Source organism: Vigna unguiculata, chromosome 7 (genome assembly GCF_004118075.2).
Source record: "Vigna unguiculata cultivar IT97K-499-35 chromosome 7, ASM411807v1, whole genome shotgun sequence".
NCBI lineage: Eukaryota > Viridiplantae > Streptophyta > Magnoliopsida > Fabales > Fabaceae > Vigna > Vigna unguiculata.
This window is the reverse complement of record NC_040285.1, coordinates 33,436,214-33,580,392: the sequence shown is the minus strand read 5'-3', so window position 1 is coordinate 33,580,392 and position 144,179 is coordinate 33,436,214. Positions and strand designations below refer to the sequence as shown.

The following is a 144,179-nucleotide window of genomic DNA, read 5'->3' as shown; positions in this document are numbered from 1 at the left end:
TTGTTCTGATAGATGCTCTAATAATATCATCTGATCAATCTTTTATGTTTACATATATGATTTGAACCATTTTGCTCTCACTCACTCGTATACTCGACTATATTTATAGAAATATAACATATTTTTAAGAACTTATATTTGTTTATCATCATAAAACAATGAGAGATTATTTCAACATAGAAAAAATATACTTTCTATCAATTTTCATTAAAACAAACAAATGTGTATTTTTTTTCTCAAAACAATAGGTTATATGCATGATCTTATGAAATACAATAACGACATACAATGATACAATGTGTATTTTCATGTATTTATTTACATTTTATGATGCACGAATACAATATGTGTATTGGATACGACACATATCTGATATGTTGATATGTTTATTTTCCAAATAGTATGATACAATACGTGATAGATACGTGATACATGAATATTGAGAAAAAGTGAACAATGATTCTTAAAAACATAATAAATATATGATTGGTATTGTGTGAATCCAAAATAAAATTATATGTACTAAAGTTGTCAACATAAAAAATATAAATTATTATTATTACCATAAAAGTACCATTAAAAGAAAATTATTAAATAATAACCAATTTTAGTAATAAAAAATATGTTAGAGACAAATTTTCTAATTGAAGACCAATTTAGAAACTAATTATTTTGGTAACCAAAACCTGGTTACTAATGTTTGTGACCTATTCAGAAACCACTTATTTTGGTAGTTAAAATTCTTGTAGCTAATGTTAGTGACCAATTTATAAACCAATTCTTAATAGAAACTATTTTAATTATCAATTTAAAGGCTAATCAAAATTTTTTGAAACTATTATAGTTGTTAATAATTTGTAGTTTTTAAATTGGTATCTAAATTGGTATTTATATAGTGACTAATTTTTTTTGTTACTAAAATTTGTCACTATTAAAAAAGTTATTGTAATGTACTTTATAAATTAAATATTTCATTGATAAATATCGATAAAATATCCCAAAATATTGGACATAGATACATGTTTAAACACAAATATATGATCTAAGTTAAAATGTCGATGTGTCATAGTTTACATCTCATGACGTGCCTATTTTGTAGTGGGTGTGTTATACATTATTTTGGTTTGAACAAGAGTGGTTAAAATTCTTGTTTAGAACATCGACAATATTAACGTTCAAAAAAAAGTTTATTAATAAAATTAACGATTAATATTTATCGATAAAAAAACAATACATTAACGTTCTAAGACAGAATATATATGGCTGCAAAAACCCTAATTTGTTCATAATTTTTTATGAAAGGGGAAATATTATACAGTGGGGTGGAGCACTTTGGTGGGTGGGTTTCGAGTTTGGTGGTGGTGATTGTATTGCGAAGTTATCAACTAATTTGGGTAAACAGCACGGGTGGGTTTTGGATCCACGCGTGTTTGGATCTTGGGATAAGACCTTTTATCCTTTTACTTTGAGAAAAGAAAGATACGTCTTTTTTATTTAATTTTTTTAATTTTGGATAAGTTACATTAATGAGAGGCTATCATAAAACTTGAGTGAAAGATGGTAACTGTTTGACAAATTGGGTCCAATGAAATAAAAAATGCGTTAGAGTCATCATTTAAGCTGCAAAAGGATAAGTATTGAATGTGATGTGCATCTGAATTTGATGTCATGGAGAAACAATGTTTGAACCTTATGCTTCAATCATAATATAATTAGAAAATGATGTAAGATTTGGTAGTTGCATCATTTCTTTGGATAACTATCAAAATACCAAATATTACACTTTACAACAAGGTTTCCCACACTTCTCAAGTTTTAGCTTGTTTTATTTTTTTTTCATCGATATTTAAAAAATTGTCATTTTGTTATTGTTGAGAAATATAAAGCTACGTATTTACTTTTATTCCGTTCAAATACCTCGCTCAGGAAAGAATAAAAACGCGTTAGATATACACAGAATAGAAGAAAAATAAATAATGACTATCAATATGATATTGTCAAAAACAAAAATAAAATATTTTAAACGTAAAAAAAAGTATTGTACCTTTTAACATTTTATCTTCAATAATGATACGCATATTTCAAAATAACAAAATAATAGTTAAGACCTTGCATCAAGCCTAACATTAATAAAGAAATTTAAACGATTAAAGTTTTAAAATAATCACTTGGTAGAAGAGGCCTACCTGCCATCAATTATACAAAATAATAATATCAGTTCTCTCAAATACTTCTTAGATTTAGAAATTTTAAATCAGACAAAATACACTTATCTATATTCAGTGATACTAGTTTTTTTATGTAGACTTAAATAATGATAACCCTATTAAAATCTCTTTCCATATGAAAATTATAGAAAGACTTTGTATTTTAATATTTTTAGGTTAGGTAATACCTATACCCATACTCACAGACCAACAATAAATAATGTCATCTTTAAGCTAATTATGTTTGTTTCAATCGGGGAACTTGTGTATACATTTGGTGGTTATGTTTCTTAATTATTTTTATCAATAAATAATTAATTTAAATTAATGATAGAACATGTGAAGGGTGTTCTGATTAATTTACAAAGAAATAAAAGAAAGATGTCATGCATCTCCAAAAACCTTCTAAACATAACAATATAACTTTCACGTACACAAGTACAACTTTCAAAATGGGTCGCCCGGTTCGGCTCGACTTGACCCACCACGGGTTGGTCACTTAGTGAGTCAACCTAATCCAATTCACTTATAAGCGAACCAACAAATTTCATACCAACTTGGTCCACCACGGGTTGGTGGATTAAACGGGTTGACTCATTAGTCACCTTAATTAAAATAAAGTATAATTTTTTTTCTTAAGTCATAAATTATAATTCGGATTAAAATTTAAATAAACTTCAATATAATCTAAATACAATCCAAAATGATGTTAAACTCCAATACAAACCAAAATTTAAACAAAAAAAAAAACAAATTACTATCTAAGATCAAAGCATTCTTGTCACTTATCCAACTATAATATTAGAGTCTTAAATGGATAAATTCACAACATTTTCATCTCTTGAGGCATCTTGTTTATCCTCATCTATTTGGAGTTGAAGCTGGGTTTCCATTTGTCAACTCACTAATATGTTTGGTTAAAAAAAAACAGTCCAACGTTGCAAAGCCCAACATAATGTATGTGACCATACGGGCTGGTGGGCCAACCCGACTCACCACGGGTTCAACCCGGGTGAGCTGGGTCAAAAATTGACTCGTACTGACATTTATAAAATAAAATTCAACCCAACTCGACCTAAACCCGTGGTAGCCCGGATTGACCCATAGATTTTGATCCACTTTGACGGCTCTATACAAAAGTACAACTCCCAACAGAGTCCTTCAAACAATATTTAAACAACATTCTTAATAAGAAAATAAAGTTTGCATATATGTCAACAACCTTATATGCTATTATGATAAACCCACAATACAATCTCCAAACTTTCTTAAATTTATCTTGCATAGCATGAAATCTCCAAACATAGATATTTATAGTTATTTTATTAGTGAATTATCTAAAGAAATCTATTTATATCACTTTCTCTTCATATATTTAGTTAGTTTCTTTTTAATTTTCTTTTTTCTTGGTACCATGTCAAATGGCGGGGTTTATATTTTATAAAAAGAATAATTTTAATCCTTTTAAGAATGTTTTTTTCTTAGTTATCTCGCTTCTTCTTTAAATTTAGTTTAATTTAAGTATAAATATAAAATTACGAAAGAAGATGAAGGAGAAGTAAACATTGAATAGAAGAAATAAGTTTGATTTTATAAATCACTTCCCCTACACACCAAAGGAGACAAAAAATGAGAAACGACACCGCGAGCATGTACGAACGCATGCATTGCCGTTACAAGTTGAAGTGACGAATTGACTTAATCAGTCTTGATTTTACAGATGATTTTGAAGGCCAAGTTGCTGAGGGTGAAAATCTGTTGGTTAAGAGCAGTGATAGCAGGGTTGTTAATATTTTGAGAAGCCAAGCCTCTGTCACAACCAGTAGGTCCATCACCGGCGACTTTGGCGTCATAGCTAGCGGTTTGAGGATCATCTTTCAACCCTTCCAAGGCGCTCTTGAAGGACGCAACCACCCCATCGTAGTCGAAGTTCGCACATTGCACTATGGCTTTGTTGTTGTCCACCTGAGACAATCCCTTCAAGAAGGCTTGAGCGTCTTGTGACTTTGCCACCGCCCATTCTAGGGTTGCCTGAGCCAATTCGTCCGCGGTTTTTGCATTCACGATCTTTGGATCGGCTTGCTTTAGCAGCATCAAGCACGCATCCTTGTACTCTAAGTTTTCCAAGCATGTTTTTTCAGCCAACCCCTGTCCGTTTGCTGCCATGGGAGAATAGGAAACCATCACCAGACACACGGCCACAACAAAGGAACATAGTGCTGACGAATTCATTCTTACGATAGAGGATTTTTTTTTTTCTTCTTTTTTTCTTGTTGTGCCGTGGAGGGTTTGGTGTGAAGGAGTGAGTTATTCGTTCATGGTTTTGGGCTCTTTTATACTTTCTCAAACTCTATTTTAGGTTAACGCTTGTTTTTTAAAAATTTACGATGCTTAATTAAGTTAAAGAAAAAGTCATACAAACAAATTCGTATAAATAGTGCTATCATCTTGTTGGTACTCTTCCTCGTCATCAAATTGTTTTCTCAAAGAAAAAAAAATCGACAACTTTTAACAATAAAATATAAATTAAAATATTTTTAACAAATTATTGAGAGTGTAACACCATCTTTAAATGTGATTGAGAACAAACCTACAAAGATCATCAAGTACAACAACAACAGATAACAAATAAACTCGTCCATGGATATTATCTGAACCTGTCCCCATTTTGACAGGAAATATCCGTATTCACTGGGTACGAGTATGGATACGAGGATGTACATATCCCCGTCATATCTCCGTCCTCATCTAAATTATTAAAATATTAAAAATTAATTAAGTAACCCTATACAGTAGACATTCGGCTTAAGTCCGCACTCATTTAAGTCCGCATCCCGCCTAAATCTGCATTCGGAAAAGAAAAATTCTCAAATCAATAATTTTGTAACTTTACTTTCAAAAACAAAATAACATGAAGTCATTTGACTTTATATATGTTACACACATAGAGATGACAAATAAACCCGCCCTCGTGGATATTGTCTGAATTTGTCCCCGTTTTGACGGGAAATTCCCGCATTGATTGAGTATGTGTATGGGTATGGGGAATTCCCGAATTTTTTCAATTGGGTATGACGATGTACATATCCCCGCCATAATACCGGTCCCCGCCATATCTCCGTCCCATTTAAATTATTAGAATATTCACAATTAATTAAGTAACCATATATATATATATATATATATATATATATATATATATATATATACTTTCTATTTTTTTATTTTTTCTCATTATTTGGTTTGTCATGAAACTCATTCGCATCTCTAATATATTTTTCATCTTATCATAACCTTTATGTAATTATGTTAAAAAAATTATGTCTCACATTTGAATATTTCTATCAGTTTTTAATATTTTTATTTATTGTAGATTTTTCTTTCATATCAGAATATTTAATACTTTCAATTTAAGTATTTAATAGCATAAATATTTCATTTAATAGGTAAAATAAAAAAAATACCTTTACTTATTATTAATAACTTTTGTTTCATTTTAATAATTCTTTTGTTTCGCTAAAACAATTTTCGTTATTTTTCAACCATTGATTATATATGTTGATATTTGAAAAGTTTTCTTAGATATCTAAGGTATTCTTCATCTTATCATATTCTTAATTATACATTTGTTTTCCTTTATGAGATTTCTTTAAATACTCTCTCAAATTGTTTCTAAAACACACATTTTTTAATTTTTTAATATTTTTATGTATTGTTTATTTTCATCATATAGAATACTATTTCGATAAATTTTATCTAATTATTTTTTATTTTCTAATTCATTATCAATCATATTGTAATCTTTTCACTTTAATTGTATAAATAACTTTTATTTACTACAATATAAAAATTTAATGTAATTTTCGTGAATATTTTTTATCACCATTCAACATATATTGGAGTTCAAAAATAGGTTTCAAAAATATTTTTAAATTTTATCAACTATGTTTTATTAATGTTTGCAAATTTAATAAATGTTTTGGTTCTCATGAAATTTTATTTGTTATTCTAATTTAAAATGTAAGCAATTATAATTGATTTAAAAGTATTTGATATCGAAGAAACAATCATCTTCCTAATATTGAATATTTGATAATATTATGTTTCCGTGACCATAATTTTTATTATTTTATAAAAATTAATTAAAATTAATATTGAAGTAGCAAGAAAACGGGTACGGATACGATATTATACTTGTTACCCATTGAGATGGAGATGAGACAAAAATTTAAAACCTATTAGATTCAAGTATTGGAACGAGGATGAAATTTTTTTACACATAAAGATATAAAATAGCGAACACGTCCCCTTCTCATCCCATCCCGTTGTCATCTATAAATGCAACATATTATCATTTTAACAAACAACATATTCATTTTCATTTTCATATGTTGTTTGTTAAAATTTGTTAAAACTTATAAAACTGCGGAGAAAAATTATTTAATGGAAGTGAAATCTATCTATTTTTTTAATTTATGAAGTGTTAATTAGCGAAACGTATATGGATCGAAAGGTGAATTGTTTTTAATGTTTTCATGAATAAATTAAGTGTCATAAATAAATTAGAATAATATATATTAAATAATTAATTGAAAATATTTTTCAAACAGCTCTACTCAATTGAAAAATAAAAATATTTTAGACATTTAATGAAACGATATTTTGAAAATGTTATCTTTTTATATTTAGTTTAAATACATATAAACAATATAATAACTATGTCAAAATAAAATGTAGAGATTCTAAAAAATATATAAAAATTATGAATAATCATTGAAATAAACTTTTTAAAATGGGAACCTAATTAAAATTATATAAATTTACGAAAATTTTTGCAAAATTTAATTAGACATAAATTTAATTAACTATTCAATGTGATTAACCATTTTGCAACCGTTTTAGAAGCAAGATAGACGAATCTTATTGGATATTAAAAAAATTGTTAAATATGGTTTTTGTTCCTTAACTTACAGTGTGAAAATTAAAATTAGTTCGTCTTGAAAATCTGGGTCCAATCTAATCCCTCAAGTTTAGAATTACATAGATTTAGTTATTCTAACCAAATTTGGTTAAAATGACTAAATATACACACACTACTAAAAAAACTCATATTTCATATTAATTTTGCTTTGAGTTTTTTTTTAAGAAATACTTATAAATTTTGTTATGAAAAAAAAATTTCAAAAAATTATTGTAATTGTTTTTGTAAAATATTTTGTATAAAACAATTTTCACAATAAATTTTATAGGAAATATTTACGAATTTTATAATTTTATAACAAATAATTATCCACCAAGGAATTACCTGCCGATTAAGATTCTTAGAAAAAATAGCAGGAAAACGTCTTTCCATGCAAAATTTTTTTTAAAAATTTACAAGAAAAATCTCATGTAATATAAGAATTTTGAGTAGTGACAGTTTTAAAATTGAGAGACTAAATTGGACTAAAATTTTGAGAGATGACTAATTCTAATTTTCACTTAGAGTTGATGGATCTTTAACTCTACAAAGAATTCACGTTAAAAAAAAAAATATTCTCTACTTTTTGTTGGTTCTTTCAATAAAATATATTATTTTACACTAATGAGTTTTGAGTTAAATTTTTATAACATCGTTTTTTATTAAAAATGGATGTGTGAATCTTTTCTTCTTATTACTCAACTTTCTAATTTATATCAAATATAAAATTTAAACACAAATTGAAATTCTTAACACTTTTAAATTTAAGAAATATGATGAAAATAAATTATATAAATGAGCTTATAAAAAAACCAAAAATATACTAAAAAGGCTTAAATACATTTTTCATCCTCATTTTCGTAGTATTTGTTGCGGATGGTCCTCATTTTTACCAAATGTTTAAAATGGTCATCATTTTCGTATTGTTTGTTGCGCATGATCCTTATTTTTACCAAATGTTTAAAATGATCTTCATTTTCGCAATTCGTGTTTAATTTAGTCCTTTTCTGTGACGTCGTTTAAATCAGTAACGGAGCCCTGTACAGGTGGCACTATTTTTATTACATTGGATTGGAATATATTATGTGTACTGTACAAGTGTAGTAATTATATATTTGGGGATAAATAGGTGAACTAGGGTTTATTGTTGAACCACCAACATTGCACAAATTACTACAACACTGTTGCCTCCAACGATTACAACCAGAGGTAAAGGAAAAAGATTGGACTGTGATATGGGATTGCAGGAAGAAGAAGATTGCAACAACACAAATTGAGAATGAAGAAAGAAGATTGGAGCAACTGACCAACTGTCCAACAATTCATTTTCAAAACCCTAGCTCACCTATTTATCCCCAAATATCTAATTACTACACCTATACAGTACACGTAATACACCCCAGTACAATGTAATACAAATAGTGTCACATGTACAGTGCTTTGTTACTGATTTAAACGGCGTCACAGAAAATGATTAAATTAAACATGAATTGTGAAAATGAGGACCATTTTAAATATTTGGTAAAAATGAGGACCACCCGCAACAAACACTACGAAAATGAGGACCATTTTAAATATTTAGTAAAATTGAAGACCATCCGCAACAAACACTACGAAAATGAGGACGAAAAAGGTATTTAAACCTACTAAAAATTAGTATCACATTGAATGCTCAATGGTTCCCATGAATAAATTTTACGTAAAATTACAATTATTATATACGTAATAACAAAACGAGGACAAAACTATTCTCAAATATAAACTTATTTCCAATATTAGATAACAAGTGTATTCAATCAAGGATTAACATAATGCAGTATATCAAGTGAAATCAAACATTAATCGTAGGATGTAGCTCACTAAACTACTTCCTTTGTTTTTAAATAGTTCAATTTGTTTAAGTTTAGTTCAGTTTAGTTATTTGAAACCTAAGTTCAATTTATTTATTTTTATCCGTCCAAGGCTTAAACATGTAGAGGTTTAGGTTGTTAAAATAAGTTACTATGACCTGTTCTAATTTTACCACCAATAATAAAACGTAGAACTATCAAAATGCGTTGGAACCTGTAAGTCAACCCGAGTCACTACAGGTTCAAACCGGGTTGGGTTGAATTTTTTTTACAAATTTCAATACGGGTTAATTTTTGACCCGGCTCACCCGGGTTGAACCTGTAGTGAGCCGGGTTGGCTCACCAATCCGCAAATAAAGGTCACACAAGTATTTTTTTTGTTAAGTTGGACTTTGTAGTTGAGTCATGTTAGGTGGTTGTTTTCTTTAGCCAACACATAGATAATTTGTATTTTTATGATTTTTGTTTGTATTTGGATTGTATTAAAGTTTATTTAGATTTTAATTAGAATTATAATCTAATTTTGACTATAAAAAAAAATTTATATATTTTTTAATTAAGTGAGTCCGTGAGCCAACCTGTTTAACCCATCAACCTGCAGTGGACCGGGTCAGGTTGGGATTTTTTTGGCTCGCTAATTAGTGAGTTGGGTTGGGTTGACTCACTAAATGATCAACGCGTGGTGGGTTGGGCTGGGTCGGACCGGATTATCCGTTTTGACAGCTCTAATAAAATGTATTAAAGTCAATTTTTATTTTTGTTTTTTTTAAATATATATTAAAATCACATTGAATCAAATAAATATTTTTTTAAAATTTACTTGATTAATTAATATCTCTGATTGAATAAATTAAAAAATTATTATCATCATGAAACATTTATATTTTCATATAATATAATAAAAACATGATTTAAAACTATTTAATTTTCAATTAAAAAAATAACTATTCAATTGAAAACATCTACGTATCCCTACCAAATTTTGGGAGCGTAATAAGATCAATTTTATCATCTTATGAGGTTTGTATGTTGATTTATAAAGGAGAAAAAATATATGGTCATACTAAATGTCAGATAAAATTTTACTATATAATTGACAAAAAAAAATCATTTAATAAATTAAATGATTAAAGTTTTAAAAAAATCACTGTGGTAGAGGCCCACCTGCCATCAATTATACCAAATAATTAATATTAGTTCTCTCAATACATCTTAGATTTAGAAATTTGAAGTAAGAGAAAAATATACTTATCTTTATTTAATGATACTAGTTTTTTTTTTTATGTAAAATATGACCCTATTAAAATCTCTTTGCATATAGAAAATTATATATTTAAATATTTTAAGGTTAGATGAACCTATACATTTCACAAACCAACAATAAATAATATTGTCAGCTTTCAGCTTATGTTGATGTCAATTGGGATACTTATTTATACATCAATTGTACAAGTTTGTTGTGTTACTTAAATATGTCTTGCATAGCATGAAATCTACAAACATACATATATATTTATTGTTATTTTATTAGTGAGCTTATTTCTACTCGCTTTATCTTCATTTACTTAGTAAGTTTTTTTTTTCTTTTTTCTTGGTACCATGTCAAATTTTGGGTTTTTTTTTATAAAAAAGAATATTTTTAATCTTCTTAAGAATATATTTTTCTTAGTCATCTTTATTTAAATTTAGTTTACGTTTATATATAAATATAAAAGAAAGGAAAGAAGAAGAAGAAGTAAACACTGAACACGTTTGATTTTATAAATCACTTCCCCTACACACCAAAGGAGACACAAAATGAGAAACGACACCGCAAGCATGTACGAACGCATGCATTGCCATTACAAGTTGAAGTGACGAATTGACTTAATCAGTATTGATTTTACAGATGATTTTGAAGGCCAAGTTGCTGAGGGTGAAAATCTGTTGGTTAAGAGCAGTGATAGCAGGGTTGTTAATATTTTGAGAAGCCAAGCCTCTGTCACAACCAGTAGGTCCATCACCGGCAACTTTGGCGTCATAGCTAGCGGTTTGAGGATCATCTTTCAACCCTTCCAAGGCGCTCTTGAAGGACGCAACCACCCCATCGTAGTCGAAGTTCGCACATTGCACTATGGCTTTGTTGTTATCCACCTGAGACAATCCCTTCAGGAAGGCTTGAGCGTCTTGTGACTTCGCCACCGCCCATTCTAGGGTTGCCTGAGCCAATTCGTCCACGGTTTTTGCATTCACGATCTTAGGATCGGCTTGCTTTAGCAGCATCAAGCACGCGTCCTTGTACTCCAAGTTTTCCAAGCATGTTTTTTCAGCTAACCCTTGTCCGTTTGCTACCATGGGAGAATAGGAAACCATCACCAGACACACGGCCACAACAAAGGAACATAGTGCTGACGAATTCATTCTTGCGATAGAGGATTTTTTTTTTTTTCTTTTTTTCTTGTTGTGCCGTGGAGGGTTTGGTGTGAAGGAGTGGGTTCTTCGTTCATGGTTTTGGGCTCTTTTATACTTTCTCAAACCCTATTTTAGGCTAATGCTTCGTTTTTTAGAAATCTACAACCACTCGTTATGATGCTTAATTTATCATAAATTTAAGAATAAAAATCTACAACCACTCATTAAGGTTATAGAAACTCAATGAGGTTATAGAAAACAAAACAATATACTACAAATTTGTATCGCATTGAATTTATTCAATGGTTCCCACGAATAAATTTCATGTGAAACTACAATTATTATATACATAATAACAAATGAGGATACAAAAACTATATTCTCATATATAAACTTATTTCCCATCATAGATAAGCGTTGGAATCACATATTAAAACAATGCAAACATTATTCAAAGGATGTAGTTGACTAAACTTCTTTATTTTTAAATAGTTAAATTTGTTTAAGTTTAGTTCGGTTTAATATTTGAAACTAATAGATATGTATAGGCAATGAGATGCTTTTCATATTGATCTATTAGTGAGAGAATGAAGTAGCGATTAGCTCTGATGTCATGTTAATAATTGGACTTTAAGTCTAACTCAACTTCACAAAACTAGTTTTATAATATGAAATTTTCACCTTTCTTATATACTATGAAATTGTTTTATCTCTAGTCAATGTGGACTTCTAACACATCTCCCTCATGCCAAGATGTATACATCTAGTTCGTGAGGTTGGAAATTGATGATCCGATAACGGCCTGAGATAGCGATGGAACAAAATGTCTAAGAAATCTTGTTAGAATATATTTTTTAAATAATGACTCTGATACCATGTTAGATATATATAAGTCATGAAAAAGAAAAATAAACACAAATGACCACAAGAGGTAGTGTTTGATGAAGAGTAACTCAATAAAAAGTTTTTATGTCATATTAATCTATTAGAAACTTTATATAAAATACAATATCCCATGATATAAAGGAAAAAGTAGAATCTAATATGTATCATTATAAAACAAAATATTTGATAATAATAAAAATAAAATAGAATATCATGACCATACTCATAAGATATTAACAATATCTCTATCAAAACCTAAGTTCAATTTATTTATTTTTGATCCGTCCAAGTCTTAAAGATTTATTGGCCATATGTATTATTTGAATTTTGATGAAAGTCTTTTATAGACTATATACAGGCATATTTGAATTTAGAAATTAACTTTGATGAAATTCTTGTATTGACTATAAATAAATATAAATAATACTTAATTTTTTTAATTGGATATATATCATCGTATATGTTTTTATTTTAAATTATGGAAATACCTTTAATTTATTAGATAATTTAAAAAAATTATATGAAGTTTTCTTTGTTTTCTAATCTTGTAATTTACTTTTAAGATGTATATACTTGATAATTTTTTACTCTATTTTATAATTATTTTATTTTCGTTCGATTGTTTATTCATACTTTTAGTTGATATTTGTACCATTGTAATTTATTTATTAATATCTGACATTGAAAAAATGCGTTTCTTTTTAATATTTAATATTTGATAATGTAATATTTTATTTGCTGTGATTTTAATTTTTTATGAAAAAAATAATTTAATTTATGTGTGAAAGGTATATTCATTCCCCCTTACTTGAGATCGACAGTGTTTCCTCTCATTATTTTTATTATCAAGATACTATAAAAATATAAGATACATAAAATATAGACTTAATTGTATAAATAAATTTCTTTTACTCACTTTCTCTTAGTATATTATAAAATACTTTATTTTCTTTTTGTCTGGTACCTTGTCAAATTGCGGGTTTATTTTCTGATAAAAGATTGTTTTTAATCCTTTTAAAAATAAGGTTTTTTTCTTAATTATGTGGCTTTCTATCTAAATATATAAAAGAAAGGAAAGAAAAAATAAGAAGCAAAATTGAGTGGAGGAAAGAAATTCTCTTTTATTAATGAGTTGCACTCCCCCACACCAAAGAAGACCGAAAAGTATATAGCAACACCCCACACTTAAGGATAAGCATCGATGACAAGTTGAGGTGGCGAATTGAATTAATCACTGTATTTACTGACGGCGGTGAAGGCCATGTTGCTGAGGAGGAAAATTTGGCGGTTAAGAGCGGTAACAGCAGGGTTGTTAATATTTGCAGAAGCCAAGCCTCTGTCACAACAATCAGGTCCATCACCAGCAGCTTTCGCATCATAGCTAGCGGTTTGAGGATCTTCTTTCAACTCTTGTAAGGCGCTCTTGAAGGATCCAACCACACCATCGTAGTCGAAATTCGCGCATTGCACTATGGCTGGATTATTCTCCATCTTAGCCAACTCCTTCAGGAACGCTTGAGCCTCCGATGACTTGCTCACGGCCCATTCTAGGGTTGCCTGAGCTAGATCTTCCAAGCTTCTTGCACTCGCGATCTTAGGATCGGCTTGCTTTACCAGCGCCATGCACCCTTCCTTGTCTTCGAAGCTTTCCATGCAGATTTGTTCCGCCAACCCTTGTTCGCCATTTGCTGCCATGGGACAATACAAAAGCACCACCACACACAGCGCCACAACAAGGCAACGTAGTGTTGAGGAACTCATTTTGTGATGGGGTTGCTTTATTTATTGGTCCCTTAGGGTTTGGTGTGGGGGAGTGAGTTCTTTGTTCATCGTCTTCGGATCTTTATAGTCTCTCAAATCCTAATTTAGATTAACGCTACGGTTTTTTTGGAATCTACAACCACTCGCTACCATGCTTAATTAAGTTTAAAAAAGAAAAACATATAACAAATTTGTCCTATAAATGATATAATGTTTATCTTTTGGTTGAACTTGTAATTCAACTTTACAAACTAGTTAAATTCACTAAAGTGACTATGGTAAAATTGTGTTCATTAATTTATTTTTTCTATCATATATTTTTTCTCACTAAAACAATCATAATTTGAGTTATAAACCTCCTTGCTCTCGATTATAAATTCATTGAACAAATTTCTCATAATAAAACTCACTTCCACTCTACTTCAAAAACCGTTAGGCAAATTATATAAAAAGAAAAAAAAAATCACGAGTTATGCAAAATTTCAAACTATTCAAACACTTAAACTTTCTGACGAAGACATTTTATTACTCTGTTTTTTTCTAGTTATGACAAAGGTTGACCATATGCTCTTCTGATGCATGCTGAGACTTTAAAGTCTCTTACATCGTAGTTTTAGTAGGTGGCCCAGAATGCAATATTGCTAAGCAGCAAAGTTTGATGGTTAAGAGAAATGGAAGGGTTGACAATACGTGCTTTAGCTAAGATTTGGTCACAGATAAAAGGTCCATTCGCTTGTACAATAAGCAATGTCTTTAGATCTTGTTTTTTCTCCCAATTCCTTCAGAAACTTTTGCCCCTCTTTTGTCTTCTTCAAAGCCAACTCCAGAATTGCCTTCGAAAACTCAAAATGGTTTCTTGCTTCCACAACTTCAGAATGTGCTCTCAAAATGCTTATGCAATTCATCTCTTGCGAATCCTTGCAAATTTGTTTCATTAGGTGGCCACCATTACCTGTTAGCTCACGATCGATGATCATGGACTCTTAATGTGAAATTGTTTTTTTTTTTATCGACAAAGAATTAAAAATTAATAATAGAACACTTGAGGGGTGTTCTAACTCATTTACAAAAAGATGAGAGAAAGATGCAGTGCATCTCCAAAACTATGCTTCTACAATAATCTGGCAGAACAATTAAACTGGACTTTCAATGCTAGAGCTATGCCTTCCCAACGTCAAGCTGGGTAGGAATCATAAGATTAGCCACTCATATCGCACCTTCCTCGGCCGGTCTACAAGATTACACAAAAAGTGAATACAAAACCAGGTATGCATGGTTCGTTGCGCTCCCGAGACTATGTTCTCTTGGTTGTTACGGAGTAACCAAAAAAGTGTACAAAATCACTGATGAAGAGCTCATTGCTTTAGACATGGGATCCTTTTCATGCTCACCTGACAACTTAAACACAGAAAGCATCATATCATAGAGATTTTAAACACACACTAGGAGCGAAGTACCAGTTACTATATGAAAACTTTACCGAAGGAATTTTATGTTTCAACCAAGTCCAAGCGTTAACTTGAGCAAGACTAAAAATCTCTTCAGTGTCAACTTTCTTTTGCTTAAAGATCACCTCATTCCTATGTCTCCAAATTTCCCCAACTATAGCCAACCACATTCCTTTCCACATTGTGTTTTGCCTAGTGTTCAAACTACTCATATGAAAGTGTTGAAAGTGTATCCTAGCTTGGTTGTGATGCATTGAGCTCACCCCTATCCAGCTATCACACATTTTCCACACCTTTTGAGACATTGCACAAGAGAATAATAGGTGTGATGCACTCTCTTCACAATCTAGGCAAAACTCACACAAAGAGTGTTGTAATTGGACTCCCTTCACCGATAATTTATCCTTTGTCGGTAACTTATTCAAGAGTAGCCTCCACCCAAATAATTGTGCCTTCGGAATCACTCTTATACTCCATAACTCTGTGAAATTGTGATCAGGCAAAGGATGAACATAAGGGAGCATGGTGTTAAAACATTCATTTTGTGATTCAAAGTTTGAATCAAGGGTTTTGTTAGTGTGGATTTAGGTTGACGATGCATATTTATAAGAAAGTACACTTTTGTGTAAAGCTGGATTTTCAAGATGACTAGATACCCCACCCAACAAATATACTAAGTGATGCGACCCAACAAGGTCCATTCAATTTTACTAACTAAAGTGATTTTTAAGATAAATTGGTCGGTGCAAATATTCATATATTAACATTATGTGACTAAATCTTGATAATTTAACTATGTCATGATATTTCTTAATACCATATATCTACGAAATGTTCAAAATATTTGGTATATCTAATAAGGTATCACATTATTATTATTATTATTCCACTAATTATCATATATAAAGTAAGATGTTATATTTCTTGATATTATCAAATTTTACAACAAACCTTATAGGGTCCAGAATCCTTATAATCAGAAACATTAATCAAATTTGATATTATCAAATTTTATAACAAACCCGAAACCTTATAATCAGGATCATTAATCAAGAGCTGAAAGTAGTTAAAATCGAAATTAAGCTTAGGATCACAGATGATTCCTATGATGTAAATAGTGGTATCATAACACGGATAATATATTTTACTTTCTTATACAAACATAAATATATATCACCAAACACAAATCTAAGAAAATAAAATTAATCCTTCTTTGATCCTTAATCAAAATTTAACTTTACAAAATTCATCACTTTCCAAATACAAATGAAAACATACCTATAAGTAATTACTAATTTAGTATATGTTAAATTGTATTTTCACAAATTTTATGTACTTATTTTAAATTACTACTAAAAAACTCACATTTCCAATCAATTTTGTTTTGAAATTTTTTTCATAGTAAATACATATAAATTTTGTTATGAAAAAAAATAATTGCAGGAAATTGTTGTCAATTTTTTTACAAAATATTTTGCATAAAACATTTTTCACAACAAATTTTGTAATAAATACTTAAAAATTTTATAGTTTGGTAGTAAATAATTATCCACAAATAAATTACCTATTGATTAAGATTCTTAAGAAAAATAACAAAAAAAAAATTATGTAAGAAGAATCTCATGTAATATGACAATTTTTAATAATGAATGCACTCTAATTACATTCACATCTCAAAAAAAAATTTAATTATATTAATTTTTAATTGGATGATGTTACAACTTTGTATTAATTTTTAATTAGAAAATAAATTTTAATAATAATTGTAAAACGGTGACAACACACATAACAATTTACCACAAATTCAAACATTCTTAATGCATGATGCAAATAGATAAGATATATAAGATAATATTTAATACATGATACAAATTCTTAGTAAATTAATTTTTAATTGAATGATGTTATAACTTTATATTAATTTTTAATTAAAAAATAAGTTTAATAATAATTGTATGAATTTTTAATTATATTAACTTTTACAAGATGTGGAATTAAATGAATAATAGATTTTACTTACTACAATGAAAATAATATAAATTATTAAAATAAAATCAATCGATTTTATGAAAATTAAGGTACAAGATTGCTATTAAAATAAGGGAAAGAGATGCCAGTGCTACAATAATTGTTTAAATTGGATTTTATAGTCTAATTGAAGGGTGTAGCAGAAGAAAAAAACCTTAATCTTTAATTGGGCTTGAATTTTGTTTTAATTATTAAAATCTTATTCATATGTCTTAATTGAGTTTTATTTTAATTCAAACTCATTTAGTTAAAAAGGTGAGGTAAGACAGAAAAACACCCTTAAATTTTTACTTACTAGATTTGAATTTTGTTCTACCAAAGGAGAGAATAGGTGTTGTTACTGTATTAATTTTTAATTAAATGATATTAGAGATAACAATACACATAAGATAAATTTTGTTGAATTTTATAATGATTAAAAATAATTAAAAACTATTAAATCTTATAAATGTTAATAAACTTTAATCTTAATAATTATTAATTTTGTTCTAATTAAAATTTTTATTTACCAATAAAGAGAATAGGTGTTGTCAATTTATGAAGTTTTAATTTGATGATATTGCGGATAATAATACATAAGATAAATTTGAATTGTACTAAACTTTTATTAAGACAGAAAAAAAAAGATGAGCTTTAAGTAGATTCCTTTATATAATAATTAAAATGCATTGAATCTTCCATAAATTTATAATTAATTGTGATATTTAATAAATCTCAATAATTATTAATTTTGTTTTACTCTATTTAAAGATATACATAAATATTATACAATAATCATTTATAATTTCTTTTATCAAACGAAATTTTTTTAAAATATTAAATGATAAAATAATTTTAACATAATTGTAACGCTAAAATAATTAAATAATAAAATTTAATGTTATCCTTAAATTGTGTTTAAGGATTTCAGCATGTAATTCCTTTTTAATTATTAGTATTTTTAGAGAATCATAAATTCAAATCCTGTAATACTGGTAAAAAAAGTATATTTAAATTTAATCTGAATAAAAAGTTCTTAATAAACACTATAAGTTCTTTAGTTAAATACGTAAATATGAATTAATTTTATAAAATGAAATTTAACTTGTTTCCTTATTTAAATGCATTGGCTATCCAACCCGTGTTAACAATCCTTTAGCTGCTTCTTTTTGCATCCCTTTTTTTCTTCCTGCACCTTATTGAATTTAAAATTTTCGTTTTGCCTTTATATTAAAAAACTCTGAAATGTAAAACCTTACTTAATTTGGAAGTGTTTCTCAAAATATTTAAATATTTTTATATTTATATTTTTGAATCTGAAAATATATTTCAAAACACCTGATTTATGATGTATTCTTTTTAAATAAATATTTTTGAAATTTGAAAATATTTTTCTGAAACATTTATTTTAAAAATATTTATATATTCTAGATTGAATGTTTTGGAATTTTTAAATTTGAAAATATTTTTAAATATTCAATTCAAAATGTATTTTTTATATTTTTCAAATTGGATATTTTGAAAGTTATTTTTGAAATATGAAAATACCTTCTAAAATACTTAATCCAAAAAATATGAAAAAAAAAAACATACAAGGATTTTTATTATATTTTTAACGAGGATAGTTTGGGGATTACAGGACTTATTGGGTGCCGGAAGAATAAAGGAAGTGCAGGAAGAAATTGCCCAATCCTTATTTGCCAAATTGTGGTCCCTACAAATGTCACTGAGAGACTGTTAAAGTTAAAAAAAAATCATGATTATATATTGCTAAGTAGTTCAGCATATTTAACAAGAACAACACTTACGTAAAATATTCCAAATAACTATTTATGTAATCAGCGCCAATTTAATCAATCTGCCACAAATATTAAAACAAATGGCCTTCCTTTTAATCCAAAAGGAAACATTTAAAGAAAATTAGAGTTAACTTTCTCTGTATTTTTGTTATAACTTATTTAAATAAATTTCCCAAATTTACCAAAAATAAAAGTTTATATCTTCTTTTTAAGTTATTTCAGTAACCGGGTCTCATCTTATAATAATTTATTGAATAAATATTTGATTAATTTATCTATCCAATCTCACTCAATCTTTAACGAACTTTACTTACCTCTTGAGCAATAGAGATTCTAAGGCCAAATGTAAAAGACACATAGAACAATAAAAAACACTCACAATCACATCAATGGCAACGTAAAAGCACTTACAACATCAGAGGGCCCATTTTTACAGTGCCTGAAATGATGCAGTATATGTAGAGAAGCTTTTTCAGTATCATAACTGGTTATTTACACAAAGAATAAAACCAGGTAAAGATGAGATCCATATATTGGACTGTTAACAAATAAGGGATAAAAAAAGGACACTGTCTCTCAAACAAATTACATGCACGCATTTATATGCTTTCCCAAAGAACTAGGGTTACCACAAAAAAGGTAGGCTAAGTTTTTATACCAAGTTCCAATCTTTCTTTTCAATCTTTAGTATCCAAGGAACTCCACATCATATATGTTTGATTGATGCCATTAAAAATACCTCATTGCCGCACTTCCTTTGAAGTCACATAGTTTCTGCTTTCTGTGACATTTGAATTGGCAAGAACCTCTTGTGCAATTTCCCAGTTTCCACTCCTGTCCCAACTCGAGTGCCTAGCATCTGATCGAATGGTGGGAGCTCGATGATCTGAGGACAAAATTGAGTCAGGTTCAGATGTATGGTGGGGTGCTCCATTGCTCCCTCTGCCACGAATCTCCTCATCAAGTTCTTCAATGTTCCTGCGCTGTGATATCTTCAATAGGTCTTCACCAATGTCAAGATCATCTTCAACCTTTGGGCGCCGATCTCCTCCCAAGCCATCATCTGGGTCACGAGGCCGTGCAATGATCGGAGCCAGTGGCCTTGGTACCTCTTCTCTGGCAAATGCCCTGAAATTGTTCCTTGAGGGCTTTACTTTAGTGCAAAACACTTCCAGAAAATTATTCAAACAACCCCGGTTAAAAACATTGATCCTGCTGTCAGCTCTGTACCGGAAGTTTTCATAGGTAGTCTGCAACACAAGAGCCACTCACCCAGTTGGTGAAGATACTCATGATAACAATGGAAGATTTTTTATAAAGTGGTGTGGAATTAGTACTATGAAGATCATCCCTTTTAACTTTCTTTATTCACAGTTACAACTTACAAACTAGTATAAAGGTACATTAATCCATGGAGAATGTTAAAACGTAAAACCAGAAAGGTTAAAAAAAAAAATTGACTGACCTGATTTGTGCCTATGAGATATAAATGAAAACCAGTTAGTCCACCGACAAACCATAGAGAGATGAAACAGTAAGCCATTAGTATCACAGATGCAGGAGATTCTTTCATTGCCTTCCAAACTGTGCCGTCATAATTATCCATCAGAACCTTGATGTAAAGAGCTGAGAGGGAAAACACATAGATGCACAGAATAGTTGCTGAAGAAACAAACATAAAGAAGTAACGATAGTTCCTCTGCAAATTGGAGAAAAGGCCAACAAATACATCAGAACAAAGAAAACAAGTAAATAGCACACTCCGATAAATAAGAAAACTGGTTATCATAAAATGAAGAGGTCATGCTGTCAACTTTCATACCAGACCAATGCACTGGCCCACCCAGGGGCAATGGTGATCAAAACGCTCAACACAGTTATTGCAAATGGAGCAGTGTGAGCAACGAGGAGGACGATACAGCATACAAGTCTCACAATATTTCACCCTTACAGCAATGCCGTTGACTACAACTTCTTTGGTTCGAGGGAACTGGAGACTCGGTGTTTGCCGTCCAGCTCCCCCAACATCAGCAGAGACAGAAGAATCGTAACGAAACTCTTCTTCTGGTGGATGAGAATTTCTTGGAACAATGCCCGGATCACCGGAGGAAGTAAGAAAGAGAACCACCAGAACCTAAAAACATAGGCTGTGAGATTATATTTTGACATGCTATATGGAATCAGTAGAGAAAATCAATATCTTAATAGTGAAATGCTATAACCATTTACCGAAACAGCTTTGAACTTTTATTTAGTAAATTAAAAAATATTAGGGAAAAAACATGGATACATGATGAATTGAATTGATGTTAGTGATTTAGTTAAACCAAGCACACTTCTGCGGTTCTCAGCACTGGTTCATAGCAGGTATAGAGGAAGATGGACAGAATACGTGGTGAACAGTCCAAACAAAAGTAAGCTTTTTGTTGTGGTAGCTTGCATTAAATTTGGACTTCGGAACTTAAAATAGACCGAGCTAAAATTATGTATACAAAAAGATTAAAAAAAAACGAACAGTCAAAGAAAAAATTAGCTGAACTTACATGAATAGTAAAAAGAATAGCCACTGCTAAAATAGCATATCCAGAATTATATGAAGAAAATTCATGCCTGAGATGCCTTGCTACACATACACAAAAGATTATAACTGGAACAATAATCAGCAACAAGGTGACAAACAGGGACCTGGCGTCAGGCCCAAATACCAACCTCCCTCCGCATATGAATTTCTGCAGATGATCATTAGAAAAGTATTAACTACAAAGTACAATAAGAGTTAAAAAATTACAGAAATATAGTTCGCGAAAAAACTAAAACTTTTAATAGACAAAAGAATCCCATATTAGCAGAATGATACATCATTTCAAAAGGGCAATACCATACATTAGACAGGAGAATAATGAACCTTCCTATCTTATCTAAAGCATAAAGACCCCAACGAGGCAAACTGGCTCAAAAATGCAATAAAGTATTCCAACACTTTAGTAAAGAAATGATTGATCCCTTGAAGCAGCCATTAACCAAACACCATCCTATCCTACAACTGTAAAAGGAAAAGAGATTATCTAGATGACATTTCGTGGCAAACAAATACTCGAATGCCATAAAATTTCACACTACTTGTGCCTTTCAAAACCTTTAAGGCATATAAAGAGAAAAGCCAGAGACCATTCAGCAGGTGTGCCACAGAATTGGCCCATCTACAGTATTTTCAGCTTATTTTGGCATATTTACGGCTACACGCCTCTATTTCTTTATGAACTTCAATAGTCCAACCACCATTTCATGAATATGTCCATGATCATCTCGTAACTAATATTATGCAAACTTTGAAGGTCAGTTATCTCTCATGTTTCTCATCCTATTTTACACCTATGACGTAAAACAAATAAGCACCAAACACATGATGAAACATAATCATCCTTCGCTTATCACCTGTCAGATGACCTCTTGTAGGCTGCAGATTAGAATAATTGATAACATGCAGCTGCAATCAATTATGTAGCATCAATCTTCCACTTTACAATACCATCAATATTACTAGCCATCACCCAGTAGCTGTACAGACAACTAATTCATGCGAGAGCAAGGAATTTCAGATTCTAAAGGAATTATTACTTTGTCCTTGGAAGAATGGCCATAAGCTGGTAATAACCACAATATATTTTTCATCCTTCCAGAACTTGTTCTACCACAAACCACTGGATATCACACTAAACATGGCAGTAGTAGACATATCTGTCTGTGCTGCTCGAGTGGTCCATCCCACATTCTAATTTAACCCAATCAATAATCGATACATCCACTTTACAATTTATCTTTTGTCTGGAGTCACTTTTCCAAGAGAATTAAAAAATATTTCATGACAATTCTATTCAGAGGACAGAATCACAAAAAAATACTTGAAATAAATCTCATTCGTCTTAGACAAACGTAGAAAACATAAATAGAGAAGAAAAGGAACTACTCAATGATTTCAATCCAAGGTCTTAAATTACTTCATTATTGTTTTTTAAGCAAAACTATCATAGTATCATTCAAAGATACAGATTAGAGGGGGATCAAAAGCCTAAACTCACTATTGTGTTTAATTCTACCTTTATTTTCACCCGAATACTAAAAACACAGCCTGAGCAAAAAAAAAAATGAGTAAAACTTTCGAGGGGAGGAAGGCCAAATTCTGCACTTCATAAATTATTTCCCCAAAAGTCAAAGCAGGCTAATTGAACCCAACACTTTCAAATAATTAATAAGACGCAATATTAAAAGTATTACAGCAGATACCTTTGCCCTTAAATAATCATAAATCAAACAATTGAGTTGAAAACTAACTGTAATCACGCATAACACAGCTCAGCATTCAAAGTTGTACAGTCCCCCCAGAAAATAGCACATAACCCACCCCAGTACCAGCTCAACTTTCAACACACGCCCAACTTTTAATTTTCAAAATAAAAACATGCTCCAAGTAAAAAATAAAATAAAAAAATCCAGCTCCAACTCGACATTCCTGCAACCAAAACTACCCGAGAAATTCAAAGCCTTTAGCACGAAGCAAATCAAAGAGACACGAACCAGAGCATACCCAGATGGCATAAAAAGCTAAAATTGCAACGAAGAAGAGGACAAGAAGTGAACTTTACATTACTTCCTTTCCAAACTTGGTACACGCGCTTTGCAGCCATGAAGGGTCCTTCTTGGCTGGCACACTAGGTGAGGGAAGAGTTGGAGAGGTGGAAGTGGGAAGTGTTCATCTCACTCCCATTCACGTTCCACAGAACCGGAGAGAGGGTCAAAATTTGTGGGCTCAGTCTGGAATGCGATGGAAAAGCTTCACTGAAAAGAAAAAGAAGAGAGAGAAAAGGGAGTGACTGTGATTCCAGAGATGGCGGTTTCCGAGTTTGGAATTTTGGATTTGCACTGAGGAATGTTTCGGGGGAAATGAAAAGAAAATTTGGAGTGAGTGTGCGCGGCTATAATGTATTGTATTGAAGCCAAATCCAAGTGAAGAAAATAATGATGAAATCAAATTTTTCAACAACAACGCCCTTGTTTTTTTAATCTTCCACCCTCCCTTCATTACACACTTTTTATTATTGGATAATTATTAAATCAATTTATTATAAACTACAGTAAAGCTTACTGTTAATTAAGAAATCTAGCATATTCCTTAGACAACCTTTTTTTATTGGAAACACCTTTCGCTTTTTATTTACGAAATGTATTACACTTGTTTATCTCTTCACAGCAAAATTAAATCTCAAATGTCTTTTAAAATAAAATTAAAAAAATTATAAAATTAAGAAAGGCGATCATTAAACATACATAGATTAATAAGGTATAGCTTCAATATAAGAAAGTTGCCATAAAATTAATAATGTAACTAATTAAAGAAAATAAATAAAACTTCTCTACTGAGATCCAATAGTTATTGAGTTTTATTAATAGTGTAAAAAATGTAGTAACTGGAAAATAAAAAATACCAAAAATACATGAAATAGTGTTTTTAATAGGTTTGTCTTGTTTTATTTTGGTTTGATTTCATCTTCTCACGTCACTCTCTGTATGTGTGACTGGGAACTCTTTTTTAGATATTCACTCACCAAATTTACTCTGACACGTCAGCATGTGGTGGGCCCGGATTCGTGGCATGATCCAACGCTTCTGATGGAGATTGACATACTCCTCACCGCACCACTCCTTTCTCTTTCAAAGAGTTAGGTTAACGAAGGTCACTCAGGACAAAACCAAAAGACAAAATGTTGCATTTAAGCAAAATATTATTCAGTGAAAATTTGTCATCTTATGTGTCAGAATATAATTTCATGAACCCCTTTCTATAATTTTCAACTTTTTAATTTATTTAAAAAAACTCAAACTTATTTTAATGGGTTAAAATCAAGTAAAATCAACTGACCATCCTGATTTTGTGGCAATAGTCACTTTCTTTCGCTTAATGAAATTATTATTTTTAATTAACTTTGATCGTTATTAAAATGATTATTTTTGTCTAAAAATTAATCAAAAACTAAATAAATATTTTCATTATGAAGAGAAATTTGTAATGATAATACTTATTCACTATGTTTATTTTAAGCAATGTGCTTCCTTATTTATAAATAATACTAGTCAGTTTGTTTGTGCTAAATTCTTATTTATTTAGATATTTTTTTTCTCGTATCTTTATGAGTGCACAATATTTTAGTTGCAAATCATTAGTCTAATAGATTAAAAAAATACTTATTTAAATATTATGTAAATAATAAAAAAAATTGTACAATATTTGTATATCGTCACTGATATGTACAAATGTATATTCACTTGGTTGAGTAGTTTATCGAGTCTATGATTTAGTGTCAACAAATTAGCTAAATGATGGGATTAAGGTTATAAACCTTGAATTACACATGTAAAAAAAAAATGGTATGATCAGGCAATAATTAGGCTTACCAAAAGGTAAAAGTCCGTTAAAGGTATTATTTCGGATGTAAGGTTGAATGTTCACTTAAACAATTTTCAAGTTCTTTAAATTTATTGTCTTGTTCTTTGTTTGATGTTCTTACTCATCAATCAATCAGGACGTGTTAAAGATGTTTTTATGCTAAAAACACATGATTAATTGGTTAAAGTAATAAATATTATAATTAATGTGAGAAAAAAAATCTTACAACCATACATTTGACATCTTATAATTTTACATGTGAACTCATGATTAGGGTCGGTCTAATTATAATGCAATGACTCTTACTTCTAGTTATTAATGTAAGACCCGGGAAAATTAAATAATTATTTAATTAATTATTTAATTAGGACGGGTAATGAGAATATTTAAAGAAATAAATGTGAGGGACTATGATGTGAAAAGGTACTAGCTCAAGTGGTTGAGAGTACTTTATTGTGTGTGAGGACTTGGGTTCAAGTCCTATGTGTGCCACTTGGATGTTATTTAAATTATGCGTTTTTGTGTGTTTATATATTGAATGTGCGGTTTGATGATAAACTTTTAGGATTATAGGACTTATCATGAAATAAGGATTGGTTGGATGGTTTGGTCTTGGTTGGATATGTGCATGAGTGTGGGTTCAAACCTTGGCGAGAGCTAAATAATTCCTTTTTGCCAAATTTTCCTTGTGCATGAATGTGGAAGGGTTAGAACCCTAGCAGCCAAGGGAGAGGTAGCCTAAGGGTTGGAAAACAGAGAGTTAATTAAACACTTGGCTAGCTTTAGTATCATTTTTTTTATTTAGAATTCGTGTAAGTCACTAAAGGGACAATTAAGTGAGAGTGATGGTGGGAGAGAAGGTTAAAAGAGGGGGAAAATAGCATTGAGGGTCGTGGTTATCATAAGAGAAGTTTTGTTCAGAGGATTAGGGCTGATAGAGTAAGGCAGTGAGGCTGAAATTGAAAAGGTTGGAGTGGGAAGTCAAGGCTAGAGAGGTTTTGGTGAAGGGATAAGCACACCAACTCGAATTTAGCAAGGAATCCAGGTAAGGGGGTTGTTTAGTTGATATTTAATACATGTATGTTGCACTGTATCGTAACTCATTGAAATCGCATGCTTCCATCTGTTTTCTGCACTGTTCGATTGGGTTTCTGGGTTTTTCCCAGAAACCGCCTGGCGGTTTGATCCCTACCGCCAAGCGGCTCATCAGAGATGAGCGTATGTTCTTGTTTTGGTTTGAGTCGCCTGACGGCGATGAGTTCCTGCCTGGCGGCGCGACCTTGATTGTGTTCTGTTTGATGGCGTTGATGCTGAATTGGAAGAATGTAATGAACTGTTGAGTGTCAAATGATTGTATAAGATTGTGTGATGTATTATTGTCATATACTTCTTGTGGGAATGTTTGTGATTATATTGGGGTTTTGTATGTGGGATTGTTGGGTGAATTAGGAATTAACTGGAATTGAGGAATGTGATAATTATAATATTGATGAGTTTGGACGCTGAAAAGGTTGGAACTGTATGTGTGGTGGTTATTTGGGAAGGAGGAAAATAAGATAGGTTTGTGGGAAGTGCAGGAACGCATGCAGAGGGTCTAATTCTGGTGTGCCGCCTGGCGGGACTGTTCTATCCGCCAGGCGATGACGTGTGGCAGCCTTGAATGAGTGTTGTACAGGGGAGTTCTACGAGAGAGAGAGAGAGAGAGAGAGAGAGAGAGAGAGAGTCTTGGGGATTGTAAAGGTTGGTATAGTGGGAATGGGAGAATTGTGAGTGGGGAGTTGGAAAGGAGAGATGGCTTGAAAGGAGGCAAAGGAAAGGGGATAGGAAGTGAACTAAGATTATATATAGTGTAATGAGTGAGAGGAAAGTGCAATTGGAATGTTTTGATGCTAATAGAATCTGAACATGACCCTAAATTGTCAGTGGATGTCGAGGGTCAATGATAGTGAAGAGGAGTTGGTTGAGAAGAATGTTAGAAAAGTTGGAACTAAGGATTTGTGTGAGATGGGCAAGAGGAGTGGGAAGATAGAGTGAAGGATGAAATCATATATGAATTGTCAATTGAGTATGCGAGGTTTATGAGTGAGTACGATTGTGAAAAAGGGAGATATGGGAATAGGATCTGTTAATTTGTGAACTAAGGCCTGATGGCATGACTTAAGAATAAATAAATCTCTAGTTGGAATGTGTGAAGGATGAGGTTGGGCTATAACGACATTAAAATAGGATGGGAATTGGCAATAAATCAGAATGGGGTACTGAGTCCAAAAGGTGAGTTGCCCTTCGAGTAACTTAGGCTGTAGAATTGACCAAAATGGAGTGCCAAATATCAGCTGCAGAATGCCTCTGATATGGCGCCTGGCGGCTTGTTGATCACCGCCAGGCGATAGACACAGCGTGAGTGAACCCTGCACTGAGAGGCGCCTGGCGGCACGGTGAGATCCGCCAGGCGGTGACGAGAAAACAGTGGGTCTGGGAGGACGCTGGCGCCTGGCGGTGAGTGAATACCGCTAGGCGGTCTGGAACAATTTCGCCTGGCGGCGTGTGGGCCGAGCCAGGTGGAAACGCTGTTGTTCTTTGCTTTCTGGTGTGTTGTTTTTAACTGACAATGATGCTTTGCTTGGATCGGGAGATGTTGTGCCATGAGCGGGTAGGTTCATGGATGGTGTGACATGTGATGATATGAGCGGGGAGGTTCATATCAAGTTACTCTCACGTGGGGATACGAGCGAGGTAGGTTCGTATGTTCCGTGCTCACGTTGAGAGATGCCACGTGCGGGGAGGTACGGGGGCTGGTGGATCACATGTGTTGGACTACGGGCGGGTAGGTCCGTAGAGTAGGACTACGAGCGGGGAGGTTCGTAGAGGCAGGACCACGAGCGGGCAGGTTCGTGTGAGCATCATGTTCCCGAGTCCAAGGCTAACAAATTGTGTGATTTGGAGACTGATAAGTCTTGGGGTTAGGGTCTTGGCCAAGAATTATAGATAATGAATAAGATGGGTAAATGATCTATCTTGTGTTTATATGCTTCTATTTTATTTTCTCAGCTCACCCTTTCTGTTTGTGTTTGGCAATGATCGTGTAATTCGTTACACGGGAGCAGATGTTGATACAGGTGGTGCTGAGGATGTTCAGATGGCGGAGTGAGGGCTAGCATGAGATTAGAGCTAGAGTTTTACTTATATGTATTTTATATTTTAAATGCAAATTTTGGGAACTTGTAACATTTTATGAATTCAGTTATGAGTTTTGGCGCGCTATCTTAATAAATTGAAATTTTCCCGCGTTGGGATTTTTATCGAGATGGCTATTAATGCAATTATTTATTTTAATATTTATTTTTAAGTAATATTCCCTAGGGATGTTACAATTAACATGTTTATACTAATTAAATGCTTAACTTGTTATATAAATGTTGTTAAATCAATGATGACTGATCGACTCGATCACACAATTTGTATAAATGACCAAGACAAAATCTTGTTGGCAGTCAAATTGACATCAATTGTTGAGGGTCTTTAAGTGTCATCGAGTAGTCCAAATTACATTTTTCAAGTAAGCTGACAATAACTGAGAAACTAAGTAATATCTTTGAAAATATTTTTCAAAGTAATTTTCACGTTTGGTTCTCGTTGACTTGGTCGATTGGTCAGTGTTGACTTGGCTGACCAACCCATACAATACAAATATTATAAATGAATAATACAAATACAAATAAGGTAGTTGAAATCTTTCTAGTTTATATTTATTATTCTTAAACACTAAAGTACCTTGTGAAGGTACAATCTAAGAAGATAAACAATATCGAAAAAATCAAAGACCATACATGACTAATAACATAAAAAGAAATAATATATTATCAAAGTTTTGTTTGACAAACAACAATATTTAGTAAACTAAACTTTATTACTTTATTTTTGTAACTTTCATAAAAAAAATAAAAATCACTCTACTTGATAATTTTCTCACAAAAATGTTTGTCGAAAAAATATTTTTGTAACATAAACAAATATAAGAAAATTTAATGAATAGTTTTGTAAATATACATTTTCATAACTAATTTTTTGTTTGTACGTTCAAAAAACCGGACATCTTATTTGTTAATCTTGTTGGTGGTAAAAGCATATTTATTGATGTAGGTTACCTTATAACTATCTGTCTCCTTTAACATTAAAATTATTTAAATCAATATACCTAAATTGTGTAACTTTACCACATACAAAAAATTTATAGATTTTGTCTCGGGATTCTTTTGTCTTAACAAATTGAATTGCGTAATTATATTTGATTGATATACTAAAGTAATATTTCGTACACTAAATTTTAATCTAATTATCTACGACAATAATTTAATTTATATTTAAATTATTTATATATAAATTATATTTAATATATCTAGTCCGGTAAAATTAACAAGTTTTAATTAGGTCCCATACAAATTTTATTTTATTTTATTTTCAATTCTTGCAAAATTTTAAACCACATTTTTTAGTATTTATAAAATATAAAAAAAAATTAATTTTAAACTTATAAATTATTTTCTTTAACTTTTTTTTCTATAAGTGCAAACCACTATTCGTAGTCTTTAATGTTCATCAAGAATAGCTGGTATTTGTTATATAGAATAATTATTTATCAATACAAAAGTAGTTAATCAATATCATATAATATTACAGATCGAAAGTAGTAATATTCAATTTAAAAAATAAAAATAAAAAACATACTCCTCCCATATAAACTAGAAAACACATTTAAATATTTAATTATTTTTTTATGTAATAAATAATTTATTTTACGTGAATATAATTCCAAATCTATAAATAATTTATAAACATAAAAGATTGTGTAAGTTATAATAATATTTTTAATTATACGATAATTTGTATAGAGTGTGTCGAGGTGCAAAATTAAAATACCTTTTCTATAATTGTATCAGTAATAGAACTAGTACAAAAGAAAATTTAAATTTATCGGTTTGAATCTATAAGAGTTAAAATCAATCTGTTCTTTTAATATGTGAACAAAAGTGCTTTTAATTAAGCATTTTAAAAGCTAACTTAAGAGACTTGCTCCATTTATTAAAAGTAAAAAAAAAAAACCGAATTTGACATCCTTAAACAGGTCTGCAAATCTGAAAAAACAAATATAGCATTGGACTCAATCGTTCTGAATAAAAGAAAGAGAAGTGATTGAAATAGGTTGTTATAGTTTTGAACAAAACTTAGCTATGATTTTATAAAATTATGTTGGTAAAAAAAGTAATTAAATGAGAGATTATGTTTATATGTACTTTATTTGTATAGGATTTTGTCTTTAGCATGGAAGAAATAAATGTAGGTGTTTGAAAAGAATAAAAAGAAGAGAGTGAAATGGGAAAGGCATTGGAAGGAAATAGAGAAAAGCGAAAGTTACAACCTGGCTATGGCTTGACCGTATCAAAAAATTGTTGCTTTTTCTAATAACAATAATAATCATAAATATTCGATGTCCAACTTGTTCACTAAAGCTTCATTCATTCTCCTTGCAAAGTCAGCTTTTTAACCATACACACCACTTCTTTCACCCTCATATCTGTCTTTCTTGTTGGGAACACCTGCATCTTTTCCATCAATTAAAGTGAATGTACAAAATCCAATAATATATTCATGTGTAGTATATATATTATCATAACCTATATTATGAGACAAATATATTAAATATAAATTTATGTATCATTATAAGTAAATTTTAAATCTAATTCAACCTATGTGATACCATGTTAGAAATAGGTTTCACAAAATTGATTTATAAAGTAAGGATTGCACTCAAATTCTAACATAGTTATGATATCATGTTAGAAGTGTCCTTTAAACCTAACTCAACCTCACAAAACTAACTTGTTAGATAAAAATTGAATCCGTTTATATATTGTAAATTAACCTTATCTCTACTCGACGTGAGACTTCCAAGATGTACAATTTCTTATATTGTGTATTTATCTTATAAATTATGTTTGTGTATTTATCTTGCACTAAAATATTTAAAAATATTTATATCTTTTAGGTACATAATTATATCTTATATAGGAGAAGATACATACACATAATGCTTTAAGATTGATCACACAAAAATTAAATGGTAAAAGGATTGTTTTTCTAGTGGATGATACTTTCATCATTAAAATGTTACGTTCTATTCATTCTTAACTCAATCAAATATCACCATGTAATGAATCATAATTTACATCATTCATTAGAGGAGGAACTTAATATAATATTATCCTTGATCAATTAATAGGAAGTAAATTGTATTGAAATAGCTTGAACTCAACACTTTTCTTTTTTATTTTTTTTACAGCAATTATATCTACAATCATTTTTTTAATGATTTCAAGTTCACTCACTCATTTAAAAGCATGTGTATCTAATTTAAAGCCACTTTTACTACTTAAAAGAAATAATAAAAGTCACAATTCAAATTTCTTATATATTGTAATTATCATTAACATTTATGTTACACTAGTAATGATTTGAATATGTCAAATTGAATTAAAACTATTATTATAAATTATTTCATTACTTAATTATTTAATTTTTGTCGGAAATATTAATTATATTTATATATTTTATTTAATTTTTTGATTAAATTATTAATCATTGACTGAAATTATTCACGCACACAAGTAATATAAGATACGTAATCTATTGTCATGTAAAACAAGTTTGCTCTTGTGCTGCATGTTAGAATTTTGAAAAATATATTTTTTGAATGAGTGACTCATTCAAACAAAAACACAAAAGTGATGCAATTTTAACTTCAAAGTAATAAGAACGTTATAATTTTGAAATCATGCCAACTTGGTATAGCTTATTTTGAAGAAGTTGTGCCGGTTTGATATGTTATTGTTGTGATTTTTTGTTTTATTTTAGTTGAAGTTGTATCAAGTTAATATAACTTAAAGTATATTGTGATATAAACTTAACTTGTACTAATTTAATACTACTTTAGTTTATTATAATTTTTTATTTAATTTTAATTAAAGTCATACTAAACTCACATAACTTCAAAATTACACAATTTTAATAATTTTGAAGCTAAAATGATATTATTTTGATACTTTTTACCGTGGGTTAAAAATTGACAATTATAAGTCGTAATTGGTTATGTATTTATAGTATATAGATATAGTAGTATAAAAATAATTCTCACCTTCATTCCTCTTATATATTATTCATCTCTTATTATTATTCATTGTTGAATTATATTCTATAGCAATCGTTAAATTATTATTTTTTTCATACTTTGTCATTTATATGGAAATATATTTTGCATTTATCTGTATCTCAAAAATTATTTAATATCTTCATAAATTTTATTTTGCATTTTCGTAACTGACAAATAAAGTAGTTTGTTTTAAGTAGAAAAAATAATACAAAAGTGACAAAGATATTCCATTGATATTTACATATTTTGGTACTTATTAATCGTTGATATTAGATTTCATTCAATGAGCAATTAAGAAATATACAAGTGATACTAAACAAGGTAAATTATAAAAAACTAAAAAACACAAAAATTGTGACTTTAAATGCAAACAGGAAAGAAAGTAAAGAAAGAGATATTAAAACTGATTCAGCAAAATCATCCACAATAAGTTTTCCATGCTTACTACAACAAAGTATACATCTATTTAATAAACATTTATAACCACATTTTAAGATTCACATTTTTTTAAATTTTATATTTTTTAAAATAACTTAGTTTATTATATATATAAACTACAAAAAATAAATAATAATTGTCCCTACATAACTCATAATTATAAAATTACAAAATTAAGAAAATTTATTTTATAATTTTAAATTAATTATTAATATAATATATTTTTATTTATATTTATTTATGATTTAATAAAAAAATTGTAATGATACAAACAATTTAAGATTTATAGATTATAGCTGATAATTATTTTGTTAAACTCAATCAATTAAAAAAAATCTAAAATAAAATTATAAAAATATTTATGTTTAATTAATTATAAAATATATTTTTATAAATTTAATTACATTGCTTATATATAATTTTATATGGTTTATTTTTTATTATGGTAAAAAAAAACACGCTTATATTTAAGTATATGTTTTTTAAATAACATCATATTAAATATCATTATTATAAATTTTGATTATATTTTAAAAAGAAAAGTATAAGCTCAATTATATATATATATATATATATATATATATATATATATATATATATATATATATATAACTACTTTTTATGATTATTGGTATGATATATAAGAAATTTTCGATTAGATGAATAATATATATATTTTAAGAGGATTGCAAATTTTTCCAATAACCTGAATATACACAGTTTCATCAAAGCAATAATAGTCAAATTAGTATGTAATCTTCTATAAGATTATTATTATTTATTATTATTATTATTATATATTTTTTATTTTCAAACATAACATTTTAAAAGTTCAAAATAAGCAAAAAGTTGAATTTATTTAAGAAAAATAAGAAGTAAATTGATAACTTGGTCTAAATTTCATGTATGAAGTTATGAAAATATTTCCTTGAGTTTCTGTAACTTTTCCGTCCCTGTGAGTCCAGAGCCACGGCCATATCTTCGCGTCATTATATCTGTATTTGGCCTGCAAGGCTTACCGAAACCCACCAGTGCCGACGCAGATCTTCTATTTACATTGGAAACCGTTAAGCACATTCGCAGTTGGTTTGTTGATCATTAGGTTTCTCTTTTGTCAGCTCAGGTTTCACTCTCACAGATTATTTATCTTTTCTGCAATGATCTTGAGTTCAATTTTTTGATCATGTTAAGTTATTATTTTCGGATGCCAATATAGCCCCACCATTGTTATCATGTTTCATTTTATCCTCTCTAGGTTTTAGGGTTTAGTAAAATCTATTTAATAATTAATTGTTAGTAACAGTTCAAGCTTCTTCTTAGTAGCGGGTCTGGACTTGTGAATTTGCTCGAAAGATTGAGTATATGACCAGTAGGTTAGGTCTCACCCAATTAAAATGAAAAAAAATGAAGAGAAGTAAAAGGAAGGGCCAAAAACTGGATTAAAATCTCTATATTATGCCCAGAGAAATTTGTTATGACATTGTGTTTTTTTAAGTAGATTCATACTTTTGCAATTCGGAAGTTGTGAAACTGTAGGTTTAAACTAAGTTTATAAGGAAAGTATCTATTGGGGTTGCTTGTACGGGTAAAGAGCTATTTCTAACTCATGTCTTTGATGAAGACATGGTGGAAAGTAGCGATCTGTAATTGTTCTCACTTCTTATCTTTCTGAAGTCAATTTTTAACAAATTAGATCATATTTTAGATTTTTTTTGAAAATATAGAAAAAATGAACTTGGTCATCCCATAGTGATCAGTAAATCGAGTACAAAAAGGTGTGGTTGTTTTTCTACATTTCTATTTTGAATGAATTATTATGTTTACTGTTACTAGAAGTTTGGTTTAATTTGCTAGTTGATTGCAGCGTGTATAAAGCTATCCCTAAAAAGTTGTGTATGTTTTCCAATTTCACAGGTTACCAATACAATCTTTGCGTAGATGGTAATTTCTTCTTCTTTATTTTAGGTTTTACGTCACTTCCTTCCCCTATGTCTGACCTTTTATATTTTGATATTATTATTTTATTAAAAAAAAATACTTTTCATGTTAATGTGTGTTTTCAGTCAATTAACAAGGACATTGTTACTTTGAAGGATCCTTTTAGTGAAGAGTTGCCTCAGTACATACATATAAATCAGAATGAGTTTTTCATGCGAAGGTTAGTAGTTCCTTATAATACAGTATTTCCTTTATGGTGTTTTTTTGATCTCTCCCTCCTCATCTTTGTTGATAATTCCAATTCTCTGTGATCATAGTATATTTTGATGGAAACTGCTTCTTATTATGAAATTGAATCCAGACCCCATGTATTGTTGAAGTTGAATCCATACCAGTGGGTTCTTGAACTTGATTGACTACTTATTAATTAATGCTGTCTCGCTATAATTCTATTAACACAAAACATACATCCTGATCGGGTTGTCTTTATGAAGTTGTCATACAAAAATCTATTGAACAATTTAGTTGTGCTGAATTTTGTTTTGGTAGTAATTTAGCCTCTGGTATAATTTCATTCATTTGAACTTGCTATTGTGCTTATTGGTGTTTCTTTTGTTGTCCTTATTCATTGGCCATTTGACATAGTTGGAAGTTTGATAGAGTTTGTTTGGATAATTTTTTTTTCATAAATACTTATATGAGAAGAAAATAAGAAGAAATGAATTACATAAATTTCTCTAAAAGTTAAAATTAGCTTATGCCAAACTAATGTGTACAAGTTCCCTCATTAGTTTCTCCAAAAGCTATTTTTTTAGTTATGTATAAGTTAATTTTAGCTTTTGAAGATATAAAGTATTTCATTTTCCTTTTTATTTTTTTCTCCTATAAGTGGTTGTAAATAAGTTTATCTAAATAGACACTTAGTCTCAATATTAAGTATCATCTCTCTGGCCGTCTCCTGATGACTAGATTTAGTAAGATGGAGCTGTCCATTTCCTTTGAGACAATACCCGTGGAGAACAGGAGAGGGAGCATAATGGATGGGTTACCGGACAAACAAGAGTTAGTAAGATTAAGCAGCCCATCCAAAGAATAGTGGACATCCTTCCTAGTATCCGAATGTGCTGAAAACTTAGTAAGGACAGTAATTTTAAAGATGTAAACCTAGCTAGGAAAATAGTTGTTGTCATTATAATTGGATTACACCTTTTAAAAAAAAAACAAATACTGGTTTACTAACTCATTACATTCCTTACCATCATCTAAACATAGCCTAGGTTATAAAGCCTATCGTATCCTTACTATCAATCCAATCTTAAATGCAAAATCTGATGAATATTTTGTATCGAAATTCTGGTTTAAGCATCAAAAGTTATATTGAGTTGTTTACCTTTCACTTCATTTCATTCCAGGCACAAAAAGCAGAAGGAGGAGGATATTGCTATATGTGAATGCAAATATGATGCTGATGACACTGACAGTGCATGCGGGGATAGCTGCTTGAATGTTTTAACCAGCACAGAATGCACCCCTGGTTATTGCCCTTGTGATATCTTGTGCAAAAATCAGGTGAATTCATGTTTAGCTCTGTATACGGTGATATATATATATATATATATATATATATATATATATATATATATATATATATATATATATTATGAATCTGTTGATCACAAAAATTTAAAGATGCAATTTTTTTGGTTTTACTGTAACTATCCTGCTGGTAGTTAGGGTTGATCATGAGACGTTAATTCCTTTTTATCTCCCAACCTGTTTTTGAGGGAACTTGACCTACTTATTGCTTACTAATATTCTGTTTTTTTTTTTTCCTTTTCATTTTATAAACATCTCAGTGGTGCTCAAGAATGCCGTTGTAGAACGTTTTTGAACCTTTGAATTTATTTTGGACGAGGCCAATATCAATTACTATATTCATGTTCCATATGTCATGGTTACAGAAATTTCAGAAGTGTGAATATGCTAAAACAAAGTTGTTTAAAACTGAAGGCCGTGGATGGGGTCTTTTGGCTGATGAGGATCTTAAGGTAATCATACGATATAATATATTGCAGTGAAATTAGCAAAAGGAAAAGGGAAACTTTCTTATAAAAACCTGATGAATTTCAATGCATTTTATGTTTTATGGGTATGGCTTATCATGTAGTCATTCCTTTAGTTCAGCAGTGCCACACTTCAATTTACATATTTCATACAGGCAGGACAATTTGTCATCGAATACTGTGGAGAAGTTATATCATGGAAGGAAGCCAAACGTAGATCTCAGGCTTATGATGATCAAGGTAAAATGTCAATAAATTCAATGTTTCTGTTTGTCTGGTATTTGACTGTACGTTTTAAAAAAATGTTTGATTTTTGCAGGCCTTAAAGATGCATTTATCATTTGCCTTAATGCATCTGAATCTATTGATGCAACCAGGAAAGGAAGCCTTGCTAGATTTATAAATCATTCCTGGTAATCACTATATACTAAAATATGAAGATTAAGTAAAACGAACCTGCTAGTATGCAAATATAGTAGGCGCTTTTTCTTGTTCTCCTTTGTTTCCCTTGCCCAAGGTTTGATATCAAATGAATACTTTTAAGTTTGCAGTCAACCGAATTGTGAGACGAGAAAATGGAATGTGTTGGGGGAAATAAGAGTCGGAATATTTGCAAAACATGATATTCCTATTGGAACTGAATTAGCTTATGATTATAATTTTGAATGGTTTGGAGGTGCAAAGGTTCGTTGCCTATGTGGTGCACTCAAATGTTCAGGGTTCCTTGGAGCAAAATCTCGTGGTTTTCAGGTAAGCTTTACTTAGGTAGTTTTAACCCCACAAAAATGAAGTGCTTGGATGAATCCTTTTGTATGCTTCGCATGGCGTGATTGTTGTAGTCTTGTAGGATATGAGCTTTTAAGTCCTGCTGATAGCTTGAAAGGTGATGGTTAGATGTTTTTTATTGTAGTGTAGATGATTGAATATAAAACCTAAATAATATGGAAAATGTGTTAATGGAGGCTTTATTAAAGAGAAGAACTCTTCTGTTCAATTTGATTATCAGTTTTGATCCATTGCAGTAAACATGGTAGAATCTTGCCTTAGGTGGTTTGTGCATGTATAGTGATGATCACTAGAGGTCTGAATTAGGAGAGTAGATCACATTGAGGGTAGCCTTAGTGCTTGGGGCAGAGGGAAGCCGAAAAACTATAAAAGTGTTTGGGAGGAATTTAAAGGTCTATAGGTTGCCTATTGAACACTATGTTTTACTTGATCCATGTAACCAACCTGACTTACTGGTAAAGGGTTTGATTGTTGTTGTAGCAGTTTTGATCTAGTGGAATGCATGCGCTGACAACCATTTAATCGGGGGAAGCACTTTTTTTAATAATTGGAAATAGCTAGTTTTATTCATTTCTTTTTCTTTACTTTACTTTTCCTTTCGTTTTCTTTTATTATTATTATTATTATTATTATTATTATTATTATTCATTTTTAATCACTATTTTTTCCTAATGTTGGGAAAACTATGAGCAGGAGGATACTTATCTATGGGAAGATGATGATGATAGGTAATTGTTGATGTGTCCTTTTCTTTGTGATTCATTCTTCTCTAAATAACAGCTTTCATTTTCTCTTTTAGAAATCTGCAGACCACTGTAATAATCAAACATAAAATGAATTAGTATTGAGTACCTATCCCCTGAAACTAATGTCATTGTTTCAAAATTTTCCTTTCTGACTATGGGAAAACAAACTACCATCATCAACCAGGTTACTAGCACATGGAAATCTTGAAAATCCAGTCATGAAATTGTCATATATGCTATTTTTGGAACAAAGTTAAAAGTTATGGCATGATTTGTCATTTTATATATATTTCATTAAACATTATAAATATTTTAGGGGATAAATGTTTTTACTAGTTGATAATATTGGTTATTTTGTGATTAAAAAGACGACGTCACTTATTTTGATAAAATTGAGACGTATTTTTTTTCTCCTTATTGAAATAAACTTTTTCTCCCGATATTTGTTTTTAAAAATAGTTATACATCGACAATGTAAAAATGGAAAACAATTTTACACTTTTTCGGTCACAAACCAAACCAGTGTAAAGGGGCCATTGAACTTTTATTTTATTGTATCAGAGCAGGAAGTGCGAGCATTATAACTTTTCAATAAGCAAAATTTAATTAATTCTAAAATACCTGATTAGTAATTGTAAAATGCCTGATTAAGATTAACAACTCTTTCTCCTGATATTTATTTTATTTATATACAACATATCTACATTGTAACTTTTAAATACACAAAATTTAAAATAATGCTAAATTTGTTTACACCGTTCCTTTGATTCCTTTTTCTCGTGGTGACTTGGTGCATAATATTCTTGTTGATGTTATTGGTTACAGGTACTCTGTTGAGAAAATTCCTGTATATGATTCTGCAGAGGATGAACCAGTGTCAAATGTTAATGGACGAACTGAATCCTCTTTAGATGTGATGCTTAAAGCTGAGCAACTATCTGAGTCCACTGGTTTCAATGTTCAGTCCCTTGATTCAGTTCAGATGAAAGATTTAGATGTCAAAAAGATTAAAACTGAAGTAGCAGATGAGGATATGCACTTGTACTCCCACGATACTGAACAGGCGCTTTCACAAAAGAATGCAATGATATCACGAATCCGAGGTAATGCTGCAGGCAGAAACTATCACATTGGACCTAGGTCCATGTCTACCAAAAGATCAAGGGCATATAATGGCGGAAGGTTTAAAAATCTCGTAGAGAAGAAAATTGATGCCAAGTTTGCTGCTGGCCTCCTAGCATCCAAGGAAGCACAAGAAGAGATTTTACATTGTGAGGTACAATTTTCGTTAGTTTTTGTTGTTGCTGATTGCTGATTGCTGATTGCTGAACATTATAACTTTGGCTCTTAATTTTGTTATTAGTGGGGATTTAATCTCAGGTACGTTCTCTTGCAAAGATAGCTTTAGTATCGTAGTTATGAGATTCGTAATCGGATCTGGAGGATCCTTTGTTTTAAATGACTAGTTCATAATCTAGATTTATCATTTAGAGAAAAGTAAATGTATTTGAACTTAGCTGGAAGCCTCGAAGAGTTGTAAAAGTTGCAGACTTTGAAATTGTAAAAGTTGTTTAATTTGGTGGCAAACTCCAATCCTATCACTCCTTTATATTGTGCAGTTGCAGACCACCCAAATCATATTTGTTACTGATTTTTAATATAGTTCACAGTAATCAAGAATGTCAAGTGAGAAAGTAAAAGTGCATTTGTTTTTTCTTTGAAATAAGCACTTCAATTCTACTAAATGGTAATGAATTCTTCCTTTGAACTCTGCACTCTTGCTTCAAAGAAGTCAAATCCTTTGGTTTCATGTTGGGGAATTCCTTTTCCTCTGGTCCCTCCCCCTTCCAAATCTCTTCATCCTGCAATTACTGATTAATGCACTTCTCTTCTTACCATCAATGCTTAATGCTAATGTAAGAAATTACAAAAGCACATGAATGTCAACATCGAGACCAAAATAATCAAATGGTTGGGCATAGTTTAGATGTGAATTGGAACAGGGGTTTTGTGCATCATAGTAAATGCTTTATTATCACTCAATTATGCTGTTTAGCATACGGTGCCGATTGTTTTTCTTTGTCTAGTTTAGTGTTCATCTCTTATTTAAAGGTATCTCTATGCAGAAAATAAAGGATGATGCTACATCTACTCTTGATTCCTTATACGATGAAATACGGCCTGCTATTGAGGAACACGAGAGGGATAGCCAAGACAGTGTATCCACCACTGTCGCAGAGAAGTGGATACAGGCTTGCTGCCTAAAATTGAAGGCTGAGTTTGATCTCTACTCGTCAATTGTGAAAAATGTTGCTTGCACTGCGCATAGGCCACCTGGACAACCAAAACCTACTGAAGTAGATAATGAAAACGAAATTAAGTTCTTGACAGGTTGAATTTCTCTTTTCATTTTTTCCAATCTGTAATTTTCAACGTCACTGAATATGTGGTCAAATTTGGGGGAACTTCTTTTTAAAATTCATTAAATTGAGAATCCAAGACTCGATGAATAAATCTTTTCAATATTTATTTGTTATTTTTGCCTTTTTTCCCATATATATGGAAATGAAAATACATGGAATAAACTATTGGTTGCATTGGACAAATGTATTATAAACGGTATGTTCGTTGGTCGCCTGTTAATATATATTTTCTCAGCATATACACCGTCCAAATAATTATTTTAGCATGGATGTATCTTCTCATAGAGATCAAATCAATGATAACTTAATCACTTTCCAGACATCGGTGTCTCATTGACTGGATCAAATAGGGCGAATTGTTAATCCATTGGTATCGCATATTCATCGTGGATATTCCTCTTAGTAGCTACAGACACGGAGAGTTAATAAGAAAAAAATATAAAATGATATATATATATATATATATATATATATATATATATATATATATATATTTCTCCTTTTTCTAAAATACCTTGTTTGGATAATCGGTGAGATAGAGAGGGAAGAAAAATGAAATAAAGGTGTTACAAATTGAAATTAACTAAAACGGAATTATAAATTTTCTGCACTGGTGAAAATAAAAAGCAAATGTGAGGTGAAACCAAAGAAATAAAATAAAGTAAGAGTTACAATTTTAGGGGTATATTCAATTGAAATTTCAGAAGATATTTAGATTTCATTTATAGTATTCAATCAAATAAAATTTAAACTTCTGTAAAAATGTATGATATTTCTAGTGAGTCTCTGTAACTGTAAAGTAGTCTCAGTAATTTTGACCCATGTGAAATGGAAGGAGAATGATGTTATTTCGGCCCACTCATGACTTCCCATTTCAACATAATGTCTGGTTACATCTTTTTAAGCGGAAGGATGTTGTTTTTTTTTTCTTTTCTGTTGTTGTTTTCATCACTAGGCCTCTATCACTTGTTTTCTGTAGGTGGACGAGGAACTTCAATATTAATACATGATTTGGGAGGGTGTAAAAATTAGTGTATTTAAATTAAATTCAATTTTGATCATGAAGGAAACAGTTTTTTGTGTCTGAAAATGTATTGTATAGATTTCACTTGGAGTTTGAATGGGTCCAACCCCAATGCAACAATCCAACCAAACCCCATTGGGATAAACATGTCAAATCACAATTTAGCATGAATAGGAAACCAGATTTTTAACTGTCAAGAAAGCTCATGATTTGTTTTGTTAAAAAAAAAAAAAACAGAAAAAAAGAAATGCAAGTAGGAGAAGTAAGTGCAGAAAAAATGTGAGAAGTTCAGTTGACGATTATGGAGGAAGAAACATAATTGGAAACTGTGCAATAATAAGATAGAATAGATAATGAAGCTGAAAAGAAACAAAGCCATTTGATGGGAGAAACCAACTTTATCCAACCTGTCTCCTTCCCTCTCTAAGGTCAACAGAGAGCCACTAATAATGAACCTCTGAAGTCAACAAGAGCGCCAAAACTGATAAAAGAGCCAAAATTCACAGCAGAGGGGAAAAGCAAAAGAAAAATGAGGTTAAAATGGAGTTCATGACTTAAGCAAAACCGTTGACTGGTCTCCCACAACATCTTCCACGAAATCACGATCACAATTCCTTCCCATTTTCCATTCCCTCTCCCTTAATCATTCATATCTCTCTCTCTCTCTCTCTCTCTAAATTCACTCAGTCAATCAATCATTCCACCCCTGCCATGGAGCACACCTTCCAAGCCATAGTCGCTGCCATAGGCAGCTTCTTCGTCGTCACGCTTCTCCTCGCCGGCGTCATCATCCTCTGCCAGCAGTACCACAACTCCTCCAAAGCCCGCACCCGCGCTCGCGCCATTCAGAGATCAACCCGCCCCGCCCCCGCCCGCGATGCCTCTTTCTCTCTAGCCGTTGTCGACGCCAGCTGGTCCTCCGACCCCAACCTCATCAAGATCACGTGGGAGGAGCTCGCCGTCGCCACCGAAAACTTCTCCCCACACCTCATCGTCGGCGACGGCAGCTTCGGCCTCGTCTACAAGGCCCGCCTCTCCACCAACGCCCTCGTCGCAGTCAAGAAGCTCTCCCCTGACGCCTTCCAGGGTTTCCGCGAGTTCCGGGCGGAGATGGAAACCCTAAGCAAGCTCGACCACCCAAACATCGTCAGAATCCTCGGGTACTGGGCCTCCGGCCCAGAACGCTTACTCGTCTACGAGTTCATCGAAAAGGGAAACCTCGACCAGTGGCTCCACGAGCCCGATCTCTCTCGCTCCCCCCTGTCCTGGGAAACTCGAGTCAACATCATCCGCGGCGTGGCCCACGGGCTTTCCTACCTCCACGGGCTCGAGAAGCCCGTCATTCATCGCGACATAAAGGCCAGCAACATCCTGCTGGACTCCAAGTTCCAGGCCCACATCGCTGACTTTGGGCTTGCGCGCAGGATGGATAAAACGCACTCCCACGTTTCCACGCAGTTCGCCGGCACCATGGGGTACATGCCGCCCGAATACATTGAAGGGTCGAATGTGGCGAACACGAAGGTGGATGTGTACAGTTTTGGGATTTTGATGATTGAGACGATGGCGAGTCACCGGCCGAATTTGCCAATGAAATTGGGCCAGAGTGACATTGGGATGGTCCAGTGGGCGAGGAAGATGAGGGAGCAAAATGCGGAGATGGAGATGGTTGATGTGAATATTTCAAGAGAAGGGTTGAGTGAGGAAAGTGTTAAGGAGTATGTGCGCATAGCTTGTGAATGCACCAGTCAATTGCAGAAGGAAAGACCCTCAATGCCAGAAGTTGTTGAATGGTTGGACTCCATGCCTCTCAAACCTCTCTTCTCATCCTAATCATGTAAATGCCTGCTACTTCTTCTTCACTCACCCCATTAAATCTACCTCTACTTGTTTTACTATAACATTATTTACCTTATAATCATCATCTTCTGTTCAACCTTCCAATGTCTTCTTTTTCACCATTATCATTCCTTTTTCTTTTGTGATTATTTTATTTATTATATTGATTTCATTATGTTAAAGAGATCAATCATACTTTTGTGGTTCCAATATGGTGTAGATTTCACCTCAACCAACATTTGAATAATATTGAAGATTTTCGATTTCTCTCAGGCCTGGTTGTATAACTAGATGATCAATCAGGTCAGTAAATAATTTATTAATAGAATCTTCCTTATATAAATGTAATTCAATTGTCACACATGTCATGAAAAGCTCCCCAAGTTATATGTGGGCTTTATAAGAATACATGTACATTCAACCATGCCTCATCTTCACTTTTTACTAATGATAAAAATGACAATTGATAACATCATACTCTTAAGATTTAAGAGTTAAAAAAAACATTATTTACATTTTAACTTTATGTTCATTTTCTTGTATTTGGTGACACTTACAAGTCATGAGTAGAAAAATTAGACGTCATATTACATTCAAAATCATAACTCATTATAACTTTTATGATAATTTTTACATTTGTAAATACAAGAGAACCTTATTCACGCCTACAATTTTTTATATGAAAAAAAAATATTGCATTGTATAAAAAAAACATGATTGTATTATATAAAAAACCTTTCATGTTTGTTACCTTAAGATACATGTATCATAAAATAACATTATACAGTGGTAATTGTATATTCATGGAAATTCGACTTATAAATAATGATTAATTATTGACAAATAAAATCTTTCTTTTGACAAGCATACTGAGTTTATAGAATATTTTTACAAGTATCTTATCTTTATGGATTAGTATAATATTTAAATATATCTATCATCTAATTTTAATTTGCAATCAAAATATTTATAGAAGTATTTTGAAATGTTGTTAGTTTAAAATTAAGTTTAAATGACTAACTAAAAAAAAGTTAAGACTAAACTATAATAATGTTAACAAAGTATTGATTGAACTTCACTTGTCTCATTCTTTTGCACTTATATGATTATTTATATGCTTATTGAATCGCTTAAGTTTCAAAAGTCATCCAAAATCAATTCCTGAGCTTTGGATTTTCTAAAACTTCTATTGTGACAAGTGATTCTTCAAATCATCAAAACAAAATCTTTATATTAAGTTCAAAACCAGTTCAACAAATTAGTTTAAATTTATTTCTGCCATTCAAAGTTATTAGATGATTTTATTTAGCTTAGATTTAGATCATGGTTTCCAACTCGGATCTATACCAAAATTCAAAAAATGTGATAAAGTCACCTTAGCATCACAGGAACAGAGTCAACCCTGTAACATTGAACAGAATGATAGCACATGTATGAATCAAGAATAATATACAGAAGAAGTTGATAGATAATTGAACTATTTTTTAACTGAACTGCACTACTTTTAAATTTAACTAGATTGTTTTTGAACCGAATTACACTAATTTTGAACTGAATATTTCACTGTTTTTGAATCGAATTGCACTGATCTTGAATCAACTACACTATTTTTTAAACCAAACTATACTGTTTTTGAACTAAACTGCATTATTTTTTAACGAAACAATACTATTTTAAAATCAAATCATACTAATTTTGAACCAAATTGTATTATTTTTGAACTAAATTACACTAATTTTAAACCGAACTATACTACTTTTAAACTAAATTATACTATTTTTAAACCAAAGTTTGAAAATGTTTAGGAAACTAATTTTACAACTTTATTAATTTTTTTTCTTTTAAACATGTCTTAATACTCATCTTATTAGTTGCAAACACATTATAAAATGTATGTTTAAGTAAAATACAAGTGATGAATTTAAATATAGAAGAAAATATATATATATATATATATATATATATATATATATATATATATATAAATGTAAGAAGGGCTGAATTATTATTCACAGGGACTTGAATTTAAATAAAGATATATTTTTTTAAAATAGAAATGGAAAAACATATTAACATCCTATCGGTACTTAACAAATACTCTTTAATTTTGTAGAGGAAGTCCATATTTAACAAATACGTCAATAAATTTAATGCTTTCTTTGCAAAAAAACATGTATCCAAATAGGTTCTTTTTCTCGTTAAAGTTTATCATTGTCCAGATTTTTCATTGTCCATATTTTTTGAACCTTGTTTATTAGCTTTCAAACATAAAAATCTAAGTTTTTTTACTGTGACAGTGGGTGCTGATTGAAACAAAAGAAATGGAGACTGTTCTAATATAGAATAGAAAAGGGACACCCGGTTCAGTTCGTACACGAGTTAACTGATATAAGTTTGGTTTGTTGAAACTGAACTGAAAAAAAGTTAAGTTCAGTTTTAATTACAAATAGTTCAGTTTTTTTCAGTATAAAACAATGCAATTAACCATGGATCAGTACAATTCAGTATATTATGCCCACCCCTACGTGTACGAACTGAACTGGGTGTCCCTTTTCTATTCTATATTAGAGCAGTCTCCATTTCTTTTGTTTCAATCAGCACCCACTGTCACAGTAAAAAAACTTAGATTTTTATGTTTGAAAGCTAATAAACAAGGTTCAAAAAATATGGACAATGATAAACTTTAACGAGAAAAAGAACCAATTTGGATACATATTTTTTTGCAAAGAAACCATTAAAGTTATTGATGTATTTGTTAAATATGGACTTCCTTTACAAAATTAAAGAGTATTTGTTAAGCACCGATAGGATGTTAATATGTTTTTCCATTTCTATTTTAAAAATATATATATCTTTATTTAAATTCAAGTCCCTGTGAATAATAATTCAGCCCTTCTTACATTTATATATATATATATATATATATATATATATATATATATATATATATATTTTCTTCTATATTTAAATTCATCACTTGTATTTTACTTAAACATACATTTTATAATGTGTTTGCAACTAATAAGATGAGTATTAAGACATGTTTAAAAGAAAAAAAATTAATAAAGTTGTAAAATTAGTTTCCTAAACATTTTCAAACTTTGGTTTAAAAATAGTATAATTTAGTTTAAAAGTAGTATAGTTCGGTTTAAAATTAGTGTAATTTAGTTCAAAAATAATACAATTTAGTTCAAAATTAGTACGATTCGATTTAAAAATAGTATTGTTTCGTTAAAAAATAATGCAGTTTAGTTCAAAAATAGTATAGTTTGGTTTAAAAAATAGTGTAGTTGATTCAAAATCAGTGCAATTCGATTCAAAAACAGTGAAATATTCAGTTCAAAATTAGTGCAATTCGGTTCAAAAACAGTTTAGTTAAATTCAAAAGTAGTGCAGTTCAGTTAAAAAATAATTCAATCTAATTCGAAAATAGTGCAGTTCATTTCAAACTTAGTGCAGTTCATAAAACAGTTCAGTTTATAACAGTTCATTTTAGTTCATATTATAGTGCAATGCAGTATAGTACAGTTCAGTTTATTAGAAAAAAAAAAACAGTGCAGTTCAGTTCGTCTGAACTGTTTTTCAGTTCAGTGCAGTTCAGGCGAACTATTTTTTAGTTCAGTGCAATTATTGATAATGCAGTACAGTTCGGTATATTTTGCCCAGCCTTAATTAAAAGAAAGGGACGGAAGAAGAAGGTTGTGGATAAAATTTTTTTCTGATAATTTAAAGAAATAAAATTAATTTGATAAATTTTAAAAGGAAGAGCGGAAGAGGTTATATCTTCAATTTCTACGGCTAAAAAAATCAACAACTAACCATTACCGGAAAAAGAAAAAAAAAAGAAATTCCTCCTTGTTATTATTTTTGTTTCCTTTTCTCTTTCATGCAATAAATATTGTAAATTTGTACTTTAACTCTTTATGAGATCGATGATTTTCGCTTTAAGTTACATTTTTGTTCGATGTCATGAGTTAGCTAGATATTTTTAATTAATTGAAACAATTGAAATGTTCTTGTCTTCTTAATTGTTTAGGTTAACTTCTTTAACTTCCTACTTCTCCATTTGTATCTTCGGGATTTAGTTTTAAAATTATATATATATTATAAACTTTGAAATATAATTATAAAGGAAAAAAATTAAGGTGTGGTGAAAGGTAGGAAAAAAAAGACGACGTCACTTATTTTGATAAAATTGAGACTAATAGAAAATATAAGTTATTGTTTGAAGAATAAAATTATATTTATATGTTTGAAAATAAGTTATATAAATTGAAGTAAAAGGTGTGCTTAATATAAATATGTGTCTATCAAGTGGATTATCTTTTCTCAAATAACGATGGACTTTCCATAAACATGACATAAGTATGAGGCGAAAAATTAATATCGAAGGTTGTCGATGTATATGAAATTTAAGGTAAACTTTAGTAGTGATAAAAATATATAAGCACTTCTACTTTTATAAACATAAAAAAATAACAAAAAAAATAATATTATATTCTTTTATCACTTGTTTTCGGTATGAATGAATAATGGAAGGAAATATGTTAGATGTCTAACTTTTTCATGCACACTCTATAAAAAAGAAGAGTGTTGAAAGATATTAAATATATCTTTAATTATCTTTCTCAACAATCTATTTGGATACACATTTTCAAATATTTATTAAAAATAAAAGCTAATAGAAAACTTGTTTATATCATATTTTCCTGAAAAAATTATAGAAAAAGTTATCGAAAAACATTGTTTCTTGAAGGAAATATCGGTAAAAATAAACTAAAATTTTCCATATTTTTAATTTAAAAAACTTCATGCTCTTCCGTTTTTCTTAATTCTTTATTTCATCATACTAGAAGAGTTTAATGATGTACACCATGTTCATATTGATGGGTGAATTATATAGGATAGATAATTTAACCATTTTTCTTAATTTTTTTTAATCTCGTTGAGTCTTTATTTTTTTTTATGACATGGTGAATATTGGCCAAACTTGGTTATTATTAAGGGACCTATGACTTTCTCAAAAGTCTTTAATTTTATATTTTGATATGTAATTTATATATTTTAAAATTATAGTATATTATATATATATATATATTGTATATTATATATTATATATTATATATTATATATTATATATTATATATTATATATTATATATTATATATTATATATTATATATTATATATTATATATTATATATTATATATTATATATTATATATTATATATTATATATTATATATTATATCTTATATCTTATATCTTATATCTTATGTATTTAACTTGTACTATTATTTTTATTTATCAAAATTTCCTCTCTCTTTTATTTACTAGTGTAATAAAAATTCAAGAGAGTAAACAAAACATTATTTATGGCAAAGTTTGGTTGACTCAAATATTATATTTACACTTATTTTTATTTATTTATTTTATATCGGTAGCACTTGTAAGTCATTATCACAAAGACAGGAATCATAATATTTAAATCACAAATCATTATAATTGCATGTTATTTTTTATAATTTGATTTTGAATTATAATTTAGGCCACTTACACACACACACACACGAGAGTCTTCTGCTCCCTCATGGATAATTAATAATTAATTCAAGTATTCCAAAAAAGTGTTCTCCCACTTTTTGGTTCCCTACTTATTTAGTTAACCATACCATTCTTATTTTCTTTATAATCATCACTGCTCAGAGAGAATAAGAAAAGAATAGATAAGAAATTATATATAATTATTTTAATAATTTTTTAAAAACGAAATTATGATAAACTATTAACTAAATAATGAATTATCACTTTACCCATATATTATATATCTACTTTTCTAAATTTCTCCAACATTCTATTTTCCTTTTTTTGTACTTTCTGTATCATCAGTAAATTTTTTTAATTCCGTCAACAGAAACAAATGCATCAAGGCTGAGTCCAATAGACAAAAAGCTTATATTTATTTATTTATTTTAAAAACTTTCAAATTGTATAATTTGAAAATCAAAATAAAATTTTGAAATGTTTTTTTTAACTATTTTTTAATTTAAAATTATGTTTTACTTTCATATTGCATAACTTTTATATATATATATATATATATATATATATATATATATATATATATATATATATATATATAAATTAAAGTCCTTTAAGAATATACAACCCCATATCTAGAGTAGACGAAAAAACTTAAGTTATGGATCAAAGTTTGGCTAAGGTATAAATATATATTTTATAAAAATTATAAATTGTAAACATTATTTTATTATTTATATCTACATTTTCATTTTCCTTTTTATCTTTTTTTTTAAATCCAATTATGTTTTTAAAGACTATGACAAAATTTGTCTCATGGTGTCACTTAAAATGTAGCAGATAGTACTTTTTGTCCAGTTTTTCTTGTACTAAAAGGAGAGATAAATTTGAGAGGTGGACTGGGTTGGGCCGTGGAAAAATGCAATTTGAGGCTGTTTCTTCCTTCACCCATCAAATTTCTTTCTGCACTCCCATCACAAAATATTTATAAATATTCATTATTTAATTGAAAGGGAAAATACAAGTAAACATTGGGAACAAATAATATGATTTTAATATTGATTTTTTAAAACATAATTGAAGGTTGAATGTTTTTGTATTTGACTGAATATTGGTAAATTTGATTGGAAATAGATGTTATAGAAGTAGTTTGAAATGAAGTGATTTAAATTTAAAACGTAATTTTATATTATTTTTTAATCTAATTCATAAAGTAGGCGTAAATCTACTTTTTATTCGTTATAATTCGGTCAATGTACGACTTTATACTAATATATATTATTAAATTGTTAACAACAAAATTTTTATATATTTCATGTGATATATATATATATATATATATATTTATTGTATCGTAGGTGAATAGCTGAGTAACTACAGCAATTTTCTCACAAAACATTATAATATCTCTTAATAGTAGATCATGATGGTTTAGTTTTGAACCATTAAACGACTAAATATGTAATTAAGTTTATATAGAAAATAAAATTACATATTCACATAACGATAAAGATAAAAATGAATTTGATCCCAATAATTATATACTTTTTTTTCTTTTCAATCAAATATACTTTTAAGAACAAACTTGACTTATACAAACAAAACTAAACATATTTTTCATAAAAAAAAACTACATTTTTAGCTTCTAAAATCGGCCTAAAAATTATAAATTAAATTAACAACCAATTTAACCCTAAATTAATCAAACAAATTTATATTTTAAAAGTCATTTCTTAAAAAGAAAAGAAAAAAGACTTAATTACCACCACTCGAATCATACTCTAAAATCTCAGTTTTACTTACCAACACGGCGGGTGCGTATATTTTAATGTTTTATTTTAGCAACTATATTTTTTTTGTGTACTGTAATTTAAGATCTAAATCCATAATTGAATGTCTTATTTTGTAATTCACTTTTGAAGTAGTTTTTCAGAGACAAAATTTATCTTTTACTGAATTTAATTTTATAGAGGAATTTTAAATAAATATTAAGCAAATGAATTGGCTTATAAAGTAAAATAATAGTATAAAAAACTTTTGTAAAAAGTTGTTGTTTATATTTTTTATACAAAGGCAATGTTTTTTAATTAAAAAGTTGACTGTATATTCTGAAAGTGTATACAAATTATTGAATACCGATATAGAGAGTAAAAACCTGAACATTTCAAAAAAAATGATTCACCATTAATAGATACTTTCTACTAGTCGTCTCCATTATTTGTTCCGTACGTGTGATTTTATACTTTATATATTACCTTTTGATTTAATATTTGTGAAAAAATGATGACGATTCACATGTAATGAAACAAAGTGGGAGGCATGAACGTGCCACTCTCTGATTGAGTGGGAAAGAGACTTAGAGAAAGTCCTATAAATAAGTGGATACATGCTCTAATTTGAAGTATCACTTAACCAAAACAATGATGGGTAGTGTTAGTGCCATTGCTACCATTTTCTTCTTGCTTTCTTCCTTACTTTTGGCTTCCTCTGACGCACTTGAAAGGCCTCCAATTGTGGATGGACTCTCATGGAACCACTATTTCAGGAACTGTCCCAGGCTTGAGACGATAGTGAGAACCCATCTCCAGAAGGTGTTCAAGAAGGACACTGGTCAAGCACCTGCCTTACTCAGGATATTCTTCCATGACTGCTTTGTTCAGGTATTTACCTTCAACTATTCTTTTTTATGAACTTGTGTTGGTAGTTTTATATCAATCAGATATAAGTCTAATTCATAATATATATAAATGATTGTAATTCTTATGGTTTTATGAGATTAAATTAAATTTAAAGCACACTTCTAACATTGTATCAAAATCAGGTTAGAGTCTATTCTAATCAACTTTCTTGGACATTATATTTCACTCACTGTCTCGAATCGTTAATGGACCACCCACTAATTTTTTGTCCTATGTATGGTATCAATATACCTCGGCAACCCGGGTTTGAGGGGTGACATAAGTAGCATAAACATTGGTTGAATTTTAGAACACAAGAAAGGCAGTGTAATATATTCCATGCATGGATGGTTTTTACATATTTTGAATATTTGACGATGTTGGTGAAGGGTTGTGATGGGTCGATATTGTTGGACGGAAGTCCTAATGAAAAGAGTCAACCGGCAAACATAGGGATAAGGCCAGAGGCGTTGCAGACTATTGAAGACCTTCGATCTCTTGTTCATAACCACTGTGGAAGAGTTGTCTCTTGCGCTGACCTGGTTGTTCTAGCAGCACGTGAAGCTGTTTCTCTGGTAAATTCATGGAAATTTTAGAATTAATTTACTCCTAAACTAATTTTTATTTATTTTTATAAATATTTGTACAGAAACTTCTACTAATATGTATTTTTTCTCCTTTGTTGACATTTAAAAATATTCCACAAAAGTTAAAATAATTTTTTCTCTTGACCAAGTCATATTTTATTGATCATCATCGACAGCACTATGACCTAAAAAGAAGGGTACAATTATTCTCTCTACTAGAATGACTACGACAACACACTTCTTTTTCGTTTGTACAAAGAACCACACCACTTTAATAAAAAAAATATTATTTCTATTAATTATTACTCCATACTTTTAAGAGAGCGTGCCATAAGGTATTGTACAAAGAATCTTAACTATTTAATTAAAGAATCAATGAGTATTGTTTATATGTATAAGAATGGTTAACATTCTCTTGGTAATATTTTTTTTTTCTCTTTTGACTTTGGTTTTAGACCGGAGGTCCAAGATTTGCAGTGCCACTGGGAAGAAAGGACGGTCTAACCTTCAGTATAAACGCCACAAGAAACCTTCCACCGCCGTCGTTCAGAACCGGCCAGCTCCTCGAAACATTCGCGGCCAGAAATTTCAGCACCACCGACGTGGTGGCGCTCTCCGGCGCGCACACATTTGGGCGGGCCCACTGCTCCACATTCTTCAGCCGGATCAACCAGACGGACCCACCAATCGAGCCGTCCTTGGCGAAGAACCTGAGCAATACGTGTCCGAGTGCGCAGGCTCCGAACACGGCGGTGCTGGACGTGCGAACCCCGAACGTTTTCGACAACAAGTACTACGTGAACCTTGCGAAGAGGCAGGGCCTGTTCGCCTCGGACCAGGACCTGTTTAGCGACTCGAGGACAAAAGGGATTGTGAAGTCCTTTGCTTCCAATGAGAAACTGTTCTTCAATAGCTTTGCCGATGCGGTGGTGAAGCTGAGTCAGTTGGATGTGTTGACGGGGAAACAAGGAGAGATTCGCGCCAAATGCTCGGTGGCCAACAAGGGGAAGGAGGGTTTGGTGGTGACCTCTGTGGTGGAAAATGCTGTGGATTTACGCGGTCACATGTCACATTAAGGAATCTTCGTTTCTTAACTTAATAAATTAGTGATCGTTTCTGCAACGTCTGATCCTTACTTTCGTTCTATCTTCACTTGGTTGCCTTTTTTCTTACTACTGCTTACTGTGATTACCAGTTTTAAACCCTTTATACTCTCATTTTCTTAATTTAAAATCAACCAATTGAACCTCAAAATGAAAAAATAAAAATAAAAATTAAAAGCCATGCCACGTTGGGTTTAACAAGTCGAAAAAAAGAGAAGAATAATGAATATGTTCACACCTTCTTAGTTTATACAAGGCGGCCAAATATTATTTATTTATTTAGTTATTATTATTATTATCTTATAATTAATAAAAAATATTTTTTTTAATTAGTATTAAAATAAACCTTTTTATTAAATTTATAAAATGTTATCACCTTAGTCCTCAGAATATTAAGTTCATATTTAGGGTCAATACATCCCAAGATTAGGACATAGTGTTATTCTCACTGCATAACTCATTTTATTTTATTTGAATATAAATGATTATAAGAGTCTCAAAATATCTCTTTACTTCATATCTTATGTTAAAGCATACTCTGAGCCAAATAAAAGAAAAACAAATAAGTGTTAAAATAATTTTATAAAAAATATATAAAAATAACGATTAATCTTTAAAAAATAAAATAATTATATTATAAAGAATAAATTAGGAATAAGTAATTATTTTAAAAAAATTATTTTATATACCGTTATAGATAATTTTAATATTTATATAAATTTTAAAATTATCAATATTTATTATTATATTAAATCTCAAATTATAATTTCCATTCGTATAACATTTTCATGCATTGAAAATGTCCCTTAATTTCATTTCAGTTTCAATGACCCAGACTTCCATCCAATGATCTCAATCATGCCTTCAAGTCCAACATGTACTTTTGTTATATGACTTTCTATCAAATAAAAGTCACAAACTTTCATGTACTAAGTCTAGTGTAATTAATTTTAATCAATCAGAAATAAAGTTCATACGACTTTTTCTTTTTACTGTGTAAAACTTATATGCAGATCATTACAATAAAATTTTATTTTTTTAAAATGGAAACTGATGGAAAATTATGTGTTTAAGAAATTAAGTTTAATTATTTTAGAAAATGTATAGTGGTATTCTTTTAAAGGAATATGAAAACAAGAGAGAAAATTATAACAAAAATACCTAAACTATAATAAAAATAATATTGACTTAAATAGATGTTATTTTTAATATTTAGTTTCTTAACAAATGTATTTAAGAGTTGTAATATTATAAAAGTTTAAATATGTTTTTTTTTCCTTTACTTTCAGTAAAAATTTGAATTAGTCCATCTTCAAAACTTTGATCAAATTTAATACACAAACTTTTGAAAATATATGGATTTAGTTATTTTAAACCTATTTTGATAAGTTTATTTGACGTTCTAAATACATCTTAGAATAACATTTAAATTGTCTATATCTTTTAACACATTTTTGTTTCAATATTAACTAAAAAATGCGTTTAAAACATTAAATAAACATAATAAAATTTGGTTAAAAAAACTAAATTAAAATATATTTTAGTTAGAAAATTAAGTTAAACTAACATAACAAAAATTAATTTCAATTTTTAATAAAAGACGAGACAAAAATATATTTAACTTGTTACATAAAGAATTATGTAATACTTCCTTATTTTTTTTCTACCTAACTTCTAGTTTTGGTTTCAATGAAAGTTGACACACGGGCCTCATAGTCTTATCCTTTTGTGTATATTTCTTGGATAAAGCTGCACACAAGTCGCATGCTTTAATATATCGTCACAAAAAAAAATGTGTGGATTAAATGACATGAACATGGCAGAACCGGGAGGATATTTATTATTTTTAAACAAAACTATTCGAAGGTTTTTTAATTATTTCCTCTAGTTTTTTAAATGGTCAATTTTTTTAAAAGATTTTTACTTATATTTAATTGTGATTTCTAAAATTCAGAATAATATTAATTTTTTTTAAGTATATCTTTAAGTTTAACATGATATTTATTGAGTTATACATGCATTCATTACGGCATAAAAATAAAATAAAAATATTATAACTATTTAGTTGAAATTTTGAGAAATATTTAACTTTTCCTTGTTCTATAAAAAAATCAAATGAGGCAAAGAAAACAAAGCGAGTGAATTCATTTATATAGACTAGGTTTGAGACTTTTGATAACGTTAGGTGAAAGAAATTAATTTTTGTAGTCATTTTGTGTGCTTGCCTTTAATAATGTGATGTAGGTGAAAGAAATTAATTTCCCTAGTCATTTTGTGTGCTTGCTTTAATTCTGTGATGTTTTATTATAATCAAACATTAAATAATAGTAAAGTAATAAGTAAAGCAATTTTGAAACATGTTTCAAAAAGGCGTATGGAACTACATAGAAAATACCAAAAGAGCAAACTATAGATATAAAAAGAATAGTACAATAAAGTAATAAAAAGCAACAAAAGTTATATATTGATGAGATTGAAATAGATATCAAACTATAGAGCTTTGCGTAAGGTTTCCAAACTCCTCTAGTTTTTTTTTTTAATTATTACTTTTCTAAAATTATTAGCTATTAAAAATAAACTTTATAAAATGGTATTTTTCCTCTTATTTTTTTAGTTTCAAGGAATTTGGAATAAAACTGGCTGAAAAAGAATAATTTTAAACATAAAAGCACGAGATTTGATGGCCATCAAAGTTGAATTGAAGTTATTCAATGTACACGGCCTGTCCAGTAGTAAGAGAAACTAATATTAAAAGTAGATAAATTTTAGACATTATGTTAAAGAATATTGAATGGAGGAGATTTATGCAGTTGCAGTAATAAATTTAAAGGATGAAAATCCTGACACGTACTGTGATAATGATATTTTAATTTATTTTTAATTTATTATTTTAATTATTTTCAAATTTTTATATAAAAAATAATAAAAGTAAATAAATAAAAAATGATTGAAGTAATAAATTAAAAATAAATAAATAAATAAGTTAAAATATTATTATTCTTTGAATATAGCTTGTATTCGATTAAATCTCATCTGGTCCACTTGCCTCGTCATTGTCTAACATTTGTTTCCTCTGGAGACGTCGTTGAACCAACCACACGGCTGCTTAGAATCCTCACACAAAACTCCATTTTTTTATATTATTCACATTCTCCCACTCTCCATTCTTCACACTCACTACTTTTCTATAAATATGCCTTGCTATATCTGAACCCATTATTACCTTTCTACTTTTGATCATGGCTTCTATTTCTTGTAATAAGAATGCTATTTTCAGCTTTCTTCTACTCTCTATCTTTCTTTCTGTTTCAGTAATCAAAGTGTGTGAGGCACAAGCCAGGCCTCCTACTGTGAGAGGTCTATCGTATACCTTCTATACCAAAACTTGCCCTAACCTTAAATCCATCGTTAGAACTGAGCTCAAAAGGGTCTTCAAGAAGGACATTGCTCAAGCTGCTGGCTTGCTTCGCCTTCACTTCCATGACTGCTTTGTTCAGGTAATTAATCTGACACTAGTTTACAGAATAATGAAAAAGCACACCACACAAACATAAAGACAAACACTTGGTACTCGTGTGTCCTTTGCATTAGGCGAAATTATTCCACATTTAGCTGTTACGAAAGATTGATTGATCTGGGTCTACAAAAATTGATGAGTTTATATTTTACGTTATGGTTATAGTTCTATATTATATATATATATATATATATATATATATATATATATATATATATATATATATATATAATATTGATCTTACTCATATAACATATTTGAGATTATTTTAGTCTAAAAATCTTAAGACAACGGTATTATGAATCTTTATTTTTATATAATGTTTAACTTTGTCTATTACAATAATGTGAGATTATTCCTAATAATCTCCTCTTATTTTCATTTTGATGATTCTTTTCTCTTATTATGGATATGGTTACGAAGGTTAATCACTCCAAATTATTTATTATAAATATTTATTTTTATATAATATTTAACTTTGTTTATTATATCTTAAAATTTAGACTTGAATTATTTTCAACGTCATGACGGGGAACGAAAAAGTTTAAACATGTAGGGATGTGATGGGTCAGTTTTATTAGATGGATCTGCAAGTGGGCCGAGTGAGAAAGATGCGCCACCAAACTTGACTTTGAGAGCCGAAGCTTTTAGGATCATCGAAAGGATTCGTGGTCTGTTAGAGAAGAGCTGTGGAAGAGTCGTCTCATGTTCTGATATCACTGCCCTCGCTGCACGCGATTCTGTTTTCCTTGTAAGTACCATTATTTTGGCACACTCTTTTTATTCTCTTAACAACTCTACATAATCACTTTTTATTCAATCATTTAATAATAACACAGTTCTCAAATCAAACTAACTTTTTTTTTCTTTTGAATATTATTCAGAGTTTTATATTAGTTATTATTGAAAAATATGACAAATATAATTGTTATTACCATTTTCCATATTCTCACATCCTTTAAAAATCGAAATGAAAAATAATTTAAATATATATATATATATTATACGTTATTTTAGAACAAAATTATAATAAAATATATAAATATATATATATATATATATATTATACGTTTTTTAGAACAAAATTATAATAAAATATATAAAAATATATATTGATTGACAGTTATTTTATCATTAAAATTGAGTTCAAAACAATAATTTTAAAAGTTATAATTATAAAATTAGAAAAATATGTTTTGGTCATAATGTGACTTTATATCTAACGAAGAAAATTGAGGGAAGTGAGGAAGGTTACATATTTTCTAGAAGTGTATGAACTAAAACTAATTTTAATTCAAATATGAAACTAAAAACACTTTTTCTTCTTCCCAAACTTAATCATTTTATCATTAAATTTAAAAGAAATAAACATAAGATAATAAAACACATAAGTAAATATTTCAATTTATTCACAACAACAACTTTTGTTCGATAAGAGAAAAACACGTAAGTACGAGAAAAAGACATGATAAACGACATTAGAAAGAATACGCAATTATAAAAGAATAAGTCCCTACCTGAGGTTAAGAAAACAATATCATGGTCCCTTATTATATAATCCTTTCCTTCCAATTTGAAAAAAAAAAGTAGTTAAAAAGGAGCAAATATTTAATATACCATTATACCTTTTATCGTTAAAACGTATACACACCAAAATAATATATTTTTATTTAAAAATAATTTTCATTCTTTAAATATACTACTTTTCCCTCCTTCTTTTATCAATCAAGGGTGTGTGAATAATTAAGTACGGAAAATGAATTTTTGACAATTTTTTTTAGTAAAATTGACAAACTTTTTATAAATAGGATTAAAGTAGATTATTTTTTTTAATGAAAATGAAATAATAAAAACAGTACTTTTTTTTTACTTTGTTCAATAATTTGTCAAATTTGGATAAAAGAAATTTTCTTAATATATCATTTAGTACCCATGTTTTATTCAATACAGTAATGTAAATGCAGTTGGCTTCTTCTTTTCGTACATTATAATACAGACATGAAAATCAAAATCAACCATATCAGATCCTCTATCAATTTTTTGGTGTGGTTTACTGCTAAATAATAAAAATATACAGTCTTGATATTTTAAATATTTTAAATATTATTTTAATATATTTTAAAATATTAAAATTAGTGATAATAAATATATTATAAAAGTATAATAGAAAAATAACATGAAAAAAAAATTCTAAGAGAGAGTCGAAATTCAAAATCAATAAACTGGTTACAAGTACTTAATGCATGTTGAAGAAAATGGAACCATTCATATTAATGAAAAAGAAAATACATAAAAGGATTCTTTCTCCTTTTGTTTGTTGATCATGTATCCAAATTGGTTGTTTATTATGAATCACACAGTCAGGGGGACCAGACTACGAGATTCCCTTGGGAAGGAGAGATGGGTTAACCTTTGCCTCTAGAGAAGTGACATTGGACAACCTTCCACCGCCCTCAAGCAACACCACCACCATCCTAAACTCCCTCGCCACCAAAAACCTCGACCCCACCGATGTGGTATCCCTCTCCGGTGGCCACACCATAGGCATCAGCCACTGCAGCTCTTTCACCAACAGACTCTACCCTTCACAGGACCCTGTCATGGACAAAACCTTTGGCAAAAACCTCAGACTCACTTGCCCCACCGACACCACCGACAACACCACAGTGTTGGACATTCGATCCCCCAACGTCTTCGACAACAGGTACTACGTTGACCTCATGAACCGACAGGGCCTGTTCACCTCCGACCAAGACCTCTACACCGATAAGAGGACCAGAAACATTGTCACCAGCTTTGCCATCAACCAGACTCTCTTCTTTGAGAAGTTTGTGTTCGCGATGCTGAAGATGGGTCAGCTCAGTGTGCTCACCGGAAATCAAGGGGAGATTCGTGCCAACTGCTCCGTCAGGAATGCCAATAGCAACTCCTTCTTGAGTTCCGTCGTGGAAAATGTGGCCCAAGAATTCATAGAAATGTAACCGGGTCGTGTTTGTTGTATATGTTAGACCATGAATAATGCGTAAACCCTTGTTTCTTGTACGCACTTGAGTTGTAATAAATTGAAATATCTGAATGAGACCTTCTCATTTGCATGTACATGCGCACAATATATCTTCTACATAACTTCCTTGATAGTAAAATGGTGATTGTTAAGAATGATTCAACTCGTCCCTCTCATCTTCTGTAAGAACACTTGTTGTGGATTGGTGGGTTCTTTTGGGCGTGCTGTAGTATTATCTGTTCAGACCAAATCTTTCTTTCCAAAAATTGTTATTTTTTTATTTTTGCATTAGCAGATCATGCGGCCCAAATAATGAAATGTCTATATCGGACCTGGTTCAAATTAGCCCGTAATTTTGTGGGCTTGGATTGTCTGGAATGTCTTTTTTTGGTAACAAGGGGTGAAAGGGCAAAATAGAGTGAAACTAAGGAAAAATAAAAGGTGGGAATAGAATAGAATAGAATAGAACAGAAGAAAATGAATGTAAGAGAGGGTGAAGATGATTATGACAGGCATTAATTAATAGCAATCTGAATGGAATTGATAGAAGGGAATCACAGTCATTCCACAGTCTAGAAATGGATTTGAGCCAACCAAATTCCAGGGCAGTGATCATACTCCAAACTTCAACCACAAGAACACTCATGGAGACAACTATCCCTTTCCATCACAATTACGTATTTATATACTATAATTTTATTTTATTTAAAAGTTTTTTTTAACTGTTATAATAGTTGAACAATGTATTTTAAATTGAATTTTTTCCAAAAGTAAATAATTATATAAACTTCCCAATTAAAAATATTAATACCAGAATGAATATGATTTATTGTGAGGCTATATTTCGTTTAATTAGACGACAGGGTGTGGTGGTATATCAAATCAAATTTAGAAAACGAAATGAGAATGAATGGAGAAAGGTTAAAGAAGAAGCTTAGGTAATAAAGCATTATATGAGAATTAGGTTAAAGGAAATTAATGTTGGGATTGGGAAGAAGTTGCATGAAAATAGGAAAGTAGCAATTAGGTGGAATGGAAATGAATAAAGGAAAGTGAAATGAAGAGAAGGAAAGAGACCAGAAGGTGGGTGCTTAATAATACTGTAGGGATATTGGGGGACTAAGAACGAGACATCCTTAATTTTATTCTTCGTTTATTTTCACTCTACAAACTTTTTTTATTTTCACAAAACTTTCTTTTCTATTTTCACAAAAAGGTTTTTACTCTTTAAGGAAGTTTCTTTCTTCGTAATTTTAAAGATTAAAATTATCCATGATTACAATTTTTAACAACTAATATTATGTTCTACTCTTCCACTTTCAATTCGAAAGCCTGTTTTTTCAAGCAATAAGATGGTAGTTCACACCAAGGTGTTTGTATAAATTCCTCTGCAATAAGCATGTTGTGTATGATCACATACTGTTAATTTGATGTATAGTTTTCCCCTCATGAAATGATCATAACAGTGTAAAGGGAAAAAAAAAAAAAGAAAAACAGAGAAAGAGATAACGCTTGGCAAAACATGATTGCAGTTTGCAACATATTCACTCCACTCCATATGAAGAACAGTTTGAGTCATGTGAAGTCTTTATCTGCATGCCTAGAACTAAAAGGGAAAAGTGTAGTTAACTTTAAAAAATGAAATAATGGCATATCATCATTGGATCAGAATAGGTAACTGAGCAATGCAATGTGGATCAATCATTGTTATGAGTCATCAAATATTGAAGGATTTATGTTAAAAAAATCACCAGTACTGCATGCTGAAATGCCAAGGGAGAGAGATGCTTCTGGTATCAGCATCATGATGCTTTGCTTGCTGTAATAAACTTTAGGTTAATGAGAAGATGCACTCACCCAACTTTAGTCAATGCAAAACCAGGTTAATTATGAGTTGCATGTTAATTTGCTTTCAGCATGAACAATAAGAGTGTCTTGTCTTGTTGTCTTACTTGGATCCATGCCAGTACATATATAATTTCAACAGCTACAACATTAAGGTTTATCATATATGTCTACACCTACACGTCCTTTAACATTAAATGAGAATAAAGACTTACGTATAATAGGTATTCTATGTAAAAAACATTGGATTTTATTCCCTTAAATGTAAAATCAGAACATTAGAATATTCATTAGCATAGGCTGAAAGGTAAAAAAAGGAAAGGAAGGGAGCATAAACCTTCATGCATAGGTTGCTCAAGTGATCCATCAACCTAGCAAGGTCCCTTTTCGGTATCTGTTTTGGTAGAGGCTTGCTAGGTTTTCTACTTTTGGATTCAATAAGATACCAATTCTCAAATAATTCATTCAGACTATATATATTTGACTTAATTTGATTTCTTTATGGCCATTATACTTTCATTTTGGCAATCTTTTCTTCTTCAACTTGAGAAGATTCATGAAGATGCTTGCTGAGTAGACCAAATCGACCGAGTGATTCATTCAGAAGCTATAAATATATTTTGGAGGCTATGAGAATACGGAGAACCAAAGCTTTTATAGGCCACTTGATTTTGTACCCATACCATAATACATGTGGGTCTACCGTGTATCAGAGTCTTTATTTTTCAGTTTTCTAATACAAGTCTACTCTAATCAAATCATACACAGATTCTGATTTCTCTTTGTATTATTTGTATAACGTATTACTGAAACGAATTTCATTAATGAAAGTAGAGGTTTGAGCATGGAACTTCGTATGTGATGCGACTTCCTCAATTATTTGTGTTCAAACCATTAAAAATTTAATGGATAATTCATCAAACATTTGATCAGAAAATGTGGAGCAGAGATGGTTTTGTCCCATTTGTGCAAAAAATAATGATACTAAACTGGTCAATCATATATATAAGAGATCATAATCGCAATAGATAATTTCTGAACCAAAGCAAACAGATGAAGATAATCTTTTCAATCTTTGATCTGCATGAGGGACCACAGAGCACTAAGGCACTGATTTTGACATAAAGAGAGAGATGAGTCCCATTTGATTTTCATTAAGAAATGGTTGGGACAGTGGAAGTTTGGCGTGACCAAACAAAAATAAATGTGTGAATGTGTAATAGCTTGCAAATGGCAATTCAGCATTTGTTCAAAGCATAGCCTAGTGCCTTATCTCAGTATCAAAAACTAAATAAAACAACAAAGTTGGGACCCCCCACTACAAAGGGTGGGCATGAGAATTGATATTGTGTCATCACTAGTGTAGATGGTGGCATCTCCTATTTCTACAAAGCGTGCCCCACTTCCCACACTACCAATGACCCTCATCATTCTCAAACACCACACATGGGGTGCCACCACACAGGATCATGATGTACCTCTTCCCTCTAAAAACCCTCTACCAGCTTGTCCATTTTTGCCTATGTAATACAAATATTTCATGTTTCATGCATTGAGAGATCAAAGAGAACTTTTTTTTTTTTTTTCTCTTTCTGAAACTTGGTGGATTAGATGATGGAGAAAAGCAAGTCTTTTCCTGAATACTCCTGTTCTTACACTGAATTTGGTTTCAGAGATCGGTCCAACTCATATAATTTCAATGGGCCGACCCAGAAGGGAAGTGGGTTTAGTACATCAAATGATCCAGAGCTCAAGAGGAAGAAGAGAATCAAGGCCTATAATGTGTTGACAGTGGAAGGAAAGCTTAAAAGTGGTGTCAGAAACAGCTTCAAGTGGATCAAGAACAAGTTCAGTGACATTCGCTATGGTGTGTGAACTATGACCAAGTGCTACCATGTCTTCAGTAATATCAGACTTTGAAGGTAAGGCCTTTGTGAAGGAAATATTGCAGTGGTGTATTTGTGAGGTAAGATGTTATGCATAAAAAATGAGAGAGAGCAGTGGCTAGGTTGGAACATATAATTGTTCTGAAATCAAGGGTTTCTTGGCTGGTCTTTTGGTACGAGGGAGAACTAACTAGAATGCTTTGTATCAACGAGCAAGGATTCAAAATATTTCTGAAAACTGTGATTAGTAATAAACTGTTTTGGATGTGTGATCTCTGTTCTGAACTTCTTATCCAATGATCTGAAATAGTAAAAATCTTAACACGGTTTCCTACTTTACAATTTTAACAATAAACACCTTTGCTCTATGTTTTGTTCTAGAAACTACATATTTGAGGCCTATCCAATACAGGTAATAAAGTAACTTAAAACATTCCCTGCTTCTTGGTATAAGAGTCAACTTAGTTTATCCTTCACTTTTGCAAGACAAATACATATTTATTAATTCCTGGTCATAAGTTTGGTGATGGTACTTATCATGTTTCAATATCTGCAATTTAAACACAGTACATAAGTGGCTGCAATATCTGTTGATGACTTTTTTCAAGATGAAGACGGGTCTGGCCTCAACCTGCCTAATTTTATTTTTTCCTTTCACTCTATCCAAAAACGCCTAAGAAACGACCCTTGTTACAATCTTCATATCTGTAGTTGGATTTTCAATGTTCGACATACCACACATGGTTCAAAGAAACCCTGTGATTAAAAGAATTGCATAGTTTCTGACCAAATTTGTATGAGTCCCATAGTTACCTTTTTACTTCGAAATTCGCAACTTTAACCCTCCAAACTCAGTATCGAACTTTGAAATCATGAAATCCAAATTCAATGACTAGACTCTTTCAATTGATTATGAGAAACAGAAAACGACGAAGGATTGAAACAAACAAGTAGGAAGGATAATAGAGATTTAGACAAGGGTATCATGGAATGTGACACCCCAACTCACAGATCGTCACGTATGATGTAGACAACCAAAATTTCCTAAGCTTGATAATGATATGAATAAGCAAATGCTTTCTTTAATTATTGATACAGCAGTGTGAAACGATCAATTGCAAGTTCCAAACCCAATTGTATGTCTCTAGCTCTACATTCATTCTTTCTTCCCTTTTTCAAGTTGACAATTTTGTGAGTACTTGTGTGAAAGTTTCTTCCTTTACAAATTGTATAAAAAAGCAGATCCAAAAGATAGAACAATTCAGTGCATTTTCTTCTCTCAATAATAAAACGAAGAATTTATTTAGATTTTTACTTTTGTTTTCCCGTTGATGGCTGTCTATTTACTACGCAATAATCCTAGGTACTCATCAGTTGCATTCGTAATATTTCATGCGCGCAAGGATCTTATGGTGTAGTTAGTCCCACATGAATATAGGCACTAGAATAGTAGAATGCGTGTAGCATAATTATTTAACCTTTTCTTAATAATTTGTTTATTTAAATAACAAATAATTGACACTATAAAAACATTTTCCAAAATTAACGGACTAACGGTATAGTCGAACAAAAAAATTGATGTGGCTCTAAATTTTGGAGTAATTTTGAGATGTGTGTGCACACAAAAAAAGATAAATAAATATACAGTATCCTATGGTATCAATTATTGGATGCTGAAGGGGAATTGAACCATGTGCATAAAGTTGTGCCTAGGAAATGTATAGTACAGTAGTAAAGTTCATTTACAATCTAATCAAAGAGATTTGGACAAGCATGCAACTTGGGCTGATGCTTATTGAACGGGAGAATCAAAATGTCAGGCCACAGCAATAGGGAAAAGAATGTGTGAAGTTTTTCAGAATGCACCAAATACTAAAATAAAAAATAACCATTTTGGGTTTACATATTCTCCATAGCCTAATGATCAAAATCCAATAGTAAACGTTCTTCTCTTTTTAAGTATCTGAATTCTCTGGTGGAAGCTGACCTGAAAAACTGGTCAGGTCTGTATCTACTGTCATCTTTCTTGGTAGCATTTGGTTTAGATTTAGGTAATGGAGGAAGGTTTTTGATGTTTTGTTCACCAACATTAACATGGTGGTGGTGGTGGGTTTTTGGAGATAGCTTTCGATCTAATTCCCCAAATGGAGATAGAAAAAAAGGTGATTGGTCCTTAGCCCCTCCTGGGTTTACACTAGATGAGGTACTACTTGTGCTACCCATGTCTTCAGTTGGAGCATAAGTTTCAGGTTTAGCATTCCTTATCAATTCCTGAAACAATATGTGAAACCAATAATTTGAATCTAACTCCATCAACCAGTGGGAAATCTCAATTTTTCATTATTCACTCACAGGAAGACCTGAAGCACAAGATTTTAATACCTCTTTAGAAGATACAGTATGCTCTATTGGCCTCTTAGATGCTGAACTCTTACGACGCTCCAGATATGTACGAGAACGTCTGATTTTAGAGTTCATGTACCTGTAAAACAGAACATGTCACATATTTTCAGATACGAGATACACATACACCATTAATCACTGTCACATATAGATGCTGACTTATGTAACAGAAGAAGATATCTATATGTGTAATAAAATGACTGAAGCCATTGTCGAAACCTTTATAGCTAAAAAAGACTTACTTGATCTGTTCGTTGGCTTGAACATGCTCATCATCCTCTCTGAAGAGTACAGGCAGACCAGAGAGGTCACACGCCAATGGGCTTGAAAAGAAAAACTGCACACAAAAGACACTCGTACGTTGGAAATTTGGAGTAATTTAGGTATTTAATTATTTCCTAACTGCTCTCTGGGAATTGCATACTAAATTTAATACTACTGCACAATTTTTTAGTGTTTTTCTACATGCACTAGTTCTACAAGATAATGAGCCACTACTACTACTGAATCATCACAAGAACATTAAATCTATATAACGTAATTTTCATTGAAGATGATTAGTCAAATAAAAAGTGCACATAGTTATAAATGCGCGTATAAGTATATATTCTATGTATTGAAAACTTGAACTGCAAATCGGTGGCCGAAATTGAAAAGTCATAGCAACATATTGTAACTGGAAAAACGATTCAATCTTCAATGAAATGTATTCTGCACTGAGTAGTTTAATGGTTTGGAGCCAGAATAACTTAGGAATATGACTTTTAAGATTCAATCTTTATACTCTGCTAACCTGATTTTTAAGAGCTTTGAATGCAGTTCCACGGAATGCAGGATCCAAAGCAAGCAAAGTGCATAAAAGACCTAAAGAAGAAGAAGGGAGATCCCCGAAAGTTTCTATAAGGCTGGGTCTATAAGACTTCGGAGGTCTAAAAGTTATAGAAAGTTTCAATTTTCTCCAATACTCCTCTGATGGTGTGCCACATAGCCTGAAAATTTTATGAATTTGCTCAACCTGGAAGCAGGGAAAGTTCATGCTTAGCAGATCAAGAAAATTGAAGACAGTAAGAAATGCAGACAACATAACACAAAATTATACAGAACAACAGAAATAGAAGACAATATAAAAAGAAAGGAATTTCAGAAATAGCCAAAGATACTTGAACATAAAAGGAAGGCATTATCTTCATCACCTCATTTCTACCAGGCATGATTGGGAATCCTTTGAACATTTCTGCGAGGAGACATCCAGCACTCCACAGATCAACACCAACTCCATAGTCTGTGTCACCTAACAACAATTCAGGAGCTCTGTACCATAGCGTCACAACCCGGCTAGTGAGAGGTTGATGATGATCTGGACCATAGAAATTGGCAAGTCCAAAATCTGCAATCTGAAGCATCCCATTTTTATCAATCAAAAGGTTTGATCCCTTTATATCTCGATGAAGAATTCCCCTATCATGGCAATGCTGCAGACCTGAAAGTAATTGATGCATATAGCACTTGACCTACATTAACTTTTTAAGATCATTAAGGAGAATAAAAGGGTTCAGATGTTAAAATCACCAAAGCATCAAAGAGAATCTTTTAACCTGTGGTTCTGATAGTCTTTCAGGACGAGCAATAACTCGTGCCAAATCCGTTTGCATGAAGTCAAAAACTAGATATATACTGTACTGCATTCTTGAAGTGGCTAATCCTTTAAGTTTGACTACATTGGGATGATCCAGTCTCTGTAATATCGTAATTTCTCTTGCCATAAACTTTATGCTTTCAGGCTCTGATGTATTGAAGCGAACCTTCTTCAGGGCCACAATTTCTCCTGTGTCTCTATCCAGAGCTTTATAAACATTGCTGTAGGTTCCTTGTCCAACCTGCAAAACATAAATAACATAAGTCAATTAGTTTTCTCAATAAAACTTAAGAAGTAGTTGAATACCGTTCCGAATAAAAACTTCTGTAATCTAGATAGAAATCAATATGACGATTCAATTGATTTAAGTTTTCATGGTATAATTGATCGAACCCCGATTCAACAGATTAATAGTGCTTCAAATCGATCGTGCATTGCACAAACAATTGAACTGTCTGCTTTCATAAATTGCCAAATTCAAAACACCTATTCTCAGAGCAAGTGGAGATACCTGGAACTCTAATGAGATTCAAGCAGAGAAAATTATAAATTGCAGAACACTGACTCCACACCTTCAAAAGATGTCTGAAATCATTTTTCAAACACAATGTGGCGTGTTCATGAACTAGAGCCTACAGATAACCATATTCACTATGCACAGAATAAGCAAATAATTTTGCAAGAAAAACTCTGTAAAAGCACATTGGTACTTAAAATTCCCCACAACCCTTCATACCATATGATAAACAAAATTCATACAGAACCAAGAAACAAAAGACCTTATCAATCATTTTGTAGGATTCAGCACTCCTGGGAACCAAACCAGCCAACACTTGTGCAGGGACATTATCAACCAACCACCTCGGCCACCCATCTACCATCTCATCCTCAAAGCAAGACTTGTTTGTCACTTTCTTATCATCACGACGCGTGACTCGCCTCCCCTCTCTTCCAACCACCTTGCCCTTATGATGCCCAGCAACATCCTTGGCAACACCAGACTCAACTATATTCTTTACGGGTTGTTCTCTCTGATGCTGGTGCAGCCTGTGATGGTGGTCCTTATTGGGGTCATGTCTTTGGCCAGTGGATCTCCTATGTGCGACAAAGTCAGAACTTGCGACATACCCATTATCCAACTTCAACCTCTCTAGGTCCCTGTAGTCTGGACCTTCCGAATCCAATGGCTTGGCCTGTACACAGCCCATAACAGGATTTCTTCAGCTTCTATGAGTGCAGCTCCAAAGAAAAGAAAAAGAAAGATATAGAGAGAGACACAGAATAATGGTAGAAGCCGACCACGGACGGCACATTTGGAATGTTGCTGTGGGTAATCACTCTGAGTCACAGGCAAAACCAATGGGGGTGTTTTCTTCTTTGGGTTTTCCGCAGAGAGAGAAAATGACTGCGCAGTTCCAAGAATGGGAGAGAGAGAGTTAGAGTTTTGAAAGAGGAAAGGAAAGGGTGAAACTTTGAAGATGGAGAGACATATGGAGTGTGACAGTAGGCAATGGCGTGAGTGAGTGTTGGGCGCACGTGTCTGTGTGTGGCAGAGATGTTAGATCTTTTATTCTTTTGTTGGGTCCCACAGCCGGCAACCTTTGCAGAATACGGACACCCACCAAGATTCGTATATCCATGCTAACACATCACACGTTTATTTACTTTTTATACTATTTACTATCTCAGAAAAGGAATAAAAGAGAGAAAACTTGTTCCTACGAAACCTATCCAAAAATATTTTCTTACTAAAAGTACATGAAATAAAAGGAAAATTACCTCACTCCTAATTTCTTGCTTTAATTTTTAAGAAGTTATTATACCATTTTAAAAGTGGTAGATAATTTATTTAGTAAAAAATCTATTTTAGTTGTTATAAAATATTTTTCATATATTTTTATGCTATGTACGGATAAAATTCTTTTTTTTCCCTTCGATTAATCAATTTCGCTATTTTTATTTTTATTTTCTATTTCATTTCAATCGTTTCTGTTTTTTTTCTCTTTTATTTCAATCCTTATCATAACAAAACATTTTATGATCAAACTCACAAGTGGGTAATACGATATGTTTGCATATGTGCTCAGTTTTATTGAAATTAGAAAGAGATCACGAAATGTTTTCTATTTCGTTTATCATGGTTTTGAGTCGACGGTGGAGGATTTATTTTTTATTTTAAAAGTCAATTAAATTAAATTGACTTAATTTACGGATTAAAAAGATTTAAACCGAGTTAAAGGTGGGTGAACACACTGTTAACCAACAAAATATTATTAATTTTTTTACAAATTTTTATTATAATTATTTATTCTAATTATAAAAATTTATAATTTGATATTTTTAAATATTAAAATGTTTTTTAATAATATTTGAATAATTTGACTGTGTGATTTATTTGTTTACAAAGTTACATAGGTTTGATATTTTAATATTTAACTACTATCTTTACAATAATATTTCAAATTTGTAATTCTATTATTATAAAAATAAATAAAGTCAATTCACTTTTCTTGTAATACGATAAATATATAAAATAAATTAAAAAAAATATTCGTAAGTGAGTCAACTCACCAATTTGTGGATTGCAAAAATTTTGACTCACAAAAAATGAGTCAGAAATTAAGCCAACCCTTTATTAGCTTAACCCGTGCTAAGTCAACAATCCATGTGAACTGGATTGGCTCACTTTGACACCCCTAATTCTCTAATCTTAGATATTATGTTGTGTTTGTTTATGAAAATTTATTATTTAAGAGGATAGATAAACTTTGTTTCAAGAAATTAGAGTTGATATGTGAAGATAAATTTGAAGGAAAATTAAATATTATCATCCTTTTTATAGGTGAAGACATACATGAAAAAGAAAAGACAACTCAATAATACGAATTTATCCAAATATCCTTCGACCTTTTTAAATTTCAACTTAACAAATATGTCTTTTTACTTAATATTAACAATAATACAAAAAACTAATAATAATAATTATATTTTACTTTATACTAATTTTAACCGTGAAATAAAATTATAATTTAACAATTTTATCTATTAAAATATTATTTTATATCTATTATATGTATCAAATCATTGACAAAATTTTACAAATTTAATTTTTAAATCTCTTCACTTTCACTTCTTCATCCTATCAATCAAATAACCTCATTTCCTCGTTTATATCCCCTCATATTCATCTACTAACTCTCTTTCCCATCCATCTTTGCAAACATACCCTTACTCTCGTTTAAGAAATATTTTAAGATAACAATTCAATTTTTTCAACGGCAACAAAACTGTAAAGATAGAAGGTTTACTTTTTTTTTTTTCGAAGTCTTAAAATGAGCTGAACAACTCCACGTTACATTTTTCTATTACTGACAGTCAACAAATAATTGGGACAAAGAATGTATTGCTTTGGTTCATTAAAAATTGTATACACTATTCATAAAAATCGAGAAAGTATTTATTTATTTTTAATTCTAGTATATAAAATAATTAAAGAAAAAATAATTTGTAGGAAATAAATATACTTTCCGGTCATTCCTTGCTGAGATGACATTCCACATGGATCAGGAATCTAATCTATATCTATGTGTATTCTTTTATAAAAATTAATTGCAAAACTAAAATATTGTTCACATTAATACTATAATAAAAAGTTAGCAATGAAAAACTTATTTTTCCTTTAATAATTATTCAAAGATCCTTAAATCTTCTTCTTTAATCTATTTATTTATTTATCTCACAAAATGGCTCAGTACTAAATTTGGTTGAGGTAATCTATTATATTATCTTATTCTATTAATCCATTCCATAAAAAAATTGATAATACTCTTACGGTATTATACAAGGCCATTGATATTAAATTATCAACGCTTGCCACCTTTCTATTTTTGTCTAACGTCACTGTCAATGAAAATCAAGCAAATAGTAGAATAAAAACCACCAAAGTTTTGTGGTTAACTATGAAGTTATCAATATTCGGCTCTGGACACATCACCCAATGCTAATATGTTCAAACTTAATTTTACGAAAAATTAACTGACTTCTTCTAAGAAATTTAAGATTCATGGATCGATCACAAATTTAAGATACATGCTTATCAGTCACTCATGTCACAGCATGTTGGTACTTAATTTACCATATTTATAGCAAGAGTTTGAGCATAAAGGAAAAGGAAAATCATGATACTATTGTTATCTCATAAATGTGAGACAAAGAAGCAAGATTGCTTGCTATATATATATGAAGATGAAACAAATTGATGAACAGTGTTTGCGCTAGGATAAGCTACAAGAAACTATTGACAGTATATATAATCTTGTGGTATTCACTCCAAATCTACAATCCCAAAATTGGAGAGAAGGATCTTTATTTGATCAACAAAGTCTGAGCCTGTTGCATACTCTGTTAACAATCCAACAGCAAAACCAAACATTGCCCATCTGTTTCAAACAAAATTCCAGAATCATAATCAAATAAACATAAACATATTTATTACAATATCTGAGGTATCATATTAAAAAGAATGAAACATTTAAATACTTTATTGAGCATTTCATACCACCTAATTGAGATTTAGGCATCTATACTACCAAGTTCCTATGAGTACTTTGCATTCGCATATACAAGTTGAATCTCAAACACAAGTTTATGGTTTCATTTGGCTTTGATGATATTTAAACTTAATTTAGTTGAGTAATTCTCGAATATTTTCTTTCGTTTGAATTGTAATTGCTATGCGTTATGCTTTTTGATGCTCCAGCACCATTCAGCTGTTGTTTCGGCTCATGTTTATGCTAGCAACGGTGAGATATGAACACGACTATGAATGAAGTTAACTATATAGATAGCTTAGTTTGTCTGATCCTTGCTTGAAATTCACAAAACTTCATGACCTTACATCCTTAATTTGACCTACAAAATTCGACTTGTTAGTAGATTATGAGTAAAGTTGCTGCACTAAAGAAACCATGGTTATAACAAATTTACGGAATTTGATCTGCAACAAGGAAATTGGAAGTGACAACTCAAAGGATGTTTTATCTAGGGAGTTTCTGGTTTCATAATCAAGAGAAATCAGTCCCCTAATACTTTTATCTCTCTTTTTGCCTTCTTAGTGGTTATTTAAATTCCTAAAAGAATTTCCAAAAAGCTTTAATATTTTGTTTTATGTTGAGTTTCCTTTATCCCAGACATAAGTGTAGATAGTTGTTCAACTTGGAAAGTGATATTTGGACATAAACCCCTAGGACTGTACTCAGTTCAGTACTCGTCAGTTTATACTACACACAACTTAGTACACGGTTTCCCCTGTGTTTGACACTAATGTGTATTGGATTGTCTGACACATGAATAATTGTTCCAGAAACACTGCCTAAAGTGAGGAAATTTTGGACAAGTTTTGTAACACTTGGGTGTGCTAGTGATGTTGATGTTGGAGGTTCAATCCTTCCTCAAATCACATTTTCCCTTCATCTATCTGCTTGAGCCTCTTAGTGATGGTTTTTTTAGGGGAGTTCATTAGGAAAAGATTACACAAATGTGATCTGAGTCCAACTTACAAAATATTGACAACACTTTTAGTCTAAAACCTTAAGGTTATAGATTAGTGAGTCTTCTTTCTTATTTGGTGTTCACCTTTGTTATTGCTATCTGATATATGAAACTCAGACTCACATTTGGATTATTTCCGACACTTACACCACTCTCCTGGAAGAAAAGGGGCCAGCTTTACATGGACTCACAATTTGATCAGGTTAAGGTATCCCTAATGCAAGAAGAAACAGCAATTAAAATATAGGCAATTCATACTTTTTACTTGTGTATGAACCCAAATGAAAATAGTCCGAAATTTTCAATTTACATTAAAATATAGTCCTCCGTTGCCTGCTCTAATTTCTTTTCAAACTATTGAAGTTTTGCAATCTGTTTCCCTTCCTTATTTCGTCAGTACTATAACATAGTGATTCTTGAATTGCTTATTTCTCAAAAACTTACGCAAAGTTGACAAAAATAAGCAAGTACTTTTCCAAGATAAATTGAACCGAACACACATTCAAATGTTTGACCCTCCTTAATGGAAGAAAAGACACAAAAGGGGACCTAGATTTATAAGTTGCTCACAAACAACAGATAAAGTGATCTCTTCCAATTATCATCTTGATTTTCCTACTCCGTCATAACAACAGATCTAAGATTACCATCACAGTGAAAGATGCTATGTTCTTGAATCATGAATTTTCATATATAGCCTTGCCACAAAAAAAAAAAAACGGGGGAGGGGGAGAACATAAATGAAACGAATTTATAAGTACTATCCCTCGAAATTTGCTAATATTTTGATCAACACCACATCACCCCCAACATTGAACCAAATATATAGTTGCTCACAATAACTAGTTCCACCGATGTTAAACTTTGAAAGGTCCCAAATGAAATAAATAAATATAAAAATTACCTTCCATTGCTAATCTCGTTTTTGCCTATGAATCCAAAGAAAGGACCCTGATCTGCTTCTTCAAGTTTCTTCTTTTTGAAGTACTCCTGCAGCTCCTTAGCCTTTTGCCTCTGAAACTCTAATGTAATGACATTGTTATCGTCTCCAACAACAGGAGCAGCCTTCTGGGGTGGAGGCTGAGAAGGAGGTGAAGGCTTCAGAGGCTGAGGGATGCTACTAGATGGTTCTCGAACAGGAGGAGCCACCGGTCTTCTGAGAGGCCCTTCAGTCTGAGAATTCCTTATTACAGTGACAGCAGCATAAGGTTTGGAAGAAGAAAATCTAATCGATGAATTTGATGAAGATGTGCATGATGGGGAGGAGGAACAAGCTGGGATTTTGATGCATGGGAACGAAGATGTCACAGACATTTTCTTTTTTGGATTGCTGATACTCAATCCTTGGATTTTATTTGTGTAATTTTTTTTTGTGCCTTTAATTTTTTTCAGCAGTTGGCCTTTGTTTGAACATTAGAGTTGGACATGTGGTCTTATCAAAATGAGAGGGTGAGTGTGTGGACAAGGTTTGGCCAAGTATCCACTGGAAGCTGGCTTCAGTGTGTGGAGAGATGCACAGTGACACTAATGTCGTCTTTATTCTTTATACCTCTTCAGTCGCTAAACATCAACCGTTGGATTTCTGCTACTATTTCACTTAAGAGAATACGTAGTACAGCTCATTTTTTTTTTTAATTTCTCTTTCCACTCCCGTTGTTTTATAATATTAGAAAAATTAAATTAAATGTGAATCTTAAAATTTATGGAATACCATATTCGGTAGTAAATATGTATACAGTTACATTGAAATTTGGATTCTCTGCTATGCTAAGTTTATTTTGTGTTATTTTTCTACTGTTATCATAATACATTGATTATTATTAATTTTAATATTTTAAAATATATTAAAAAAATATTTAAAATATCAAACTGTATTTTTAATACTCAACGAAAAATAGAAAAAATAATAATAATAATAAAGAATCTGGAGTGGTTAAATTGGCTTCGATAATTCGCCAGTTTATTATATTGGTTTGGTTGTATGTGTGATTATGGAGTCGTTATATTTTATTATAGTTAAGTGGATTAAATTTCGTTTCCTCAATCATATTATAATTATTACCCATTACCTTTGTTTTCTTTTTGGTCAAGTTACCATGATATCACTCTTGTTAATTATTTATAATTTGGGTATAATTGCTTTCCTATTCCATCGATTACTGGACATATATGTTTATATTTCATGATATGACATGTGATTAAAAATAAAGTTTAATTATTTAAACATGTTCAAATAAGTTTGAGAATGTTATTAATTGAAATAATTTCTCATTATAAAACTTGTAAAGAAACAATAAAGATTATAAAGTTAAGTGCACTACCCATCAAAATTATGGTACCTATACAACCTTTGTAGAACTAAGAAAACCACTTTCCAGTATTGTTAATGACCTGTTTCCTTACCAACCAAACCTATCTAATATATTAACTTGTATTCTAAAATTAGACTTAGATTGTTTTATTAACAAATTCCGTTAAATATTGTTAATAAACCTCAGATAATTCTAATATCATCTTAAAATAAATTTTAAACCTAATTATTCTAAAAAAATATCTTTTAAGATAAAATTTACATTTTCTTATATATTATAAAACTATTTTATCCTTAGTCAATATAAAATTTACAACTACAAGAGATACTATTGGAATAACACAATAAGATATTATCTTAAAACAATTTTGAAATGCATGCATTGAAATACACTTTAATTTTAATTTCGTATAAATTTAAATCCATGATTATGAACAAATGAAATCAAATTAATTGATTAGATCTAGTGAATTGGAGCTGCATGAGTACTTTAAATGACACAGCAGGCAAAGAAAACTGACACAAATGGCATTTCAAATCCGAGCCCGAATGCAAGAAAACTGCTTCTATCTTATAGGCATGGCATGATGGACGAACGCTAATTTTACCCCTGGCAAAATCCCGATCCATCTTCAACAACAAAGCAATTGCAACAGTATGAGCTTATCTTTATCCTCTCAACAGATAATATACCTTAACAATCCCCGTCTCATCATAAGTTTCTTACCAAGTTGCCACACTGTTTTTTTTACAAAATCTTACATTTGTATATTATCTTTCTTCTAGAAAACGCCAGAGCATAGAAAGAAAACTTGGTTAATCCATATAGAAATAAGATCATAAAGTAGCATAAAAATGATGAATCAAAGGCAAAGAATTCACACATACAAGAATGATACAAATTGATGCAGAGCAGAGGAGCAAAATTTAAAGCCGCAGCGAGCAATAACAAACACATCACTTAGGCAAGGTGTCGGCTGAATATATCTTCACGGAAACTGAAACCTTGCCTCTTTTGCCTCATACCGAGTGATGGTTGTGTTAACAGTGAACGACCCCGATGAACCTATCAACTTAATGAAACTCCAATTTACATAATCGCACATGAACAAGTTCTGTCGTTTCCACTATCAAATTCATCATCCGATCCATCCACTTCACTGCGGTAGAATGACAAATTGCAACGTGTTGAATCAATTACAAGTAGATAATAAAACATGAAAACAAAATACACATAACAAGGAAAAAAGTTATAAACATGTAAGAATAGATAAAGGTAGTAAAGCCAAAAATACAAAGAATTGAGGATTGCAAACCTATCCAGGGTTTCCACGCATGAAGAATGAAAAAAATCACTCTTATTCGGCTAAAAATAATTACGCGATATGACTCTTATAGATTTTATTGAAAAGTCTGAATTATAAGATAAATGTACAAGACTTTTAAATAACAATGTGATCACTTATTTTTATTCTTGACTGCCCATATATAAGTATGTATAATCACAATTTGGAATTTGATGAAGGAGACCTGAATTTGCTGAATGCTTATCATTAATATTTACAATTTCAAGGTCCCACGAGGACCTTCAAGGAATCAGGGTCAGGGATGGGATAACATTAACAGGGTCAAGGATGGGGACAGGAGAAGAGTGAGGAGATAGGAGTAGGGAAATAATAGACAGAGTTGGGGTTGGGGAGGTACTTCCCACCCCAACTTCGTGCGAGTGTCATCCCTACGGGACACAAGACAGTTAATTGACAAACTAATAGTAGCATGGTCTGATTTATAATGTACTTATCAAAGATATAAACAGCAATATTGAAAGAAAAGAGAAACATAATCTCAAGGTTTCCTATCACTACAACAACAACATGCATTACATAAACCTGTAGTTACACGCAATTTTAAACAAGTATTGATTCTTGCCTCTTTAAATAGCATTCTACAATTATTCTATTTTTTATTGGATACTGACACAAGAAATAATAATGCAAAAATTTGCTGATGCACAAACCAGTAGTCCACATCAGCTAACTTTTTTCCGTGTCAATAATACCACAAGTGAGAATTCAATGTTCTCATCCCTCAATTAGAATTAACTAAAACCTGCTCGTCTCTAACAACCAAAGCACGTTCCTTTACAAAGTCCCTTGTGAATTAGATTACTACCCAATCTCCTGAAAACATTTCAAAAGACCATAGATACATTCTTTGCCATATCCAGTCTACCAAAAATTGATATCAACGACCACCAGGTCCAGAAACAGATGCACGGGATAGGACCATTAGTCACTGAAGGGCCACAGACTTTCAAAAGTCCAACCTACTACGGAGTGTTGAACTGAAACAAATGAGCCAAAAGATGACAGGAACAAAAAGCAAGACCTTTGTCCTTACAAAAGGAACTGTATTCTACTGGGACTAGAATGGTAATGAAGGCAGTTATAAGATGTATTTACCAGGTAATAGCATTTGAAATCCAGAGAAACTATTTTCTGGGTTATGGAATATTCAATCACCAACAAACAAAGATGCTGAAGACACCAATCAGCGCAACAAGAAATGCATATTTACCAGCGTAGGACAAGTGTTCAGCCACGGGGCTTTATATATAGAAGTTGCAAATATTGAATTTTAAATTTTGACTGTGTTGTGGGGTTGAAAATCGAGAGACAGTGAAGAGTTTTCACAGGAAAGGGAAGGAAAATTTTAAATCAAGAAATTGTATCACGTGGAAAACCCCTTAAAAAGGTGACCTTATGTGGAAAAAGGTGTGCAAGAAAGAATTATGTGAAGCTATGAATACAAAAGATTATTTACCCCTGAAAAACAGTCACGTATGCAAAGTGAACTTCAGTTAGAGTAAATCAAATTGATGAATACTGACCAAGAGCAATTGATCACGAGAACACAAACACATTATACAAATCCGCGCACGGAGGGCAATAAATTCAACTGCAGGTCACTTTACCTGAGTAGACCATGATTTAGCCTCCAAAAGTAGATACTGTATGAGAATATCCACAATTTATTTAAAATAAGCGTGCTTAAATGGTTTGGTTGTTAAACAGGTTGGTGGCGTATTTGGAAAAATTGATTGTAAAACTGCTATGATCATCTAAAGTGTCAAAAGAACTATTAAAACAAAGCTCTAGAAAGAGTGAAAAATTCAAAGGAGAAAAGGCTCCTAGCATGTTTATTTAAAACGTCAACAGCGGAATTTTAAATACATTTCTCATAATCAACAGCCATGCGGCATTGAAAAAATGCCCAGTGTGCTTCTAAAAAGAAACTTGATTTTCAGACAACTAAAAAGAAAAATTGGTCAGATACAAATTTGCAGCTTTTGTTGTCAAAAAAAGACACCATCAAACACCACAACATTCCCAAAGATTTGATTCCTCTAAACTGAGGCAATGCACTTTAGAGGTCAAAAATAGAGTTATAACCATTTAAAACCTCAAATTGCAAGGAAAAATTAATTCATACCTTATCCATTACAAATACAAAAGAGCTGAACAATGCAAAAAAAATGGCTTTAGTTTTAGACTAAGTAAAGCTCATAAACAATGCGTTATAGAGGATTACTAATTAACAGCAAATCTTTTTACTTATCCTAGATTCCAGCTTCCGAAAAAGGGATAAAGTAAATGGTTGGTCATGGGTTGAGTGGAAACAAAAGACAAAAACAAGAAATGAACAAACACGGAAACAGGCCCTTAATTTCCATAAATAACTATATTCTGTAAATTACCAGACAGAGCTTGACCATAGAGAGAAAAGAACAGACTTCAAATTCATGCTGAAAGTTGAAACCTTAGATAAAGAATCAAGAAAGGTCATATCCTAAGCACCGGACATTTCTTGGATTCTATATAACCGGAGGTTAGAACACGTATCTTAGACCTTAACCATGTAGTCTGACTTTTCCCGAATCATTTAGAGTAAGAAAAATTATTTTACTATTGTTCTACAGGTCATATTTTAAAAACTAAACATATGATTGGCTTAATAATTTCCAAATCTCTTATCCTTGATTGTTTACGGTGTGTTTAGTAAACTAGAAAATAGAAGGCGTGAATGCGAATCTTTCAACACAAAGTGTGTCAAAGTGGAATCCACATTTTCATTCAATAATCAAGCCCAGTCACCAGCTTAGTCTTCAAGCTGCCAGTTGGACCTAACAACATTCAGATTAAAGGAGTATAAACCTCCTTAGGTACTTGGAGAAACCATAGATGCTCCTTCACTAATCAGATTCAGTTCACACTTCAATTTGAATAAATGAAAATTCTTTCATTCAACTTAGCCACAAGCCAGAAATGCTAAATGCTTCACATACTATTTATCACAACATCAGATGTTTTTGTCATTTAATAAAGATGGGGAAAATGAGGAGGCCATTAAAAAGTATATCTGATTCACTGATGTCAATCACAAAATATTACGTATCAGGAAATTCCAATGATAAAATCTGATAAACAAGAGGTAAAATTTAGCATTCAAGCAAAAGAGAAGCTGGTGTAGAAAATAAAATATTCAAATACCTGGGCTCAAATTCTCGAATTTCAACAAGCTCGCTACCACAATTATCCGTCCACTGCACTTTCCTTCTTTCTGCCTGACCATCAGGAGCACAAATCCCCTGTCCACCTGCTGCTTCCTGCTCACTAGCAGCCTCAACATGAACGGGTTTAACAATTTGCGGCTTCTTTATGCTACTTTTAAGTGTAACCTTTCTGTTATCATTTCCATCATCGAGATGTGCAGAAGGATCATTTCCCTTGTCGGAAACCAAAGGCCCTGGAGAGACATCATGCTGCTGGGCAGGGCCCACTTTAAGAGGAGACGGAGTATCAAGACCTGCGGAAGTGCGACCAAAGCAAACAAAGGAGGCACAGCCGCGGGTGAGGCGATTCTTTGTAGAAGCCAGCTGGAGCTCGCGGTCAGTTTCTTCGTCTACCAACTGGTACTGGTTCCACGGCGCTACTCTCATGGGTTTATCCTCATCCCTCTGACCCAAGAGGAGAAGGCTCAGGCCCTTAGTATACCCTGAAGCCGAAGCAGAGAAGAATCCTCCTCCTTCTACTGCCAATAACATCAGTTCTGCTCATCGGCGCACCATAAAATGATTTCTAAGTAAGACCGACTCCCTTCTCTCTGAAGAACCTAACAGCCCTATCAACCAAAAGTAACCAGAGATCAGAATGATTTTCTTTAGTTATAAATTTTTTAACATTCATAACAATACTTTTCATTCCACTAACTCTTTCAACTATTAGAAAAGCACATTTCATAGCAAAAACACAGATTTGAAAAGCCTAGAGAGTTAAGAGAAGCACAATCTCACAGAACTAGAACCATTTCGAGGCATCCTCAAGTTTCCAGATGCTCAAAACGTGCTGAATCTGTTGTTCAAAGTAAATAAACAATAAATCCACGCAGCTAAAATTGCCACAAGTTGACATACGTTTTTATCCAAAATCATCAAGATATTTGGACAGAAAAAAGCTCGAAATCGACACAGTTCGCTTTATCAATACTCCCAACCATCTTTTACAATCCATCATGTATATTTTCTTACCATCCTACTGAACATGCATATGATACACACATAAATAAACAATTTCATCGATTCACTACCGAGACAGAAAGATCTCTACTTCAATGCAATCACTCCGAAAATACGTTTGTGCGCAATTTCTCGAACACGATATAAAAAATTCAAGAAACCAAATTAAATTGCTAAAACCAAAAATAGGAAAGATAAAAGAAAAGAAAGCTTCTGAGTTACTTGAAAATGCACGAGAAAGAAAATCAGAAACACCGAGCCCCGAACACACTGAAATCACACTCAAATCGAGCAACGCAGAGCGAGATTTCGAAGTGTCGGTTTTCCCTCACTTCTCCGGAAAACAAACTGCAAATCCTAGATCGAAGAAGAAGGAACGATTTTACAGTACCGATAATCAGAACAGAAGGTCGCCGGCGCGTGGATGGACAGCAACGATTCGGGGCATCCAGAAGAAAAACTCGGGTAGTGATTGAATTGAACGAAGAATAAGAAGGAAAAAAATCCGGTTATGTATATTTTTCTTCTGGTTTCAATTATTTAAAAGGAGGATAGGATAGTGACCCACACGGCGCATGATAGCGACGTGACCCCATTCTTCAATGTGCGCAATGGCATGTTATGTTTTTTTATTTATTAATTCATTTGTCTAACATAACTGTTTTATTTTTTAGCTGTCGTTATTTATTTCTTTGGTAGTTAAAGAATGGTTAAATTTTAATCGCTTGTTTACTCTGCTTTCTTTCTCGAGAAAAAATCGTCACGACAAATCTAGAAAGCAAGTCTTTTAAGTAGTTAAACAAAACAGGTTCAATTATGAATAAACAAATGACGTGTGGAAAATTCTACTAAAAAGAAAAAAAACACTACCCAAACAGTGTAATTACACATCCTTTTAACTCACTCTGCTTTTTGTGTGGTGAACCTAAAGTGAAGATAAGACGTCAACTAAAATGGTAGACATGATGAAATTGATGTGTGGAAATTGGTTTGTTCAGCTTTTTGACAACAAAAGAGGTATCAACTTGAAGAAAAAAATGTTCTTCGTCCTTAATTAAGATAAGTCAAGACATGTTTACCAAGAAAAACTCCAGTGAGTAATGGATACAATGTGTCTCCCCAAGTACACATTAATTAACGCTGACATTTTTATAATTAAATCAGACATAAAGTTTTTTTTTTTTAGAACAGTTCTGTGTTCTTATTGGCCAGATTCCCCCATTGGGTAAAGTGGACACTTTTTGTTATTTAATGTCTCAAAAGTATGTTGAACCAATTATTACAACAGATGAAATGAAATGTTTGTAGAGTGAGTTAGATTATTCAATTCAAATATCTGTAACAGTAAAAAAACAGTGTGACATTTATACTGAGAAAAATGAGTTGAGAGTGTGATAGTTTGAGGTAAAAATTGAGGTTGAAAGCTAATGTTTCCTCTTTTGAGAATATTTGTTGGAAAGCAATGAAGGGGAAGGAGTAATCGTAAATTGTGAGGAGGAGTGGAATATATTGTGGAAAGCAAGGGTCCAAATTTGGCATTCTGAAATGAAAAGCTAAGGTCCAAAATTCTCACTTCCATACAAAACCTATGATAATGGGATGAATAGAGTTTTTGGCCTCGTGAACAGCATCATCCCATGGGAGAGTTTTCTTCACCCAGGAAGAGATTATCTTACCAGAAAATACATGGTTGCTCATTTTCATGCAATACACAAAAGTTGCTATCACCACAGATTTTTTATTCTATTCCTCTTCTTTGATTTCTGCACCATGGATTTAAATTATCATAACAACATGTCAACACCCTAATCATTCCTACATGTTACGCTATAGTATTAGTATCAAATAAAATATGAAGAAAATCAGGAATGTTTGTATAAATGCATCCCCTTTCAGCAAGGAACAAAACAAGTTCTTTCATGGAAGTGAAGTCACCTTTACATACAAATCTATTTGAAAACTTATGTGAGAGTCTAAATTTATTTTAAGCAAAGATAAAAAAGTTTAATATCATTGTCAGAAAAAAGAAAAACATAAATTTATCTTTAAAGTTTTGAATTTGATGGACTGTAAATCTCTTATATGAATTAAATTAATGTGTCCCTTACTATTTTTTAAAAATTGTATAATGAAAAGATAATGTCTTATTATCAAATTCACTATTTAACCACGATTCTACTTGACATGTTATTTTTTATCGGGTTAAATATGTTTGTTTTTTTAATAAAAATTGGAATTAGTCTTTTCTACAAAGTTTGAACCATCTTAATCATTTATATAAATATATCTAACAAACTAAAATACCAAAATGAAATGTATTTGAAATGTTAAATAAATTTAATAAAATTTAGTTAAAAGGACAAAATTCACGTATTTACAAGATTAAAAAACTTAATTTAAAATTTACAAGAGATATTAATTTTAATTTTCACTAAAAATTAAGAAATTAAAAACATATTTAACCTTTTTTATCCTCACCTTTTTTTTTCTATGGTGGGACTCTATTATTTATTAAACATGCAAAGCATTTGGAGTTTTTCTAGTTTAGATTGTCCTGAAAATGTAAGGATCTCTCCACGCTCTATAAGATTACTCTTAAAATAAGATCCAAATGTTAATGATATTATAAATTGAGAATGCATTAATATAAACATTAATTTGTAATTATTAAATAATATTTTACTTATTAATTAATGTTAATCCACATATTTTAATTTAATTCTCTTTAAGAATGCAAAATTAGTTGACACTTCTTTCATTTCAAAACTATAGTTAAAATTCAAGATAAGAGTTGTAATACTTTTATAATTTTACTTTTATTTATATTTACTAGTGACTAAAATTTACACAACTGACACATTATGTGATACCCCCTTTTTCCACTACTCTTTTATCAGTTAAGAACACCAGCCACTCCCTCCATTTTCATTTTCCTCACTTCCTTTTATCCTTCTCCATTGCCCAAATTCTCTCCTAATCAATCTACTCTGTGCTGCCATCTCACAGTCTTGGTTTTTCCCTGCTCAGATTCTGGAGAAGTGGTCACTGCCAATCCCCCTGCTGCCTCCACTCACAGCTTCTCTTCTCTTAGGTAAAGTCTCTCTTGTGGCTCAATGTTCAAATCCGAAATTCAACTCAAATTTCCTGCTTCTATTCAGATCCTAACCATGTGTTCGTCCTCTCCTTATGACTGGATCATGAATTCTTCTCTTAGGTTCAGCTGAGGAATTCTGCCTCCTCTCCTAGGTTGCCTCCACTCAAACTTTAACTCAAGAATAGGTAAGGGAAGCTAATTATGTAACTCATTTTGATGTAGATTGTATTCGTGGGTGTTTTAATTGCATGATTATTTGTGTAATTGATGATTGAAACTGTTGGTGTGTGAAATTGAGTGGTAGATGCCTTTGAGCGAGTTTGCATGTGCATAACAGGGAGGATTTCTGGTAGTTTCGCCTAGGCGAGTCGATCTCGCCTGAGCGAAAATACCAGAAGCTCACCCCTGTTAATTGTGCGAAATCTCGCCTAGGCGAGCTGGGGTCGCCTGAGCGAGATGACATCTCGCCTAGGCGAGCCAGTCTAGCCTGAGCGAGAGTTCGCCCAGGATTTGTAATTCGCCACTGTATGATGGCTCGCCCAGGCGAGATCAACTCGCCTAAGCGAGATTGACTCTCTAGCCTAGGCGAGACCATCTAGCCTAAGCGAAATTTCCTGCAGAATATTGGTTTTCCCAATGTTTTGATTTCTTGATGTTTGATTGGTTGCCTTAAGATAATGCTGGTTGATAATGCATGTGACCCCTATGCATGTTGGACTGTATGAAGGAATTGAGTATGAACTTGATGTGAATGGAAGTATGTTAGAGTTAGGATTTCAAGGGAAAATCCTAAGGAATGTGGTTTAGTAAGTGTAAGGGCATGAGGACTCAGATTGGTGATATCCTGACGCTTCCAGTAACCATTAAGACTCAAGTAGAGTACAATGGATTACGTCGGGAGAAGTAGCAGGAGGTCCTGGTCTATGAAACCGATCCATCATAGAGGTGATGGGATTTACCTTGAGAGTGGTTGGGTGAATACCCCTTGTGCCTAAAACTCTGCAGAGTTTAGGAACCATCTCAGGTGCAAGTCACCAAGAGCTCCAATGCCACTTACATAATCCGGATATCGAGTCTAGAGTGGTGTGTGGTATTATATTTGGAATCAGCTGGATGATTTTGATAGACTGTTTAATGAATCCTGTTTTTCTGCATTAACATAAATTAAATTGCATGGTTACTCCTCATTCAAGTTAGCTTACCCTTCTAGTTTTTGTGGCGTGTTTGTGTTTGTCTTCTACTTTGCAATGATCGCCTCGATTGGATGGCGTGAGTAGATAATCGTGCAGGCGAGGATACACCGTCAGGGACGTGAGATGATTGCACTAGACGTACCAGTAGCATATGTGACCTTTTCTTTCTTTTGCTTAGCTGATCAGATGTTTTGTAACCTCTTAGTAATGTATGCGCGGTGGGCGTTGATCCGTATATGTATGGTTCATTTTGGGGATGACTGTATTATGTTATACGGGCCTATGTCATTATCTACTTCTGAACTATTAAAATTTGAATGTTTTGTTTAATAGTTTTAAAAACTATCAAAAACGGGATGTTACACATTAAATAAGAATATTTTAGTTTACCAATTCTGCTTATGTAAGTGAGTGGTACAACTTTACATAAATAATATTTTAATTACTTAAATATAATATAATACTATGTATTTATATTATAATTATTATTTTTCAATAACTATTTCACACGCATACACTGATAAAGGAAAAAAATGTACATACAATGAGAATTAAGCTAATGTTTAATCTGTATATATAATATTTATGTAGTGATGTAACACCTTTTGATGTTTTGATTGTTTCTTGCAATTTGGAGAATAAGAACGTGCTGAGACTTTTAATACTAAAAGTTGTCAAAACCTGGCTACGAACCAAACAAAAATTGTTAATCTCCATACGCAAATAAAATGTGTCCCCTCTGTCCCTTATATATAATATAGAATAAGACATGTTATTATTTTGAAACTTGTCTATGCAAATCACTTTGTATTGTCATCTTAATGAGAAAAGAGAAAATACATAGAAGTCAAAATCATAATGGGTTGAAGGTTAATACGGATGAAAGGAAATTTTGTTTGTCTAGAAAGGTAGATGTTAAATAGGTCGAAAGTAAGATTACTTCTCTCTCTGTCTCTATCTACAAGAATAATATTATTTTATTTATACTTTGAGTAAAATATCTTTTTGTCCTAGTTTTTTTCATGGTATTCAAACTTTTTATTAAATATTAATTTGTGATAAATTGACTCAATTTAGTTTTTTTTATTACATTTGTATAAACAATATCAACACTTCTTTGTATATGTTATGTTTTTTATTTATTTATCCTTTATTTTTATAATTTTTATTTAATTTATTGTCACATGTTAGGTTCGTGTAGTACATGGTAGTATTAGTTTAAATAACAATGTTATGTGTTAGCGTCATTTTTCTTTTAATTAAAAATAGCACAAATAATGACACATGACATTGAGACTGTCACGTGACACTAACACAACAACATGAACCTGACACAAGAAAAAATAAAAGAAAAAAATTAAAAAAAAAAAAAAAAATCTACAAACTGACATGTGACATGTATAAAGACAATGTTCACATCATTTATATAAATCTAGTAAAAATGACTAAATTGAATTGATTTAACACAAAAATAAAACATAATTGAACCAACAAAACTAAAGAAACAAATTTGGATATAAAAAATATTTTAACCATATATTTTGCATGTCATATTTACATAGCAATTCTAATATCTTTCCAAAATTGTGAGTAACTAATTCAATCCATGAACTATAAAAAAGGTTAAAAGGCAAAATTTATTCACCATGAATTACTTTTTACAAAGTTACGAGAATTTTCTACAAAATATAATATTATTTTGTGTTTGGATTAGGTTATTTGGAAGTATAATTTATTTATTTGGAAAATTTAGAATTTTTCACTAAAATTACTTGTTCGGATAAAATAATTAAAAAATTTGAAATTTAAGAAAATTTGGATGGTATTTCAAATGAATAAAATAAAAGAATTTCAAATTCATTAAGAAAGTAAGAATTTGAAATTTCACTCATTTTTACTCCACAAAGTCAAACTAAGTGGGCTTAGGTCGAAGACTTAATCAAGTCAGTTCAAACTAAACGCTTAGCATAGTCTACTCGAGTTAAAAGTCGAATCAATTCAACCCAAACCGAAGTTCATGAAGAATTCGGCCCAAATTGTATGATGAGACAAGTAGCCCTGAACCAAAGGTTGGTCGAGCCGAAGCTCAACACAACTACACCTAGGCAAAGGTCAAGCAGGGTTGGCAAGGACCAAAGGTGGTGACGAGTCGATCGGATCAAAGGTTAAGTTGTGTCAGGTCGGACTGAAAGTCAAGCTGACTCGGCCTGGACCAAAGGTCAAGCCATATCAATCCAGAGGAAGGTCGATCAAGTGAAACCCGAGTTGAAAGTTAAGTTGAGTCAGACCAAGATCGATGGTCAAGCCGAGTCAGGCTAAGAGTGAAGGTCGAGTCGAGTCAGGTATGAGTCAAAGGTCTAGTAGAATCAGGCTAAGTCGAAGGTCGAGCCTATTAGGCGAATGCTGAAGGTCGAGTCGATATAGGTCGAAGGTCTCTACATAAAGTTAGAACATATGTATGAATGATAAATAAACATGTTCTTGTGGATATTGTCCAAATTTGTCTCCATTTTGACTAAAAATCTATGCATTGACTGGGTATGGGTAATACCCAATTTTTTCAATTGGGTATGAGGATGTGGATGCGTATGAACATATCTGTCTCATTCCCGTCCCCATACCCGTCCTAATACTCATCCTCACTATCAACCTTGTCCCCGTTTAAATTACAAAAATACTTACAGTGTATTAGGTAATATATATATATATATATATATATATATATATATATATAATTTTTTTTCTTTTTTTTCATTTAGCTACAGAGTTTTTCTTTTAATTGTTTGGCTTACCATGATATCAATTCACATTTCTAAGATATTTTCTTTCTTATCATAATCTTGTGCAATTATATTCAAATCATGTATGCAAATTAAATATTTTTTATGTCTCATATTTGAATATTTATACTAATTTTTATTTATTGTTATTATTTTCACATGAGAATGTTTAACTCTCGGTTTAAATGTTCAATAGCATAAATCATTCATTTACTAGGTAATGTAAAAAATTATCTTCATTATTCTCTTATTTTTAATTTTTGTTTCATTTGAATAACTTTTTTTTGTTTTGCTGAAACGGTTTTCATTATAACATTTCGATTGGTTTGATATTTGAAAATTTTTCATAGGTCTCTAAGATATTTTTTACCTTATCATATTTTTAATTATACATTTGTTTTTTTTTAACAATTTCATTAATTGTTATACCAAATTGTTTATAAAACATACATTTGATTATGTTTACTTTTGTTTAATAATTTTATTTGCTATTTATTTTTATCATATAAAATATGGTTTCTAACTCATTATCACAAATGTAATTCAATATTTATTATTATCATGATTATTATTTATCATCATTCAATATATAATAAAGTAAAAAAAAGTAAAAAATTTATTATAAATTTTAATTATTATTAGTTTAATTTTTGTTCTTTATGTAATTTTATTCCAGTTGCGTATAATAATTTTATTAATATTTTAAAAAAACATTTTATTAGAACTTGAAGAACGAATGAGAATAAAATAACATTTAAAATATTTTTAAATTTGAATATATATATATATATATATATATATATATATATTTAAAATATTTTATATTTATCAACTTTATTTCATTAATATTTATATTGAAACATGAAAATTGCAAATGGTAAACGTACGTATGTATATCACAAATATTATGATGATAGAACAAAAGTTTCATTCATGAATATGGAGATAAAGATAAAAGTTTTCTTTTGAAAATAGTATAAATAGCAAAATTCATGTATATCCTGTTATCATATCCAACCATAGAACAATACTCTAGCCCAACTCAATTACACCTTTTCTTCACCACTAAAATTGTAAATTACCAGTGAAACAGAAAAATATAACACCAAAAACATCAGCATCCTAACTTAATTTTAGAAGTGTGAGTCGAAATGCCTCGATGGAAGTTTGGAGTACAAAACAATTCACTCGTATGATAGCTTGAAGAGTAAAACATGAAAGTTCCAATGAGAATTCTCTTTTTCCTCATCCACGTTATCATTGTGAGACTCCACCACTCTCTTGCATCAATCATTCATTTTCTTTCAAATAAATAATACTACTCATCAGATTTGGACATAAAAATTATAGAAAATGATTTAAGGTGTTTAATAAGAGATAAAACAGAAATTATAGAAGTAGTTTTTATATTTTCCTTTTATCACGTGCTATAAATAAAACTTATATCACATCTTAAAACCTATCACCTCGGATATGGGAACCAATGTTTTATTTTTTAATATTTAATGAAAATAATATGAAATCTGTTTGTTTACGAGAAAAATGATGATATGTCATTGTGATCGAAATGAATACCAAATGACTTCATTTGAAAATGTGAATGGTTTTAGGCTGCTATACCTACCATCATCATCTGCATGACTGCATCAATTTTAATTTCAATCACCATGATGGGTCCCACCTTTGTCTTAATTAATCACTATCATATAATTTACAATTACTATTCATCTCATATTAGTATATTTTGAAGCTGAAATTAAGAAAACTAATGAATGCCACTACCTTTAGATAATCAAAATTTCTTAACATTCATATATAATTTAATTACTTTATTTAGAGTCAAATAAAAATTACTGTGGCTTTTAATATCAGTTAAAAAATTACCAAGTTGTAATAGAATATAAAAATCAATTCCATCCATTAAAAACTATAATGTTCAATACTTGTACTTTTATGTGTAAAACTTTGTCAAGTTTGTAAGTATTACGTTACAATAAGATGATTATTCGTTCATCTAATAAATTAAAAAAAAAAACACACTGATATCGCAACAAATAAAATTCAAAATGTATATTTTATCTTTAAAATTCAAAATATACATTTAATATATTCTCTAGCACTTTTTTATATGAACAAAGCAATTTAAAAGGATGTAAATAGATATCAAACACATGTCTTAAATACATGTGTTTTATCTTTTACACTGTTTGTTTCTGACTCTGTTGTATAAAAGTAATAAAATAACTTACGAAAATAAATATAAGTAATAATTTACATACATAAAAGAGTTTCTCACTATAATAAAAAGTGAACTGTAAAAATAAGTTGAAATAACATAACAGAAATAATCAATTATGTTATTATCGATTATATTCATTACATATTATATATATATATATAATAATAATAATAATAAAAACATATAAATTAAATACTAATAATAAAAAATTAAAATTGATAATAATGTTGATAGTATTAATAATAAAATTATAAATTATATTATTTTATAATTTTTTAAAATTATTATATATATCAAATCACTTGTCAATTTTCCTTTTTTATTTCTCTTATTTTTTATTATTTTTTCTTTAGTTTAAACAATCTTCTTTTCCACTCAAAAATCTTTTTTTTTCATTAGTTATGTTTACATCTCAAAATCTATTCATGGTTTACCATCACATTAAAATTTATTATAAAATAAAAAAATAAAAAATAAAAGATATGAAATATCACACCCTAAATTCAAGATAAAATTTATATTTCACAAAATATAATCAAACTATATTTATTATGAAAAATAATTAAATAATTATATTGTGATAAAATACTAAATTATCTATTCTATATGAATAAAAAGTTAAATTAGTTAATTCCAATTAATTTATGATGATGATGTCATATGTGAACAGTAATTTAATAAGTTAGATTAAATATTTGTTTGACCATATAAGCGATTAGGGCCGAAAGGAAGGTTAAGGGCGTTTCATAAAGTTCTATATTTCAAATTGCCTCCTCGAATTTCTACTTCCCATAACCCTTTTATAATGAACTATACTCAAATACCCCTATTCACACATTTTACTAAATGTAAAAATTATGAAAAGAATCAATTTTAAAAAACTATACATTTTTAGGAAAAAAATATGAGATCTTAAAAATTGCTGCATAATTATTTCATTTTTATGTTAAATAATTGCACATGTAAAAATATGCAAATACATACATGTTTTACATGTTAAATCATGTCAAAAGTTGACAATGAGAGTTAAAATTAATAATCAATGTTTTTATGTCGATATTTAATTTTTCAAGACAAGTTCATCTGTATGTAGTATTGGCAATAATACTAGTTCTACACATGGACACAATCTTATTCTTTGACTTCAAGTATTCTTCTGATGCTAAGATGCCTTCTCGGCCAATGCAAGTTTTCTACCCTTCTATTCTCATTCCATGCTTGGACACTGCATTTGTCAAAGGTAGACCCTTCTCTTTTTCTTTCTTTTAGAAACTATCAAGCTTTAATCAAACGTATACAATACTGAATCATCACTTGAGAACTCTGTTAAGTTAATCCTAAAAAGGCTGAATGAATTGCGGCTAAATCGTGTCTTTATTCTCTCTCTTCACAAATTGACAATAATATAAAGAAAACAACAGAGAATAAGCTATAAGGATTAACAAAATAGATATGAAAACCAAAGGGATATACAAAAGATGCCTGAAGTTGTGAATTGCAGCGCACAGAATGTGTGAAAAGGACTGATTGTAGCATTCAGCATGGTCAAGGTGAACCACTTTGGAAGCCACAAAAAAATTATGTATATACACATCGTAATTAAAATATAACTTTTAATAAACATATAACTTTAAAGAAAAAGATTAAATGGTTTTACTGAAAACATTTAAAAAAAATTATTGATTATGAAAGAATTATGGATAATTTTGCAGCAAAAAGTACAACAAAAATATTTATGATTAGAAGGAGAAGGACATCCATGACACCTGAAATCCTTGAGTCGGCCCTGAGGACAGGTTTAGGTAGAAAACTTGAAATAGAAGTAATGCCTACATTGAAATAAAGTTTGTATCTGAGAGAAATCAGGGTACAAATTTTGATACCTTTAAACTATTTCAACAACAAACTTTACAAAGAACATTGAAGACCTAAGCCATTACTCAACTTGGATGGTACAAGCATGCGTTGTAATAAGTTAATGCTGTTTTCTGTAGGGACACAAAGATCAAAACTCAGATATGCCCTTCCGCTGATTATTCAATCTTTCTGCAGGTAATGTAGAGGGATGGTGAAGCAAACACATTCAGTAGATGAAACAGAAGACTAGTCTGAATGCATGTCCATGGCAGCATCATTGAAACTGAATGAAGCAGAGTCCCTGCTTTGCTGCTGAAGAAAGTTGTCTTCAGTGTAGTTCCCTACCTCACCAACTTGACGAACAGGATTTGACAACGCATTTGAAAACACGGAATTCTTTGATTGATTATCACTGTGCTCAGACCTGAGTCCCTGCCCCATAAGTGTCTGGCCAGGAAATTCTGTAGTTACGGGAAAGCCTGAACCAGTGACAGTGGCATGCATTAGTGGTTGTGATTGTTGGTGTTGCTGTGGAATTCTAGGTGACATACACGGTTCCTCTCCACAATAATCCAGCTCATTCTGTCAGCAGAAAAATCAGATTTCATTCATGCAATTTGTGATCAGTAACAACAAAGAACAATATTACATTGCATGAAGTACAAAGGCATCCCCATGTAACCCAAACCTGCCATGTTATCAACCATTTTTTTTTTCAGAACTGCAATATATCTAACTAGCCACAAGTGCATACAAGTTTCTGAGATAACAATTTCTTAAAAACTGACAATCTTAAAAAATCTTAAAACGGAAGGAAAAAAAGAATGTTTCATTGCATTTTCTGTCCTTCCTAGCCACCATTACAAACGTGAAATATAACTAAAATGCTACAAAAATACCTAAGTAACATATAATACTTGCCAAGTATTTATATATTACTTGCCATTTCACTTTGGGTTCATTTGTCAAACCTATGTATTTTCTACTTCTTTTGGCAATCAGCATTCCCCAATGTAATTCTGCAACTTCTCAAAGCCCACGAGTGAAACATAAAATTTCAAACACTTGTTTCCACAAAAATTTAAAATAGCAATTACACTAAAGTTTAGAAAATGATAATTTAAAGAGAGAAAGGATCACATGAAAGAAAAGGGCAACAACTATCGGAGAAATCAAGATGGCTTTCTCCCGTTTAAAATTTACCCAATTTTCAGACCTTCTCTAGTTAAACTTAATTTAAAAATTCATGCCTCACACTAAGAAACCTTTCCAACATTCTCCGTTATAACTTGCATATAGGCAAACAAAACACTTACTTTATAAATTTCAGTTCATCAACAAAATCACCCATTAATTCAAGGGAAAAAATTGACATTCCACTAAGAAAAGAAACAAATAAACGAATGATAACAAGGTAAAATTGCAACAGACAAGGCAGAAAACAAGTAATTTAGAGAAAGGTAAAGACCTGCGTAAATCCAGCCTACAGAAATAAAAACACAACTGATTAATTAAGCAAACGTCAATACCAGAGAACTAAATCAAAATCTGGACAACAAGATTAACATGAACCTTCTCAAAACCAGCAGTATTGTTCAACAGTGTGATCAGGAAAAGCTTAGACAAAAGAAACATAGCCTTATCTCACCAAATGAGGTTGACTACAAAGCTTACACAAAACCGTTTGGCTTGTTTATAAACAGGTTTGGTAAAAAATGACCATTTTGTTATTCAGTTATGATTGGTTGAAAGTCCACAAAAAACTTTCATTTGTCTCTAGGGAAGAAACAACGCAAAACTAGCTCAAAGCTCCTCTAGCTATCAGCCTAGCTCTTTGATACGATACATGTGCATCATCTTCTCAGTAACCAGCACGCCATAATTCCTCAGCCTCTCTCATTTTGTTTGCTTCACAATGACATGCAAAACACAAAAAGAACCATAGAATGAAACCAACCTGAATGTAGCCGAGTATATCAACAGGTGCAACTCTTGATCCACCCTCTTGTTGCCTCCGGATCCACTGATAAAGCTTTTCCTGAAATCGGACACAGCTCACACCAATTAAAACAAATTACATAGTTTAAACCCTAAACACATGACACAAACAGTAAAAATGCCGAGGCAAGAACTCAATTGCAATCGAGAACAAGAATTTAAAAATGAAAAAAAAAAAAAAAAAGATAGTCTTTTTATTTTGGAAAAGTCCAGGAAATATATGGAACGAAAAGGGGTTGGAGGATAAAAGAGAAAATCGTTACAAGGGAGTGGCGTTCACCGGCTTGGAAGGAGAGTTTGTGGCGGTTCATGGAGAGAGTGTAGAGGTGTGAGAGAGAATTGGCAGCACTGGAAAATGAAGCGTACATGGTTCGGTCCACCTCGTCCATGCTTGAGGCTATGGATTTTCTCTTCTTCGCCATGATTGTGCCTGTGCCCAATTGAAGAGAAGAAGTTGTGAGTGGGTTTTATGCGTGAAGGAGAAAGAGGGCGTTTCGGTTTTCATCGGTTTCCACCAATACAAAAATTATTCCACTCCATGGATTGGTAATAAAAGCTTGTCCCTTGCTTTGAACCACTTTGGTGAAAATATCCAACTTTAATCAATTTAATCTGATTCTTTATACAATGCTATTTATTGAATCTTTCTTTTTTGTTTTACCTTTTCAAGAAACAATCTTTTCTTTCTTTTCGGGCTAATGGCACTCATAAAATACAATGAAATTTCTAATTAATGTTTTATTGTAAGATTTTACAACAAATAACTAATAAATTTTTTAAATGTGTTTTATCATAGTTATATTTTTGTTTTATTATTATTTTTACATCTTATCCCATTTTCACTACTAAATATTTTTAAACATTGTTTGTTTTCTTGACAAAATACCTATTACCAGAGAAAATGGAAAAATAGAAAGAAATTATTGTATTTTGTTTGGTAATAGTACAGAGTGGAAAGACACATAATCTAATATAAACAGTTCTGTATTTAGGCAGAAACAGATGAAAAACAATAAAAAAAGTTATTTTTAATGTAATAACAAAAAATTAGTATGTGTGTATTCTGTTTTTCTTTTCACTTTTTCACAACCATACCAGTGATAAAATATTACTTATTTTGTCTTCTTTTTCTTCTTTGCTAAACAATAAAAAAATATTCTCCGTTATACTCTTTTTTTTTCATTCTTTCAGATAATTTTTCTTTTCATATTCTTTATTGAAACTGAACACATAATTAATATCAATTGTTAAAAGTCATCATGACTTTAACAATATTTATTACTAAAATTAATAAAATTAAAATATGTAATGATTTGTTATTAAATACTAAAGAACAATGTTTATTAATACTAGTATAAATACAAACGTTGTCGATTTGTATATCCGTTTTTTTTAACATTTATAAGTAAATTAAAATAGTGATAGAAATTACAAATATAATGAAAAAAACAAAAAAAGAAAGAAAAGAAAAATTTGTAATGATTTTATATAAAAGATTTTAAAATAGTGGTTACTTTCAAAAAATTACTTAACAATTATATTTCTTAAAAAAACCGTCAGTAAGAGTAAAATAGAAATAATAATTGTGGATAAAAATATTATCTTCTTTATCTATAGTTATTTATATAGTTGTAAATTTTAATCTATTTATAAAATAATTAAATAAGGATTAATGGTCATTAAAAGGTAAAAATGGAAATGTAATTATTTTTATTTAAATTAAGGCAAAGTTGTAAGAATTATATATATATATATATATATATATATATATATATATATATTAAGAAAAATCCTATTTATACATAGACCAAAACACATGCGTTCTGGTAAAAATACATGTACATGTGTAATATCTCATTCTAATAGCTTAAAATTAATAAAATATAACATTTTATTATAATATTCAAAACAGGTGATTTAGTGTATAAAATATATTAAGTATATTACATCTTTACATGATATATGATTATAAAAGTATTCCATCTACACTCAAATTAAAACTAAAACTAATTGTTGTAAAGCATTTGAGTTTGTACCAATTTGCTAAATTGCTCAAATTTTAAATTATTCAATCAATCACAAAAACCAACACAAAATCACACAAGCATGAAATCAATCTTTCAACTTAAATCAAACATACACACCAAATAGATTCATGCTAATAACCAAAATCCATTATCAAAATAAAACAATCATCAACGTTCAAACCATCAAATTTATCAGACTCCCCTAAACCTCTAAGAACACCAAAACATTTATAACTTCACATGATGTTCTTGTCTATACATAGAAATATCACAAGAACGATCATGATATACCGTTATGATCACTAATAAGTAGATACTCAAATAAAAGATTAAAAACTCACATGCAAGCGAAAAAAGTCTCATGTGCAACCAAAAAACATAAGAAGATCAAAAAAATGACTGAAACTTAACTTACGCAAATAGAGAATTTAAATTGAAAAATTTATCACAAGGATTACCCTTACGGTCTCAAATCTTCAATTATACGGCAAATAGAGGAAGAGAAACCTTAGAAAGAAGTCATAAAACTCTAAAAGAGAGTGATTTCTAAAGATATTGTGTATATTGAAAATAATGAAACTCGTTTATAACAATTATATCTATACTAAAACCTGTTAATATTAAAAGTAATATTGTCTCACTATTTTTAAATCACCGTCACCATTAAATCGACATTATTTTATAGGATCTTATGTGTTCACATTAAAAAATATATATATAAATATAAATAATTTTTAAAATTTTATAACCTTTATTTATTTTGTAGATGATTTTGTTGTATATTAAAGATACTTATTTTAGTTTAAAAATGATTAATTTAAAATAAATAAATGAAACATTTAAGTCTAACAAATAGGTTAGTTAAAAGATAAAAATAATAAAATAATTGTTTTGATTTAAAAAAAATGGTTATTTATTAAAGGATAATTAATAATAAAAATGTGGAGACACCAAAATATTTTTTATAAATAATTATTTGAATTGAAAAGTAAGTTATTAAAATGTATAAAATAATAAAATAATTAAACTGCCGATCATTAAAAAAATGAAAATGTAATTATTTTAATTTAAAATAGCAATTACTTAAAACCAAAATTGGAAGAAAAATATGTACACGAAAAAACTCCTATTTGTGTGTGTATATATATATATATATATATATATATATATATATATATATATATATATATATATATATATATATATATATATATATATATATATATATATATATTTATAAAATATTTAAATTAGAATTAACAAACATTTAAAAAGATAAAAATAGAAATATAATTATTTTAATCTAAAATAACGATTATTTAAAGAATAAAGAAAAAGTGTGTGCACTGAGAAAACGAATTCTCAATAATATATTTATTAGTATATAAATGAAATTAATCAATCAAAGTATGCATGGAACTTCTGATCAATGAATTATTTTAATAGTGAACTTTTATTTAAGAGGTGATATTAGGTTGCTAAAGAGACAAATACAAAATATATTTCTTAATAGTCGAACATTCATAGTTTCCAGATACGAATAGAAATATCAATTTTTTTTTATTGTAACTTTGAAGAGTTATTTTACATAATATTTGTTCTAACACGTGGAAATATTCTTGATACTCTCATTTTGTTGTCCCTCTTTAAATTAAGTTAGAATTTTCTCCAGTTTCAAACTTCAGAATTTGTGAGAATTCAATTACAAACAAAATTTTGAAAAAGATAATTTTATCAACAGTTGATATATTTATTGGATTAATTCTATTAGGTAGGTTTGGAATGATTTTGTTCTGAAAAATAGTTCTTAGAAATGGGTACGGAATGATTGAATAGATTTGAAAATAAATGTTATGATATTGGACTTTTAGAATAAAGTGCGTGATTCTAAATTTGTATATTTGAATATAAAGTTCTCGAGGAAGAATGAAAGAAGCTAAATGTGATTTGGATTTTTTTTTTTTTCAATCTATATAATTAGTTCAACAAATCTTAAATCATTCACCGGGATTTGAGACCGCTGGAAGTAAAAATGTTTTAGAGGCTTTTGCTGTAAAATCACTTTAGGGAATAATAAAAAATGATTACAAAAATAAAAATAGTGAATCAAAGTTTTGCTCAGAGTTTGCTGTAAGAAAAATGGTCCTTATTAAGCAAATTCCTCCTTGAAAAATAATAAAAAAATTGGCATGATAATATTTGATTATATTTTTAAAATAACTTATATATATATATATATATATATATATATAATATTTTGTTGGGAAATATTATCATCGATTAAGAACATTATTATTTTTATTTTCAAACATCATTATAACATAGAGATAACACTCTCAACTTTTTGATTCTAAGTACATCACATCCATATTCTTCAGAATAAGAATTTAATTACACAAAGAGATAAACTTATAGTCTATTATATAATGACAAACACACCTATTATCTTTTTAGTTATCTTAAACGATGCGAAAATTTTTAAGACATGTTATTTTTATCAGTGTAATATATATATATATATATATATATATATATATATATATATATATATATATATATATATATATATATATATATATATATAATTAAATAAATATTGAGCACATCTCGTATGTTTTCTTTAATATTTGAAATTGGATATTTAATGAAAATGAAGTTGGATTAATATGAGTAGCAATTAGTCATATGCCAATTGAGTTTAGTGTTTATACAACAATGGAATCATTAGAAACAAAAAATATTCAGGTTTCAATATTATTGTAATCTCACCTTTTAATTAAATTATATCCAAAAGTAAAAAAGAAAGTACATTGAACATAGCTTGTCTCCCAATTTTCTATTTACTAATAAAGTATTCTTACTAGTAAAATGATTATTTAGAAACAGTGAAAAAATATATATTTTTAGGGTACTTTATTGTATATCATATGATGAAATATGCATTATTTTAACTTTTCTTGACAAAATTAACATACTCATGGTGTTATTTAAAAGGAGAGATCACAAAACTCAAAAAGTTAAATAGTTATTATAAGTTAAATAAATAAAAAGCTAATAGGAAAGAATAATGTGATATTATCATAAACTTTGACAGCTTATTGGTGGGAGAGACTGTGTCTCTATATATTGAAAAAAAAAATGAGAAGATAATGTGATTTATAATACATTATACCATTAAAATGTGCAAATATTTTTTAAAACATTTAAATAATTTATTTCTATTTTTTAATGTTTTGTAATATAATAAAAATAAAATAAAAATACTAAATATGTTTATTATTAAACAGAATACTCTTTATTATAGATGTAGTATTATAATAAAAAAATCATTAAAATTATTATTATGAATGCTTTTATGTTACTATTTATATTTTTTAATTATTAAATTTACATAATAATTAACTAAGTTAATAATTATAGATTATATTATATATATATATATATATATATATAAATTCACATGATTCAATGATGCATAACTCAAAATATTCACAACTAAATAATTCAAATAATCTACAATATATTCAACAATAATTAAATGTCTAGATTATCCATGCTCTCCCTAACATAATATATAAACTCTTCATATATAAATATATTTGACTCTATTTCTGGAAGACACATTTATTGAATAAATTCAAACTGATTATACATACATGGTTCGATCCTATTTTCTAAAGCACCAAATTGTAGGAACATTTTTCAATTCTCACAACTAAATATTTTTCATTCTATGTGAGTTAAATACCAGCAAAGTCAGAATAATTTCCTCAAAAACCCTTTTGTACATCCTAAACTCAAAACAATATAACGTTCTCTCCCTAAAAGTTATTACACTCTCATTATCCCCACAATTCATATATCACATTTCTCGTATCAAACCATTTATCCTTACACATATATAATCTAAAGCATTTTAATATCACTCATTCATACAATCCAAACATCACATTTCTCTTCTCAACAATTAATCATCATATATACGTAATCTAAAGCATAATATATCATTGTCCTTTCCCCACTTAGTAAGGGTAACACAAAGGCTTCATAGAACTTATATCATAGTTTGCGCCTAGTGGAAAGACGCTAATGCTCAACGCCCGTGCTTTGACCTTTGGAGCTCTTTAGAATTAAATTTCAGATAGCACCCAACCAAAAGAGACCAGTGCTCAATGACAACTACACAATGCCTAGGGCCCTATCAAATTTCAATGACTACTTATATGTATCATATTGGTCCCTTGGTCTATCTGAGTTATTTTTACTCCTCTTAAGCATTAAAATAAGTATAATTTAACTTTAAAAATATTATAATATAACACCAATTTAATTAATTTGATATATTATCACTCATCTCCCAACTTTCAAAGTTCAAAACATACATATTCATTAACACATCATTTTGAAATGAACAATTTATCTCAAAAATCTAACAAATAATATAACCATAGTTTATTTCACATGCGAACACTAGATGGTTCAACATTTTCACAGTTTCAATATACCAAATCGATCATCATGGTTACTTTACTTTCAGTAAAATGATGTATTACAGTTTCATCACATCAAATTAAACACTTTAAGCATTATTAAAAAAATATTAGTTTCCCTTACTAGGATTGTGAGCCACTACCAAAAAGAGTTTCACTACCACTGAAGACCTCTACTCCCACGTTATGCAATATCTGCACATAGAGAAGAATTTAGATTAATGATATGATCATACTCTAACAATTTTAATCGAAAAAAGATTCATATTGAGCCTTTAAACCTCGTATACACGCCTAACAACCTTATATGTAATAGGTTTCACTAAAAGACTCTAAAGAATGAACTTTTATGTTTAAAATTCTGATTTGATAAAATGGTTACACTTTTCGCCAGAACTCCTATAACATACTCTGATAATTAAATAAATGAAGAATCGAATCAAATATCTATAAAAAAAACACTAAAAAGATTGAAAATTTATTTTACAAAAATGTATTCTTATAAAATAAAACTCAAATAATAAAAAATCTATTTATAGTATAATTTATTAATAAAATATTCAAGTATCATTTATTAAATAATTTATACTCTTAAATATTCTTTTAATCCTCACAACATTTCAAAAGTACAAATAAAAATGGATAAACTACTATTATAAAAAAACAAGAATAATTAAATGTTAAATTTTCTTAAGCATTTAGTATAGTTAATAAATGCAATTAAAGTTAATAAATAAACTCATGCTATAAATGAACAAATATCTCACTTTAAGAGGATTAGAGTTGTTTTCAAAGTGCAAGAATCAGTTAATATAGTATGGTTTAATATAATTGTTGTGATTATTTAAGAAAACAGTTACTATGGTGGTGTTGTTCCAAAATGAATCTAAAGCTGAGGAAGAACGTGCATGATTAGACAAAACAAGATACTTGAGAAACATAACATGCTTATTATGCTCGTCTTTCTTGGGTGCATAGCGCGTGCCACTCCTACTCCAATCTGCAAACTGCATTCTCCATTCTTCAATTCCTTTCTACCCACATTTCCATACGCTACATTCATTCCAACGCCCAATGTCTTCTATATTCACAGTTAGTTTCTTTCTTCTCAACCTATTTTTTCTTCACATTCTCAATCCTTCTCAACTCTTACCCCTTATTTTGTTTTAATTCATTCATACAATCTTATATTTTTCTTGGTTAAAGGGACTAGGAATATTGAATCTTGGTAAATACCAGCTTACCCATGTTTGATTATGATCTCTCTTTTAGAAAACATCGTTACCATTTACTAAATTTTAGCGTCACCCTTCTGGATCTGAGATCCCTTTTGGGATCTGTTTATTATGGATATGGAAAATAAGAGTTTTAAATTTTATTTACTCTGTATTTTTCTTTTCATAGAACGCAGAATTGCTTCGCATTGTCAAATTGTGTGGCTTCGTTTTGGAGTTCAATTTATTTGAATTGGTTTCTGATATATGACATTATGGTGAATTTAGGAGTTTTGTCTTTGGTAAGTGTCACCCAGTAAAGCCAAATTGGAATTGACATTTCATTCAAACGGGCTATCATACTGTCTTCTGCCCCGAAAATGAGTGAACAACTTTAGGGGTTGTTACTATGAATGCTTAGAACAGATTTGTAATGCCAGCTTTCTTTGGATGCAAGATTTATTTAATTCAAGGAGTGGTTCATTTTATCATTCTTCAGCTGGGTCTAGTGTACCGTTTATAGATAAATATAAATGATCTTGGGTCCTGATGCTTTTGACGTTTTACATTCCGTTGATCACATTTCCATCTGTATTAAATATGATAATTTCGTGTTTTCCAGTTTACCAGGCTTTGTATTTGTTTATTTAAATGGACTGACCAATGCACATCATTTGAATGGTTCAACAGAATGCTATGGAGGCTAGTTAGAAGAGATCAGAGTTAGTTAATTTGTGAAAAATAAGCAAGAACATGGCAACGACTAGCAGGGCTGAGAAGAAGGCAGCAGTGGATGCAGCTGCTTGGGTGTTCAATGTTGTCACTTCTGTTGGAGTTATCATTGTAAACAAAGCTTTGATGGTGACTTACGGCTTCAGTTTTGGTAAATTCCTTTCCCAATTTTTAATGTTGTCTTTCCTTGACTTACATTGTTGGAGTAATGGAATTTTAGATATAATGGAAGGAAATACTAACTGTGATATACTACAATGTGCAATTTGTTGGATATGTTCACAAAATCTAGAATATTAACCCTTATTTATACTAGTCCTAATTTTCTAACTAATTCAAAAAACGTATCATGGTAATACGTGAAAATATGGTAACTAGTATTAAGAGATAATGAGGAAATAGGAAACACTCGAGGATAATTTAAGATTTGACAAAATATTTTTCGATATTTCCATAGATTTTAAGCCTTGTCCCAATAAATATATTATGATTAATTTCTTATCATCTTTTAAATATGATTTGCCTTTGCCTGCAGCTACAACATTAACAGGTCTTCATTTCGTTACTACAACTTTGATGACATACATACTAAAGATGCTGGGATACATCCAGCCTTCGCATTTACCCTTTCCAGAACTTCTAAAATTTATTTTATTTGCTAACTTCTCCGTTGTTGGAATGAATATTAGTCTAATGTGGAACTCAGTTGGATTCTATCAAGTGAGTTGGGTTGAATTTCTCTATTTGTCGATCAATGCATTCAGAAGTTAACATTTCTTTTTTAACCATTTTGCAGATTACTAAGCTGAGTATGATACCTGTATCGTGCCTTTTGGAAGTTGTTTTCGACAAGGTTAGGTACTCTAGAGGCACGAAACTCAGCATATGTGTCGTTCTCTTGGGTGTTGGTGTTTGCACGGTTACTGATGTGAGTGTTAACACCAGAGGTTTGGCTGCTGCCTTTGTAGCAGTGTGGAGCACTTCTATGCAACAATATGTAAGAGTGACACTCCACCATATGCGACATACTGCTTCAGTTCAAAATTCAAACTTAAAATATCATAATTAAATCTAGATTCATGCTTCTGCATGGCAACATTACAAAGAGTGGTAGGCAATATGACAAACATTTTGAAGTTTCTCTGTCTTAAAAGTGTTCTATGTTATGCTTAAATATTTGAGTGCATTTTAGGTAGATTCTGTATCAGCCTTCCTGTGATGTAAAAAACTTGTATAAGAAGTGTTAATCTATTTTTTTTAATGAATTTTCAATGTTTTCATGTGCAGTATGTCCATTTCCTTCAGAGGAAGTATTCGCTCAGTTCTTTCAACCTATTGGGACACACAGCACCTGCACAGGCTGGATCACTACTTCTTGTGGGCCCTTTTCTAGACTACTTGTTGACAAACAACAGGGTTGACCAATTTGCTTATAGTTCAGGGTCTTTGGTAAGTTCTGGAAAACAAAAAAAGATACCAATGCCATTGTATTCAATGTGAAAACCCTTGATGATTTGTTTTCTCCGAGAAAGTGAGTAAAGGCATCTGTGGATTCACATGGATGTACGTATAATGAATGACTTTGTGTTAAAATCGATATTGATTTCACCTTCAAATGCATGTAGATAAGATAATCGTGCATATGGTATATGGTTTTGTTTGCATGCTTTTATGTTTAAGAATGCCCCATTTCTTTAGATATACAATCTGCTTATTAATGTGCTTTATTCATCTAAAATAGTTTTATAAATTTATCGTATATAGCTAAAAACTTACTCAGCATGGGAAGCTTTGGGATTTATGTAGCGATTTTCGCAGAAGGATTAGTCTTAATTTCATTGAATGTGTATAGCTTAGATGATACATACATTATAGAACAAAGTCAAGAATGAAGTAAATTGAATTACAAATTGAACTTTTGTTGCTTTTGATTGTGGTATTTGGGTTGGTATTAACCTTTACCAAGTTTCTTACAATTTGGGTTGGATTTTGCAGATGTTCATATTTTTGTCATGCACTATAGCAGTGGGGACCAACCTTAGTCAATTTATCTGCATTGGCAGATTCACTGCGGTCTCTTTTCAAGTACTAGGCCACATGAAGACCATACTTGTTTTGACAATGGGGTTCTTTTTCTTTGGGAGGGAAGGTCTTAATGTTCAAGTGGTTTTAGGGATGGTTATAGCTGTGTGTGGAATGATATGGTATGGCAATGCCTCATCAAAGCCTGGTGGAAAGGAGCGTTTGAATCACTCTCTTCCAACCAACAAAACAGAAAACCAATAGTTTCATAGCATTCACTCATGATGGGGGTTTTATTTACAGAAGTTCAGATGATAAGAGGGTAAGTGATTTTTTACAGGAAAGTATTTGTTTATTTTAAATTAAAACCTAATTATTTCAATCTCATTTGTAATTCTTTTAATTGATATGATTTATTGTTTTGGATTCCAGTGAATATATTTCATTATAGGGCTTACTAGGTTCCAAGCAAAATTTTCATCTCCTTCATTAGTGACACTCATCCGTTCTTGTTGCTTCTTCATTCTGGTTCTGTCAATAAAAACAGCATACAGAGCGGTGTGTGAAGACGGAAAAATTTTCACACCACACAAATGAATACAGAAAGGTCCTCGTATCTTTTCCCCCATGAGAGTGCGACTTATTTTTGAAAGTGCAGGATTAGGTTGTTATTATATTGATACTCTCACATGTAAGATTATATGATGACTGGTATAAGTATTAATGTTGGACGCCTTCAATAAATTAAATTAGTTGCAAAGAAAGTTTAGGAATTTGTAGGATCTAAACGTTGATACAAAGAAGGCAAATAAAAAATTATGTGGTTTTTATTTTGGATAATTGGTCGGATGCTAAATAAAGTCTGATTAAATATTATTCTGTCAAGAACAAGATTTTAATGGTACTCACAATTCCACCTTGATTCATGCGTATTTAGTTTATTGTGGATAAGAACTTCAAAGAAGGTGATGATGAAAAAAGAGAGGACAAAGTTTAAACTTTAACCATTAATAGTTGCACAGAAAACTATTTATCTGAAAGTTTCTGTTAAAAGTAACCCATATAAAAAAAGGTTTCATAAATATTTGTATTTGGATTCAGTACCTCATGAAAGATGTACTCTTGTGTGAGGACCTAAATAGACAAGAGACTTTATAGAAACTCGAATTGGGATATGATTATTCGTTCTAAAGTGAACCAGGGAGATACTATGAACAATACGTTTAGATGTTTTTTTCAATAAATTTGTACAAACCAAATATTTAGATTCCTTTTTGTACAAAATTAACAGATTAATGTTTGACAGAGACTTAAAGAGGCAATAGAAGTTCAAATCGTATTGAAAATATGAAAATTCCATTAGACCCAATATATTTTTATCTTACTTGCAATAACAGATTATGTTGAAACTTAAAAAAGAAAAAGACAAAAGAAGTTCAAATCGTATTGAAAATATGAAAATTCCATTAGACCCAATATATTTTTATCTTACTTGCAATAACAGATTATGTTGACAACTTAAAAAAGAAAAAGACTTTCAAGGTGAATAATGATGAAGAAATTTCTAATTTCTTGCATTAAAACTAGGAAAAATCTAGATTCCCAATGAGATGAGTTATATAATTCGCACAACCCAAGACATTATTATACAAAACAATCGACTAATATTTCAAGCATGTTCATCATGTTACCATGTTATAAAATTTTGTAAAATGGCAAAAAAGAAAATTATCTTTAACTTATTACTTGGATAAGGAAAGGTAAAAAGGTAGTATTTTGATTCGGGGTTGAAGTGAATATGTAATTTCATCAATAATATCCAAGGTTCTCTACAAATAAAAAACCAGCATCATAAGTAGAGCTTAACGCAAATAACAAACAAAATTGAAATTGTCACCGCATTTAAATAAAACTGATACAAAGTCGGTATGCAAAACATGTCTAGTGTTCTTTCAAATTTGTCTCCTCAACAAAATCTAATCTCCAAAGCCAAAACATAATATCTTAACGCTTCTTAGAGACACCAACAGTCTTTCCCCTACGGCCAGTTGTCTTGGTGTGCTGACCACGGACTCTAAGGCCCCAGTAGTGCCTCAATCCACGGTGGTTTCTGCATAATAGAAAAGACATGAACCTAAAAGTTAATTCCGTTCCGTAGACACCAATACTTAACAAGCAATGAGAAAATTCTCCAGAAAAGTCCTTGGTAAATTTTTAATTACATAAATTTATGGTATGGTAAGTTACTAATCTCATTACACTAAAATTACGATATCTAGATTGGACATACTTCAATTATCTGTCTTTGAAAATTATTTGCTTCTGTCAAACTTGTGAAGAAGGTTATAAAAAGTAATTGGAAACTCAATAGTCTCACTGACATCTTACACCTAAATGGATAGCAGCAAAACCAAATTCAAGATAATGATTAACAGAGAGCAAATTAATCATGAAAGACTTCTTCTTTTCAATATAACTACACTACAATTAAGACTGATGTCACTATTAGTTAACGAGAACCATTCTATCTAATTCCCTAGATCATCCATAAAACAAACCAGGCAACGAGTTACAATATAACTAACAAATTAAACAAGCTACTACGCTAAAACGAAATCAAATTCAACAAACCAACAGATTTGTCACACTTCGTTAAACATGTCATATTTCACAAATAAACCAAAGACCGCATCAGCGTTATACAAACTATCCCATCGAAACTAAATATCAGACCCAACAAAATTGAATAACCCAACTATGAATAGAGGTAGTAAATGAGTAGTGACCTGATTTTCTTAAGTCTCTCCAAATCATCCCTGAGCTTCATATCGAGAGCATTGGAAACAACCTGGGAGTATTTGCCATCCTTGTAATCCTTCTTCCTGTTAAGAAACCAATCTGGGATTTTGAATTGCCTAGGGTTGGCCACCACAGTCATTAGATTATCCAACTCCGCAGCACTCAACTCACCAGCCCTGACAGCAGCACAAACGCAAAAACACTCATGTCAAGAAAACCCAAAGACACATAAACCCAAGTGCAATTAAACTGACCGAACAAAAGAAGTACCTCTTGTTCATGTCAACATCAGCCTTCTTGCAAACCATGTTTGCGAATCTCCTACCAATACCCTTGATGGAGGTAAGGGCGAACATTATCTTCTGCTTGCCATCAACGTTAGTGTTCAGCACACGGAGAATGTGCTGGAATTCCTCGTTCGCCACCAGAGCCTGCAACATTCGTAAAAACAAATTCAGTTACCGATAGGGTTCCTAAAAAATTGAAACTTTTCGGTCAACGTCGAGGAGCAGTGAGAGGTGAGATGAGACGGTCGCGTACCATTTTCGCCGCGGAAGTGTCGTTGGAGAGTGACGGTCGCCGCCGCTGCTATCGGTGCTGGTTGAATGAGGATCTGAAACTCTAGGGTTTGGCAACGAGTGATGTTATATAAATGTGCTGAGCCTGTTCTAGGGTTTTGTCCTGTGGGCTTGTTCAACTTCAGTGGCCCATTTATTACCTCAGTTTGGGCTTTGATTTTTCTTTTCTTTTTTAAAGTAAGGGAAAATTCTTATACAATTGTTGATGAAGTAGGCGAATAAATTTAATATAATTAAGTATTTATTAAATTTAATATATTTTAATTAATAAAAATATAAATATTAACATTAATTAAAAAATATTAGTTATAAATTTAATATAATTAATTAATTTTTAATTTTAATTTTTAGATATAAACATTTACATTACTATCTCATTTATAATTTTTATTTTAAAAACTTTAAATATTTGAAAAAAAGTCATCATTTTTATATAATTTAAATTATACGAGTTTTTTTACTAAAAATATAAATTAAAACGTATAAATTTTTAAAAACTCAAATTATATAGTATTATTTAATTTTTTTTACACATAATAATATTAAATATAATTAAAATCTTAAAATTCTAATTTTTAGTATTTTTATTTTTTTCATTTATTTAAATTTTATATTTATAATAAAAAAATATATTTTAAAATGTCCTGTGCGTTTCACAGTATAAAAAACAGTTCTTATATAATTGTTGATGAAGTAGGCGTATGCTTTCTACGCCATAATAAAAAATTTCCCACATCGATTTAGAATATTTTATTTTCTAACTTCAAAGACTAATCTGAAAGTCACTAATATAATTTTACAATAAATAGATAAATTTGTGAATCAAGAAGAAAGATTAACTTTATGTCGTTTTGCTTTTCTTCCTTGCTAATCAAGATTAAACCAAAATGAACAAGGTAATGAATTGATAAATATTACATATTCATTTTTTTATAAAAAATACATATGTTTTATTATTATTATTATTATTTTAGAGATTTTATGTTATTTGACTCACCATGGATATTTTTCAAAGTTACTCCCACTTTATATTTTCTGTTTTCTATTGCTTGATTAAAGCAAAATTCTTATTTTTGTTTCTTTAACAATATTATTAAACAACAAATAAAACATTTATTTTTTATGATGAATATTTGATTTCTTTTAATATGATATATCAATATTTTCAAATAAAAACAATAATTTACTGTTCCCACATTTTTTAGATTTTTATATTAATTTTAAAACGTTTCTAATATATTGTTTTATTACCATGAAAATGATTATGTGAATTAAACAAACTTTACCAATATTTTACATAAACTAATTTTACTTCTCACAATTATTTGTCCATACTTAAAATGTTTTCCACGCTACATTGATGAGATTTATAATTAGTCAATATATGTGACATTGCCAACTAATCATTAGTATGTCTAACAAAATCAATAATGCCTCCTTATATACTAAGATTTGTTAAAGAAATTTAACAGTTTGTTAAATATGTTTAATTCTTACATAGTAAAAGATAAAGCAAAGTTGAGTTTCAAGACCAGCCTAGTGCCTAACGTTTCATAAACCACTCTTTTCTATGATTGGCACGTGATTAAGTTTTTAAACAAACTAAAATAATTAATGATATTTAACTATATATGACAAAGATTGATCAGAACTAGAATCAAGCGAAACTCGAAAACCTCCTAAAATTTCATTGTAATCAGACAATGAAAGAGACAGAAGATAAAAAGCCTACAAAATCAAGAGATTGAAGAAAGGAAATGCCCGCTAGAACACACAGTAGTCCAAAACAATTATCACTGACTTTCATTACAAGCTAAATCAACATAAACATAACACAAAATGAGACAATAATGAAGAAAAGGACCTGGTTACAGCCTCGTCTATCGTTACTGTACAAGTCTGTTCTATTGAGACCAGAGTCACGACCAAGTTGTTGGTGAAAACTTAGTTTAGCTACAATACATGCATGATACAAAATGAGCTTTCTATAAACATACTAGAATTATGACTGTGACTCTTTTTAACAGGACTAGCATGATGATGTTGCTTATTTGTAAACACGTTAGTTCCATAAGCATCAATAACGTATGTTTTTCTTTTCTACAAGTTTAGTAAAAAAATGTCACAGACTATGATGGATGGTTGCAGAGTTTGATTTCATTTCACATGGAGATAGTGCAGCCTAACTCTTTGGCGGCGGTATCAAGAAAGTTAATAGACAATCCTGTTGAAATTCGGCTGTGAGCTTCCCAAGTCAAGCATTTTTCTATGTCAGCTTGCCAGTTAATGGCATCCAAATTGAAGTATTGATAAGAGGGATTGTGGGTGCCATTTATTCTCCGAGGTTTAGGACTAAATCTGATTGAACCAGTATGCAAAATGTCACGAAGAACTGATATACTCAGAGCACGAACATGCGCACTGAGATGAGAAAGGCATCTGATTGTAGCTGAGAGACGACACTGCATGTGATTTGTTTACAGCTCAAATATATCAGTAATCATGACTAAGAAAAAGCACAAGAGTTTTTGGTTTTGCAGTGGATAGCCCTTTTCTAAATGTGCATTTGTCTTGGAATTTAAAAGTATATTTGTATTCACTAAGTTCCAATAAGGAAAATTTTTGACCTTTAAAAGGTTTGAAAGGCCATCTGCCACAGCCAATCCAGATTCTCCAAACTCCAGCACTGGCTGAACCGCTCTCGCTGTCGCTTCCAATAACTGGCCATTGCAATTATTGAAACATAAATATAGCTTAGATATAAAACAAAAATATATGAAACAGCAAATTCTCCCTTCACATTGCCACTAATGGCTGCTTCAAAATTCATGTTTGTTAAATGAAATCATGATGTATTATTAGAAAGATGGTTCATAAGATTAGTAATCTCTAAGTCACGTTTTGATATAACTTTCTCAGCATGTGTCACGTCGTGTGAGTCCATTAACGTGCACATTTCGAAAACCTAAGATGAAGACTATGCTGGTTGTATAGATATAGAAAGGCTTAGAAATATATTGCAACACAAGGAGGCTCATCTTTTGGAAGCCCAATTGTTGAAGGCTTCACACTTTGAAGAGACCAAGCTGATTACGTGTACAACATGGTTGGAGTACTAAAATAAAAATATTAAGTTAGCTAAATAATGTATAGAGAAGGCAATGTTGAAACACACTACCTCCAGCTGTGGTAAAGTACAAGCTTCTCCATCAACCAGCATCCCATCTGTGGCTCGCAGTAGTAAATCTGATGAACTTGCCACAATTACCAATGATTCCGCACTCTCATGATTCCTCATAAGTTCCACAATCAATTTTACAATCCGCTGATTGATTCTCCACATCTTCTGACCTAAATCATCATCCTTGGCAATCCATGGCTGCAATTCCCTCTCCGCCTGACAAGTAAACAAGCCCAGGAAAGTGACTAAACAAGTAAAATGCAGGAAATAATGACAATAATTATTTATAAAAGAAATATATAACGAATAAACATTGGATAGATGAAACTTCAGTATCAGCTATAGAACTTTCTAGCCAGTAAATGTAAAAGCCAATTCTCATAGATATTGGAAATAATAGTTCCTAAAATTTGGAAATCTGCTTAAAAAATGACATATTTTTGGAAAAAAAATAGTAACTGTCGAGTCCAAGTTAGCAGCCAAGGTCATTTATGAAATCCTTCATGATAAGACGAAATTTTGGACCTGAAGAACGACAGCAGTAGCTGCTTTCGTTGGTGAGGCTGATACAACATTGCACAAGGCATCAACAACCTACATAACATTAAATCCAAAATAGTCAATTATGAACCTTTTACAGTAGAAATAGGGATATAAAAGAGATATTTGGATCCACACAATTACATTGCACACATTTATAACTCTTATCTTATCATCTAACTCAATAGGGCAACTTTGTCAACCTTTACCAATTTGTAGTATTTAAACAAGAAACTAAAATGTGAATTCTTCGATACCTCTCACCAGTTGGCACATACTATTATAGTTTCATTTGAAATTCAGAAGTTACACCCAGTATATCTCATCTTAGTGGTAGATTGTCTTGGTATGACACTTCATCCAGCTTAATGTAGCGTAGCGGTTTTTAATTGATCAATTAATCTGCCTTTAATGAGAACAACTATTTAGTCTTTTTTTTCAATATAAATAATTTTCAATGCTAATCCCTATGGAAGCTGCTTTCTCGGCTTTGTAAAAGTTCAGATCAGAAATTTCTTCAAATGTATCTGTTACATAATTTTGGCAGTCTTTCCCATGTTTTTTGTTTGTAGACATGATACACTTATTTATCCTCAAACTGCAGTTCTGGCTTTTCAGAACCCAACTTCTATGATTAACAAGAACTAGGCCGTTCCATCAAAGAATTTTTCTTCTCAAATTCCACTATAGGTTAAAAACATGCACAATTCAACCATTGGAAGAAAAAAGAATATTCAAAAAGAAAAGATGATAAAGTTTCTGAAGTATAACATTTGTACTTGTACCTGTCTCCATCCCTGTTGGGCAGAAGTGCTTTCTGCACAAGGTTGAGTCTCAGGAGATGCAATCAACTTGTGCCATAGAAGTGAAACTACAGAGAAACACAATTCTTGTTTCTCTGCCAGCATGGATCTGAGAAAAATTTGTGCATTGCAATTCAATCCTATATGCCTGTCCATTGTGAGAAAGTTGGCTAGATCAGAAGCATCCAATGGAAAACCAGAGACACCTTTACCCAAGGAACACCCTGATGCTTCGTTTGAACAAGGGGTTTTCTCAGAAGTATGGTTAGGTTTTGATGGGAATGTATCTGTTGAAGGTACAATAGATGTTTGCCCAGGGTCAAAGCGGCTACTTTCACATTGATTCTGCCTTTTACTACCACAACAAACAAGGGAGTCCCTCCAAATAGGTGCATGAATTAAGGTTGCTTCTAAAGGCTCTGCCTTGTTCACTATAGATGCAACAGCTTTGCTGTGAATGTCTATGAGATTATACAATGATGATGCCCTGGAGTGAATTTCGTTGTCCCACTTGCAACGAATTAAAACAGACAAAGCATGCATGCAAGCTTTGGACCTCCTAAACAATTCAGAAACATGTGCAGCAACCATAGCTGCTGCAACAATCTCATTTGAGCTGTAACTCCAAGGAGTGCCAACAGAAGATGGCTTCAATGAAAATAGTGCCTCTAAAATTGCTAAAATTCTGTGAGTATGACGTACTGCAGAATCTAAGCCATTTCGCAACTCATGGGAAGATCCATTTTGTCTAATATGGGAAGATCCATTCTGTCTAATATGGGAAGATCCATTCAGTCTAACAGGCTTGGCTATATTTTGAACATTGTTGGAAACTAAATGATTATTCCCCCGTGTAATCAAAGGGAACAACTGAAGCTCACAGGCTAGAGCACAAACAGCAGCCAGAACATAAGAATCAAACGCTGCTACAGGACCTTGCTTCTTCATTTTCCTATTTTTTGATTCTTTCTGGTTTTCAGATGTTTGTAAGTCCTCAATGATTTCCTCAGCTGGATAGTTATCTTCACCTCTTGGCCTCTTGCTTCCACTGAATTGAGCTTCATGACTGACGCAGACAGTTAAGACAACAAAAAGTAGTCGTGAAGCGAGCTCTACAGACGCACATGATTCTAAGAAAAGGGAATGAACCATTGTACGAAGTTCTGCCACAGCAAGGTTTTTAGAGGCAGACCCAATGATAGACAGGTATTTTGACTTTCTGCTCTGTTCTCTAGTGGACTCGGGTGGAAATGTCCTTTGAAGAATAGCTTCTACTGTGGCAGCAAATATTTTCATAAGACATGCCTCAGATGGGCTTCCACGAGGAAGATATTCCAGGACCTTAAGTAGGGGTATGTACAAATTCCATGACAGTATGGGAGGTTGAAGTGGGGTTGCAACTATAATTTCTGGAAGATCAACAGCTGAGGAACTTGTAGGAATCAGGCCATAAGCAGCTTCCCAAATGGTGCAAATTCTCCATTCAACCTCTGGACCATGGGCACAAAGCATTGATGCAATGCCTTGGGCAGTAGCTTCAATAGAGGCTTCAGCCGCAGGAACTTCTATCTGATCAACAACAAAGGTTTTAGATCATAAGTGTACAAAAAAATCCTACATGCATAACTGTACAAATCTAGAACAACATTAAAAAATGTTAACTGGTAAACATGAACACAACCTGCTTCTTGTAGGAAGAAATATATCCACCCAAAGGCTCATGTTGAACTTCAACTCCATCAACTTGTCTAAGAGGAGGAAAAAGTAATGCAGGCTGTGAAAGTATACGGAAAAGCAGAGCAGCTGCAGCATCAGCAGCTATACCAGCTCTCATGGACATTGCAGTCCCTATTGCACGCAAGAAATGCAAATGCATCCAATTTCTAGGAAGCTTCATTGACATAAGAAAAGAAAAACACATCAGTCAATTGGTTTTAAATCTGAGTTTCTTCAGATGAAAATTTCAAAATGCACAATAGGATATTATCCTGTAGCTAGTAATCCCACTACAATGCACATACAGAATTGATACTGTATGTTGCACTATTATCCTACACACTATACATTTGTCTATGCGATTACTGTCATCATCATTCCTAGGTCTCTCTACACGAAGCTCTTTCTCATCAGAATGGCAACACACAATGATTGATGAAATGACAAAATTAGAATCTAATCAAATATAGATAAACGTTCCTCATCTTCTTGCAACGTTCATTGTTGGAGTTATTGGGTATACATTGTCATAGTTGGTCCAAATGGAAGTATTGATAGACTGAATGCTCAATTGGTAGCTCAAGGCTACACCCAAGTGGTTAGCCAAGATTGTTTCTCTTCTACGGTTAAGATAATCCTTGTCCATCTCTTTTTTTCTTTTTTTTTTGCAGCTATGCAAACTAGTTATCTTATCAATTAGACATTAAGAAGATCTTCCTTCATGGAGATATGGAACCAGAAAAGTATATGGAGCAACCACCTTGTTCTGTTACTAAGGAGGAATGTTGTGGATACGTATGTCATCTTTATAAGGTTCAATATGGACTTAAAAACGCATGGTTTGGGGGATTTAGAAGTGTTGTGCCTAATATGACATGATCCGAAGTGAACCTGACCAAGTGTTCTATAGATGTTTCTCTAATTGATTTACTTTTTGGTTGACTATGCGGGTAACATAGTAATGGGTGATGATCACGATGACTAAAAAATCAATGTGACCTTGAACTTTCAATTCTTATAAGAGATTCAAATATTTAAAATAAAGATACTGTCCCTTCTGCATATAAATCATCTATATAAAGTTAAAAACTGCATATAAATTTTATAATAATTAAATAATAAAAAATAAAAAATTAGTTATATGTTTTCAATATAAGTCTTTCCATAATGCTTCATAAGGTTATAAATACATGTTAAACCAAATATCACATTTAGGGGAAATTACACTCACCTCCTCTGAGATTTTCTTAAATAACACTCACTCACACACTAGTTTGTAAATGACACTCACTTTTCTTTGTGTTTTAATAAAGTAACACATACTACCTTTATTTTATTAATCATAGTAACTTAAATTATTTAATCGTAATAAAGTGATACTAATTACAGTAAATGATTTAATTTTTTATATATTGTCGGCTAAGCTACATGCCAGTTCATTTATAATCACCAACTTAAATTAATTATTACAAAATTTGCTATGTTTAATCATATGATAATTTATAATTGGATGACAGTACAGATTTTTTTACATTGTTAGTATATAAAAATAAAATCCTTCAATTTGTACATTTTAAAACTTTTAAATTTTTAATCTGCATAATCTATTTTCCATAAATTTTGGTCAACATGCTAGTTATTATAAAGAAGTAAGTGCAATTCCCCTTACCTTAAAATGAATTAAAGCAAATGAATTACTAAAAATGTCACTAAATAAAAAAACTTCCAGCTACAAGTATTTGATTTAACCCACTCACGGTGGAAAGGACGACTCCACTAAAACAAGTTTTCTGGTGAAGATTAACCAACAACAAAAGCACTGGATACTTCTCATGTATAACATGGAAACTAGTTTTAGGAGAGGTAGTTTAACTTTTTTTTCCAAATCTATAGCAACTTATGCACACTTTCCAAGATTCAATGAAATGATACAATAGCTTATAACATCCACTAGTTTAACATAGCAAGAAACAGAACCATACAAGTGACAAACTTAAGAAAATTAGCAGATTCACCAACTATTAAAAAATATATAACGTGAAAGAAAATCTAGTGAAAAACCAAATATTCAACAATGTAAAAAGTCAAGCCACATGTTAACTTTTCAATATAAATTGGGTTTTGAATTAAGTTGCATAACAGAAATTTTATATAAAAACTATAGTAGTAAAAATGCATGTTTTCATTAAATTCAGCATTGCAGTTATTCTGTCTATCAGGATTGTACTTACCCTTATGCCAGATGCATAATCTTCAGCAGCTCGAAGAAGCTCCACAAGCTGCACAGCAGCATCAAGTGCATCTGGGGCCCAGGATGGAGGTGCTTCTAGGAGTCCAAGAAGAAGTCTCTGTGTAGCACTTGGAGTAGCAATAGCATAATATCTGCAATGGTTAGGTGCATATATATTTTCTCAGACGTATGAACTTATGAACAACTAAAAATCAAGAAAGGTATTTAAGTTAAAAATAACCTATGAAATAATCGAGCATATGGTTCCAAAGCCGGTAATCCAGCAACTAGATGCTCGTCCAGAGCAGTCGTTGGAGGAGGAAGCAAAAGTGCAGGAACAGCAGCTGCTGTTAAAGTAGCAGTCTCATTACGAGCAACTTCATCATCACAAACACTTAATATCACACCGGCACCATTGGCAACAGCCCATCGTGGAGTCGACGGCACAAGTTGAGGATGCTTCCCAGAACCACGAGAAGCTAAAAGACAAAAGAAAAAGGTCATCTCCTTGTCATATTAAAAACATAAACATTAGTGACAATATATAAGTGATAACCCTTTTTAATAAAACTTGACTTTTTACAGAGTTGTTTCACGAACAAAATTAATTTCTAATCTCCTACCAGTGCATGGAGGATATCAATCACACCAGAAGACTTGTGTTAACGATGACAATTAACTGCAATGAATAAGTGCACAATCGAAGAAAGAAAAAAACACACACACAAATATACCAAGATCACAAATAAAAATAAGAACATAAAAAGTTAACTTTGATATGTAAATCCTAAGCTTCATGATTTCTACATTGTACTCTATTATTATATTTCCTCATTGGTGTTCTATTATTATATAGCTAACAGGATGCAATAGCTTTGGCATTTGTAAAATTCTTCAACATTAAGCATTTGGATTTCAGTTGGCCATTCTACGGTTAAATAGAATGACCTAGTGCAATCAAAAACACAAACACTAATAGTGTGTTTAAATAGAAAAGTTTAAGAGGGTATTAAAATGCTTTACGAAAAATGTGTTGCTAGGGTAAGAAATTTCAAAAGAAATCAAAATTCTATATTTTTATACATGAGAGTAATTGCATTTACTCAAAATAAGAAAATTACAAATTCCACCTTAAAAAAAGTAAGAATTTCAAATTCACATCTCTGATGGGTTTTTTCATAGGGGGTTCATTAGGGAGAAATTATATATGTGACTTCAGTCTAGTCCACATAAGGAATTAACATAACTTTTAACTCAAAATCTCTGAGACGCTGGGTTTATGGACATTTTTTCTTATATGACGTTTAACTTTGTCATTTCTACTCATTGTGAGATTTAGACTCACTCGGATTATTTTCAACAATCTTCCCTCTAAATGTGAGTCCCTTTCATATGGTATATTACCCTTCAAGTATAAAGTGACCCTTGTATCTAAGTTGTGGTTGTGATGTTGTTATCTCGTGTTGTAGTTGTAGTTGTTGTCGTCACAACAGCCTACGTTGATCACTAAGACAAACCATCGACTCTAATATCATTGATGGGTTGAGTCTTTTTTTTTTTGGGAGACTGATAGGGAAGCCTAGAAACGAATACGGACACACAGATACAACTAAAGTGAAAAATATAAGACACGAACACGACACGCATACATACATACACACACACACACACACACACACACACACACACACACACACACACACACACACACACACACACACACACACACACACACACACACACACACACACACATATATATATATATATATATATATATATATATATATATATATATATATATATATATATTAAACATTCGCTTAAATCTGCACTCATTTAATTCCGTCCGCATCCTGCCTAAATCCGCATTTAAAAAGGGAAAATTCTCGGATCAATAATTTTTTGACTTTATTCTTAGAAAAAAAAATCACGTAAAGTCATTTGACTTTATATTTTGTTATATATATATATATATATATATATATATATATATATATATATATATATATATATTTCTCTTGTAACATATCTCTTATATCTCTCATGTTTTCGTACAAATTCTCAACTCTTTGTAATTATATGAATCATAATATTCCATATTGCAATATGACTCTTAAAATTTCATAAGTCTGCATCCTAATTAAGTCCACATTAAACGTTCAAGATCAAAATATGGACTTAAGCAAATGTCTACCGTGTATATATATATATATATATGATTAATTTCAGTTTTATTGACATATTTAAGATATTATAAAATTTAATCAATTATTACTAAATAATTACTTATTAAATTGTTTAGATATTGTCATATCTTTTAATTAATTTTATACACTTTCAGATTTTGAATTTTTATATTTAGTTAGACTTGGTTTAAAAAAATCAGAACTTAATTAGATAATGGCCACCGAATTATAACAAAATAGTAACAATAAAAAAAAAATTGAATAGCTATGTCGGAAACGCTCCATAGAAACCATATCTGAACTTCATAGTTAAGGATATGTGACATCAACCCAACTCACATAAGTAATTGACACAATTTTTAACCCAAAACTTCAAAACATTAGATTTATGGGTCGTTTTTCTTATAGTGTTTAACTTTATCAACTTTATTCAATGTAGAACTTAGACTTACACGGATTATTTTGAACTGTCTCTTACTTTCATATTTTCTTTCTAGCTTGATTTTGGTAAGGAAGTCGTTGAGAGGGCTACTTTTTAGTTGATGTCAACTAGGGTTTTCTTTTTGAAGTTGATAAAACTTACTTTTATATTTATGTTGTTAAAATAGGATTATCTTTTTTTGCTACTAATCTTTCTCTCTCAAGTCAATATTTCTTGTCCAATTTTAGGAAAACTATTTTTGACAGTCGTCAACTTGCATTTTTTTTATTGGTGCTTCTTGTGACTATTTCTTTGGGATGTCTACAATGATTACTTTCTTATCATTGCCACCAATGTTATTCTCTGTCAAAAGTTTGTTAGGATTTTTTTCCCTAATGTTGACTTGGGAAACTTTCCCTACACAATAAGTGGATTGTTTGTCAGCAATGTAGTAAAAATAACATCAATCAATGCAAACTAAATAATTGTGGTTGATATTAGTTGTAAACAATATTGACCAATGTCAGTTGAGAAAAAAGTTGTCAATGCCAATTAAAAAGCCTTGATTAACATTTATTGAAAAATAATACCAACCAAGATCAACTAAAAAAGACAATCCATAGTGATATTTTTGAAATACTAATAAATAAGTCCTTGCATTTGATGGCAAATGAAATTCTTTCCCAAACGAGAAAATTAAAATTCAGTAAATTTGAATTGTCTTATCTGGACAAAACATTTGAAAATTGAAATAATTTGAAATGAGATCAATTCAAATTGAATGTATTTAAATGTCTTAGAAATTATGAAATTCTCTATCCAAACCGAAGGTCAAGATTAGTTTTCCTTTTTCACATGAAACTCCCCAAAGAGGTTTTCACTAGCCTTGTTCGTGCCACTTTCTATTTAGTGATTTGTACATTTTCAATCTTAAATTTCGAAGTGCCTTATACCATCTCTTCCTGCATAGAACTTTCTATCCTTTCCCTCGTTTTTGGATGCCTCGCAAGGGTATACTTCTTCAAAAAACATGAGGTGCATGGCAAGATTATCAAAATCTAGTTAATTTAGCCATCACTCATATTAGTTGCAAGTTTTTGGTTTCTAGATGCAATTTTCAATCAAAATGCATTCGGTAAAATTCCAGTTGAAATAGTTTTTTACTCAATTTTGAAACACTTTTACATTCGTTTTCAAAATCAAGAAAAAACAATTTGTAAATTTAGTTTAGTTTAAGCAAACCATATTGTTATGTTTGTTTATAACCTTATTGTTGTCATGACATCATTACTATCACTTTCACCACCACCTCTACCACTGCCACTACCTTTGTTACTTTCAAAGCTGCTACCATCATTACATGGAACGATGTATATAAAAGAGGAAGAAAAAACAGATACAAAAAATATGGAAGACCAAACGAAAATCATGTAAAAGAAAACAACTCTCCCAAAGAAAAAAGCTATAGAAATCTAAAGTCTGAGAGTTGATAACTAGTACAAAAAAAAATCAAAACTAATGATACAAAGCAAAAATACAAACCAAGTAAAGTCTAATATATTTTCAGTCCAATGTTAGCAAGACTGTCAACACAGCAATAGTCTTCACGGTTATATAGGATGGCTTGAGTGACTTATATTTAACAATTTTTATAGTTTCTATGGTTAATATTTATTTTGTCAATTTTTTTTTTCACAGTTTTCATTTTTTTAGTTAATTTGTCACTTACAATTATTTTATGTTTCAATGTTTTTCTTTTTTAATATTGGCAGAGTTTCCACTGGGACAAGGTAAATTGCAGCAATTTATCAAAAACTAAATCTAAAAAACTGAATCTGAAAACTCAACAAAAGCTGGGTTTAACTTTTGAAATTTTCAAAACATAAAACTGAAAATCACCCCTATAAAGTCACAGACCAGAGTACATTATGATTGATAAGACTGAAACAGAAAAATCCTCTTCAAGTCTTAAAATGGAAAAAGAATACTAAACTTATTTGAAGATAGAATAAGATTAACTATCTACATCAGTTTTAAGCAATTTAATTACACTAACTAATTAAACTTAATTGCTCAATAATATCTTCATATCATATTTGGATCAACCGATAGGGATAGAAGAGAGGCGTCATAAATAATAGAGAGGGTGGGAGGAATGAACAAGATCACACGGACAAGGCAAATCCAACTTCTGTGCATATATAGTGTAAACATAAACTCAATCTATGGTTAAAAGTATTTGAAGCAGATTTTAAGTGCTACGAAAAACTAAAAATAAACATACAACCTAACCAAACTCTCTACTTTCTAAAGAAATGACTCCTTTTTTATATATGAATTTGTTCACATATTATTGTGGAATTTAAAAAAAGAAAGAAAGAACAGCATTCTGTATTAAATTATCAAAATTTATCATACCAGTTGATGGAGGTTTGAGTTCTCCTGCAGCATATTTACCCATAACACCACTGCACCTGTTATCATACAGCAAAGTCATGGACTAAAATCAAAGATGCTCAGTGCAAACATAACAAAATAATTCAATAAATTATTATACCATGGAAAGCTGTTTGATTCTACCAAGATAAAGAAGGAGAGACTATAACCATACATAATTTACACTACTGAGAAGATAAACAAAATCATGTACCCCTGAACTAAGTTATGCTATATTCCAATACTGGAAATCCCTAATGAACATGAGTCAAATGCTTTCCTTTTCACAGTTATGAAATATGATTTTCAGCTCAATCCATGTATTTCAATTAACAATCAGGAAAAACTGCCAACAAGCTTATATTTCATCCTTTACAAGTGATATGTAATTGTTGAGAGATGAGAGACGCAAATGAAAGATTTGATCATAATTATGTAAAATAAAGCATAGTAGTTACTGGATCACAAGTTCAATAGGTGGGTCAATGGTTAATTTGCATATTTAGCCTGTATTGGCAGTGTTAGGGTACCTCTGTGAGTTGGGAATCATTATTTGACTCAAGGTATGTCTGGCCCAGCCACTGGCGGAACTTCACTATGACATAGGCTCCCCAAAAATTTTTAATGTTTTATATTTGTATATATGTTAAAATTGTATTATATGTTATTATATTATTTATACTAAATTTAAAACAACTTCTCATCATCTTATTTATATACATTGATTCTTCATATATTTTTATTGTTTAAAAATTAAAATAACAATTAATTTGATGGATGTTGGTTAACAAAAGAAATTAGAATTTTGTCTCTTGACTATAAGGTTTTTGGTCATTAAGTCATCAATAAGGCATAACAATTAGAAAAAACAAAAAAAAAAAGGTAAAAAGATAAGTCCGGATATAGAGATTGGAGACCAGAGAGGTTAAAAACGTATCATCATAATATCTCTCATGAATCAAGATTAATATTCTATTATGATTTATGTGTGTTAGATTTATGATTTTCTTATTATGATATTCTTCCTCATTTAAGTTTTTCCCAAATTAGTATGAACCCTAATTTTGATTTTGGGAATCTTTTATAAAATTGAAATGAACCCTAATTATATTTCTTCCAAAATTAATATAATCCTAAATTATGAAATTTAGGAATTTTATTAAATTATGAAATTTATGAATTTTGTGTTTTTTGCTACATATGGTAAAATTTGATAGATGTATTATGGACTGTGTTACAACTTTCATTGCACATAATGAATAACCTTAATTTGGAACATAAATTAGAATACCCATCATGTATGATTAGGAAGATTAGGAATCGAAAAGTATGTGAATCACTCTGAAAATAGTTTAAATCGAGGAAATAAAAAGATTTTTTATTTAATAAGAAAAAATAATATATATAACAAATATATAAATATAATTTGGCATCCCTGAATATTTTGTCCAAGTTCCGCGACTGGGTCCAACTTATGTTTAGATTAACTTCTTGCGACAGTTTTGTCAAGCAGTACCTATAAAATTTCTGACAAAAAATGAAAGTACCTCTGTAAGAATTATAGATCACTAGCTAGCTTTTTGAAAAGCTACAGCTAGGAGCTTTTTTCAACTTGTGTGAAGCTTGCTTTGGAAGTTCACTTCTATGACACTCAGCAACAACAAAGCCCATGTTAAAGGACCTAATTTGCTCCATAATCCCTACCAAGGTCCTTGTGTGACCTCAACAAACACATCTGCTATGGCCACTCCATCATCATCAACATCTCCCTTGCCACTGACCCTCACAAAGCCACATGTCACCTATTCATGGAGAACAACTACAACGACTATGATTGATGCAATTTCATTTTCATCAACCTCGTTAGGAAGGACCTCAGAATGAAGCCCTTTAGCCTCACTTTGCATCATATCAGCTACTGCTTGGGTTGAAAGCAATGCCATTGTTGTAGCACAACCCGAGGCACCACAAAGGAGAAGGATTTTCGTAGGGGAATAGGAACCAAGAAGAGGAGAGATTACACAAAGAGGGATGACAACAATGGACAAAGGAGACACAAGAGCCTAAGAAGGGAGGGAGTTGTGAATGAGGATGAAGAAAATGAATCAAGGAGAATAGAAGATGATAGTGGAGCAGACAAGCATGATATGGTGGAGGCAATGGATGATGTTACTCTAGAAGGTTGTTGTTATGTGTTGGGGATTTATGCAATGGCAAGGCATTTGTTGTGCATGGGAATAAAGTGATTCTCAAAACTTCAAAGATGACTAAGGGGTTCTTTGTAATTCAAATTATCTTAAAAAAAATTAACTTATAAATAAGTTTTACAAATGCGAGCATCTTTTAACTTAAGAAAAAAACGAAAAATATTCATACAACTTTATCGTATTTCTCCATATGACCCATTCACAAGGTTTTGATGCCTCCGACAAAACCATTGTCTACTCCCATGTGTTGCAACGTTTATTGGTTCAAATATGTATCTTGGTGATCCAAAACTAAATGCTGATTTCTAGTTTCAACACGAGTGAAATGCCCTAACATAGGACAAATTTCAACTGAAGTCTTTAGGATCCAAACCCTACAATTTGAGCTGGTTGTGCCTACTATTGCCCTTACAATATTTCAAATCAACAAAAGCAACGTTGCCTTGGCTCCCAATTCTTCCCAACAAGACAAAGCACAAGGAATTTGATATTTTCTTTGTTCAAGAAATGGAGTTGAACAAACAAGTCAAGGTACCTTGTTACAACACTTTATTTCTTACTTTCTAGGAAAACATGTCATCCGCAATAAATTCACCACACAACAAATATATCTCCTTTCAATAGGAGAACTTTCCAATTAGCATTTGAATATTCGGCAGCACAAGCTTGGCCCTTATCTTCATAGACCTATAAGCTCCATACAAATTTTGATATTGAAAATGATATACCATACAAATTACAAAAATGATGTGCTCAAGTAACTATAAGTAGTTCAATTCCCAAATATTATTTTTGTATATCTTTCAATCCAAAATTAGATTCCCAGATTTGGCAAACGCTTAACTTTTCTATTCAAAAGGGAGAGAAATAGCATATCATCCTTGAACCTTTGATTGGATTCATTCTTATATGAGGGTCTTCTTCCAATCGTAATATATCTTGTTCAAAATGTTTTTCTTCTATATTGATAATTACCTTTATTACACTGATTTTTTTCATGAAAGAGCAAATTGAAGTTTTCTAGCTGTTTATAAACTTCTATTACATGATTCAAACTCAATTTGGAAAATTTATCATGCAACTGTTCTTTGATAGTGGCACATAATACATAAACAACAAATTTCTAAGTCTCAATGTAAGTGGCATAATTTTTTAGCTAGGCTTTGATACCCTAAACAAAACAGGGTTTCGAAAAAGAATTGTTACTTCCTTAAAGTTTCCAGAGATTACTCTTCTAGATGTTGATTGGATTAATGCCATTGGCTTTAATTCAATACAACAAATGTCCTTTCTTTTTGTTCATGTTATGGCCAGTATTCTACCCTGTCCTTCTGTTATAGCACCTTTGTTCATGTTTAAAGCCTCAACCAAGGAAAGTTAAACCACCAGGTTGTCAAGTTCTAGGTTGTCAATAATCTTCTCAAGGATGGTTTGGAAGATTCACCCAAGTTTCCATGGGGTACAGGCACAGCCAGGGTGATAACTCCCTTATTCATAAAGCATTCCTATCAGGGTAAACTCACACTCCTCTATGTTTATGACATGGTCAGTGCATGTGATGATCATGACACTGAAAAAGCAGTTTTTAAGGAAGAAGCAAGCAATTCAATTTGAAATGAAGGAGCTGGGAACTTAGGTACTTTCTTTGGATAGAGGTTGTCCATTCCAAAAAAAGGTATCTTTGTCTCTCAAAGAAAGTATATACTTGATCTCGTGAAGGAATATGAAAATTGGGTGCAAAACATTTGGAATTCCCATTAAAAAAGGAACCACAAGATTGGAAGAAAGAAGAAATCCCGACAAATAGATTTGAGACTTTTCATAGAAAACCATATGATTTTATAGAGTCAAGCTAAATAAGCTAGCTAATAGACAGGTTAAGATTCAACTATTGCGAACAAATTGGTTAAGGTCAAGCTATCACAAACTTCTTACAATTATACAAACAAAAGGAAATTACACAACATAGACCCTTTTGTTGGATGCTAATACACCCAATCAAGTATACTCGATTAAGACTCACCCAACAAGCCCATGGTGGGTGAGAGCTAGACCAGGATAAGGGATCATACACTTTGAGCTTGGACCTCATTATATCAAACTGGGTTGGAAAGATAGCTTGAATCAAAATTTCTTTAAAAAATAATAAATAAAATAACAGGTCAAGCTCCTCGTCTGGTACAATCATGGAGGACTAGATTATGAGCAGGAGAGACAACACTCACATTGTCAAAGTGAATGATAGGAACAACATGCATCACTCCAAGTTTAGCCAGCAAGGATTGAGCCAAGATACTTTTGCAATAGCAAGCACAAGGTTGTGGTATTCAACCTATGTTTTGGACCACACTACAACTGATTGATTCTAGGACCGCTAGATTACTTAGTCTAATACCAATAGTAGAGAAGACTCAATAACAAAGACTGGTGGGAAAGATCATCTATTTATCTCACTAGCCTAAACATTGCTCGTGCTATGAGTGTGGTAGGCTATGCATGATTCCCAAAAGAAACCTGTGGGCAGAAAATAGAATCCGCTAATATTTTAAAGTCAGTACAATAGAACTGTTATTCACAAGGTACACTATCCATCAAAGGTATAGAAATGCAACCTGTCAGGTCAATTGTTGATTGAAAATCACCTCAAGGTATCGCATGTTCTTTTTGGAGAAAATTTGCTGAAACTAGTAAAAATGAAAAAATGTAGTTGTTTGATCTAATACTAAAGTGGCGTTGACCTATGGCACACAATATATTTGAGATGTTATGGGTGAAAATCATTCTAGGTGACTTTAAGTATGAGACTATTCTATGATAATAATTTGGTTATGACCTTACAATCCAATACAGCACGACAGAACTAAGCGTGTAGAAATTGACCAGCACTTCATCAAAGAGACATTGGAAAGTAGCCTTATAGACAACACCCACACCCATGAGAACTCCGATTGGTAAATTTATTCACCAAAATGCTCCCCATCACAAGATTCTATGAACTAACTAGCAAGTTGAGAATGGTAGATATCATTCACCGACTTAAGCAGGTGCAGCAAATATGTTTGTAGTAAACATCTTCGGTATTATTAGAATAGATAAGTATCTCATATTTTTAATATTATTCATATGTTCCTTTTTATGTTAGTTTCCCTATTTCCCTAAGAAGGCCTATAATAGGGGACTAGAGCTCGTGTTACAAACACAAAATATATTCAATAATTCCTTCTTTTTTTCAAGTGGTAATAACCAAACTTCAAAATCTAATAAACCATGGTTTGAAAGTGAATCGGACCACAATTAGTATCTTCATTTGGTTCTTGAAATTGTGAACCATGAGATATGGTTGAGTTTGAGGTCAAACCTTAAACTGAAACCCTTAGGACGTGCAAGTAAAGTTAAAACATACATGCATACATAATTAACCACATCTGGCCAAATAAATTGATAGAGATAAACTATTTATTACTTACTAAGAACAAATTACTAAGAAATACTCACCATCGGAAATAGTCACTTCTAATGCCTACTGGTGAAGCCAACAATATATCAGTAATCCAGGGAGACAATGGCCTTATAGGTTTCTTCTCCTGATGTGTCAAAGAATTATGCACAGATTTCCCATTAATAGGTTCACTAGTTGTAGCATGACTGCCACTACTGCTTCTTTCTGTTTCACCATATTGTCTTTCCATTTTGTAAATAGGTCGATTATAATGAGTTAAAATACGCAAAATTTCACCACAAGCCAGAGCCCATTGTTCTGAGTATTCATTCTGCAAAATAATACACAAAATGAAAATAATAGAGAACCACTTTGAAAAAACTGAAGTCAGATAGATAGTTGCTATATTAAATCAATCTCAAAGATGAAAAACTCAAAGCAAGAGACTTCTTTTCTTTCATAGGGATTAGCTAAATGCCTGATTTATTTATTTCTTACTGATTCTCCTAAAATTTCTCTACAAAGTTTACTTGAGTAGATTTCCACATATTTGAATAACTGATTTACTTGCTGTTTTATTTCATAATAGAAAGATTTGAATGGTTTTAAATTAGTCATGTGTTAAGCAAAGTTTCCATGTATAATGTTAAAGATGAGGCATTCAGTCAAATTTGATACTTTGCTATGAAACAGGGGATTATACTTATACCTCAATTTTTGGGCAGACTGAAGATATGAAAGAAGCAAATGGAGGACTAGCCTTATCATAGACTAGTGTCCCATCAATAATACATGAAATAATTGGAAGCACAACGGCATGTCCATGCTCTGGATGATGAAGGACAAATGTGGCTGGATGAAATGTAAAATATAAAGTTATTTCACATAAGATAAAAATAAATGTGGTAACAACATATATGTTGAGCCAAACATAAGTAAAACTAACATGCAAAAAAGCATAAATACCCAAAACATCATCAAAGAGAAGAATTTCCTTGGACGGATAGCGGTTACGGATCAACTGCCAAAATAATATAGAACAGGGTGAATGGCATTTGATAAAATCATTGGCTTCTCATGTAAAATAATAATAGTAATAATAATAACAACAATAACAATAATATAAAAAACAATTTATATAGATTGTTTTTGTTCCAGTTCACAAGGCTCATCAGTAAATATGGGAGCATTTATCATACCTCGGCAATATCGTCAGTAAATTGTTCGGATGTAAACTGAATGAAGTATTCAACATATGCAGCAATTTGATCCTAGGAAAAGCAGAAATGATAAGACAAAAACAAACAAAATGGAACAACAATAAGCTTTCAATATAGCAGAACTAAAGATGAAAAAATGTTTACAATCCACATATTTGATTGACAAACAACTACTCTCAGCCTTACAATTTACCAAAAGACTGCTGATTTTTCACTATTAAAATAACACTGAAGAGATTTTAATTTATTACATGTATCATAAAACACTGACTTTTGTATACAAAGACGGGCATTTAACATGGTTATTTAGCAAACTTCTGTAAAGCTACGTAGGGAAAAGATTACAAATCAATTGATTATATCATCCCATCCAAGGCTATTTTTATCAGGGGATTTTTTATCAATAGAAGAAATATCATCAGGCCTCAATGAAATTTAGAAACACACACATACAGAGTAGTTGCACATCAAGTGAAAAGCTCTCCAGCCTATCTAAAGTCCAGTAAGGAGACAATTCAGAAATAATTGGCTACGATAGCAAAAAATACCATTTAAATGATGCAACTGGAAAAAATATACTTAAGTTTGACACTGGTCTAAATTTAAGCATTCTGCATTTCAATGCAGAATCTTGTCTCCACTAGCCATTACTACTCGAAACTCCCACCAAAACCTTTGAAATGACATACAAGAAAGTTCTCTAAATTTTCAGGATATTCAACAGTTCCCAAAAGTACCAGAGAATCAAAAAAATCAAAAAGCTAGAACGTTAAATTTAAATAGCTGCTAGTCTCATCGGGGGCTGTGCGTATGCTGATTCATGCAAAGGCTACAGTACAAAGATGCATCCCTTGATACTATTCCATTCATGAACCAATTATCTCTCGACAACTCATATTGCATTCCCAATACACAGAAGTGCCCTTTGCGTTTGGATAATGCATGGCCCCACTAACATTGCACTGAAATTCAATTTTTACATTAGGAGAATGATAGCAGCAAGGATCAAACTCTAGACCAATTGGTTGTGAGGACTCCAACAATAGTAAGTAGACATATAGAAATTTCATTTCTTAACTTCTGAAGTCCAAAAAGCTTTATTCCAAACGTTGAAACATTAAACAAAATATTATAATTTATCATTATTCTAATCATAATTCATAAAAGAGAGCAACTGGCATTCAATGACTAAAGTTATAGTTTACTTTGAGAAAAGAACATTACAGAAGAAAAGGCTTGGGGAGGGGGAATCAAGAGTGAAATGGCACCTTTCTTTGTTGACCATCTGGTGGGGGAGGCCAGAACAATGAGGAGAATTGAAGACGGTCAGTCCACTTTTCACTGGGAGCAGCCATTGAAGAAGAAGAAGAAGACATCTATCTACTTTCAAGGTATCGTTTCCTTCTACCTCTGACAATTAAAAGCGTTATCCAAATTCCAGCCAAAACATGCTACCAATCAAGAATTAAAATATCGTAATTCACCATTCCCTGTTCACCATGGCCAGATACTTTTTACCTTAGTAATCAATCCATCACCAATATCCATCAAAACAAAACAATTTTCACAAAAAACTTTACTTTCGACAGAGAGCAAGCCAATAGGAAGACAGCCAAATTCATCTCGAGATAACAGTATATACTTAGCACGACAACTAGTTGCTCTATGCTGCTAGAACATTTATACTTTTCAAAATTACTGATAATTTCTAAGTTCTTTTCACTCTAACACCACTATAAAATATCCAAACTATTTCCCAAATAATGAAAATCAGAAACACAGATAAATCTGAAAAAAAAAAAAAACTGACAAAACAGAGCAAAATCAAAATAAAAAGAAATAATAAAACAAAAATAGTAGTGAGAATAAAACTTTGTACGAGAAAATATGGAATTTCCCTCCACACCACAGAGGTCGGCTAAGATTCAAAAGCTAGTACAAATTAAAATAAAAAATAAGCCCCTTAAATATCTAACAACTCAGATTCACCATACAAAATTTTCTTAAAAAGAAAAAAAAAAAAAAAAAAAAAGGTAAGAGAGAGAGCCGATGAAATCCAGTCTAGAAATTAACACAAACACCATGAACAAACCAGGAAGGCATGAAAATGATTACATCAGTTAAATAAAAATAAAACAAAAAAATCAGCAAAAAAAAGTACCCGAGTCCTTCTGTGTGCATAAGCAATTATTTCAGGAAGTAAACATGGCGATTGCAAAGATGAAACGATGGAGGTGAAAAAATGGGAAATTGTGAAGTTTTATGAGGTGGTGGTTCAAGGTGGAAAGCAGAGTGAGAGAAAGAGAGAGAAAGGGTAAACAAACACAACTGGGAGAGAGAAAGAAGGAGAAGATCTTTAGGAGCTCTGAGAAGCCTAGATTGAATGCATACGTGGCAATGATATTTTCCTCTCACCTCACACCCTGTGTCACGTCATGTTACTCTGCACATTCATCATCATGTATCCACATCCATGTTCGCCCATCATCATTGCACATATACATACATACATCCACCTTGCCCTTATTTGTAGTTACACCTATTGCTTTCGGTTAAATTTATTTGCATCTCCTACAGTTCTATTAAATAACTCACTTTAAATAAATTCTTTAAATTTCTGCAGGTTCATATTGTTATAATCTGTGATTTGTATTTGACATAAGTGACATGTAAAATAAAGCTAATTAGTTAATTAATAAAAATGAAAATTCTATTTTCAAATTATATGTAGATATAATACAAAACTGAGTAATATTGACACTATATAAACTAATAATATAAATAAATATATTATAAGTAAAATAAATACTACTAATGTAAGTTAATAGCAAAAAATATATGTATATTTATTATTATTAGTAAGCAAAAAATATTATTATATACAAATAAATAATAACTTATTTTTTAACACTGTATATTTTAATTACAATTAAATTACTCTATTTCGAATATTCTTCTTTATTATAAGATTGTGTTGTTTAAGTCGTCGCAACAATTCCTATTGTATTGACTAAAACTATAATTTGTGAATCTCAAAGGCTCATTTTTATTTTTATTTTTTTAAATTGGGAGACCAAAATTGAATCTATTCCAAATCTTAAAATTAAAAATGTAATTTATATGTATTAATATTAATTTTAACATGTGCGAATTATGTTTTGTAGTTTCTCTCTGTTAGTATTAATTTAAATTTTATTGGTTTATATTATTTATTTTGAGCTTATCATTAAAAATATTATTTAAGTTAAATATGACTATGCATAATTTTTAATTATGCATATTAAATATGTTTATTAACAATTATTTATTTAAGAATCTAAATAAACAATTTACGAAGAAAACTAGTAAAAGAGATCCAAAATATAAGTAATTTATTTTTCTTAAAATCACATATATATATATATATATATATATATATATATATATATATATTTGCACTTATTGTTAGGCTATCATGTATAGTGTATTATATTTTCTTTGTGCAAAATTACATGTTATTAAGAGTAGTTCACACAACAAACATGCATTGGGTGAGCTAATACATTAAAACCATCAATGTCTTATACTAAACATATCACATGTTTTCACCCTAGTTTTTCTGTGTACGTGAAAAGAAAAGCGAGTAAAATTTACGTTTGTTTCGAGTGATGAGAGCTAATTTGTGAACATCGAAACGTAGATGATAGATGGGTCTTCTTTCTTTGAATGAAGAGAAATAAAAAATAACAATAACAAGAGTAATAATAATAATAATAATAATAATAATAATAATAATAATAATATAAGTTAGATATAGACACAGTTTATTTTAACTTATATTTATATCAATCACATTACATTTTATCATAATTTCATCATATTTACTTTTTTTATTTTAAATAATGTCTTACGTAATATAATTTACACTAATTACATTTTATTTTAAACCACTTTTATATTAAAAGATAAAATGATAATCACTTAATTTCATTCATTAAAATATTTTATGTAATTTTTCAAACCTATTACATCATTCATTGATTTTTATAAAATAATGTTCTAATTTTTTTTCATTTATCACCATCTTTCTCTTAATAAAAATAACATATATTTTCCCTTAAATGCACTTTCCAAATCCACTTCTATAAAAAATAATGTACAATATGAAACACCTTTACAAATCCACTCCCAAAAATAATGTAGAGTTGACCGGACCTTCTTGTTATTTATTATTTTATTTAGATAACTAAGTTATCAATGAAACTATGGTAATTTATTTCTTCAACTAAGTTTTTTGCACGTGATCATGTACTCACTTTGTCATCATCATTTCAACAAAATTACATATTTTATAACTGTTTGAATTAAAATTTCAAAAAAGAAAAATATGATAGCTTCAGAAAATGTTAACTTATTGACAAAAGACTCAAATTCAAAAATAATAACACATCATTATACATTTTAAATTCTTTACTATAGCACAAATTAGTTTAACCATTAATATATCATTAGCAAGGTTTATAACCACCTCAAGCAATATCATACCAAAAAGAAAATAATTGAAAATATGAAAAAAAAAATTAAAATTACTTCTAAACAAGAGCTGATGGCATCATATGACAATCTCTAATATTTTATACAAAGTGATTTTTAACCAAGAAAACATAACCTATATAATAAAAAATTAAAAGAATGAATTGTGAGAAAATTATAGATTTTATAAAATGAGAATTTAGAATTATAATTTATACCTGTGAAAACACTCACGTTTCTTTTTATAATTTTACTGTAAATAATTTTTTATCTATTTTATAGGTAGTTTTGTAATTAAAAAAATAGTTAAGTTTATAAAAACAGTCAAATAAAAAAAAATTATTAAATGTAAATAAACAATTAGTTCAAGAGTAAAATTAATAAAATAAATATTTTAATTTTAAAAAAATCTTATTTAAAGAATAAAATGAAAATTAAATGTGAACATTATGATAGAAAATTCATACAAAATCATTATTATTAAATTAAATATAAATATTTTTTATAATTTTACTGTAAATAATTTTTATTTATTTTATAAGTAGTTTTATAATTAAAAAATAGTTAAGTTTATAAAAGCAGTCAAATAAAAAAAATTATTAAATTTAAATAAACAATTAGTTCAAGAGTAAAATTAATAAAATAAATATTTTTATTTAAAAAATAATAATTTCTTATTTAAAGAATAAAATTGAAAATTAAATGTGAACATTATGATAGAAAATTCATAGGCATAGGCATTAAATATATCTTAAATCATCCACACTTTTTTTTTAAAGAAACGTGAATCTTAATATTTCAACTTTATTAGTTTAAGTGAGGTTGATATTGTTTTATTTAATCATCGTTATTATATATATATATATATATATATATATATATATATATATATATATATTAAAAAATAATTAATAATTAATTTTAGTGATTAAAAGTTATTAATTATTATAGTGATTAATTTAAATATAAATTTATAAAATAAAAATATATATTGGTTATAAAAATAATCATTGTTATAAATAAAAAATTATAATTAGTCTCTAAATTAGTTATTGATTAATTTGAGATTAATTTATAAACTCGTTATTTTGGTAACAAAAACTATGTCTCTAACTTAAAGTGGTATGAATTTGAAGACAAACTCGCTTTAATAACAAGGATATGATAATAAAATATCTCTTTAATTTCAAGTGATACGAATTTAACAAGACATTTGTTCTTAAAAAAGGAGGGTATGGTAAAACATTATCTCCTATCATATATAAGTAACATGAGGAGAAACATTTACAATTCAAGATATTTGTGACAATGTCAAATATTGATACACGTCTCCTTAAAGTTTATAACATTTTATGAATGAGGAACTTAAAGAACACTAAGATCATAAGCACAATTGAAAAATAATTTATGAAATTAAGTAAATTATAATTTAATTTTAAGTTTACAAAATATTAAATGTCTGGACGAACTAGTTTGTGTTTGCTGGATGAGCGGGCCTCGCTAGACAAAAGTTTGTGTTTGTAATTTTTATTTTTTGTTATTTTTATGTGTTTTTTATTATCTTGTATAGATTTTAGGTTTTCTTAAACTTCAATTTATAAACTAATTCCATTACAAAAGCCAAAATTTTGATAGTTTATGTTTAGTAACCAAATTATAAATTGATATACTTTGTTGGTAGCGAAAACTCGATAACTAATTTTGAGAAACTAATTTAAAGATTAATTATAATTTTTATTCATAATAGTAATTATTTGTCTTTATCTAAAATTGATTGTTAATAGAAATTTTCTTGTCATAATATTACAACACTGTTTTATCATTTGTTAAAATTATATATATATAAATAAAGAATAAACCTCACGATAGTAGAAGTGATGGTGGATCTTACATGATTCAATCCCCACATTTAATAGTCTATTAAACCCTACTTTATTATTTTTGCATGTCAATTTTTCGTCACATCATCAGCACCGTGTAGACGTTTTAACATTAGATGGTAGGGAAAACTTGATCGTTAAATGATAATAATCGAAAAAAGTTTAATTACTTATTTTTTATCTTCACATTTATTTTTCTGAATTTAGTATTTTTATTAATAAAATCTTTAATCAGATTAATTTATTTGAAAAATGTAAAAATATAATTCTTGTAGATATTAAACGAAGTCCCTTAATTAATAAAATTAGCAACTTGATCATATTATATATATATATATGGACTTTTTAATTATGGAAGCTTTGCTAAAAACTTATTAAAAGTACAATGATCTGTAAAATTTATCCTTAATTTTTAGCATCCCTTGTTTGTCACTTATGTCGTGTTATAATTATTGTACATTTTTCCGCTCCATGTTTTCTTTCTCTCTCATATTACGTGTTATTTTTTTTTTTCTCACAAATTGAATCGATCGCAAATAGTGTATTTTCCACCCATAAGACACGTGAACACGTGTAAAACTATAGGAAAAAATAATCATGATTATTAAACGAAAATAACTAGATCGATCGTGTTCGTGTATTTAATTATAAAATCATTAAACTAAAAGATCACGTGAACTTAATTTGGACCATAGGTTTTTATTTGACGATTACGGTATTACTCAACAACACATTCGTTCCGACTAAAGTATATACAATTTTTAAATAAGTATTAAAATAATTAAGAAATACACAATAATACATGATCGAATTAAAAACGTAAATATAAACTGCAGTTCAATTTTATTTTTCGGATTTTCAAACTTTTTTCTGTAATTTTTAACCGCACTCAGAATATTATTATAACGAAAATATAGACATAGCCTTATTAATATTTGGAGAGAAAGGAAAAAAAAAATGAAAATGAGGAAAGTGGGTATTGGAAAGTTAGAATTATTGGAGGGAGAAGAGGTGAATAATAGAATAAAATAGTGGGTGAGTTTTTGTTGGTTTGTTTGTTTGGCGCGTTGCGCTGTCGAGTGCACTGTGATAGATATTTATTGTGTTGTGAGGAAATTAATGTGAGGTCATTTGGGAGTAACGTTCCTTCCTACTTATTATGCCATTCTTCTCACCTCTTCCATTTTTTTTTTTGGTGATTCTCCATTTATTCCAACTCACATCAATTGGGTTTGATTTTTACGATCCCCACGCACGAGTTCTTAGAATCAGACGTCCTCTTAAAAAAAGTTTTTTGTGAAGACTTTTCGAAAGATTTATTAAAAAAATAACGTAGACGAGACATCACTCCATTAATATTATACTCAACATAAAATCTTAATATAATAATACGTTTAAGAATGTCTTTTTATGGGGTAATCATATTTGTTGTTATTAATAGATATGAAATTTAAAAACAATAAGACTATATACAAATGAGATCATTTTGTTAGGATCAAATGTATGATTATGGCTTAGTCCGACCTACGGAACAATTGTGCAGTCCGCAATAATTTCTCCTTAATAATTGTTCACCGAAAATCGGATTCGTGACCTTGGATTTGATATCAATCGTCAGGATCAAATGTTTACCACTAGACAAAAAATTATAACCATTAGTTAGAACACAATTCTTTTCATTTAAAAGTGCAACAATCTAAGTGACACATCCATTTAGTCTATCTCTGTCACAAGACAATTGATGTCAATACAATAAATTCAACATATAACCTGTTTTGTGTATTGAAGTAGTATGCACATTAAAATTTAAAATTCCGTTATAATCTTAATCTTAAATTTTAAAAGAAAACATATGTATTTAACTTATTCTTAATTTTAATTAATAAATAATGCGACACTATAAAACATAATCCAAGAAAATCTTTCATGTGGTGTCTTTTATGAGTTTTGCTTCTCGTAACTTCCTAGAATTGATGTAAAAGACAATATTTTTGTTTTGTTTATATCAAAAGAGGAAAAGACGATGACCAAGTTTTCCTTTTGCAAATATAATTTAAGAATGATGGCATTTCAAAAGTCAACGAAAGACGTGTTTGACAAAATTGGGAGGTCCATAATTTTGGAGTGAACAATGGTCTGACTGGTCATACGTGGCAGACACAACTTGTATTCTTGGCATATCACGCAGAGGGTTGACTTAAACTCATTGGCTTCAATAACTTTTTTTTTTCATGAAACAAAGAAACCATTTTTTAGTTCATGAAAGGAGAACATTCAATTAAATTTGTTCAAAGTGCGTAAATGTTGTTTTAGTAATGAGTAGTGCATTTTTTTTTTTAGATTTAAAAATTAGACACGTTATTTAGTGGTGGTTGAAAGATACCCTCGGTAGCTGCTAGTGCTACTTGACAGGGAAGATTCTTCTTTGTGTAAAGTGATTTTTATGTGTTGAATTAAATATTAAATATTAAATATTAAAACAACCTAAACTAGGGTAAATGCTTTTCCACTTGCGGTTTTCTTTCCAACCTACCATCATAATGTAACTTCAACATGTCAATGCCCATGTCTCAAAAGTATGTAGTTTCATACTTATATTTGTAAATTTTTTTATTTATTCAAATAATTATTAAAATGCTTTTAATAGAAAAATGTAAGCCATGGAATAATTATATAAATATACCAATACATGTATTCATGAGTCATATATTAAAATTTATGTATATTTCGATCTCCATCCACTTTTTTTTTTGGTTTTCAAATTATTTAGTTTTTAGTTTTCATTTTTTTTATTATATTATATCGATTTATAAATGTCCTTCGTTCTTTCGTTCTTTCTCACAAAATAAAAACCTTGATTTTAACATCTTGAATTAAAAATTTTGTATGTTGTCAAAGGAAGAAAAAAACTCTCAAATATACTTTTGATGATAAAAAAATGTTACAGGTCAATTTCTTCGATAATATATAAAACTATAATGTATGAATATAATAACAGATTAAATTATTATATTGTTCAGTAAGTATATAATATATCATTACTCATTATTTTGATAAACCATTTTAATTAATTATCTATAAGTTTTTGAAAAGAGAAAAGTGTTTCTAAAAACAATACAAATATCCTTGAATGACCGTTTTCAAAACTTTTGTTTTGTCAAAGTGGTTAAATTAACACTTTTTGTTGTTGTCATAGTAGTGATTACTTTTATCAAATATTTCAATTAGTTATCGATAAGTTTTCCAAGAGAAAAAAGTGTTTCTAAAATAATACAACTATTTATCCCTCTGTTAGGTTTATATAGGGGAAGTTATTGGAGAAATGTAACACCAATGAGATTTAAGTTCAACATATCAAAAAGACACCACTCTCAACAAAAAACTTCAAGACAATGAATTTATGAGTCTACAAGTACCTCTTACTTCTAGTGTTGTTAATCTTAACGGAATACGCTTTACTTGACTCACTGTCTATAAGACTTTCGATACAATGATTCATCTGAGTCGATCACCATACGAACCTTCGAATTTAATACCATTGTTAGGTCTATAGAGGGGAAGATACAATACCAATGAGTTTAAGTCTCACATTAGGTAAAAATGTGAATAGACCAATATATAAGGATAAGTGATATCAGTCAACTTCCAAGTAAGTATTACGGAGTTTAATTTAGTCTCACATGATTTAAGTATTGTGAGATGTTGTTCTCAACTTGAATGACCATTTTTTTATTTTTTTATTTTTTCAAAGTCATCAAATCAACACTTGATAGATGTGTTTTTGGAGAAGAGAAAATTGATTTGATAAATTATTCGTATTAATCACCACACTCTCGTAAAAGAATGTGACTATTTTTTTATTATTTAAGTGACATTAATGAAAAATAATCTTAATTTTATTATTTTACCATCACTTTTACAAAACCTATATTTCTCATTTTAACTTAAAATATATCTGATGTTTTGATGATAAAATGAAAATAATATACTTTAAAGGATAAAATGCATCCAAATCAGTAATTATATAAAGTTAACGATTGAAATTATAATGAACTACGTTTTAAGATACACATGCCTACTTTTGTCACAATATATTGATTGGAATTTTTTATACACCGTTATAAATACATTTGTATTTTTTTATACATGTATGTATGTAGTATATGTTGGTTTAGATTAAAAGTAAAGACATTAAAATGATTTATAACATGTGAGTCAATGGCTTACTATGATTCAAGTAGGGTTGGTTCACTTTACTTTAATTTTATTGAATTTTCATTTTATAGATTGCTTTAAAAATTATTTAAATAGTTGAATATTTAAAAATAAATAAATAATTATTTTTTTATGTAGATTAGCTTAAACTTATGATGGGTTGAGTCGAGTTACAAAAGTTCTGTCTCACTATAAAATGAGTCGAGTTAACACTCATTTTTAACCCAGTTCATGGTAACCTAACTTGTGCAAACTGGATTGACTAATTTTTACATGTCTAATTAAAAGTGAAAATGTGAAGAAAATTTGGAAAAATTAGAAAATATGAAAATAAAAGTGAAATAAAAAGAGAAAGAAGAGAACTACGACGTAAATGAACAAAATATAAGAAAATGAGTTGGTGTTTTTTCACTTCTCTAAATGTACCGAAGAGTGAGTGAAAATAAAAAAACCATTTTATATATTTTCATATTAATTTAAAACACCCTTTTTTTGTATTACAACTATTTAATTTCAAAAATAATAAAACAATAAATCCAATAATATATATTTTCTTGTTCTTTGTTTTTCTTTTCAGATGATAAACTCATAAAAAACAATTTATTTCTTTATTTTTCTTAAACCAATAATAACAATTTAAATTTCTATATTTGGCTTTTCTTTATATCATTGTCTTATATTCACGTAACATGTGAGTTCACGGTATATAAACAAGTCAATTTATTATTAGAGTGACTTATGAATGAAAATATTATATATATATATATATATATATATATATATATATATAATATAAGATATATAAGAGTTTTACCAATTACTTTTTATTTGATTTTAAACTCCACAAAGATAACATTTTTAAAATTAAATAGATTTGTTCGTACATTGAAATTTATTTGTGAATAAAAAAATAATGTGGGTCTTATATACAAGTCTTGATCAAATTAAATATAAAATACTCTTTCCAATTTTGAACAATTTTTTTCAATTGAATATTCTCGAAATATCTTTTTTTTTAACATTAAAAGTTAATATTTGTGGAATTCATATTAAAATAAGAGTGAAGATAGATGCATATTACTAAATTTGCATAGACAAATTTCATAATATTTATTTAGACTTTAATTTATAATTGTTTTAATTTAATCAAAATATTACACTGGTGTAAGTGTCGTAGTCTTTAAAAAATAATTTAAGATGTTATGTTTTCTTATTATAATAAAATAATAATCGATTTTCATGTTTTTATAAGGTTGACGATGGTTATGGAATTTAGATTTTTTTTTAATTGTCATATAATCGATATATTAATTCAAATGAAAAAGTGTAGAATAAATATATTACGCTTATTATCATTCATCTCAAAATAATATTTTTATTAATTAAAAACTCTAAAGACGATGTTTTAAGTCATTTTTTAATATTTAGGTTATATAAGTAAGTCTGTCACAGTTAAAGAGTGTAGTGTCGTGTTTTCTCATGATTTTGTCTGTGTGAGTATTTATTTGCAATCCTGATGATACCAGATTCAGATTTGTTCATTCGATTTGAAGTATGCATTGACCTTTTAACATGTCCCTGCCCGGAGAACGCATCGCGCTCCCTTGAGACGACACGTGGCACACTAGTGGCTGGGAGCTCCCGGGCAGCATTTGGGTCAGCTAAGAAATATCTGGTCGTAGAGGCACGCACCCCTACGATATTTCTTTCCCTCACTCGCTCCCGAGTCCACCGTGTCAACTCGGTTCCGCCATACCCAATCACCTCTCATTTTAAGATATACACAAATCTAATTCTCTCACTGTGCTTAACTACACATTCAAATTTCCAATCTCCACCTGGGTCCCACCTCCACCATCATCACCATCATCATCACACCACCATCATCATCATCCACATCATGCCATCTTCTAAATTTCTCTCTTCAAAATCTTATTTATTTTAAACGCATTGTTTGTCTAAAAACATATATTATAGCGCATATGGTTTAGCTGGTTCGTTTTCATTGGCTCCGTTAACTGGCTTGTCTTCACGTGCTTCGGATTCGTACCTTTCTCCAATCCTGCTTTGACCAAAACACCCTTTTCTGCCTCGGGGTTAGTTAAAACAAATTTTCATGCAACTAACTTCCTTTTTAAATATGAAAAAACAACATTGTAAAAATATTCATCCAATTAAAATAATGATTTAGATTTTGAATTCTTATATGGAAAAAAGAAAACATATTAAAATAATTTAAACTTTTCCATGTACATTATGAACCCGCATTAAACGTGCATCATGTAAAAATATCACATTTCTTCAGTTGTTTATGATTTTTCTTAAATAGAATTTTTTTTTCTATTTTTTATTTTCATATCACAGTATCAACAATTAATGTTGCGATGAATTTTGAAAATAAAAGCTAAATAAAATAAATAAAGGATTTAGAGGTTTTACTGTAAAAAATGACTAATGTTAATGAGTGTTCAAAATTACCTTACAGAGTGGTCCCATTTTTGTTATCGATTTGCTGCAGTGTCGAGAGAACCATCAATCTTTGTTTCGACAATAAACTAATAAATCATTATTTGTTTATGGGAAACCTTAATGCCAAACTCACATGCAACAACATGATGAAGGTTTTGCTGGCATAGTTCAAAATTAAAAGTAACATTAGTATATTACTTTTTTTTTAAATTGATTTATTTTTATTCAGTGTTACTTTAGCGAAAAGTTTCCATCTTTGCGGTGATATAAATTTGATGCAATTATTATATATCTAAAGAAAGCAGATGTGATAACTAGTTAATGACTGCAATTTGATCAATGTCTTGCTAACCGTTGTTTATTACATACTAATGAAGAACTAAATAATATAGACATTTACGAAATTAAAACAATTTTTGTGTATGATTATTAGAAGAATCTAGAATGATGATAATAAGGTAGCGCGGTAGAAGAATGTGGTCGGTTACGGAATAACGATAGCCAGGTAGAATTGGTACACTTGTCAGTTTCAACGCCCGAACAATCTCTTACCGTAATGGACTTAACGATTAAATACTTTACATTAACAATGGCATCGTGTAGCATACACCGTACACGTGTCCATAATTAGGGTGTTAGGTGCTTTATGTGTAGGCTCACGCGCTTCAATCGTCACTGTGTCGGCAACTGATATGCTATTATAAAGGTTTTGGGCGGCTACTTAGCATAAGAGGAATTAATCACCCTCTGATGTAACGTTTCACTTCGTTTTCCACTATTAATTCTTCTCACTTTCCTACTTTTTATTTTTTCTTTTTCTTTTTCTGTTTACTCTCAGATTTGTCCGTGTCTAACTGTATTTTGTTGTGATCAAATGAATGATGATGGTTATTAGATTTTCAAATAAATTTCAGGTTAATATGATTTATGATTATGAGAAAAATTAGGTTTTTTTGTTAAGCAAGTGCATTCCAGTGTGATGAATATATTGATTTGTATTTTTTGTTAGAAAAATACAATCTTATCCACTTTAAAAGCAGTTTGGCACAAAAGAAAATCTTGCAAGTTGAAGCTACAGTTTTATCCCAACTTGTGATTATAGTAGTTATTTGAGGATGCGTCATTTCAAGCATCGTGGAGAAAACAATCATTTACCAAACTTGGTTTATCCAAATCAATTCACCATTGTCTGAATGCATTAAGTGAAGTGACTCAAACTGAATTAAAGGGTATGTTTAGATATTAATTGTAGCATCTAGTGAAATAACTTCTGTACATTAAGGTAATCGTAATTAATTAGTAAGGATTCATTATTTTAAGATGTAAATAGCATGAAAGTAATATATGAATAATACCGCATAATTTCTCTATGAATACATTCAATTTTTAATTAAGATAGTGCTATTATTGACTTTAAACGTTGGCATCTCTTCATCATATTATAAGCCAAAAAATAGTAGGTCTTACAAGAATAATAGGTTATCTCAGCTTAAAGTTTAGTTGAACGAATAATTTTTGTTATAAAGTTTGTAAAAGGTGAAAATAACTTTTACGATGTGAAAAGCTGTTTTCTCAAAGAATATATCAAAAGAATCTGATGGGCCTTGAAAGTCACAAACGGGTGAATCAAGATTGAGCAGTTCTTCATGCACCTCCATAATTATTTTTCCTATTTTTTTTTTCAGAATATACAATTTAAAAGTAAAAAATAAATTTCTAATTATATAATTCAGAGGTAAAATAAATTTTGAATTATATAATTTGAAATTTGTTTTAAAAAAAGTCCAAATTATATAATTTGGAAGTCATTTTTCACTTCTAAATTATATAATTTAGAAGTTAGTTTTAATTTA

At 30.5% G+C, this 144,179-nt stretch overlaps 15 protein-coding genes and 1 pseudogene across 21 annotated transcripts; 6 read left to right on the top strand and 10 right to left on the bottom strand.

Moving 5' to 3' along the window:
- Positions 1 to 3,777: 3,777 nt before the first annotated feature.
- LOC114192683 lies at positions 3,778 to 4,501 on the bottom strand. The gene has a single exon (XM_028082464.1). The coding sequence runs from the start codon at positions 4,437 to 4,439 to the stop codon at positions 3,906 to 3,908; it is 534 nt and encodes a 177-aa protein (XP_027938265.1). The 5' UTR covers positions 4,440 to 4,501; the 3' UTR covers positions 3,778 to 3,905.
- A 6,252-nt stretch (positions 4,502 to 10,753) lies between these two features.
- On the bottom strand, positions 10,754 to 11,476 carry LOC114192701. Its single transcript, XM_028082487.1, has one exon. It carries the CDS (start codon positions 11,415 to 11,417, stop codon positions 10,884 to 10,886), a length of 534 nt encoding a protein of 177 aa, XP_027938288.1. The 5' UTR covers positions 11,418 to 11,476; the 3' UTR covers positions 10,754 to 10,883.
- Positions 11,477 to 13,384: 1,908 nt separating this feature from the next.
- On the bottom strand, positions 13,385 to 14,292 carry LOC114192509. Its single transcript, XM_028082255.1, has one exon. The coding sequence runs from the start codon at positions 14,052 to 14,054 to the stop codon at positions 13,521 to 13,523; it is 534 nt and encodes a 177-aa protein (XP_027938056.1). The 5' UTR covers positions 14,055 to 14,292; the 3' UTR covers positions 13,385 to 13,520.
- A 5,699-nt stretch (positions 14,293 to 19,991) lies between these two features.
- Positions 19,992 to 23,993, bottom strand: LOC114192142 (protein S-acyltransferase 8-like). Its single transcript, XM_028081758.1, has 5 exons — positions 23,952 to 23,993; positions 21,852 to 22,037; positions 21,131 to 21,442; positions 20,774 to 21,007; positions 19,992 to 20,558 (listed from the first exon to the last, which is right to left on the bottom strand). Exons 1-5 carry the CDS (start codon positions 23,991 to 23,993, stop codon positions 20,049 to 20,051), a joined length of 1,284 nt encoding a protein of 427 aa, XP_027937559.1. The 3' UTR covers positions 19,992 to 20,048.
- A 10,300-nt stretch (positions 23,994 to 34,293) lies between these two features.
- LOC114192281 (histone-lysine N-methyltransferase ASHH1) lies at positions 34,294 to 41,461 on the top strand. Of its 4 annotated transcripts, none has more exons than XM_028081957.1 (11): positions 34,294 to 34,515; positions 35,307 to 35,333; positions 35,486 to 35,550; positions 36,743 to 36,899; positions 37,292 to 37,378; positions 37,549 to 37,633; positions 37,713 to 37,806; positions 37,945 to 38,143; positions 38,873 to 38,907; positions 39,751 to 40,201; positions 41,052 to 41,461. In XM_028081957.1, the coding sequence occupies exons 2-11, from the start codon at positions 35,331 to 35,333 to the stop codon at positions 41,319 to 41,321; spliced, it is 1,446 nt and encodes a 481-aa protein (XP_027937758.1). In that variant the 5' UTR covers positions 34,294 to 34,515; positions 35,307 to 35,330; the 3' UTR covers positions 41,322 to 41,461. The 4 variants fall into 4 exon arrangements, with proteins under 4 accessions (XP_027937758.1, XP_027937757.1, XP_027937760.1 ...); XM_028081956.1 differs by having other exon boundaries at positions 35,456 to 35,550; XM_028081959.1 differs by having other exon boundaries at positions 35,456 to 35,550; positions 37,187 to 37,378.
- Positions 41,462 to 42,792: 1,331 nt separating this feature from the next.
- Positions 42,793 to 44,690, top strand: LOC114189539 (phytosulfokine receptor 2). Its single transcript, XM_028078127.1, has 2 exons — positions 42,793 to 44,209; positions 44,432 to 44,690. The coding sequence occupies exon 1, from the start codon at positions 43,084 to 43,086 to the stop codon at positions 44,203 to 44,205; it is 1,122 nt and encodes a 373-aa protein (XP_027933928.1). The 5' UTR covers positions 42,793 to 43,083; the 3' UTR covers positions 44,206 to 44,209; positions 44,432 to 44,690.
- A 7,449-nt stretch (positions 44,691 to 52,139) lies between these two features.
- Positions 52,140 to 54,143, top strand: LOC114189824 (peroxidase 12-like). The gene is made up of 3 exons (XM_028078524.1): positions 52,140 to 52,411; positions 52,819 to 53,004; positions 53,472 to 54,143. Exons 1-3 carry the CDS (start codon positions 52,172 to 52,174, stop codon positions 54,090 to 54,092), a joined length of 1,047 nt encoding a protein of 348 aa, XP_027934325.1. The 5' UTR covers positions 52,140 to 52,171; the 3' UTR covers positions 54,093 to 54,143.
- A 3,178-nt stretch (positions 54,144 to 57,321) lies between these two features.
- On the top strand, positions 57,322 to 60,746 carry LOC114189675 (peroxidase 12). Its single transcript, XM_028078309.1, has 3 exons — positions 57,322 to 57,616; positions 58,193 to 58,387; positions 59,997 to 60,746. Exons 1-3 carry the CDS (start codon positions 57,359 to 57,361, stop codon positions 60,615 to 60,617), a joined length of 1,074 nt encoding a protein of 357 aa, XP_027934110.1. The 5' UTR covers positions 57,322 to 57,358; the 3' UTR covers positions 60,618 to 60,746.
- A 3,157-nt stretch (positions 60,747 to 63,903) lies between these two features.
- LOC114191949 lies at positions 63,904 to 64,656 on the top strand. Its single transcript, XM_028081423.1, has one exon. It carries the CDS (start codon positions 64,097 to 64,099, stop codon positions 64,358 to 64,360), a length of 264 nt encoding a protein of 87 aa, XP_027937224.1. The 5' UTR covers positions 63,904 to 64,096; the 3' UTR covers positions 64,361 to 64,656.
- Positions 64,657 to 66,136: 1,480 nt separating this feature from the next.
- Positions 66,137 to 69,930, bottom strand: LOC114191948 (probable serine/threonine-protein kinase At1g54610). The gene is made up of 7 exons (XM_028081422.1): positions 69,190 to 69,930; positions 68,370 to 68,651; positions 67,968 to 68,285; positions 67,568 to 67,789; positions 67,017 to 67,111; positions 66,754 to 66,853; positions 66,137 to 66,642 (listed from the first exon to the last, which is right to left on the bottom strand). Exons 1-7 carry the CDS (start codon positions 69,616 to 69,618, stop codon positions 66,289 to 66,291), a joined length of 1,800 nt encoding a protein of 599 aa, XP_027937223.1. The 5' UTR covers positions 69,619 to 69,930; the 3' UTR covers positions 66,137 to 66,288.
- A 2,640-nt stretch (positions 69,931 to 72,570) lies between these two features.
- Positions 72,571 to 75,425, bottom strand: LOC114190202 (light-harvesting complex-like protein OHP2, chloroplastic). The gene is made up of 2 exons (XM_028078999.1): positions 74,865 to 75,425; positions 72,571 to 72,849 (listed from the first exon to the last, which is right to left on the bottom strand). Exons 1-2 carry the CDS (start codon positions 75,272 to 75,274, stop codon positions 72,735 to 72,737), a joined length of 525 nt encoding a protein of 174 aa, XP_027934800.1. The 5' UTR covers positions 75,275 to 75,425; the 3' UTR covers positions 72,571 to 72,734.
- Positions 75,426 to 76,961: 1,536 nt separating this feature from the next.
- LOC114191756 lies at positions 76,962 to 82,376 on the bottom strand (annotated as a pseudogene).
- A 10,587-nt stretch (positions 82,377 to 92,963) lies between these two features.
- LOC114190080 lies at positions 92,964 to 95,594 on the bottom strand. The gene is made up of 3 exons (XM_028078845.1): positions 95,271 to 95,594; positions 94,967 to 95,047; positions 92,964 to 93,591 (listed from the first exon to the last, which is right to left on the bottom strand). Exons 1-3 carry the CDS (start codon positions 95,427 to 95,429, stop codon positions 93,256 to 93,258), a joined length of 576 nt encoding a protein of 191 aa, XP_027934646.1. The 5' UTR covers positions 95,430 to 95,594; the 3' UTR covers positions 92,964 to 93,255.
- Positions 95,595 to 102,411: 6,817 nt separating this feature from the next.
- On the top strand, positions 102,412 to 106,332 carry LOC114190748 (UDP-rhamnose/UDP-galactose transporter 6-like). 2 transcript variants are annotated; one of them, XM_028079753.1, is made up of 7 exons: positions 102,412 to 102,616; positions 103,429 to 103,621; positions 104,006 to 104,190; positions 104,267 to 104,467; positions 104,758 to 104,919; positions 105,466 to 105,814; positions 106,040 to 106,332. In XM_028079753.1, the coding sequence occupies exons 2-6, from the start codon at positions 103,492 to 103,494 to the stop codon at positions 105,754 to 105,756; spliced, it is 969 nt and encodes a 322-aa protein (XP_027935554.1). In that variant the 5' UTR covers positions 102,412 to 102,616; positions 103,429 to 103,491; the 3' UTR covers positions 105,757 to 105,814; positions 106,040 to 106,332. The 2 variants fall into 2 exon arrangements, with proteins under 2 accessions (XP_027935554.1, XP_027935553.1); XM_028079752.1 differs by having other exon boundaries at positions 102,413 to 102,616; positions 105,925 to 106,332.
- Positions 106,333 to 107,272: 940 nt separating this feature from the next.
- LOC114192803 (40S ribosomal protein S18) lies at positions 107,273 to 108,984 on the bottom strand. The gene is made up of 4 exons (XM_028082624.1): positions 108,832 to 108,984; positions 108,562 to 108,722; positions 108,279 to 108,467; positions 107,273 to 107,602 (listed from the first exon to the last, which is right to left on the bottom strand). The coding sequence occupies exons 1-4, from the start codon at positions 108,832 to 108,834 to the stop codon at positions 107,497 to 107,499; spliced, it is 459 nt and encodes a 152-aa protein (XP_027938425.1). The 5' UTR covers positions 108,835 to 108,984; the 3' UTR covers positions 107,273 to 107,496.
- A 1,662-nt stretch (positions 108,985 to 110,646) lies between these two features.
- On the bottom strand, positions 110,647 to 131,652 carry LOC114190744 (protein GIGANTEA). Of its 3 annotated transcripts, none has more exons than XM_028079747.1 (15): positions 131,412 to 131,652; positions 130,519 to 130,740; positions 129,230 to 129,301; positions 128,997 to 129,051; positions 128,740 to 128,882; positions 128,087 to 128,361; positions 122,367 to 122,422; positions 117,581 to 117,818; positions 117,341 to 117,491; positions 115,075 to 115,284; positions 113,376 to 114,962; positions 112,576 to 112,644; positions 112,048 to 112,266; positions 111,497 to 111,589; positions 110,647 to 111,331 (listed from the first exon to the last, which is right to left on the bottom strand). In XM_028079747.1, the coding sequence occupies exons 2-15, from the start codon at positions 130,624 to 130,626 to the stop codon at positions 111,032 to 111,034; spliced, it is 3,576 nt and encodes a 1,191-aa protein (XP_027935548.1). In that variant the 5' UTR covers positions 130,627 to 130,740; positions 131,412 to 131,652; the 3' UTR covers positions 110,647 to 111,031. The 3 variants fall into 3 exon arrangements, with proteins under 3 accessions (XP_027935548.1, XP_027935549.1, XP_027935547.1); XM_028079746.1 differs by having other exon boundaries at positions 111,032 to 111,331; positions 130,519 to 130,660; positions 131,412 to 131,648; XM_028079748.1 differs by lacking the exons at positions 130,519 to 130,740; positions 131,412 to 131,652 and having other exon boundaries at positions 128,977 to 129,051; positions 129,230 to 129,307.
- Between the last annotated feature and the right edge of the window lie 12,527 nt (positions 131,653 to 144,179).

Excerpts from the sequence above, each read along its gene's own strand:
- LOC114189539 (XM_028078127.1), top strand. The coding sequence starts at position 43,084 with ATGGAGCACACCTTCCAAGCCATAGTCGCTGCCATAGGCAGCTTCTTC.
- LOC114191948 (XM_028081422.1), bottom strand. The coding sequence starts at position 69,618 with ATGGGCTGTGTACAGGCCAAGCCATTGGATTCGGAAGGTCCAGACTAC. Across the intron at positions 67,790-67,967 it reads TCATGCCTGGTAGAAATGAG|GTTGAGCAAATTCATAAAAT; the intron begins GTGATGAAGATA and ends CCCTGCTTCCAG. Across the intron at positions 67,112-67,567 it reads TCAAAGCTCTTAAAAATCAG|TTTTTCTTTTCAAGCCCATT; the intron begins GTTAGCAGAGTA and ends TTTTGTGTGCAG.
- LOC114190744 (XM_028079747.1), bottom strand. The coding sequence starts at position 130,626 with ATGTCTTCTTCTTCTTCTTCAATGGCTGCTCCCAGTGAAAAGTGGACT. Across the intron at positions 112,267-112,575 it reads CTACTGCTGTCGTTCTTCAG|GCGGAGAGGGAATTGCAGCC; the intron begins GTCCAAAATTTC and ends TTTACTTGTCAG. Across the intron at positions 111,590-112,047 it reads GTACTTTACCACAGCTGGAG|TTATTGGAAGCGACAGCGAG; the intron begins GTAGTGTGTTTC and ends TGCAATGGCCAG.
- LOC114189675 (XM_028078309.1), top strand. The coding sequence starts at position 57,359 with ATGGCTTCTATTTCTTGTAATAAGAATGCTATTTTCAGCTTTCTTCTA. Across the intron at positions 57,617-58,192 it reads TCCATGACTGCTTTGTTCAG|GGATGTGATGGGTCAGTTTT; the intron begins GTAATTAATCTG and ends TTAAACATGTAG. Across the intron at positions 58,388-59,996 it reads CACGCGATTCTGTTTTCCTT|TCAGGGGGACCAGACTACGA; the intron begins GTAAGTACCATT and ends TGAATCACACAG.
- LOC114192701 (XM_028082487.1), bottom strand. The coding sequence starts at position 11,417 with ATGAATTCGTCAGCACTATGTTCCTTTGTTGTGGCCGTGTGTCTGGTG.
- LOC114190748 (XM_028079753.1), top strand. The coding sequence starts at position 103,492 with ATGGCAACGACTAGCAGGGCTGAGAAGAAGGCAGCAGTGGATGCAGCT. Across the intron at positions 104,468-104,757 it reads GCACTTCTATGCAACAATAT|TATGTCCATTTCCTTCAGAG; the intron begins GTAAGAGTGACA and ends TTTCATGTGCAG. Across the intron at positions 104,920-105,465 it reads CTTATAGTTCAGGGTCTTTG|ATGTTCATATTTTTGTCATG; the intron begins GTAAGTTCTGGA and ends TGGATTTTGCAG.
- LOC114192803 (XM_028082624.1), bottom strand. Across the intron at positions 108,468-108,561 it reads GATGTTGACATGAACAAGAG|GGCTGGTGAGTTGAGTGCTG; the intron begins GTACTTCTTTTG and ends TGCTGCTGTCAG. Across the intron at positions 107,603-108,278 it reads GAGAGACTTAAGAAAATCAG|AAACCACCGTGGATTGAGGC; the intron begins GTCACTACTCAT and ends TCTATTATGCAG.
- LOC114190080 (XM_028078845.1), bottom strand. The coding sequence starts at position 95,429 with ATGGCGAAGAAGAGAAAATCCATAGCCTCAAGCATGGACGAGGTGGAC. Across the intron at positions 95,048-95,270 it reads CCGGTGAACGCCACTCCCTT|GAAAAGCTTTATCAGTGGAT; the intron begins GTAACGATTTTC and ends GTCCGATTTCAG. Across the intron at positions 93,592-94,966 it reads ATATACTCGGCTACATTCAG|AATGAGCTGGATTATTGTGG; the intron begins GTTGGTTTCATT and ends TTCTGCTGACAG.
- LOC114192142 (XM_028081758.1), bottom strand. The coding sequence starts at position 23,993 with ATGGCTGCAAAGCGCGTGTACCAAGTTTGGAAAGGAAGTAAT. Across the intron at positions 21,443-21,851 it reads CTATTCTTTTTACTATTCAT|GTTCTGGTGGTTCTCTTTCT; the intron begins GTAAGTTCAGCT and ends CTATGTTTTTAG. Across the intron at positions 20,559-20,773 it reads ATCTCATAGGCACAAATCAG|ACTACCTATGAAAACTTCCG; the intron begins GTCAGTCAATTT and ends CTTGTGTTGCAG.
- LOC114190202 (XM_028078999.1), bottom strand. The coding sequence starts at position 75,274 with ATGTCTGTGACATCTTCGTTCCCATGCATCAAAATCCCAGCTTGTTCC. Across the intron at positions 72,850-74,864 it reads AACGAGATTAGCAATGGAAG|ATGGGCAATGTTTGGTTTTG; the intron begins GTAATTTTTATA and ends TGTTTGAAACAG.
- LOC114189824 (XM_028078524.1), top strand. The coding sequence starts at position 52,172 with ATGATGGGTAGTGTTAGTGCCATTGCTACCATTTTCTTCTTGCTTTCT. Across the intron at positions 52,412-52,818 it reads TCCATGACTGCTTTGTTCAG|GGTTGTGATGGGTCGATATT; the intron begins GTATTTACCTTC and ends ATGTTGGTGAAG. Across the intron at positions 53,005-53,471 it reads CACGTGAAGCTGTTTCTCTG|ACCGGAGGTCCAAGATTTGC; the intron begins GTAAATTCATGG and ends CTTTGGTTTTAG.
- LOC114192281 (XM_028081956.1), top strand. Across the intron at positions 36,900-37,291 it reads ATATCTTGTGCAAAAATCAG|AAATTTCAGAAGTGTGAATA; the intron begins GTGAATTCATGT and ends TCATGGTTACAG. Across the intron at positions 37,379-37,548 it reads TGGCTGATGAGGATCTTAAG|GCAGGACAATTTGTCATCGA; the intron begins GTAATCATACGA and ends TATTTCATACAG.
- LOC114191949 (XM_028081423.1), top strand. The coding sequence starts at position 64,097 with ATGATGGAGAAAAGCAAGTCTTTTCCTGAATACTCCTGTTCTTACACT.
- LOC114192683 (XM_028082464.1), bottom strand. The coding sequence starts at position 4,439 with ATGAATTCGTCAGCACTATGTTCCTTTGTTGTGGCCGTGTGTCTGGTG.
- LOC114192509 (XM_028082255.1), bottom strand. The coding sequence starts at position 14,054 with ATGAGTTCCTCAACACTACGTTGCCTTGTTGTGGCGCTGTGTGTGGTG.